Raw genomic sequence first — 138,915 nt, 5'->3', positions numbered from 1 at the left:
ATCCGTCCATCTACCTACCCACATCCTTCCATCCATTTGCCATTCGTCTATCTATCCAGCAAATATTTCTTTTTTTTTTAAATATATTTTTAAAAATATTTATTTATTTTTGAGAGAATGAGAGACAGAGTGTGAGCAGGGGAGGGGCAGAGACAGAGGGAGACACAGAATCGGAAGCAGGCTCCGGGCTCTGAGCGGTCGGCACAGAGCCCGAGGCGGGGCTCGAACCCACCAACCGGGAGCTCATGACCTGAGCCGAAGTCAGTCACTCAACCGACTGAGCCACCCAGGCGCCCCCCCGACAAGCGTCTCTTAAGCACCTACCACGGGTCTGTCACTGTGCTTGGCACCATGGACTCTTTGCTTCCATGGAGCTACTGGTTGAGGGGGAAAGTCAGGCATTCAGCACACAATAAACGAAAAGGCAGGCTTCAGGGAAAATGGCTAGAGTGGCTCGGATCCCAGTGCCGCGTTGTGTGTCTGACCCTCACAGCCACCCCTTGGGACAGGAGCCATGAGCAACCTCAGTTTCGCAGGAGGAAAAGTGGGGTGCGGGTTCAGAAAGGAACCTGACCCCAAGTCTCATACACAGAGGACTCAGACTTTGAACTTGAGCCTGGGGTTCAACTCCCTCGGGCCTTCGGCCTCTCCGGGGCTTGAGAGGGCCTGCCGAGGGCACCCGCCCTGCCCTCCTGGGATCAGGGAAGACACCCCCGTGTGAGTGGGGACCCCAGGGCTGGCGGGGCCCAGGCTGAAGCAGTGGGGTGGAGAGCGTTCCCGCAAGGGCGGCTGAGAACGACCCTCTGGCAACTGGGGGAAGCCTCTGCCGCTAACAGAAGGGGGGCTGGCGGGGGCGAGGGGAGGGGGGCCCGGGAGGGGGGAGGTGACTGCCGGCCACCCCGGACCACCTGTTACTGAGCTCTGCTGAGGGACTGCCCGTGAGGACGAGATGGAGAGATTAGGCGAGGTTAGCCTCTGGTTTCCAAACATTAAAACAAAGTTAGACAAAGGGGTTCTTCAGAGGAGACGCCACTGTCTGGAGGCCAGACGCTCCTGGGCTGGGGCTGCTCCTCGGGGCAGTTCGAAGCCATTAATTAGCGGGATCAGGTGCTGGCTCCCTGCCGCCACTCAGCCTCCCCTCAGCCTTCCTGCGCGCACTGGAGGCTGGCCTCTGTCAGGGGCGCTCCTGATCCAGGGCGGGAGCGGCTTGGCCCAGCTCCGGCAGACGTGGGACCTGCCCCGGCGTGCTTTCTGGCTCGGCCCGTTCCCCTGGGGCTCATGGGAAACTGAGGCCTGGGGTAGGCTTCTGCGAGAAGCCACAGCGGCCTCCTGTCCTGGGGTCCCGTGCTGGGCTCACTGCTTCCTGGCCTCCAGCTGGCCCTCCGGGCCTCCTTGGAGCTCAAGCAGTGACCTTGGGTGAGGCCGGGCACCTGGTGCCCCCTCTGCCCTCCTGTCCACGCTCAGCAGTGCCTGGGGCTCGGACCGGGGTCTGAGGGCAGCCAGGCAGTTCGGTCCAGGGCTTCCCCCGAGGCTCCGTGCCCTGTCACCATGGGCAGTTGCGGGACAAGGGTCAGGGCCCCCCCCCCCTCCCCTGCCCCCAGGCCCCAGTGGAGGTCAGCTCCTGCCAGGGCCACGGGACAGGCCCTTGACTCCTGCCGCTGCTCACCTCTCTTCTGGGTCCCACCATCCCGGGGGCATCCCTCTGCACAGTCTGTCACCTCCCCCTGGCCCTTCTTTCTGGTTGCCTGCTGGATAACACCCCCTAAGTGTTGCTTCCCGGGTCTAGAAGGAGAGGATGTCTTTGCCCCGCTGGCACGCAGACTGGATTATCTACACCTGGTGCCCACCCACGTCCAGGGAGGGTGCATGTTGCAAGTATAGAGAGACCCACAGCCTGGCCACTTCCCCACTTGCTCCTCTGGGCCTTGGCCCCCAGCCCACCTTTACCTGAGTAGGAGTTGTGAGCAGACCTCCTGCCAGCCCCCGGCCCTAGGTAGCCCTTCCGTCAGTGAGTCTGAAAGGGTCCCACACAGTGGCAGTAAAAGGCCCTGGGAAAGCCAGGGGGCAGAGGCTTGTAGGGGGACCCCACCCCACAGCACCCCCGGGCCAAGCCCCCAGGTCGGCCAGACCCACCCCTTCAAGGCCATGCTGAGACTGGGCCCTGGAGGGGAGGTCAGGCAGCCTTCCTGCCCCAGCTGGCCAGGGGAGGGTGGAGGAGGGGCTGGCCGGGTCACGCTCCCCGCACTTATCGGGACGCCGAGCAACCTGCCCTCTCCCCTGGACCTGAGTTCTGGAAAACAAAGCGGGCCCGACGGCTTTGGAACATGGTGCCTGGTGCTGATGCTCACGCAGGACATCTTCTGGAGCCCAGCCCTGGGACGCACACCTGTCTGCTCGTTCTCCGGGGTTGGCTCTGGCTCCACCTCCGGGGAGCCCTCCCTGACTCTCCACCCAGCAGTGGTGGGGACAGTGCCGGTCGCCAGGATGTCCAGGTGTGGGTTAAGCTCAGGTTGTGCCCCTGGTGCTGTGAGTAAGCGGTGGGCCTGGGGCAGGACCCTTCCTGTCCTCGGTTAATAGATGAGGACCTGGGGCGGTGGGGGGGGGGGGGGGGGTTGTCTCTCCAGGTCTTGGAACCCCGGGGGGTGGCAGCCCAGGGCGGGACTCCTCCTGTGGATCCAGAGGGGCCCCAGCCCAGCCCGGCCAAAGCCCTGTGCTCACTTTACCAAACAGCGTCACGCCCGGGCCTCGCTCACTGGACAGCGGCCCTCAGGAAAGGGACAGGACGGTGTCTCCGGTCTTTGCGGTGGGTGTTGGGAGCCAGGGACGGACACACAGCAGCCGTGCGAATATCGCGCCACCGAGGAAGCTCCACGGCTGGCAAACAGGCTTGGAGGAAGATGCCGTCCACCATCAGCCCTCAGGGAGATGGAAACACGAGTGACCACAAGAAAGTCGCCGAGGGGCCAAGCCCCCCAGGCCCCCCTCCCTCACCAAAGCTCTGGGAGGACCTGGTCCTTCCCGCAGCCCGAGGGGCCGCAGGGACTTCCCAGCCTGGGAGAGAGACCCCGGCCCCGGTGCTGGTGAATTTAAGGCAAATCTCCAGGAATGTTCTGGTTTCGAGCCACAGAATATTGGCCCTGAGCCTCAGGGCCCTTTGGTCACCGTCTGGCTCAGCAAACAGCTTATGAATGCGGGTGTTGGGGGGGTGGTGAGGAGGCCACAGAGCAGGCCGACACCCGGGGGTGCTGGGCGTGAGCGCTCCCTCCCCGCCCGTGTCCCCGCTCCCCCAGCTGGCCTCTGGCCGGGGTACAAGACCCAGCACAGCTTCCTGTAGACTTCCATCCACGCGTGCCTGCGATCGATCCAGACCCGGTCAGTCATCCGTTGGGCCAGGCCTGCGTCGGGGGTCGTGACCCGCAGGGGAGACCATGGTGGGGGGTGGGGGTGGGGTCTGCCGGGAAAGCCTCTTTCTCCACAAGCCCCTCAGGTGGAACAGCCCCACTTTAGGAGGAAAACCCAGTGTATTTTCCCACATGTTGGGAGAATGGGTCCCCCAGATATGAATAAGTCATCTCTAAGAGCTCTGCTCCTCAGACATTTCGAGGTCAGGAGACATGGCTGAATTAATGTTGTGCTTTAACGTGACAGAAACAGCCACACTGCTTCGGTCTCTGTCCCAGTCCTGCGAGCTGGTCCAGCCGGGCCGGACCAGGGGGCCTGGACAGAGCGGGACGGGCTCCGCGGACAGGGCCCCCCTGCCGGCCTCCTCCCTACAAACCCCTTGCCGCTGGAGTGACGCTCCTCACAGGGGGGCCTGGATGCTTCCTGCTGCCATCACGGCCCGCGGATCCAAGCCCACCGCCAGGGTCCATCAGAAGACAGGGCCGCTCTGCACGCCGGCTTGTGGCTTTACGGCGTGGAGTCACGGAGTGCCCCCGGGGACCCGAGTCCCCACGAAGGACGGAGGGGTGGGGAAGGAAGGCGCCTGCGGGGGGGGGGGGGGCCCTCCTCCCTCTGGAGTCTGGGGTCCTGAGCGATCCCCGGGTCGCGGAGCATCCGGGGGCCTCGAGTGAGCCATCCGTAAACTCCTGTCATGTCAGGCCGCTGAGTTCCGGATTCGCTAGAGTGGCGAGGGACAGCGGAGCCCGTGAGCTAACACAGGGCCGGGCCTCATGAGGCAAGATGCCCGTTTGTGTTCCTTGGAAGGACCTTGCAGCCGGTGAGGGGAAAAGGCCTCGCCCTCTGGAACCCTCCATGCTGGAGCGCCAGCCGGGGGTGGGGGGGGGGGCACTGAGGAGAGAAAAGTCTTCCTATCCTTGGGATCCGGGGGTTCGGTGGGTTCTCGTACGCGGTGCCGGCTGTCCCGGGCCCACCTTGTCCTGGACCTTTCCGGCAAAGCCTGGGATTGCTCTGGGAGGACCGAGCCCACGGCTCTGGAGTCCACATCCTGCCCTCCGCTGACAAGAGGGTTTCTTTAGAAAAGTATACTAAGCTTTCTTTGTACTACAAAAGGAACACATGTTCCCTTTAGCACAAAGAGACAAACTTCTTGTGATTATTCTGGCAATGAGACTTCAGAGGGTCCCTGAGAATATATTCCTGGCTCTTACAAAGAGGCACAAGGCAGGGGCGTCTTTAGAGGTTGGTGGATGGGGATGTGATGCCCGGAGCCATGGCAGTCATCTTACAAACACGAAGACCAATTCTGAGAACTGAGGCCAAGTGAGGACAGCCGAACAGAGAAGAGGAGGGATCCCAAGTCCTGTGATGTCACATAATCGCTAGTGCCCCAGCCCAGACTTCCTGTCACGCGACACAGCACGCTTTGAAGCCATTTCAAGTCAGCTCTTCCGTACTTGAGCCAAAGGCACCCTGACTTGGTTACGTCCTTGCTATGCACACGCTGGGACTTGTGTATTAACATGTCCCTTCTTAACGTTCGAGTGGGGCCAAAGGATTCCTTCTTGTGCACGGCAGGCTGGGAAAAGGCAGCTGTAGGAGAGGAAGTGACACAAAGAGGGGCCAGAGGGGCTGTGACCGGTCCCACGGGGCATGGCAATTGAGCGAAGTCCCCTCCTCTCACCAGGGACGCTGCAGGGTGGGCCGCATGGCCGCTCACCGCTCACAGGGCACCCAGGCCTGCAGCTCCTCCCACTCTTTCTCCAGGAGCTGGGCTGGCCCCCAGTTAGCGCGAGGCCCGTGGGGTCAGCTGTCCAGCTGACGGACTCTTTCCCACAGAACCAAGCAGAGCTATTTTTAATGTTCTCAGTCATCGGAGTTGCTATCGTAATTTGTAAGACAGTTTATGCTCCTTGGAAACTCGAGCCTGTCCAGGAGCCCCTGGGGAGCCGCCAGGACACAGTTTGCCACCAGCCCCCTGGCCTTCCTCCTCTCCGGGGGAGGAGGAGTACGCGCCCCGGCCTGGGCGGGCCGTGTAAAGAGGCCCAGTGCCACTCCAGAGTGGCTCCCTTCCAGAAGCTCCCTGGGCCGCCAGCTGCCTTCTCCCCGGTTCCCCCCCACCCCAGCCCCCCGGGACTCTGGGGGCAGGTGGGAGTGGCAAGGTCCGCAGACTTCAGCTCTGTGCCGTGGCTCCCGGCCACCACGTCGGACAAGTGGCCCCCTGGAACCGATTCCCCAGGACTGGTCGACACGGTCACACCATCACTTGGTGCGGCACTCACGGGCTTCTGAGCGAAGACAGCCCCTTCCTCAAGACCCTTCCTCGCCCAAGGCCATCTCGGAGACCGGGGTGATTCTCCATCAGGCCCGACCCCGGCCATCCTTTTGCCCACCCCCAGGTCAGACTGCAGAGGTGAGCCTCCCGGCTTGTACAGATGAGGAAACGGGGGCTCAGGGCAGTGAACGGCTCACTCCATCCCTCAGCAGATGCAGGCTTCTGACCCAGGCTGATCTTTCCCTGATCACCTGCCCGGATCTGGAATGCTTTGTTTGGGGTGCACAACACGACCTAGGCCTTCTAGAGAATCTGGAATCTGATCTCCACTGTGGCCCCTGTGTTACTCGCCCGTCCATTCAGCAGGCGTTTGTTGAGCGTGTATCGTGGGCCGGGTTCCTGCTGAGCGGTGTTGATAAGGCCGGGCGCCCACGCAGGAGCTGGTGCCCTAGGAGTAGAGACAGACGGTCAGCAGGTGGGTCTCCATGAAAGAGTGACGATGGTGGGGCGCCTGGGTGGCTCAGTCGGTTAAGCGTCCGACTTCGGCTCAGGTCATGATCTCGTGGTCCGTGAGTTCGAGCCCCGCGTCGGGCTCTGTGCTGACGGCTCAGAGCCTGGAGCCTGTTTCAGATTCTGTGTCTCCCTCTCTCTCTGCCCCTCCCCTATTCATGCTCTGTCTCTCCCTGTCTCAAAAATAAAATAAAAAATGTTAAAAAAAAATTAAAAAAAAAAAAAAAAAAAAAAAAAAAAAAAAAGAGTGACGATGGTGATGGGGGCACGAGGAGCTGCAGGGTGGAGGGGCGGGGGCCTGCTGGGTCAGGCAGGCCCCCCCCCCCGCCCAGAACTCATGTCCCCCTGGAACCTGTGTAAGTGGCTTTACTTGGAAGTAGGGACTCTGCAGACGCGATGGTTAAGTTGAGGCCACGCTGGAGCAGGGGCTGGTGTCATCACAGAAGAGGGGACACGGACACGTGCGCAGGAGGAGGCCACGTGGCAGTGGCGGTGGGGATCGGCATCGCCACCTGCGGGCCAAGGAGCGTCAAGGACGGCCAGCAGCCAGTCGAGGCTGGAGAGGGACATCCAGCAGACTGTCCCGCACGGCATCGGAAGGGAGTGGCCGGCAGACCCCTTCCTCTGGGACTTCCAGCCTCCAGAGCCGCGGGGGGCAGATATGTGCTGTCCACAGCCACCCCGTCTGGGGTGCTTGGTTCTGCCCCACCTCCTCCAGGACACTTGCACGGGTTCCGGACCCTCGGCTCTGGATCCTGAGGCAGTCCTGACTGGGGCTTGTCACCTCCACACGTCCACAAAGTCCAACAGGCTTTCTGAGGTGACAGGTGTGCTCAGTCCCACGGACGGAGCCTCCGTCCAATATGTCAGCCACCGGCCGCCTGAAGTGTGGCCCGTGTGACCGAGGTTCTGAGTGCCCAAAGGGTCACTCACCTTTAATTGACAGGTAAGTAGCACATGTGACGAGTGTTACCATGTTGGACAGTAGCTCTGCATGGCTGTCGAGTCCTGGGGGAGGTTTCTGCTCTGTGCCTGCCGAGGGCACGGCTGTTCCGTTGGTGGTGGCCATTCTTTGGGGGGGGGGGGGTGCGGTTCCCCTCGGCAGACTTCCAACGGGGGAGGCTTGAGTTCAGGGTGCTGAGACCGGGTGCCGCCATGTTGGTTCTGAGGAGAGCCCTGGTACTTGGCACAACTCACGGGATTACCTTCAAGTTAACGCTTTCGGGTGCGTGAGGAAGAGGGGAGGATGTCCAGATCCGCGTGGATTACACGGAGCTTTGAAAACAGGATCTCAGGATGACTTTTAGCTGGGATTCCAGGGGACACATCTCAGCATCTCGGGACGAGGCTGTGGAGGGAGCTGGTGGGGCCGTGGGACCGAGGGCAGAGGGGCAAGAGCCCTGTAGTCAGAGCCTGAAGACCCATGTTGGACTGCAGGGCGCGTCACTTGCCTCGGGAGTCCGGATACCAGATACTCACCCAGGTCTTAGCGGTGAAGGAAATAGGCTCAGAGGGGTTGTAATGGTGATGAGGGGTTGGGGGTAGTGGTACGACAGTTACAGCGATGACAGAGACGATGGCGGTGACGGTGACAGTGGTGATGGAGGAGGTGGTGGAGGTCGAGGTGACGGCGGAGGTGAGGTCGGCAGCCGTGGTGCTGGTGTTGGTGGAGGCGTGTGGTGATGGGATGCAGTCCTCGGGGAGGCTCTGGACTCTGCCTTTTCTCCCCAGGGTCGGCGAATCCCGAGGGAACCTGCCTGGCGCCGTGGGCCTGATACCCTTCCACCCGGACATCGGGCTGGAGCCCGCGGGCTCAGATCTCGGCGTCTCCACTACTAAGACCCGCCACAACACGGTGGTCCTGGGGCGAAGTAGGCACCGGTGGTCACCTGGTCCGAAGACACAGCCCCCTAACAACCTCTCTGCTGCCACAGGTGGGAGGGTGGAGACAACTTTCCCTCTGCAGGCCCCGCCTCTGGCTCCTGCCTTTAGGATGTAAAGCTCAGCTGAAGGAGGTCAGGGTGCGGGGGAACTGACGCTCCTCAAGCATTTACCTGTCTTTCCATGGGACTCTGTTAGAATGCACAAAGCTGTGTGCGTAGCTTCGTGACTTCTTACGCGTACACACCTGGGTACCCAGCTCCCAAAGTATGGGGCATCCCCTGACACCCAGGAGACTTCCTTGCACCCCGGGACCAGTCCCCCATCAGGAGAGCTGCTATTCTGGCCCCAGCGAGCGCAGACCGGTGCTTCCTGCTCCAGAATTCCCAGCAACGGGTGCAGATGCTGCGTGTGCTTTTGGTTCGCAGCTTTCGCTCCCTGAGAGTCACCTGTGTCGTTGAATTTATCAGCAGGTCAGTCTGTCGTTCTCATGAGGGTCCTGCTGCGTTCCCCAGATTGTTTTTCTTTAAAAAATTTTTTTTAACGTTTATTTACTTTTGAGACAGAGAGAGACAGAGCATGAACGGGGGAGGGTCAGAGAGAGAGGGAGACACAGAATCCGAAGCAGGCTCCAGGCTCTGAGCCGTCAGCACAGAGCCCGACGCGGGGCTCGAACCCACAAACCGCGAGATCACGACCTGAGCCGAAGTCGGACGCTCCACCGACTGAGCCACCCAGGCGCCCCACCCAGATTGTTTTTCTTTTCGCCTACTGGTGGATATTTGATGTGTCCCGATTTGTGACAATTATGGACAGGGCCGATCTGAATGTCCTGGCCGACGCCTTTGTGCACAGGAGACATTTCACCTTGGGCGTTGTCGGCATCTGTGGCTGGGACGGCCTTTGTGGGGGGTACAGTCGGGTCAGGGTCCATGGCTCACTTTTACGCACCCACACAGCGGGCACTGAGCGTGGCCTGCGGATCCGGCTTCTGCCTGCGTGTGACCAGGTGATGTGTGCAAGGCCTCGGAACCGCTCTCCACAGCACAGAACGCTCTGCCGTCAGAAAATGGCCAAGAATCCGGAATTCCGCAGAAGCAGAGCGGGGAGCGGGGAGCGGGGAGATGGGCGTAGAAACACGTGTTCGCAGCCAAGAGCACACAGCTGTTTCCTCTTGTGGCTTCCCCAGCCTCAGATGATTTGTTTTATTAGAGGCGAGTTGTGTTCGCTACCGACTGACGGCGCTGGCGGCCCCGGGAGGCAGATGACCGATCGAGGCGCTGACCCAGGTACGGGGTGCCAGTCAGTGGGCTCGGGGCTCGGGGCAGAGCTGGCCCGCTTGGTCGTGCCTCTTGGGGCACGCATGAAGTCAGGGCCCTCGTCGGTCATCGGCAGGGCCCACGTCTGCCTGTCGCCTCTGCACAGCGGGGTCACGGGGCGGGCCCGCTGAGACGCCCGCGCCCGCCCCCCGCGCCCTCCCCGGGCCCAGGGCCCTGCGGGAGCAGAGGAGAGCACGCAGGGCCCAGTGGGCTCCCCCGGTGGGCGGTGGGCTGTGCGAGGCTCCGCCCTGAGTGCCGTCTCTCCCTTTCCGGCTGGGGCGCCTTGGCAAACCCCTCAACACCCCCAGGCTCTCGTGTGCCCTTGTCCGCCCCGGGGAACCATAACCTCACTCTCGGGGTGGGTGTGGGGCCTGGGGGGCCCTGTGTGTGACCAGCCCGCCACCGTGCATGGACTCCCGGTTCCTGCCTCGCAGCAAACCGACCGCCTATCACGGCGGCCGATGGAGGAGGGGGGTGCTTGGCAGACTCGGGGGCAGTCGCCTGTCCCCACCCGCTGGGGCCTGGAAGTCCCGGCCCCAGAGCTCAACCCGCCTCAGGGACTTTGGTGTCTTGCAAGAGGGCGTTTCCTCGTGCCCTCTGCCCGCACCTGCAAGCCAAGTACTAAGAGGTCTTTGGTTCGCTGCCTGGGGCAGATTGGGGTGTAGTCGGGCTGTTTGAGTTGCGTCCGTCAGATTACCAGGGTCTGCTCTGATGTTGGAGTTGAAATTCGGTCCATGAACCTTAGTTGAATGTCTAGCTCGGAGGCGGGTTTCAAGCCTGTGCCCAAAGCATCTGCCTCAGTGCCTGAGTCTGTAGGAGTGCGGTCACCGGTGAGCAAGTCGGATTAGGACCCTCTCGGCTGGGATGTAGCCCCTGCCCGGAGGGGCTGACCCCCTCCCCCCAGAGCGGGGTCAGGCGGTTGGGGGGGGGGGGTCGCCTCTCCCTGGAAGCAGAGAGCCACCTGCCTGCCTGAGGGCGGCCACACCCAGAAAGCCCTGGTTCGTGCTCTCTCTCCGGCTGCCAGCAGCGATGTTCCCGGAGTCGGGCTCCACGCCGGCCACGGCTGCTTTGCACCTGGCTTCATGGGAACCTGTGAAATGAGATTTTCTCAGGATTCTGTGTTTGGGGGGGGGGGGGAGGGTGGGGTTGGGGAGGAGCCTCCTCTGACATACTAAAACCCCCAAATGGATGGATTTATTACATAAATAGTGCACGCCGGCTCTGCCATTAAATCACTAAGCTAGAATGTGTTGGAAGGCCGTCCCGTCTCTCTGAGCTGCTCTGGCTGAGCCTTGTGACTTTTTATTAACAGCAGGCTGGCGGGGGCCCTGGGCCCCAGCATGGAAAATCTGTCTGGGTTCACAGCTTGGGCTGGAGGGCGCCCAGCCCCACGCGGCCTGGATGAACACACCCTTTATGTGAGCTTGGCCCCACATCACACCCTGTGTTCTCCTGGCTCCCCCTTGGCGGGGTGGCCCCCAGGGTCTGCATCCGCGTGGCATTCTCTGCCCTTCCTGAAGCCCCCATGCCACACAGATGGCTGGTCACTGGTATGGCAGCAGGAGCGGCAAGCTGGGTGAGGTGGGACTCTCCCCTCCCTCTCGGGGCACCTTCTCAGCGAATCCTCCCCCACGGTCAGGATGGAGCTGTTCGGGCACAGCCAGACCACAGGACGAGGTCGCTGGTTGGTGGTCAGTGGGTTCACATCACACGGAGAGCCATGGTATCCCCCGATTAGAGACATGGCCGGATCCTTTGGGCCTGCCGTGCAAATTCCAGCATCAGGTGACCGCAGGGACCCTGCCGTCCCGGCCGGATCACGGGTGTCCCCAGATGGGACTTGTCCACTGACAGCCTTTCCTCAGGCCCCGGGGAGCATGCTCTGGGGCGGTAACTGGGAGCTGGAGGTCTGGCCCAGCTTGGGGGGGCCTGAACCCCCAAGGGTTCTCCTGGGGTTTCTCACGGCGCCGGGGACCTCCCAGGGCCTGCCGTTCTCAACACGGGGTTTGGGAGGTAGGGGTCTTCCGCTCCCACCCCTAGGGGCTCAGCTGGGTGCCTGCTTCTGGGGATGAAGAGAGATCGACCCCACTAGGGCATCGGGGAAGGGTCCTTCCTGGCAGGCCCAGGCTGGGGCCAGGAAATGGGAGCTGAGGGGGGGGCGGGGGGGGGTCTCCAGGCTGGGTGGGCACCATACGTGGCTGCCACCATCCACAGAGTGCCCGTCGGCCCTGGCACCTAGCTTCCCGACCGGCGTCAGCCTGGGTTACATTCTTGGCTGCCAGCAGCAGGCCCCATTTCAGCTAGTTTATGCCCGAGGACACTTGTTAAGGATCACTTATTAAGGGTAGCCCCCAGACTCTGTGGACAGGACTTGAACACACCCCAAAGGCCTTGGGCTGCTGGCAGGCCACAGGCCCTCAGGAGGGGGTCCCCGGGGCTCCCAGCTTCCCCAGAAGACTTGCTCCGGGCCCAGACGTGCAGGGCCCAGCCCACAGGACTGCGTTCTAGCTGCAAGGGAGGCCGGACGCCCTCACCTGGTCTCCAGGATAATGCTCTTAAGGGCGGGGCAATCTTTGAGCTTAGAGAGGGTCCCCGCAGAGATGTAGTGGTCTGCTCTCTCAAGTTTCCAGAAGGATCCCTGCCAGATCTCCCGGGATCTGTTCAGGTCGGCCTGCCGGGGAGTGGGGTGCTGGGCATCTGAGTGCTGGACCTGCAACGCTGACGCCTCGGGCCTGGGCCCCCCTCAAGGGCCCCCTCCCCGAGAGGAGGGACCACGCTTTCAGGGCTAACAGGTAGAGGCCCACCCTCAGCAGGTAGCAGGAGCCCACGTCCCTCCTCTGGCCGGCGCCTCTTACCTTAGAGGGCCTCAAAGCAGGTGGCGCCGTGGCCAGGCACGTGGCCCAGGGAGGCACAGACTGCGTGAGACCCCAGGCTCCCCACCACTCTGGCTCGGCACCCGTGCCCGCATCAGGATGCTGGTTGAGGGCCTGGCCGGTTCCAGGGTCAATGCAGGGCCAGGCAGTGGGCAGAGGCCGGAGATGGCCTGCGAGGGAACAGTTGAAATTTGCAGCCAGGGCAGGAAATGGACAAATTGTGTAGTAGGAGTTGGAATGCCACCCTGGGTGCCCCTCCCAGCCTCCCCCGGGATCTGAGCCCAGAGCCAGGAAGTGCCTGCTGTCTTGGCCTCGGGAGTTCTGGCCCCCGCCGAGTGGGTGCCTGTCCTGCACCACCTCCGGTCCGCAGTGAGAGGCCTCTAGGGGACGTTTGCAAGTAGACGGGGGGGGGGGGGGGGGGGGGGCCCAGGATGGCGGGGGAGCTGGGGCCGGGACAGTGGATCCTGTCTCTGCCACTGCCATACACACGGGGCTCCCCCTCGACTTCCCCTCCTGACGCACGAGCCCCTCGACGCACTTGGCATTCAGCAGGCTCTCACAGACGTCACGCTTTCGCATATACTGTCTTCTGCACTTGGAACGCTTCTCCTCGGAGAAAAACTCCTCTTCAGCATTCAAAACCCAGCTTTGGTAGCACTTCCTGGGTCGAGCTGTCCCCAAAGCACCCCAGCCCACAGACACTGGGCCCTCCCTTGCTCTCCTGCAGCTCTGTAGCCCTGACCCCAGGCACCGGGGCCACCGACCCACTCTCTGCCTCCTCCGCTAGGCCGAGAGTTCCAGGTCACCGCAGCACTTGGTGGGACACACAGTGGCCTCCAGGGTTTGCTGGGCTTGGAAACGAAACGCTTGTGGTTCCCGCTGCCTGAGAGGCGGCCTTGGGATCAGACCACGTCTTTGCCTTTCTCGGGACACAGTCCTCACCCAATGTCGCCACCGTCCCGACATCACCGTGATCCAGCACAGGGCCTCGGAAGTCAGCATGCCGGCATCTGGACCCTGGCCCCACGAGCCTCAGTTTCCTCCTCTGGCAGATGGGCATCACTGCACACCCACCTCAGAGGGTGAGGCTCTAGGCACAGAGGCTGGTGCCCAGAGGGCGCTCAGTCACATGGGCTGCTTTTACTACCCGCCCCCCCCGCCGCCCCGCCAAGACCCCCTTGTCTGGAGAGGAGGGGGCCCCAAGCGGGGCACAGTAGTTGTGGGTTTCAAGGCTGGAGCCCCTCGCCCTAGCGGAGGGGAGGTAATGAGCACTGCAGCCCCAACAGGGTTGCAAAGGAAGGGGAGCCTGGCCCAGCGCCTGCCTCGGCCGGCCGACCAAGACCTCCCGCCTCCCCTGCCAGCCCCGCCCATGACCTTGCCACGTCTCCCCTGGTCAGAGGCTTCCCTCAGGTGGCTGGGGGTGTCGTGTGTCCTCAAAACCGTGAGGCCTGGAAGCAAGTTGGGTCCCCAGGGCAGGGCTGCTGGAGGCTGGGGTGGGATGCAGGCGGGGTCCCCATCGCCCTCCCCTTCCCTGGACCACCCGGGGTCCCTGATGCCTGCGTCAGGGCTTGGCTCCTCGGCTGGAGCTGGACCGGCCCCTTTGGGGTCGTCGGGCTCAGACGCTCCTCACACACGAGACAAGCGCCCTTGTCTTACCGAGCTCTGGCCTTGCGCGCCACCCCCTGAGGCAGGGGCTGATGACCCCGGCCCCTCTTCAGAGCACGGGCCCAGGGGCCTCATCCGGCCGAGAAGAAGCCTTTCCAAGAGCTTGAGCTTGGGTTGACAGAGAGGGGCACTGAGGAGCCTCCTTGGAGGCTTTGCTCATCGGTCTGGGGGCTTTGGTGGCTTCACTGGGAGCCCAGCCAGGGCCGTCTTCGTGGTCCCCTCCCCGATCTTTGCTCAAAGGAGCAGGTGGGTGTGAGCACACCTCAGCTGCCCCCGGCCTCTTCCCCGTCTGCCTTCCACGGGGCGTGCTGGGGCCGGGACCGACAGGACTGGATCCTGAGGCACAGCCAAGCTCAGGCTGCTGCCATCATGGTTAGGGGGCTGCATTTTGTGTTCCCCAAGCGAACTCGGAGAGTCCCTTTGCATTTAGAGCAAGGAGGTCAGGGGCGTCTTCGGGAAGAGCCATGAAGTTCAATCTGACCCACTGGCATCCGTCGGGGTCCCTGAAAACAAGGCCCCACGTGCCTCGAGCTAGTCTCTCTCACAGCCCACCTTGGGAAGGCTCCAGAGCCATCTGTAAGGTGGGCAGGGCTGGGTGAGGAACTGTGTCTGAGGCGTGCGGAAGCCGGGACTCCGGCGGGGAGAAGGGAGGCTGGCGTGGAGGCTGGGGTGAGGCTCCAGGGTGCACGGAGCCCCCGGGGTACAGGAGGGTCGGGGGACCACTCTTGCTGGCCGCGTCGCTGCTGTCCCCGAGTGCCCAGCAGCGAGGCCTCCCTCGCAGGCTGGATCTGGCTCCCCGCTTCCCGAAATTCATTGCCGGGGATCAGACTCGAGTTAAGGAAACATTTATTTTAAATGTAAACCGATCGCAGTGGAATCCTGGTCGGGATCTGCTGGCTGCAGCCCATGGACAGTCAAGCGATGGTATAAATAGGGCACAGTTGTTGCTGCCTGTAACCCGGAGGGGCCCTGCCGACGCCCACAGCCAGGGGAGTGGACTGTGGGGCCGCAGCCACCCAGCTGGGTGTGCCCCGAGGCCTGGGCTGTCCTGCTCTCCCTGCACCCGGGCCTCAGGGCCTCAGCCCCCCGGCCTGTGCTCTGCACGTGGGCCTGTGTGGCCCCTTCCTGCCACTGGGCTCAGGGCCTGATGTCCCGGTGAGGATCCGGAATCACGCCGAGGCTCCTCCCCGCCATGACTCCCCTCTTCCGGGGGACCCCGCGTCATCGGAAACAAAAGCCAAGAATGCGGAGGGGCCCCTGGGACGTGTGACGGCATCTGGCCAGGCTCCAGAAGTCACCCGCAGGCGTGCCGGGGAGCTGGCAGGCGGCCAGGAAGTGTCCCTCCCGCCAGCCGCCCTGTGGGTGTAGGGGCAGGAAGCTCACAGAACAGTCTCCTTCCTGGGAGGCACAGGGAAGGTTGCCCGTTAGACCCCAGCCCACCCTGGCAACGGAAATCTAGCCCTGTCGTGGGTCTGCGCACCCACTGTGCTGGTCTCGGGTGGGCGGCTGGGGCCAGGAGCCTTGGAACTCTCTAGCGGGAACCCAGGTGAGGGGCAGGGGAACTGAGGCTCAGAGAGGGGATCGACGTCCTGCCGGTCCGTTCCCCCCCCCCCATTGCCCAGAGCACGGCACGCTCCTGAGTGTGATTCGGTGGTCGGGAATTCAGACCTGGGTCATCTACTCCCCTCCCCGAGTCTCAGGACGGCCACGTGCATGGAAGGGTTGGGAGGAGACTGGGCTTCGCTGGCAGGACAGGCATCTAGCATCCAGGCGGTCCGGGGAACGGCAGCCCCAGGCAGGACAGAGGTGCCCGCCACGGGGAGACATGACCCCACGTGGACTTCATCTTCCATAAGTAACTCCCTTAAAACAGCACTGACCATAACAGGAAAGTATGACTTAAGCAACTGGGGGCTGACATGGGGGTCTTTCCTTACCATGGTGTGACCTTGGGACCATGGTGTGACCTTGGGTGTGGCTCACCCCTCTCTGCCCTCGGTTTCTTCGCCTGTGAAATGGGGGCTCACGGGCCAGTCGAAAAACAGATGTAACTTGGACAAAACACACAACACACATGTTTGCTGAATGTAACATCATTTTTTCCTGGGTTTCTAGGGTTTCCCACACGCACCTGCATTTTCTCTGCCTGGGTCTGGGCACCTCTGTGGCCCTGCCCCCACAGCTCTGGCTGGCCACTGGATGAAAGGGATATAGGTGGGGCAAGGTCCTGGCTGTGACCTCTGGGCAGGCCAGAGGACGGGGTCGTCCTCACCCCCTCGCTGTCTTCCGGGAGCGGAAGACATGCCCAGAACACGCCCACGCCAGGCTGTGAGGTGGGTCCTGACTCTCGACCCCCCACTGTGCCGCTTGATGGAGAGGGTGGGGACGTGCCTCCTGGGCCCCAAGGCCACACGCGGGGGCCCCCAGGCTCATCCACATCTGGGGAAGGAACCGGGAGGGACACGGCGGCCAGGTAGAGGACTGCAGTTCTGCGACAATCCACCTGGAGCTCACTGTGTCCACGTCTGCACGTGGCGCGTGTCCGTGGCTAAATGCATGGAGCCCTTACACCACCATGAGGGCGCAGGGTCCAGGATGGTCCCGTGGCGGATGTGGTGCTGAGGCATAACGCCCAGGGCCCCGCGACCAGTGCTGAGAGGGCAGCGTGAGACCTCGTGTGACCTTGGGCACATCCTCCTGCAGCCGCTCCCGTCTCTCAGATGCGGCGACGCCAGTCCTTCCCTGAGCAGGGTGACACTGGTGGTGGGCATCACACGCCCAGGCGCTGTTGTGATTCAGTGTCCTGGACCTGCCCTAACCAGGGAGCAGACACCAACTGAGAGCAGGGGTCCACCTCCCACAGTTCTGGAGGCCATGCTTCCGACCACATTTGCCGGGCGTCCCCGCCAGAGGCCCCAGGGAGACTCGTTTCTTCACGTTCCATTTTTCTAGCTTCGTTCCTTCATCCAATCAATCGTTCATCTGTTCCCTCTGTAGATATTTCACCGTGGCTCCTGTGAACCAGGCGCTGGCGGAGCTGTGGCCCCGCTCTTCTTCTGGAAGTTTCTTCAAGGCCCCTTGAACATCAAAGGCCTGGGAGCTGGGTGACCTCTGCCCTTAGCTGGGCGTGGTTTCCGGGTATCCCTGGGGTGGCGGGCAGCTTTGGGGGCTATTTTGGGATTGCCACAAATGTCACCCTCCTCCCGCCAATGGAGAATTCTCATCAAACATGGCCAATATGAGTGCGATGTCACCCCAAATCACAAGGGCTCTGCTGGTGGGGCCGGAGGAGGGCAAAGGGGGTGACCCTGGGCACCTGCTGGGGGGCCCGCTCCACTGCCTCCTGCCGGGCCACTCCAGACTTGCCACCTGGGGGCAGGCCCAGAGCCCCCTCCCGGAGAGACCACATGGCCACGCGGGGTACGGTGTGTGCCTGGGAAAATTGAAAACGCTGGGCGAAATGCTGGCTTGTTTGTTTAGGACCGGGAAGCTGGATGTGACAATTCCAGGGAAGTGACTAACTGGCCTTTGTCATTTCCAGGGCAGCCTGCCCGAGCCCAGAAGGGAGGGCTTGAGTGGGGCCGCAACCACGCAGGAGGCCCTGGCCTCTTAGCAGGTTCCGTCCTGGAGCCTGTGTAATCCAAGCTCTTAGCCAGCCTGGGGGAAGTCCAGTGAGCCCCGTCCTGCCAGTGCTGTGCCCCCAGGCCCCCACACCCTCCCTGAAGCTAAACAAAGCACCAGGTCTGAGGGGTCCCAGCTGGGCTCTCATTCAGCTCCCGTGGGGGCAGCCCAGCCCAGGGGGGCACAGAGAGGGGACACAGCGTCCCCTAGCTTTCTTCCCAAGACACAGGAGAGTGGGATGAGGGGAGGGGGACAGAGACAGAGAGAGACAGAGAAAGACAGAGGCAGAGACAGAGACAAGACAGACAGAGACAGACAGAGGGAGACACAGAGGCAGATGCAGAAACAGGCGAAGAGAGAGAGAGGCAGTGACAGAGGGAAAGGGAGAGACGGGGGCAAGGGAGAGGCAGGAGCTTGACTGAGACAGGCCTGGGCTGGGAGTTGGGGTCAAGTGACTTTGGGAGGGATGCTGCTGTGTGCTGGGCCTCAGCTTACCCACCTGCACCACCAAGGCATTCTGCCCCACTTGGGCAGCCTTTGCTTAGTGCCATCTTGAATTTTGGTCCCCCGACCTATGCTGCATTGGTGTTGACCCAACGTTTTTCTTTCAATTACCTCACTTTTTCTTTCTTTTAAGCATGAATGCTAACTGCATTTCCCCCTCTGGGTATCAAGCTTCCTCTAGCCTGTCCTTGTACCTCCTAAATTACCTCTCGACCCCCGTGGGAGCCTTCCCGAAACTTGAGAGCTGCTGGGCATCGGGGAGTGCTTTGCCTGCACTCGACCCGACACAAAATAGGCAACACTTAAGGAGTGAGGAGCGGGAGATGGGACGGGGCCACGGTGGTCGGCCGCTCAGCACCTTGTCCGAGACCCATGGCCGCCCTCGCGCAGCTGTCCTCGTCCTCGGGGCGCTCTGGGGACACAGGCTGTTGGCAGGAGCACGAGACGCACGACTCCGTGTCCACATTCAGCAGAAGAGCGCGAGCGAAGGGTCTCCCGTCCCCACGCTCGGAGGGCGAGTATTTGGACCCAGAGAAGGGTGATCAAATCTGGATTAACAAAATATCGTCTCAACATGTAATCCATTAAAAAATTGATCTGGCGCGTGTGTTACACTTACCGTGCGTCTCAATCTGTACACCGCGTTTCCACTGGAAATGCTTGCTCTGTGTATAGATTTCATAAAATTTACAGTTGAAGAGTAGATTTACGTGGCTGGGTCGCCTGACCTGTACTTGACTGGAACATCCCCCCAGATTCACTTTTCCGCTAACATCTGCATTTTCCCTGACAAGCTGTTTGACCTTGCGCCTGCCATGTTCACGGGGTTCAGGAGCTGGGGCTCCCCACGCGCTTCTTCGGGCCATACGTCCTCTGTTTGCGTTGTTCTGTGTTTGCCAGTCACCCTCTGTCTTTGATGGTTCGAGGATGTTTTCCCTGATTGCTGCTTATCTAGTTCCTAATTTTCTAAAAAGCAAAAATATTTTTAAACATAGAGATCGTAGAAAAACCTATCCATGTTTTCTGCTAGGCCTTTACGAATTGTTGGTCTATTTGTTTATTTCAAATACTTGCTGTGAAACATTGTGGATTCGAAAGGAGCAGCAGAGATGGTCTGGAGAGGCTCCTTGTGCTTTTCACCGCTTTCCCCTGGTGGTTGAATTTTATACGACGATAGCACAGTATCAAGGCGAGGAAATCAGTGCCAGAACAGTGTGTGTGTGGTTCAATGGCATTTTATCACGCGTGTAGCTTTGCGTAACCACCAATGCTTCAAGGCACAGAGCTAAGGCTTCCCCAGCAAGATCTCTCTCATCATGGCTTTGTGTTGTTTTATTTCACATGCATGTCTAACCCATCGGTGTTTATCCCTGGTGTAAAGTGTGAGGAATTGGTCCAATCTAATCCTTTTTCATATGACTATCTTTTTATCCCCAAACCACATGTTTTTCCTTTTAAAAATAGCTTTATGGGGGCGCCTGGGTGGCGCAGTCGGTTAAGCGTCCGACTTCAGCCAGGTCACGATCTCGCGGTCTGTGAGTTCGAGCCCCGCGTCAGGCTCTGGGCTGATGGCTCGGAGCCTGGAGCCTGTTTCCAATTCTGTGTGTCTCCCTCTCTCTCTGCCCCTTCCCCGTTCATGCTCTGTCTCTCTCTGTCCCAAAAATAAATAAAAACCGTTGAAAAAAAAAAATTAAAAAAAATAAAAAATAAAAAATAAAAAAATAAAAAAAAATAAAAATAGCTTTATGGAGGTATAATTGATGTGCAACAAGCTACACATATTTAGAGTGTACAATCTGATAAATTCTGACATAAGCACGCACCTGTGAAACCCTCACTAAAATCAAGATAATGAACATGCCTGTCACCCCAGAGCTTCCTCATGCCCTTAGTAGGGATGTGGGGGTGGATGGATCCATGGGATGGATGCATGGATCCAGGGGTGGATGGATCCGGGAGGTGGATGGATCCGGAGAATGGATGGATCTTGGGATGGATGGATCCAGGGGATGGATGGATCCGCGGGATGGATGGATCCAGGGTGGATGGATCCACAGGGTGGATGCATCTGGGGGATGGATGGATCTAGAGAATGGTTGGATCTGGGGGTGGATGGATCTGGCAGATGGATGGATCCACAGGGCGGATGCATCTGGGGGATGGATGGATCTAGAGAATGGTTGGATCTGGAGAATGGATGGATCTGGAGATGGATGGATCCGGAGAATGGTTGGATCTGGAGATGGATGGATCTGGAGAATGGATGGATCTGGAGATGGATGGATCTGGAGAATGGTTGGATCTGGAGATGGATGGATCTGGAGAATGGTTGGATCTGGAGAATGGTTGGATCTGGAGATGGATGGTTCTGGATAATGGATGGATCTGGAGATGGATGGATCCAGAGAATGGTTGGATCTGGAGATGGATGGATCTGGAGAATGGTTGGATCTGGAGAATGGATGGATCTGGAGATGGATGGATCCGGAGAATGGTTGGATCTGGAGATGGATGGATCTGGAGAATGGTTGGATCTGGAGATGGATGGATCTGGGGATGGATGGATCCGGAGAATGGTTGGATCTGGAGATGGATGGATCTGGAGAATGGATGGATCTGGAGATGGATGGATCTGGAGAATGGTTGGATCTGGAGAATGGTTGGATCTGGAGATGGATGGTTCTGGATAATGGATGGATCTGGAGATGGATGGATCCAGAGAATGGTTGGATCTGGAGATGGATGGATCTGGAGAATGGTTGGATCTGGAGAATGGATGGATCTGGAGATGGATGGATCCGGAGAATGGTTGGATCTGGAGATGGATGGATCTGGAGAATGGTTGGATCTGGAGATGGATGGATCTGGGGATGGATGGATCTGGGGGGTGGATGGATCTGGAGAATGGATGGATCTGGGGATGGATGGATCTGGGGGGTTGATGGATCTGGAGAATGGATGGATCTGAGGATGGATGGATCTGGAGAATGGATGGATCTGGAGATGGATGGATCCAGAGAATGGTTGGATCTGGAGATGGATGGGTCTGGAGAATGGTTGGATCTGGAGAATGGTTGGATCTGGAGAATGGTTGGATCTGGAGAATGGATGGATCTGGAGAATGGATGGATCTGGAGAATGGATGGATCTGGAGAATGGATGGATCTGGAGAATGGTTGGATCTGGAGATGGATGGATCTGGAGAATGGTTGGATCTGGGGGGTGGATGGATCGGGGGGGTGGATGGATCTGGAGAATGGTTGGGTCTGGAGAATGGTTGGATCTGGGGGGTGGATGGATCTGGGGGGTGGATGGATCTGGGGGGTGGATGGATCTGGAGAATGGTTGGATCTGGAGAATGGTTGGATCTGGAGATGGATGGATCTGGAGAATGGATGGATCTGGAGAATGGTTGGATCTGGAGATGGATGGATCTGGGGGGTGGATGGATCTGGAGATGGATGGATCTGGAGAATGGTTGGATCTGGAGATGGATGGATCTGGGGGTGGATGGATCTGGAGATGGATGGATCCGGGGGATGGATGGATCTGGAGAATGGATGGATCTGGAGATGGATGGATCTGGGGGGTGGATGGATCTGGAGATGGATGGATCTGGGGATGGATGGATCTGGAGAATGGATGGATCTGGGGGATGGATGGATCTGGAGAATGGATGGATCTGGAGAATGGATGGATCTGGGGATGGATGGATCTGGGGGGTGGATGGATCTGGAGATGGATGGATCTGGAGGGTGGATGGGTCTGGAGAATGGATGGATCTGGGGATGGATGGATCTGGAGAATGGATGGATCTGGAGATGGATGGATCTGGGGGTGGATGGATCTGGAGATGGATGGATCTGGAGAATGGATGGATCTGGAGAATGGATGGATCTGGGGATGGATGGATCTGGGGGGTGGATGGATCTGGAGATGGATGGATCTGGAGGGTGGATGGGTCTGGAGAATGGATGGATCTGGGGATGGATGGATCTGGAGAATGGATGGATCTGGAGATGGATGGATCTGGGGGTGGATGGATCTGGAGATGGATGGATCTGGAGAATGGATGGATCTGGAGATGGATGGATCTGGGGGATGGATGGATCTGGAGAATGGATGGATCTGGAGAATGGATGGATCTGGAGATGGATGGATCTGGGGGGTGGATGGATCTGGAGATGGATGGATCTGGGGATGGATGGATCTGGGGGGTGGATGGATCTGGAGAATGGATGGATCTGGAGATGGATGGATCTGGGGGGTGGATGGATCTGGAGATGGATGGATCTGGGGGGTGGATGGATCTGGAGATGGATGGATCCGGGGGATGGATGGATCTGGAGAATGGATGGATCTGGAGAATGGATGGATCTGGAGAATGGTTGGATCTGGGGATGGATGGATCTGGAGATGCATGGATCTGGGGATGGGTGGATCCAGTGGGTGGATGGATCTGGAGATGGATGGATCTGGAGAATGGTTGGATCTGGAGAATGGATGGATCTGGAGAATGGATGGATCTGGGGGGTGGATGGATCTGGAGATGGATGGATCTGGAGAATGGATGGATCTGGAGATGGATGGATCTGGGGATGGATGGATCTGGAGATGGATGGATCTGGGGATGGATGGATCCAGGGGTGGATGGATCCAGGAGGTGGATGGATCTGGAGAATGGATGGATCTTGGGATGGATGGATCCGGGGGTGGATGGATCCGGGGGTGGATGGATCTGGGGGTGGATGATTCTGGGGATGGATGGATCTGGGGATGGATGGATCTGGGGGGTGGAAGGATCTGGGGATGGATGGATCTGGAGATGGATGGATCTGGAGATGGATGGATCCGGAGAATGGATGGATCTTGGGATGGATGGATCCGGGGGTGGATGGATCTGGGGGCGGATGATTCTGGGGATGGATGGATCTAGAGAATGGATGGATCTGGGGATGGATGGATCTGGGGGGTGGAAGGATCTGGGGATGGATGGATCTGGAGATGGATGGATCTGGAGATGGATGGATCCGGAGAATGGATGGATCTTGGGATGGATGGATCCGGGGGTGGATGGATCTGGGGGCGGATGATTCTGGGGGTGGATGGATCTAGAGAATGGTTGGATCTGGGGATGGATGGATCTGGCAGATGGATGGATCCACAGGGCGGATGCATCTGGAGGATGGATGGATCTAGGGATGGATGGATCCAGGGGATGGATGGATCTGGAGGATGGATGGATCTGGGGATGGATGGATCCGGAGGATGGATGGATCTGGAGATGGATGGATCTGGAGAATGGATGGATGTGGAGAATGGATGGATCTGGAGATGGATGGATCCAGAGAATGGTTGGATCTGGAGATGGATGGGTCTGGAGAATGGTTGGATCTGGAGAATGGTTGGATCTGGAGAATGGATGGATCTGGAGAATGGATGGATCTGGAGAATGGATGGATCTGGAGAATGGATGGATCTGGAGATGGATGGATCTGGGGGGTGGATGGATCTGGGGGGTGGATGGATCTGGGGGGTGGATGGATCTGGAGATGGATGGATCTGGAGATGGATGGATCTGGAGAATGGATGGATCTGGAGAATGGTTGGATCTGGAGATGGATGGATCTGGGGGGTGGATGGATCTGGAGATGGATGGATCTGGAGAATGGTTGGATCTGGAGATGGATGGATCCGTGGGGGTGGATGGATGGATGGGGGGGGTGGATGGATCTGGGAATGGATGGATCCACAGAATGGATAGATCCACGGGATAGTTGGATCTGGAGATGAATGGATCCATGGGATGGATGGATCTGGAGAATGGGTGTCCAATGCTTGTTCATCCATCCAACTGCTGGTGGGCATTTGTACTGGTTCCAGGTTGTAGTATTACAAATGAAGCTTTGGTGAATATCGTGTACAAATCTTATATGTTCATACGGGGCTTGTTCACAGATGATCGTGGCTTCTTGCATTTTACATTTGGATTCAAAATGAACTAAAATGCATTACAATTAAAAATTCAGCTCCTCGTTTGCCCTAGCTGCGTTTCACATGCCCAATAGCCACGTATGGCTAGTGGCTGCCCGAGTGGACTGCACCAGCTTGATGGCTTCTTGGTCTCTTCTAAAACCTCGTAAACCATCAGGCCAAACAGGCTGCTCCCATGGACAGACTGAGCCCCTGCCATGTGGCCTGTTGGGCACTGGGCTACAGCAGTGATGGGCTGGGTGTGGTAGGAAGATGAACCGCTGTGGGGAGTGACAGCTGGGGATGCTCACCCAGGGGCATTAGCGAGCCTCCCTGGGGGGCATGTGAGCTGAGACCTGGAGGATGAGGAGCACCGGGGCCCGGACGGGGCTGCAGCAGGGTGGAGAGCAGAGCAGGGCAGGTCTTTTCCAAGTGGAAAGGGGTCATTTGCAAATTCGAAAGCTCACCTGTGTCCACGGATGCGTGGACACTGAGGGGTGCTCGTCAGGCATCCCCGGTGACGTGAGGGCCAGCTCCAGTGGCCTTGCTCCCTCTCACGGTAGGGTCTTGTCTTTCTTCGGTCCCGGCCCCCTGCAGGTCCAGCACCCTGGCTCTCGGGACAGCACTCCAGCTGGAGAGGGGAGGCCCTCCCGCACCCCCCTGCTCTCCCCGACAAGTGGCTACTGCCCAGGAGGCATGTGGGCCTTGTTTCCCTGCCCCAAGGGTGTGTGCACAGTGGGAGGGTGCCAGAACCCTGGGTGCTGCACCCCTTGATTCCAGGGGGCCCTCGGGAAGAGGCACTGAGACACGTCCCATTTCCAAGGGCCAAGAAACACAGCCTGAGCTTCCTGGGGGAATATACCCTGTAATTCAGAAAAGGCTGCTTGATGTGGAAGCCAGCAGACCGCATTTTGAAAGAAGAAAAAGAAAGAAACTTGGAAAGTCCTCAGCATATTCTTAATGCTTGGGCATGTGTCTCAAAAGTTGGCAGGGAGGCTCAAAACACAACGCTGCACCGTGGCTGTGCCTGGCGGCTGTTCGTCCACCACTCACCCATTTCCCACCGCTCCCCCAATCTCCCGCCCAATAGTTACTACCTTCTCGGTGTCAGGCCTTGGATGAGGGGATGAAGGGACAAGACAGTCCCGTCCTCATAAAGCTAACACTCCAGCACCTTAGAGCGTGGTGGCAAATAGTGGGTGGAAATGCCACAGACTCTGTTGCCCCTGGGGCTCCCCTCTGCGATGTGGCTGAGTGGCTGTGCAGGGTTAGTTCCCAGGGAGAGTGGGGATAGATGGACAGTCTGTCTGGCTCCTCCTCCTGCCCTCACACTCACTCCCTAGGGGCATGAGGGAGTAGAGGCCCGGCACCCACCTGCCTCAGCCTTGGGGGCTCTGTCCAGCTGGGGGCTTGGGGTTCTCTGCTGTGCGGGTGTCAGGGGTGCCCAGCACCAGGGATCATTCCGCAGAACTGACTGAGGGCCCCACAAGCCTTTGGCAGACATCAGGCTGGGGGCCACCTTTACCGAGCACCTGCTGGGTGCCCCTCACTCGGTGGTGAACTCACCCACACTCAAGGTGGACGGGAGGCTCCGTCTTGCAGAGAAGACCAGAACCTGGTCTGAACCCGGGTGCTGGTCTCTGGTGTGTGTTTCTCAACGAGGACCTGCCCCTCCGGGCTGGTGGTGGCTGAGGGCCCAGCTGGGACACCCGAGAGTCTCTCCAAGCCTGATTTCATTCAGGAGCTGGCTGGGGACGGCAGGAAGCCACCCTAGCATGACCTGTTATCCCGGGGCCTCCTGGCTTTGGCCTGGGGTGAGTCTCGGCTTTTCTGTGGCCTCTGCCAGGATTTCTTGGTGGAGGAAAAACAACTCAGTCCAGAGCTCAAGTATCAGCCCAGGAACAGCCCGGGTGGGCCGCCCAGCTGGATCTGGGAGCTCATCCCTCCCCCCGGGACCCGCTGCTCCTGGGATTGGGGGGGTGAAGCTGGGGAGGGGCAGTAGACCTGGGGTTGGGAGGCCCCATTGTGGATCAGACCCCTGCCCAGAGGGAGGTGGTGACACAGGGGACCAGTGGCTTTCTGTGTGTCAGTGCCTGCTTGGACGTCGGGCTGCGGGGGGCCACATGGGGATCGTCCTGAGGGGCATGCACAGAGGGCTCGCACACGAGCGGCATGGACACCCCCCTGCCCCACCCCGCCGTGTTCACCTCCGCAGCCATGCAGGGCCCCCCGACTCCTCCTCTGCTGAGACACTGTCAGCCCGTGCGGCATCCCATCCAGTTCCTGGGTGCCCACGAGTCCCGTAACCATCCGGGAAGCAGACGGGTGGCTCCTGGGGGCAGGCCGGGCGACTGTTCCTGCCCTCCCACCCTCACAATGCGGGCCCAACACTCTGGAACTTTCCTGGAAGGAGTCATTCCAGCACCTGATGCTCTGCCTTGGACTGAGTTAAGTCCACCCCAGACCCCAGTGTGGCTGTCTTTGGAGATAGACTTTTAGGGGGTCACTGAGGTTAAATGCGGTCATGGAGTGGGGCTCCAACCCAGTAGGACCAGTGTCCCTATCAGACGAAGACCCACAGAGCACCCCCACTGCACTGTGTGGGTGCACAGAGGTCGGGCCACGTGAACACACAGCAGTGAGAAGGGCCTGTGAGACAGAGAGTCTCATCAGAAACCAGCCCCACGGCCTCCAGCCTCTGGGACTGGGGGGAAAAAGAATTGTGGTTTGAGTGGCCCCGTCTGCAGGGTTTTGTCACGGGAGCCCCAGCAGAGTCATCCACTCGCCCAGTCCCATGGCGACATGGCCCCGTCTCCCTGTCCTGCCGATGATTAGGGGAAAGCACAGGAAGCCGTGTGGCAGGTCCTGGATTCGGTGTCCTGGACCCACCTGGGCCGCCGGCTCCTGTGTGACCTCCGACAGGTCCCTGTTGTTTCCTGGGCCTCCATTTCCCACCACAGGATGGGAATGTTGTGCTGAATCACCTCTGAGGCTCCTCCCCTCCTGACACTGGCTGCCGCTCCTCTGAGGCCACGCGCAGGCTGGGGAGGGCTTGGTCTTGGCAAGGGCAACAGTACACACTCAGGACTCCAAGTCGGGGTGCTGCAGCTTGGGTCCTCTCCATTCCTGGGGCATGGGGGACATACTGGGACCCCCAGATAAGGGTTGTCCTTGAGTGACTGCTGTTCCTGGGAGGGGCCATTGCCCGACGGGTGCGGGAGAGACTCAGGACCCCCGACGTCCAGCCAGCCCAGCGGGAGGCCTTAACACGCTCACCTGTGCTGGAATGACATCTCCCTTCTGTGTCTTAGGGACGTGGAATTCAGCCACAGGGAGTCTGATAAATGCTTGTACCCCTCAGCTTCTGCTTAGGGTCAGGAATCAGGGCAAGCCTAGAGGCCCAGCTCTCTTTGGGCCTTGGTTTCTCCATCTATGGAGGGAACAGTCGGGTCAGACCATTGTCAGGGTCCCTGTAGGTGTAGATCTTTAGGGTCTGGGTTTATCACCCATGGACAGGGGCAGGACCATGGCCATAGCGACTCGAGGACAGGGCTGTCCCCCTGCCCGGGGCAGGACCACGGCCATAGCGGCTCGAGGACAGGGCTGTCCCCCTGCCCGGGGCAGGACCACGGCCATAGCAGCTCGAGGACAGGGCTGTCCCCCTGCCCGGGGCAGGACCACGGCCATAGCAGTTCGAGGACTGTGCTGTTCCCCCACCTGGGGTGGGTGGGCCTCAAGCTGTTCCTGCCTCCATGGTCCCAAAGCAGAGTGAGGCCTCGTCTTTGATGGGGACCACAGCCATCCTGCACTACTCCTTGGGGCAGGGGCCTCCCACGTCCCCAGGCCGGCCCACAGGGCAGCTCGCAGAGGGACTGCAGTGGTCTAGAAGTGGGGTCCCGCCTCATGGCCCCCGAGGAGTTCTGGCCCTTAGCAGGTGCTTCCGAGACGGGATGCTAGCTGGTCACCATGGTGAAGGCGGAGGCAGGCCTGAGTCCCAGCACCCGCCAATTCAGGGCTTCTGTCCAGCTGGGGCCGCACAGGGAGAGGAGCCCCTGTCTCAGCCCGGTCGGGCCGTGTGACCCCGAGGAGGCTGGGCTTCCAGCCAGAGCAAGCCAGTGTGCGTTTGGCAAGGCACCTTCGGTGGGACCCACGGCGCCCTTGCCAGCGCTGGCCCCAGGCGACCCCTCTCCTCATGCCTTGTGCGCGACAGAAGCAGCGGCAGCCAGGCCGGTCTCGGGGCCTGACAGTGATGGATGGGCCTGGGGCTCTGGGTTACTGGCCGTGGGTGGTGAGCCCGAGTCCCTCTGGCCGCAGGAGCAGGACGCGGCCCCGGGGCTGGAGAAGGGAGTTCCGGAAAGCAGCCGGGCAGGTGGGTTCTCTGAGGCATCTGGCGTTTCTGTGGTCTTTTTGCAAGTGGCCCCAAGCCTCTGACCTCACTGGGGGCCTTCCTGCTGGACAACAAGCCTCTGCCGGGCGGGAGCTGAGGGGGCGGGGGCGGCTCTCCAGGAAATGGTCTGGTTTAGGGCAGTGTCCGTGCCCATAGTGCAGTTTAAGTTTTAAAATCCAAAGGACAGGGCTATCTTTATGCATCAGGTACCTGTGACCTGCCCCATGGGTCCTCTGCTCTCTGAGCTTGGTTCTCCCCAAGGGGATTCATTCATTCATTCATTCATTCATTCATTCATTCATTCCCTACTGAACCCAGGAGGCAAGGCCCAGTCCTGACACTAGCCTGGGCGGTTTCTTGAGGTCAGAGCGTCCAGTACGGACCCAAGGGGAACTGCAGGTGTAACTCTAAAATTGCCCTGGTCTGCGTTCGATCGCCTAAAAAGGAACAATAAAATGTAATTTCTACCCTGAACCTCAACCCAGTAATCCAGACTGCTGTCATTTCAGCTTGGGACCCAAATAAAACCCTCTCAGAAGGTATTTTTTTTTACCTTCTCAGGGTCAAGACTCGACACCGCTCCTGTATCTGGCCCTCACGCTCACCTCCCCCCAGGCCACCTGTCCGACTGTCCCAGGGCCCTCGTTGCCGAGCTGGGGTGCAGGTCCGGGGCGACCAGTGGACCCCTCGGAGCCGAGCAGGGGTGCAGGTCTGGGGCGGCAGGCGGACCCCTCGGAGCCGAGCGGGGGTGCAGGTCTGGGCAGCTGGAGGACCGCTGTGACCCCATGCCACTCCTGAGGCCTTTCCTGCTGCCGCGACCACAGGGCGTGTGTCTGGTGGGAAGGCGGGTGGCCCTCTGGCTGCAGTGGGACATGCTTCCTTTATCTGCTCTCAGACACGCTTCTGGAATAGCACCGGCCCCGGCGGCCCGTGGAGAGGGTGTCCTGCCCACGGATCTGTGCAGAGAGAGCCCCTGTGCACTGGTTTATGAACGAGGCGGGGGGTTACGTGGCCCAACACAGGGGGTTAGGGGAGCCGCCACCTCCCGCTCTTTCCCTGCAGCCAACCTCCCCGCGGCCAACCTCCCTGCAACCCCCCCGGCTCTGGGGGCAGCAGCCACCGCACAGCTGTGCGCAGGGCCCTCCTGGCCACCCTCGGGCCAGGCCCCATGGCCCCACCGGGAGCAGGTGCGAGGTGGGAGGGCTCCCACCGCCTGGGCCCCGTGCTGAGATCTGCGTGTGGGGCACAGGGAGCAGGGGTGAGCGTGCCTGTGCGCCCACGATAATCACCCCCGACGGGCAGCTCCCCCTCCCGGAACCCCTTTCATCTGATCCGCAAAGCATTTTACAAACACTGACTCATTAGCCTCCCACGGCTTCGGGAGGTGGCTCAGTCCATCTTGTAGGAGGGAAACTGAGCCACATGTCATTGTTCAAGATTTACAAGTGGGCCACCCAGTGAGCCACCCCTTCCAGATTTCCCCTTGAGATCCCAGACTCAGGAATGCATTCAGAGAGCGAGGCGGAGGCCCCCTTGTCTGTTGAAGGCCAGAACGGAGGGGCCGGGTCTGTGGGGCAGTGGGGGCCTCTGAGCTGAGACCGCTCCTCCACGGGGCTGCCTCTGAGCACTGCATGCTATTCCACACAGCGCCACGTGTGTGCCCGACGTTCGCCCACGGCTGTCGCTTGATGCCCGTGCCCTGAATGCCCTCGTTGGATTCACACGGAAGCCCTGCAGGTAGGTTCCCTCCCCTCGCTCACAGGCGAGGAAGCAGAGCTTCAGAGAAGGTCGGCTCTTTCTCTAAAGGCAGCACAGTGAGCCACAGAGCTGCTGAAACCAGGCCCGACCCCCGAGGTCACGCTTTCCACGCAAGCACGCTGTCACCACGGAGGGGCATCTTGCCTAGGGACTGCAGGACATGGGCCAGGGGATTTGTCAGGACCCACAGGGGGGAGAGAATAAGCAAAGCAGTGAAATGCCATGTGCAGAGAGGAAAGTGGCTCTAATTGCTGAATAATATGGTTTCTTCCTCTCGTCTTCCATCTCACCCAAACTGTAATCAAACTTCTGTTGGGACTTAGAAAGTGTTTACAGAGAAACACCCTGAAACAGCGAGCACTGTGCCTGTTGGTTCGAGCTTTTGGACCCTGAGAGACAGACAAGTGAGGAGTGAGCGGGTCTTTCCTGGGGACGTGCCCGTTCTCGCCGGTTCGCCTGGGGCTGCTTTGATAGCCCGGACCTCATCCCGACTTTATTATCGTCACATGTCAGTCAAGCCGCTTTGCGAAATTACTTTCATTTAGACACCTCTCCCACTATTTCGGTTGCTCATCAGCTACGACTTTAAGGTGAAAACTTGTCTTCTGGTTGACAGGGAGGGAGGTGAAAATTACTATGCGCCTAGAAAACTGCGGCTTACATAAATAACACGTCCCCGGAGCTCGGGGCTGAGCCTGGGATCGGCCCCTCAGGCCTGTGAGCCTCCCGGCCTGGCTCCCGCTTCGCCAGGTCTCTGCCTGCAGCCTGTCCGCCTCCCCTGGTGGGTGACACTCCCCCACGAGAGTGCGGCCCTGCTCTGGGCTTTCTTCCGGAGGGTGCCACCGTGCGGCTTTCAGACCCCGGCCCGGCCAGCAGTGCTCTGTTTATTGTCGACACCAAAGGCCGCTCCCCGTCCGTCCGGCCTGTTCCCGCCAGTTCTGGAGGCAGCAGGTGTGAGGTCCCGTGACAAGGAGTCATCGTCACCAGACAGCGTAATGGGTGACTTTTCCTGAGTCAGGGCCCTGGATGGAACATTTTACCGGACTTGTCGAATTCCGTTCTTTCCATCCCGAGAAGTGGGTGCTACTGTCCCCCAGGAGAGCAGCCTGCCGGGGTGACCCCACTGGCCAGTGGCCCAGGCCCCTTCCCCTCCACCCCGACCTCTGTTCAGAAAACTGGTCCCTCATCCAGCTTGTGAGAGACGGCGTGTGTTTGGGGGAGGAGGTGGGAGGGAGATTTGGATCTGAGGAAGGGTGCCTCGTGTGGGGCCTCTGGGGGCAGCGCCCCACCTGCTCCAGCATACAGAAGGGCCTCCCCGTGGGACTGGGGAGGGGGGCTCCCAGCTGCAAGCGGGGGCGGGCCCTGGGCCAACGTTGTGAGGGCACTGGCCAAGGGAGCCACACCTGGCCCCGTCTCACAGATGGAGCAGGGAGGTCTGGGGGACTCCATCGTCTGTCTGTCCCCACATTGCACACCTGGCATGGCCCATATGCTCTTGGAGGTTCTGTGGAAGGAACGTGTTGCATTCTGGATGCTCTCTGCCCCTCACACTCGGGCCGGGAGAAGAGGGCGGTCCAGGGCGGTCCAGGGGCATCTGAGGGGCCTCCCCCGGCCCGGTGTGGAGTCTGGTTGCTCTGTCTGACCTGCGCTGGCCTGTGCAGGCAGCTGTCACCTGGCAACTCTGTGGCCCGACAACCTGAGACTTGGCTGGGATTCAGGGCTCCAGGTCCGGGGGTCTGGACTCCCAGAACAGGGGAACCGTGCCTCTGGCCGTCTTGAGGTCTGAGTTCCATCAGGCGTCTCCTCTGTCCCAGGCCCTGCAGAAGTGCCACAAGTGCCCAGGGACACCTGCAGGCCAGGCCGGGCCCTGGGCAGGTGGAGAAGGTGGGTTTGGGGCGGGCCCACTGTGCGCCCCAGGCGTCTCCACGTCGGGCCCCAGGTTAGTCTCTCTGAGACTCAGTCGGCCCATATGGGAGATGGGCCACCGAAGTTCCTAGAATCCCCGATTCCGAGACTCAGGGTGGCATGCCCACAGAGGGGCCAGCCGCCCTCGGCTCCTTGCTGCTCCCCCCAGACCAGAGCCTGCTGACCAGTGGCTGCGCCTGGGCAGTGGTTTTGGCCCACCTGCCGCCGGGGTGGATATTTAAGGGCCCGTACAGGTGACCCAGGGGAGGGAGGAGAGCCTAGTGTTTCGCTGAGGTGACAGTCCCAGGTTGCCCCCAGCAAGCTGGACCCAGGAGGGGCGCCCCGACCTGCTGCCCTTGCGGCGCTCTAGAGCCCGACCCCTCCCGGCCGGCCGGGTCTCCCTCCGCCCCCCCCCCCCCCCCACCTTCCCCTCCTTCCCCGCCTTCCTCACCCTCACTCCCGGGCTCAGTATTAAACAGCAGGGTTAGGGGTGGGGACCAGGGGCCAGTGATCTGGGGGTGCCCTGTGTGATCTGTAGTGGGCTTCACAGAGTCAGAAGAAGAGAGGCCGCCAAGCCGTCGTTCCCATGAAGGCAGGGGCAGCAGACTGTGCCTGGGACAGACTGAGCTGACCCACGGGCCCAAGGAGCACAGTGCCCCGTGGAGAGCGGGCAGGGAGGGGCCCCCGGCTGGGCGGCCTGCACACTTCCCACGCCGCCTCAGCAGCCTCACGGGCGGGGTTATTACACCAGCGAGGCTCCATGCTGAAAGTCTACGCGGGCAGGTTGCTTCTACAGTGAGCCGTCGGGTGATTTGCCCAAGATCGCACAGCTAGAGCCCTCAGGTCCTGCTTAGCTGGGGGTGAGCCGCTCGTGGCTTTTGCAGGGCTTTACAGGGTTTGGGCTGTTGGCCTCTTCCATTCGGAGGCTGAACGTCCTGACCCTGCACACACAGCCTGTGGGTGGCCGCTCTGGGCCTGGGGCCCCCCCGCCCCCCAGTCCCTCGGTCTGCAGCCCCCCAGCTCTGAGCTTCCTGGCCGCAGTCCTCCGGTGCTCCTGCGGCCTGCCGGCCACCCACACCACTGGTGGCCCTTGGTCTTAATTCTGTGTCCCCCAGACCTCCAGTCGGCCCGTCCTTGGCCCCCAGCCCCCGGCTCTCAAGCCCACGGACCACTGGCCCTGGCACCCAGGTCCCTGTGTCCCGACTCCCGGTGTCCAGCAGCCCGGCTCCCTTGTCTGCCTCCCTGTTCGCTGCCTACGGCGGCCTGTGCCCTTTCAGTTCCTCAGCTCTGCTCTGTCCTGGCCCCGGCCTCTCTTTCCAAGGACCACGGGGCCTGTCAGGCTGCCACTCTGAGGGTGTGCCACTCTGGCCCCCCTCAGAGGCCACACAGAACTCCTCTGTGGGCCAGAGACTGTCTGGAGGCCGTGGGGAGGGGGGACACGGCCACCCCACCTGCCAGTCTTTTTGTCGGAGGCCCCCACGCCCTGGCTGGGCAGAGCGCTGACCAGTTTGAGAGGGAGGAAGGTCCCTGTGGCCGCCCAACCCCTCCACCCGCTGGTCCCTGTCAGGCCCAGCTTTTTCCCAGGTTGGTGGCCTTCCTGCTGGGCGTGAGTGGACCCAGGGGCAGAGGACAGGGAGCCTGGAGGCAGTGGGGGCTGTTGAAGGGATGATTCTGGCCTTTCCTAGATGTTGGAACTTTCAGAAGTCAAACAATCTGAGCGCTTCACTTCCCTTGGGCTGAGTGACTCTGGAGCCTGCTTCAGCCTGAGGAGCAGTGAGACGGTCACTTAGCCAGGTCGCCAGACTGGAGGCTCTGAGGCCCGGTGCTCCGCAGGCAGCCGGTGGAGCCAGGGTCCTGAACTCGAACCGGAGGACGAGTGATCTCAGCTGGCCAGGCAGCTTCTGGGGCCACAGCCGGTCCGGTGGTTCCCCTGCTCTGCTGTGGCTCCCGGGAGACTGCCGACCCACTTTTGGTTTGGCCGTGCCTCGGTTTACCTTTCACGAACAACATCTGTTTTCGGAAAGGCAGCCTCCCAACGGGTGTGGCCCGAGGCCCGGATGGCTCAGTGGTGTGCTGATAACCGACTCCTGGCTCTTTGGGGAAGAAAACCCCGATGGAGGGCCTGCCAGTTTCTGTGGGTAAATACTCCCTCCGACGTGGCTGATTCCAAACTGCCGAAGCGAGGTACCAGCTCTGGGAGGAGACGGGCAGGGACACACCCACCCTGAGGCTATGAGACTCGTAGATTACCTTCGGCACAGAGAGTGGCACAGCCAGTCCAGATACTTGGAAAATGAGGGGTTTTGAAAGTTCCTCGCTTTTGTTTTTAATGTAATGTGATAGTAACAACTGTGATTATTGCCAGCTCACGATTGGCTGCTTCCTCCGTCCTGAGAGTGTGAGGGCCCAGCGGGGGGGGGGCTCCTGAGTGCCCAGGGGTATACTCACGACAAGGGAGGGAGCTGGGTCACATTTTGTCAGGGAGCCCCCAGGGGGCAGACGGTTCCACCGTCGAATCTGCTGTTCAGGCCACGTTGGAGGATCACTGGGGCGGGGGCGGGGGGGGGACAGAACCGACTTTATTAAACAGGTTTCAGCTTGCCGTGCTGTACTCAATGTCCACACAGAGCCCACAGGCCCCGTCTGCAGTCCCGCTCTGGGCCCCGAAAATGGGGTGCAGACCAGTGAAAGCCGTTCTGGAGGGAGTCTCGCCTGGTCCAGCCGAGGCCGGTCTGGGCCTCTCTGCCTGAGGTCCAGGCCAGGGCTGGGATGCCGTGGGGGTGGGCCCGGCGGTCAGCCGGCCCAGAGCGTGTGGGGCTTTGTGGGCCCTTTCCTAGGTTTGGGCTCGCCCACCCCCGAGGCTGATGGGACTCTCCCTCTGACCAGGGGTCTGGGAAGGTTGGTGCTTAGAGAAGTCAGCTTGGCTGAGGCCACACAGCACGTGCGTGAGGCAGGAGAACAGGGTCCACTTGTGCCCGAGGAGCCCGGTCCCCCCTCTCCCTGCCCAGCAGCAGCCTCATTTCTGCAGAATGCCGTTCTCGAGCCCGGCTTTCCGACGGCTAATGGTCTCCTCGCAGTCTGTGCCCGATGATTTATTAATATTGACCTGAAATACTTCAAAGGCCCAAGGCTGTGGTGTCAGGACCGCCCCATACAGGAAGGCAAATGCGCAAAGAACCGTTTGCTTCCATGAAAAACGCATAGCGATGTGGGCCGATGGCCCATCCGCCACCCTGCACCGTTCCACATGCGGCCGGCTGGGGCTTCGCGCCCTAGCCCAGCCCAGCGCCCGCGCTGCCAGCGGGCAAGCAACCCTGGCTTGTGGGAAGTGTCTGAGCCATGTCTGTGCCCCTCGAGGGGCACAGGGAGCCAGGGGTCTGGTCTGGCCTGCGGTCTGCGACCCCTCCAGCCCCACGTGGCACATGGTAACATATGCGGTTTTCCCCAAGATCCTTCCAAGAAGGTGTTGGACAAAACAGGTTTAAGAACGAGGTCTGATAGAAGTTTCTGTGGTGACGGTGGGCCCTGGGTCTGGGCCACTGGCCACGGAGCTCCTGAGGTGTGGCCGGGGCAAGTGAGGGACTGTTACATCTTACTTAATCTTAATTAACTTAAGTTCACACCAGAGTAGCCACCTGTGTCTCATAGCTGCGGCACTGGGGGTGACGATAGTCCCGAGGGGCCGGGACTACGCTGTGCGTCTGTCAGAATTCACCTCCTGTGTCTTTGGCGTTTGTGAGTCCCACTGGGGGCACGTTTTACCCCAGACGGATACCGGACTCGAGTTAGTGCTGTGAGGCTTGCAACCCTGGGGCCTGACGTCCACTGATGTCTGCAACTTACTCGCGTCCAGTAAAACGCGATGGGCTGATGGTGCCTGGTGGGTGGGAAGGAGACAGACGTGTGGGAGAGGCCAAGCATCCAGGGTTGATTCTGGAGTCTAGGTAGTGGGCAGGGTTTCATAATAAATGTCGAAAACCCCAAATGTGCGAAGACCCCGCGGTCTCCTGAACTCCTCAGGGACTGTGCCGACTCCTGCCCCATGGGGTCGGGCTCCCAGCCCCACGGGGGGGCAGCGCGGTGCCCAGACAGCCTGTGGACGTGATGGGGACAGGACAGGATGTGTGGGAGAGGGGAGGAGGAGGATGGCCTGAGGCTCTCACGGTGTCTGGGGAGGGGGGCACATTCCAAACACTCCCAGAACACGACTGCTCTTCTCTTCTGGCTACCCCACCCTCCACCCTCCACAGAAGGCTGTACTTCCCAGGCCCGATCTGTGCTTCTGAGCCATGAGCCCCGTTGGGCGAGGACGGCTGTCATTCACCAAAGGGCTTTGGGTATCTGTGAGTGGCCTCTGCTCTACTGTCACTCACCCTGCTTTGTAGCAACAGCCATTTGCAAAGCAGGTCACTGCCCTCTACAGTTTGTCTCCTCCTGGGACCAGGGTGCCTGAGGTGAGCATCCAGATGCTGGGGGCACTCCCCCAGCCCATCCCCTCCGGGTGGCCTCCAGGGTGCTTGTTGGAGCCTGGGGGTCTGGACACCACAGCACCTTCCCTTCTGACTCTCTGGGGCCACAGGTGTGCCCCCCAGCGTCCCCTCACCTGAGCTGGAAGAGGGGGAGCTCTGCTCAGGGTTGCCTGACAGCCACGGCCTTCTGGTCCCAGGGAAGCCTGCCTGGGCCTGTTTTGGGCGTCACAGACACCCGGTTAGGGTAGAACCTGCTCCTTCTGACTCCTGCAGAACAACCCACCCTGCCCTGTTGCTGTCCAGGAGATGCCAGCCCTGGGCCCCCTGTGGCACCTTGAGCTTGTCTGTCCCCTCCCAGGGTGGTTGGCTCCCTATGAAGTACTCCCTGAGTGTGGATGCTTCCTGGGGAGGAGTAGTCCTTCAGGGAGGAGTGGTATTTCCTGGGGAGGAAGGATATTCCCTTAGGCAAGAAGGGTGCTCCTTGGGGAGGAGGGGTGCTCCCTGGGGGGAGGGATGCTCCCTGGGGAGGAGGAGTACACCCTGGAGAGGGGGGATGCTCTCTGGGGAGGAGGAATGTTCCCTCAGGCAAGAAGGGTGCTCCCTGTGGAGGAGCAGTGCTCCCTGGGGAGGAGGAGTGCTCAGTAGGGAGGGGGTGTGCTCCCTCATGCAAGAAGGGTGCTCCCTGGGGAGGAGGGATGCTCAATGGGAGAGGATAGGTACTTCCTCTGGCAAGAAGGGTGCTCCCTGGGGGGGGGAGGAATGCTGAATGGCAAGGAGGGGTGCTCGTTGGGGAGGAGTACTCCCTGGGGAGGAGAGGTGTCACTATAGTGCTCCCTGGGGGGGGGAGGGATGCTCCCTGGGGAGGAGGAGTACACCCTGGGGAGGGGGGTGCTCTCTGGGGAGGAGGGATGCTCAATGGGAGAGGATAGGTGCTCCCTCTGGCAAGAAGGGTGCTCCCTGGGGAGGAGGGATGCTCAATGGGGGAGGAGAGGTTCTCCCTCCAGCAAGAAGGGTGCTCCCTGGGGAGGAGGAATGCTCAATGACGAGGAGGGGTGCTCCCTGGGGAGGAGTACTCCCTGGGGAGGAGGGGTCCTCCCTGGGGGAAGGGTGAGGCGTCTCTCCTGGGTGTTGGAGAAGGACAGCTCCTGTCTTCCCCTGACCTGACTGACCCCAGGGCAGGGCCGTGGCCTCTCCCTTGGTCCCCATCTTAATCCCAGGCCAGGCCCTTCTCTCTGACCCCATGGCCCTCTCTGAGCCTGCCCAGATGGAGCCCAGAGTGTGTGCAGGACGGGGTGGGGAGCTACTGGGGGTGGACCTGGCCAAGGGTGGGAATCGTCTGGACATTAAGGCTAGTGGCCTGGCCGCCCACAGCGCCACTCCCTGGGACCCAGGACCCACATGCTGCCCCTGTGTCATGAGGATCAAACAAGAAAGGGCTGCCACTCCCATTCTGCAGACGAGGAAACCAAGGCCACCCAGCGCCCGGGCTTCGTTAGCAGTCTCTGCAGCGGGAGCGGCTCTCACTACGAGTCTGGGGGGCTGCTTTTCCCCCGAAACCAGTGTGAGCTCATCCCTGTGAAGGTGACGCAGAAGTGGGGGCATCGCCCTCCTTCCAGCCACTTTCCAGGGTGGTCAGTGTCGGCGACACGGTCGATGCCCAGGGGAGTCTGTGTGCATATGAGCACAACTGTTCACACTTGTGCACGCGCACGGCCACACACACGCGTGCACACACATGCATGTGAGCACACACACATATGTGAACGCACGATGCACTCACACACGCACGTGCACACCCCCACGTGTGCACACATTCACACACGCGTGCCCACGCACATGTGCATACTCACACACACGTGCGCACTCATGCAGGTACACAAATCCACACGTGCGTGTGCACACATTCATGCACACGCCCTCTCGCTTTCACACCCTCACACACACCAGTCCTTGATAAAGCAGCTTTCTGGCACCTTACTGTGCTGCTTCCAGTCTAGCCACCCTGTGGTCACTCACGTGGACACACATCCGGGAGCTCTGCCTGTTGTCTGCAGCCCACGGGCACCGCACGCCTCCAGCCGTCCCTCCCCCCGTCTGCTGGTTCCCGGTCTGCGTTTCCGGAATCGGGAGGAAATGGGCGCTCACGTTCGGTGGGCCTCTGCCCGGCCCCCTCCGAGGGGCAGCACCCCATATGCCCCTGTGGGGAAGGAGGGCACCGAGTGGCAGGGAGGCCCCTGCCGTCTGGTGGGTCTGGCTTGGACGCCCTTGATTGCCAGTGAGGTTGGCCACCTCTTCCCGTGCGTTGGTGGTCCCTGTTTCCTTTCCCCGGGATGGCCTCTCCGTGCCCTTGGAGGGAAGCACAATTTACACTTTTACAAACTGTTCTCCCAGGCTCCCAGCCCTGCTCTCCTGGCGGCTGAATGAGCCCTTGTTGGCTGAGGGCTGGGTGTGGGTTGAAAGGGGTTTTGGACCCAGCCCTGGGGAGGGGTTGTTCCGGGGGACACTGAGTCACGGGCAGTGGAGGGAGGAGGCCCAGGGCTGGTCCTGGCCCAGATGACCTGGCTCCCTTGTGGGCCCAGGGCAGCTGCTCACCGGGCCTCACTTTCCCCATCCTTCCGGGCTGGTTCTGTCACACAGGGACCCAGGCAGGCCCTCCTGGGATGTCATGGCCTTTGTGAGGCTTCCCCAGGGCCTGTGCTGCCTCTCACTTGTCCCCCAGCCAGTCACCGACCGCAGGCAGGACAGCCGCTGGGGGGCGTTCCTGCTGCGGAGGGATGTGCCCGCCCCACCCTCACCTTGGGTCCCCCGCGAGGAAGGACTTTGCTTGTTAACCAAGTCCAGTGGTGCTCAGTGCGTGGCCTCCAGACGTAGGCAGACGGTTCTGCTCACCGGGCTGCTGAGATTTCAGAGCAAAACTGCCTTCTAGAAAAGTGCTTCGCGATGGCCTGCCTGCCCTCACCCCTCTTTCCGCCTTCTCCCATCTCCAGCACAGTCCCGCAGGAGCGGGAGAAAGGCCACCTGGGCCTGTGTGCCTTGCAACCACGTGCCTGTCCTACGGCTCAGACGGGCCTCCCCACTGCCCCTGCCTCGTGGCTGTGGGTCTGTTCTCCTGGAACGTGGAGCCCTGAGCTTTGCTGGGGGGAGGCTGGGCCCTCCCCAGGCAGAGCAATGCACCTACACACGGCACCCGGGGCTCCTTCCCCGCCTCGAGTCGTAGCTGATGACCTGACGACCACCGGGGCCCCATCTGCAGAGGCCAGGCAGGCAGGGTGGGTCTCCAGGCACCTGTGGGGTTTGGCTGGGGGTTGGCCGGGCAGAGAGTTTACATCAGACTTGTTGGCATTGGCAGTTTTATTCTGGAATAATTGTGAGGTTGGTCCTCCGCCCCCAAACACCTCGGTGGTTCAAGGCTCCAGACAGCCAGGCCGGTGGGGGGGGGGGGGGGGGGCTCACGATAGGGGAAGAGCAAGTCACACCCCCACACCTGGCCCCCGATCGGTCAGTGGGATGGTGAGCCCTCCTGGCCCCGTGGCCTTCCGTCAGACCCTCCGCACCACAGCCGGCCTGCTTCTGGGGGCAGGTGACAGCAGAAACAGGAAGGATTGCCACCAGCTCCACCTCGGGGCCCTGCTCTGTGCCCGGCATCTCACCGCGTGACCTCATGGAGCAGCCACACAGCTCTTTCCAGGGTGGACCCACGAGCCACCAGGAGCCGTTCCTGCTTAAAGTAATTAAAGTCAAGTGACCAGAAGCAGTCAGTCCGCGGTGTGGCTGGTGGCCCCGTATTGGACAGTACAGACACAGAACACAGCCGTTACCGCGAGAGAGTCTATAGGACAGCGCTGCCCACAGAGATGGGCAGATGGCACGTGGAGGCCCAGAGAGGGGACGCAGCCCGGAACCTGGGGACTGGCCTTGGCTCTTCCTCACGGGGTCCTCCTCTGGTGTCTCAGGCTAACAGCCCATGGCTCCACACCTCCAGCCTTTCTGCCACCTGCCTTGTCCGCGTGCCCCCAGCTGCTACCCTGTCCCAGCTGTGCACAGACGCCCGTAAGGACAGGGCAAGTCTGGGGAGAGAGGTGGCCCCGGGTCCTGCAGGCATCGCCTGGAGGGAGAGGTGGCCCTGGGTCCTGCGGGCATCGCCTGTAAGTCCTCAGTGAGGGACCAGAGGAGGAGTGGGAAAGCTGGACCCCCAGCCCGAACTGCCCCTTCGTGGTTCAGAGGGTGGGGCCTCGGGCAGGGGCCTCCTTGCCACAGCACACAGGGTGGGGATGGCTAGGGGTCTCTCTCTGCAGTATCAGGGCTGGGAGAAGAGCTGGGCCAAGTGGATTCTCTCTTTTAGAAGTTCGGAGGCCCGACTGGCGTGAGGGGGGAGGATGGTAAGGGGACGTACCAGGTCTTACCTGGTATTTCCACCTCCACCCTTTCTAGGCCAGCTGGAGGCTTTGTGTTCTGGGCTTCTCTGTCTCGGGGCTGTAGGGACAGCGGACAGCCCTTTCAAAGCTGAGAGCCAGGGAAATACTAGTTTTTGACATGGGGGGGGGCCCGGCCTATGCTCAGATATAGCTGCTGAGATAGTGACCCCCTCCCCCACCAGCCATGGGCCACTGGGAGGACACAGGGCAGCCCCATAGCGAGGAGGAAATAAATCACAGGCCTGGACAGCCATGGCAGTCTGTTTGTGCTGTCCAGGCTGGGTCATGGGGGCCTGCGGGTGCTTGGGTACTGACCGAGGTTGGCATTGCCCGCCTCATCCAAGACGGAGGCTCCAGGGGTGGCCTCCAGGGGTGTGCAGGTGTGGGTCCCTCTCTCTCTGGCCTCTGGCTTTGACAGCAAACAGCCAGACGGGAGCAGCCGGAAGCCGGATGGCTGGGGAGGCCCGGGAGGGCGTGCCCACCCTGGGCAGGGACCCAGGGCCCACCCTGGCCTTTGGCCCTGGGGCTCGGACACCCCAGTCCTGTCTGAGGACTGGTGATGCTGGGGACTCTCCGGGAGGTACTTGCAGAAGGGAAATGAGCTGAGGGAGAGCCCTGGGCCTCCAAGCTTCCAGAGCCTCTGCTGCCTCCTGGGCCGTATGCCTGGTGGATGGCTCTCCCTGTCCCTGCTGGCTGCCCCTCCGAGTCTGGACGTGAGCTGCCGAGAGGGGCAGGATTCCAGGCAGATGGAGCCAACGGTCCTCTGCACAAACTGGGCTAGGATTCCAGCAAAACATCCTGCTTTCCCCGCCACCTTCGCTGGATGGCGCCCCGGCCTCCTCGGAGTGGTGCTGGGGCGCGAGGTGCCAGCGAGGGGTTCCCTGCCAAGAGCACGAGTGGCCGACGGGCAGAGAGGATATGTGGGCCTGTGGTCAAGGATCAAGGCTGGACCGACAGCCAAGGTCACACAAAGGTTGGCATAAGGAGTCACTCTTTGCTCATCTCTGTGGTAGGGATAAAAACCCGACTCCCAGGAAAATGATCATGAACAATAATAAAGCCATGATGTGAACATAAGTGAACTTGTTAAGAAAATTTACTATAATCTGCAAAAATAGTACGAAGAATAGCATTGTTTTACGTTTTTGCAAATTTCCTTAACGTTTGGGCTTAAAGTACCCGGGTGAAAGGAAGCACACTGAGCCTGGCAGACAGCGTGTTCTCACGGGGCACGGATGTGGCATCCTGGGGGTTCCCTGCCCGGCCCACCTCTGCATCCCCAGCTCGGGAGTTTCTCTGGAAGGGTTTGTGGAACCAGCATTCCGAACGTCTGCATAGCGCCCGTCTCCAGTTGAAGCAACACTGTGGCAGAGGCCGTGGAGCCGTTGTGGGCTGGGGCCCGTGGGGGCGGGGGGGGTGGGGGTGGGGGGAAGCAAGGGACCGGCTGGTGGAGGCTGGAGCTGCCCGCCTGCCTGTGGGGCTGCCTGGCAGGGAAGGAAAGCCAGGCGCACTGCCTCCCCGGGGGTATGTCCTTCTGAACCCACGTGCTCCCAGGGCCGACCGTCCAATACTTGGGAATTTTGCAAGCCACTGTTAAGACTGCTGGTGCCGGACGTGCCCTGAGGAGGGAGGGTTTACACCAGGGAAATGGACGGGTGCAACACCCTAGGGCAAGTCAGCAGCCCAGCACAGCCTCCTGCCGAGCCAGGAGCGGAGGTTGAGGGCACGGGTGTGGACTTGGCCGAGCTGGGACTGTACCCCTTCTCCGTGTGGCCCCTACATGGAGTTGGCCCAACAGGGACCTTGCGTGGGTTGTAGAGGGTGGAAGGGGAGCCTAGTGGCTCTAGCTCTCTGGGGGTTTCTTGGTGCAGGAACCTCGTCAGGCTCCCTGGGAGGGGCAGCTTTGCAGCGACAATGTCCTCCCTGCACTTCCTTGCCGGCCGAGGTCCCCCGGCCTGCGCTGGCCTCCACGCGAGCTCCAGCTGTCCGCCTGCACCCGTGCTTCAGGACGGCTGGCCTGCTTCCTGGGGCAGCTCAAACAACACACATCCTCGTGCTGCAGGGTTGAGGCTGGAAGTCGGGACCAGTGCCCCAGGGCCACGTCCCCGCCGAGGCGCTGGGGGAGGACGTGCCTGCTTTGGCTAGTGGCCGCAGCACTCCACACCTGACGTGTGGCCTACCCTCTGTGTGTGTGTCCGCGTCCAAATTTCCCCTTTTTGTAAGGACACCAGTCACCCTAGCTGAGATCCCAGTGGCCTCATTGTAACTTGATGACCTCTGTAAAGACACCATCTCCAAATAAGGTCCCACTCTGCAAACGCCAACAGATCTCTTTCTGGGGGACACAGCTCAGCTCCCAGCAGACGGCTGGTGATCTCCTGGGACCCCCAAATGCCTTCCTAGCTCTTTGCTCCCCTCTCCCTGCAATGGTTCCCGGGCTTAGTCCCTCCACAGAGCCCCTATCTGCACTTGGCGGTCCCGCTTCCCCAGCTCAGCCCTGGTGTCGCCCAGGGTCCCTGTGCCTCGTGCTCTGATCTGGGGCCAGACCCTGCTTCCAGAGCGTGCAACACGGCGAGTGCTCAGTGCACGGAGGGGCACCCGGGAGAGGTGAGCCCCTATCAGCGCAGGGTCCTCGGGCTCTAGAGTTTCCGTTCGTTCCCCCCGAGCTTCTGGAGCCAGAGACTCGTCGTGCCCGTGTGGTCCAGATTGCACAAGCGGTTGTTGGCTTGTGCCGCCCGTTATAAAGTGTTGAAATGTCTCTGGATCACCTTTGTCATGGAAAGTGTTTGGTCAGCTTCTTTCTCTCCAGGAGGAAGCTTTCTCACCGGCCACTTGGAGGGTGGCAGGCGGCCGGGCGTGCGTCTCAGCACTCGTGTGGCAGGGGGTTCCCAAGTCTTCGGAGCCCGGCCACCGGGCGTGACTCACGCCAAACATGCAGTGACACGGGCGGCGCCTGGCGCCCACGGGACCCGCCTATGGTATCACGGCAGCTTCCTGTCTGTCTGTCCTCTCTTTAGGCCTGTGACGCAGGCATGACTTGTGTCCCCACTTCACAAGTGGGAAAACTGAGGCCCAGAGAGCGTGAGCATCTGACCCCATGCCGGGATCCGTGCCCTGGGCACCGCACGGGCCGGCAGCTCCTCAGGATCCTGGTGCCCGTGGCGGGGGGCACCGCCCCCAGAGGCTCCCCGGACACAGGCAGCTGGCACCACTCCTGGTATACAGTCGGTGCTCAGCCAGTGCTTGTCGGTGTGAATTGGAGGAAGCAGACAGCTCTCGTGGAATACGCTTGTACGCCCCAGAGAAGGAGGAAGGTGTGTGGCTGGGCTCCAACACCCCAAGGCATCGTGACTCGGTCCCAGGCCAGGCTCAGACGGAAAGCTGCGTCCGGCCTGGCTGCCGCCCCACCCCCAAGTCAGGAAGGGGCCCGGCCTTGGTGCCCGATGCGGAGGAGGCCTTGGCCTCTGCACAGGCTGGTCCTCGGGCTTCTGTCCGTCTGTCCGGGGCCCGGCCGAGGGCTGCAGGCACAGAGCAGGCCTTGCCCCCGCCCAGCCCGGCCCACCCCCCAGAGTGTCCTGCCTGCCCAGCCTGGGGAGGTGAGCGGCCTGGATGCAGCAGCCTGGTGCAGGAACACACATTTCTAGTGGCCAAGGTAGCTGTGACAGGGAGAGCAGGACAGGCCTGGTTCACAGTGAATTCTCCTTGTGTTTCAGCTTGTTCACACCAAAACATCGCGTCTCCGAAATTCTGAATCTGGAAGAGCAAACACAGCTCCGGTAAAGGCGGGGGGGGGTGGGGGGGGGTGGGCAGAAGTGGACCCAGCCTCACTGCTGGGGAGCAGAAGTGGGGGCTCTGGGGAGTGAGCGGAGGGGAGGCCCCCCAGGCCCCCCCACCGCTGCCAGCCCCCCACCCTTCAGACAAGCACCCTGAAAATCCCAAACCAGGGTCAGTGGAGTATTAAACCAGGCCCCTGAGATGAAAAGATGCTCCCTTTCCCGTTTTATCTGAGGCCAGAGAGATGGGCAGGCCTTTCAAAAACAGCGTGTGCGGCACGCACGGGTTCCTGGGAAGGGGCAGGCTGCTTCATCCAGGACCAGGTTCTGTGGGGGAGGAGGGTGGCAGGAGCCTAGGGGGCCGGTCCCCCCGCTGCAGGGCCTGGGGAGGTGGGGCCGGGCAGACCCTTCCCGCCTCTCCTGACAGAGGTAGGCCCAGAGGGTCAGGGCGCTTGCCCGCTGAGGACACTTGGTGAGAGCAGGCTTCTCCCTTCCTTGACCGTCGGCCTGTCGGGACAGTCCCCAAAGCACCCTGGTGGGGCGTCCTGGGCCTGGGAAGCAAGGGCTGAGCTGTCGGAAACCTGATCAGCCCGATTGCCTGGCAGGGATTAGCTGGGGAGGGGGTCTGGGGGCCTCTCCTGCAGGTGACCACCCCCAAGTGCCGGGCCCCCTTTGAGCCTGGATTAGTGCAGGCAAATGGATTAGTCTCTGGGGGCCTCAGACGGGAGGACAAGTGCCGGCTGGACAGACTGCTGAGGCCGGGCAGGGAGGGGAGCCGGTCGGAGGTCTAGCACGCGTGACCCTTCCCGGGGCCTGGCACTTTCGGTGGTCCCTGCTCTCAGCCCCACCAGGCCCTGAATCAGCAGGGTGCTTCTCCACCTGCCCCCACCCTGCTCTGATCCCGCCCCTCCCCTTCTTCAGACTGGCTCCCAGCTTGCAGCCCCTCCCTCCGTCCCCCTCCCCCTCCCTCAGGCCCCCTCCCTCAGTCCCCCTCCCCGTCAGACCCCCTCCCTCCGTCCCCCTCCCCCTCCTGCAGTCCCCCTCCTGCAGTCCCCCTCCCTCAGGCCCCCTCCCTCTCCTGCAGTTCCCCTCCCTCAGGCCCCCTCCCCCTCCCTCAGGCCCCTCCCTCAGTCCCCCGCCCCGTCAGACCCCCTCCTTCAGTCCCCCTCCCCCTCAGACCCCCTCCCTCAGTCCCCCTCCCCGTCAACCCCCTCCCTCAGGCCCCCTCCCCCTTCTGCAGTCCCCCTCCCTCAGGCCCCCTCCCCCTCCCTCAGGCCACCCTCCCCTTCCCTCAGGCCCCCCTTCCCCTCTCCCAGGCCCCCTCCCTCAGTCTGCCCTCCGCCTCCCTCAGACCCCCTCCCTCAGGCCCCCTCCCCCTGCCTCAGGCCGCCCTCCCCCCCCAATGGAGCCCCTTCTGAGTGAGGCCGACCCACTATAACATCACCCTATTTCACTCTGAAAACAATTGCCACCATTTCCCGTGATCTTAATAGCCTGATGGGTATAGTTTGTGCAGTTTAGCACAAGACCCGTCTCTGTCACCCATCATCTATGTATGTCTGTATGTATCTATCTCTCATCTATACCATCTATCACCTAGCTAGCTACCTGTCTCCATCTGGCATCATCTATCGTTTCTCCGTCTCTCTCACTCTCTCTGTTTCTACTTACCTATCTTCTCCCACTGGGAACCCCAGTAAGGCAGGGACCTGTCTGCCTCCTCTTTGCTAGGCTCCCTGCACCTGGAACAGCATGTGGAACAGAATAATCACTCAACGAATATTTGTTGGATGGGTGCATGTGTGGTGGGCGGGTGGGTGGATGGATGGAAGGACGGATGGAGGGGGAGGGGTGTTTGCCAGCTTTCCTGAGACTGCGCGGCGGGGCTAAGACGAGCCACGAGAAGGTTCTGTCAACCCCGGCCGTGGCGGAGAGCGACGCCGACACGTCACCTCGTTCTTGTGACTGTTGGAGCCCGTGGCAGGGAGTTCGAGTTGCAGGATGAGGACAAAGAAACTCTCTTCTCCTTTTCTATTTCTTAAATTTAATTGTGGGGAAGAAAGAAAGCCTACAACACATAAATGTACCGTCTCGATCGTTTGTAAGTGTGTGGTAGTGTTATCTGTATGCAACTGGTCTCCAGAGCGTCCCGTCTCCCCACACCGAGACTGTCCCTGTTACACACGGACCGCCACCTGCTCCCCCAGCCCCGGCCCCGCCGTCTACTCTGTGTCCGTGAGACTGACGACCCCGGGACCTCGAGGGAGTGGGTCCCAGTGCGTGTCCTCCCGTGTCCATGAGACTGACGACCCCGGGACCTCGTGGGAGTGGGTCCCAGTGCGTGTCCTCCCGTGTCCCTGAGTCTGACGACCCGGGACCTCGTGGGAGTGGGTCCCAGTGCGTGTCCTCCCGTGTCCGTGAGACTGACGACCCCGGGACCTCGTGGGAGTGGGTCCCAGTGTGTGTCCTCCCGTGTCCCTGAGTCTGACGACCCGGGACCTCGTGGGAGTGGGTCCCAGTGCGTGTCCTCCCGTGTCTGTGAGACTGACGACCCCGGGACCTCGTGGGAGTGGGTCCCAGTGCGTGTCCTCCCGTGTCCCTGAGTCTGACGACCCCAGGACCTCGTGGGAGTGGGTCCCAGTGCGTGTCCTCCCGTGTCCCTGAGTCTGACGACCCGGGACCTCGTGGGAGTGGGTCCCAGTGCGTGTCCTCCCGTGTCTGTGAGACTGACGACCCCGGGACCTCGTGGGAGTGGGTCCCAGTGCGTGTCCCTCCGTGTCCGTGAGTCTGACGACCCTGGGACCTCGAGGGAGTGGGTCCCAGTGCGTGTCCTCCCGTGTCCGTGAGACTGACGACCCCGGGACCTTGTGGGAGTGCGTCCCAGTGCGTGTCCTCCCGTGTCCGTGAGACTGATGACCTTAGGACCTCGTGGGAGTGGGTCCCAGTGCGTGTCCTCCCGTGTCCATGAGACTGACGACCCCGGGACCTCGTGGGAGTGGGTCCCAGTGCGTGTCCTCCCGTGTCTGTGAGACTGACGACCTTGGGACCTCGTGTGAGTGGGTCCCAGTGTGTGTCCTCCCGTGTCCCTAACTCTGACAACCCCGGGACCTCGTGGGAGTGGGTCCCAGTGCGTGTCCTCCTCTGTCTGGCTTGTGTCGCTCAGCATCACGTCCTCCGGGCTCGTCCACGTGCTGGCAGGTGTCATTCCTTCCTCCTTACGGTTTAGTGATGCTCCGTTGTATCTAGATGGTACTCTGTCCATGGACCCTGGGACTGTGCCTGCCTCTCCATTACCGTGAAGAATGCTGCTTTGAACATGAGCATGGAAATATCTCTTTGAGATCTTGCCTTCAGTTTGTTTGCAGATGCACCCGGAAGCAAGATGGCTGGACCCTCATTTTTGCAAGAAGTGACACCGTTTCCCCCGCGGCCGCCCCACCCTCCACTCCCACCGTCGGCGCTCCTGCCGACACCTGTTTCCATCTCCTTGATCGTGGCCATCGCAGTCTCCCTGTGGCTCTGATTTTAGCTTCTCCAGTGAACAGTGGCCCCGAGCACCGCGTCACGTGCTTGTTGGCTGTTAGTGTGTCTTCTCTGGGGAGGTGCCTGTTCAAGTCCTTCCTCTATTTTAAAATCAGCCTATTTGGTGTTTGCTGACGTGCCTTTGTGGTTCTTGACATATTCGGGCTACTAACCCCTTATCAGATCAATGACTTGCAAATATTCTCTCCCGTTCTCTGTGTTACTTTTTCACTCTGATGGTGGTTTCCTTTGCCGCGTAGAATTGGAAAATTTTGATGTGGTCCTATTTGTCTGTTTTGTCTCGTTGCCTGTGTTTTTGGTGTGAGAAACTCTGTCTTTCTGTCTGATTGTATCCAGGGTGGCCGAGGATCCTGGTTGTTTTCCCTTCTTCTGGGAGAGAGCTCGTTAATAATCAGACACTTAATTAGTTGGCACATTAGATGTTTCCAAAATATCTTTCTTTCTTTTTTGATCTTCAGAAAATGTTGATATTCAAAGCAGGCCTTTGCTGCCTGCTCCCTCTAAAGACCTGTTTCGGCCCTTCCAGAGGAGTGAGGACTAAGGCATTGGTGTGGTTCTTCCCAAGGGGAGGGTCGGGCCTGGGCCAGACCTCGAGAGCCCGCACCCCGCCCTGCGGCTGTCTGGTGGGCAAATGGATGGCCTGGGGGTGGTAGGGAGAGCAGCAGAGTAAGGCTCCGGGCCCAGGGGTTTCCAGGGGGAGGGGCGGCTTGGCTGCGCCGCCCCCACCCCCCACCCCCCACCCCCGGGAGCTGCAGACCTGCCTCCTTGCAAAGCGCTAGCCGGCCGTCCGCCCTCTCCCCTACTCCTGCTGGGTTCCAGAAACTCAGACAGCTGGTGCTTCCCCATCTTGGGTCCTGGCACCCCCAGACCCTGAGCGAGGGGGGGCACTGGGGCCTTGGAGAGTTCTGGGCTCTGGCCGCGTGGAAGGAAAGACACAGCCCCCAAGGGGTGCCGCCCCTCCATGGGGGAGGGGGGGTTCAGGCCGGTCGCCAAAGTGCATGGGGAGGACGTGCATGCAGGTCTTGGAGCTCTTGCTGCATCTCGGATGTGTGGTGCCTACCCTCCTGCACCCCTACCTCGTTCTGTAGTGGCTGGTGCCAGCCCGCCATCGCTCGAGGGCCTCAGGCCGATGCCAGCTGGCCACAGGTCCTGGGGTGGTCACCGGCAGCATGACAGAGACGGGGGCCAATGGCAGCTTCAGAGGGCTCATCTGAGGTGGGACCTGCTTTTTAGTTGTAAATTCTTTATTAAAGTATCACATGCACACGTGCAGAAACGTGCATGTGTCCTAGGCGTCCAGTCTCATCATTAAAACAAACAAACAGTTTGTTTTGAGGAGCCAGTCGAGGAACGGTGTGGGCAGCCCCTCCTGCGCCCTCCCTGCAGAAGAGTGCCCTCTGACCTGTGACCCTGGACTAGTTTTGGGAGGCCGGATATTTTTTGTTGGCTTGGAAGTTTTTCTGGAAGCACAACTGGGACACAGCAAAACGTCCCAACCCGAGGCACACTGTGGGCTGACAGCAGCACTGTCGTTCCTTGAAATGTGTTGGCTTTATCGTGGAGGCAGCTCTCCGAGGCGAAACAACGGGAGGAAGAAATCCCAGGAATTAGGCTGTACGTACACGCGTGTGCACACGCACACGTCAAGCCTTTGTACGTCGGGCTCTGTGCCAAGCATGGAGCCTGCTTGCGGTTCTCTCTCCCTCTCTCTTTGCCCCTCTCCCGCTCATGTGCATGCCCGCGCTCTCTCTCTTGCAAAACGAATGAATGAACGTTACAAAGAAAGAAAGAACGCAGTCCTCTCCCCCCCACCCCCGTCCCGCCCCAAGCTCTGTGCTGCCGGAGGGCCGTCCTGGGGGGCTTAGTGGCAGACAGGCAGCTCCCAGCTCCCCCAACGTCACAGCGTACAAGAGCTACTCTGGGTGTACTCAGGGGACACTGGCAGGTCCCGCACTGCCGGGCCGTATGCTCTCCACGATCTGTGCTGGGTGGTGCAGACAGACGGTGGCTGGCACCAGTTATGCCCCTGCCTTCCCTCTGGCTCCTACCCCGTGGTGAGGATCTGGGGGGCAGGCGGCTGGTGAAGACTGAGCTCCCCCACCCCCAGCTCCTGTCCCATCAGCACGGAGCCTCCATGCAGCGGAGGGGCAGAGAGAGCTTCAAAGACTGCCAACGCCTTCCCGGTGCCAACAGGCCTGACTTTATTGGATCACACTGGATTAATTCACGCTCCAGGGCGCTGTTGAAATCAACAGAGCCATCAGCTGGCAGCAGATTGGTGTGATATCTATAGAGGCAGACGAGGCAGAGATTCAGTGGGAGATCATGGAAAAAGGCAATCAAAGGGGACCGAGCTGACTCTGGAGTTGTCCTTGGTGGGTCAGACCCCGTATGTCCTTGGTGGTCTGTTGGTCCTGTGCGTCCTTGGTGGTATTTTGGACTCTGTGTATCCTTGGTGGTCCGTTGGACTCTGTGCGTCCTTGGTGGTCCGTCGACCCTGTGCATCCTTGGTGGTCTGTTGATCCTGTGTCTCCTTGGTGGTAAGTTGACCCTGTGTGTCCTTGGTGGTCTTTTGGACCCTGTGCATCCTTGGTGGGTTGGACCCCGTGCATCCTTGGTGGTCTGTTGGACCCTGTGCGTCCTTGGTGGTCTTTTGGACCCCATGTGTCCTTGGTGGTCCATCGGACCCTGTGCGTCCTTGGTGGTCTTTTGGACCCCATGCATCCTTGGTGGTCCATCGGACCCTGTGTGTCCTTGGTGGTCCATCAGACCCTGTGCGTCCTTGATGGTCTGTTGGACCCTGTGCGTCCTTGGTGGTCATCAAAACCTGTGCATCCTTGGTGGTCGGTTGACCCTGTGCTACCCAAACTGCTCCCTCTGAGGAGGGACGGGGAGGGGCCAGTACTGCACTCAACAGGCAAAGACTTTAAAGAAACAATGGCAAATATGTTCAAGGAAGGAGGCCGTGTTGAGAGATGTAGAGGGAGGCGCAGTGACAGTGACTCATGACATAGAGACCATCTGCAAAGTGGTAAAAAGCACGAAAAGAACCAAATGGAAATCCTGGAGTTGGAGTATAATAACCAACATGAAAAATTCACTAGAGAGGCTCAACAGTAGATTTAAGCTAGCAGAAGAAAGACCCGATGAACTTGAAGAGAGCATGACAGAGACTGTGAAACCCAAAGAAAACAAGAAACAAAATAGCGAAGAAAAGGAACAGCTGCAAGGAGACGAGTGGGACTCCATCAGGCACAAGAGTACATGTGTGATGGGGGTATTAAGAGAGGGAAGATATTTGAGGAAATAATGGCTGGAAAGTTCCCAAAGTTCACAAGTAACAATGATCTACATCCAAGAAGCTCAACAAACTGCAAGTAGGAAAAAATGCAAAAGTACAAAATACGAAACACATAGCAGACAGATCACAGCCAAAGTGTGGGACTGGGAAAGCAGTGAGGGAGAAAGGACTCAGCGTGGACAAGAGGGCCTGCTGGCTTCTCCTTGGAAACCGTGGCGGTTAGACGCGGTGGGCGCTGGGTGCAAAGCGTTCAAAGAAGAGGAACCGTTAGCCAAGAATCCCGTATCTGGCAAAACAGGTTTTCAGAAAGGAAGGTGAGATACAGCTATTGCTAGGAAAACAAGCAAACCAAAACAAGGAACAAAGTTATTGCTGGCAGAGAAATGCTCACTTTGTTTTCCCGGCTGAAAGGGAGTGACACTGGACAGTAATTCCAGCCGACACTGGGATGCAAAGGGTGACCCTGGGTGCGATTATAAGAGACACTCCAATTCCACATGCATTCTCCTTGCATCTCTTACCCGATTTAAAAAGCAATTGCATACAGCAATGTCTCTAACATTTTCCGTTGGATCTACAACATAGAGAAATGTCACGTATTTGACAATAACAACACAGAGGAGGGGTGGGAATGAAGGTACGCTGGAGACAGCAGATGGCACCGAGGGGTAACTTGAGTCCGCAGATGAGACAAAGAGGAGGGGGCGTGGTCAGTAAAGCCACGAGGTCATACAAAGCATCGATTACAGCTTGCACTGTTAGGTGCAGGAGAGCGGGGACAGAGCTACACAGGAGAACTTCCGTGTCTTCCTGGAGGCAGGTTAGTATCTCCGGAAACAGAGTCTGCTAAATTGTGTATCATCAGCCCTAGAGCAGCTGCTAAAAAATTAGCTTCAAATATAGATGCCTGGCTGCAAATGATCAAAGGAATGTAAATGACGCACTACAAAATGTGCACTAGATACAAAGGGAGGCGGAGAAGGAGGAGCCGAAGCAGGAACCGCAGTGAGACGCACGGAAAACAAAAGGAGGATGTCCCACGTACAGCCAGCCATATCGATCACAGCATTAAATACGAATGGATTAGATTAGACTGAAGGCAGACACTGTCAAACTGGATTTTAGAGATGAAGGTCCAACCATGTGCTATCGGAAGGTGATATGCCTCACAAACAGCAAGCGTGAAAGATCACGGTGGTTTTACTGGTATCTTAATATCCAACAAGATACCCTTGGGCCCAAACCCGTTACTAGAAGCAAAGCCTGAAATCCTTACTATCTGGCCGCTTATGGAGAAAGCTGGCTAGTCCCTGCATTGAATGCCTATGTGAGAAAGAAAAGACTGGTCTCAACTCGACATTACTGAGCTCTAAAACGAAGAGCAAAGTCAACACAAAGAAAGCAAAAAGAGGGAGCATGATAAAGATTAGCACAAAGTGAATGGCATGGAAAATACACAAAAAACCAAGAGAAAACAGATGAGTCCACAAGCTGGTTCTTTGAGACAATGAATAGACTTGGCACACACCTTGGTGGACTGGTCAGAAGGAAAAAGGGAGAAGACACAGACAGCCAGGGTCAGGAGCGAAGGAGGTGACCCGATGGTGGGAAAAAATAAGATAACAGAGAATAATAATGAACCATAGTAAGTTAACGTCTTAGGTGAAAAGGACAAATGCCGTGAAGGACACGAACTACCAAATCTCGCTCGAGGGGAAATACGTAACTGAATAGCTCTCTGTCTGTTCAGGACGTTGAACTTACAGTTAGAACCTTAAATCCCTGTGAGATTGCAAGGGACCCAGAACCGCCCAGATGGCCGCAAGGAGTAAGAGCGAGGTTGGAGGCTTACATTCGACGATTTCAAGATTCATCATGACCTACAGTAATCAAGACAGTGTAATATTTGTGTCAACATAGACAGAGAGGGGGCGCTTGGGTGGCTCGGTTGGTTAAGCGTCCAACATCAGCTCAGGTCATGATCTCACGGTTTGTGAATTCAAGCCTTGCATCAAGCTCTGTGCTGACAGCTCAGAGCCTGGACCCTGCTCCGGATTCTGTGGCCCGCCCTCCCTCCCCCCCCCGCCCACCTCGCTCACTCGCTCTCTCTCAAAAATAAACTTTAAAAAATTTTTAGAAAGATAGAAAAACAGAGGAATGAGCAGAGTAGAGTCCAGAAACAGACCCTGCACACGTGGACATCCAGTCATCAACAAGGGAACTGAGACAATTCCATGGAGAATGGATAGTCTTTTTAGACAATGGTGCTGGAGTGAGTGCATTCCTCTTATCATGCGTCTGTGTCCATCCATCCATCCGTCCGTCTGTCCGTCCGTCTGTCTGTCTGTATCCATCCACCCATCTGTCTATCCATCTGTCTGAATCCATCCATCCATCCATCCATCCATCCATCCATCCATCCATCCATCTATCATCTGTCTGTCTGTCTTCCTACCATCTCTCCTCCCATCCATCACTTACCTGACTATAAAACTTTGATCTGTGCATTTCAGCTATACAAATATTAATTCAATATAGATCGAAGACCTAAATATAAAGTCAAAAACTATGAAAGTCCTAGAGGAACAGCTTTGTGACCTTGGGTTAGGCAAAGATTGTTTAGATATGACACCCAAATCGTAATCTTTGGTAAGAAAAAGTTGACTTTATAAAAAATTGAATTTCTGACAAGTAAAAACCTTCTGTTTTCTTTAAAAATTTTTTTTTAAACATTTATTTATTTTTGAGACAGAGGGAGACAAAGCACGAACGGGGGAGGGTCACAGAGAGACGGAGACACAGAGTCTGAAACAGGTTTCCAGGCCCTGAGCTGTCAGCACAGAGCCCGATGCGGGGCTCGAACTCACGGACCGCGAGATCATGACCTGAGCTAAAGTCGGACGCTTAACTGATTGAGCCACCCGGGTGCTCCAAACCTTCTGTTTTCTAAGACACTCTTGAGAGGAAGAGAAGAAACTACAGCCTGGAACAGGATCTTGGCAAACCACATGTCTGATAGAGGACTTGTATCCAGAGTATATAAAACTTCTCAAAACTCAATGATAAAAATATAAACAACCCAAGAAGAAAAGAAGGTCTATAAGAATAAGATACACAGGTGGCAAATAAGCACATGGAAAGATACTCAACCTCAGTGGCCATTTGGGAAATAAAAAGTAGAGGTGACAGTCAGACCCCACGTTTATGACGATGGCTAAAATTTAAAAGACTGATGATACCAAGTGTTGGCGAGGATGTGGAGGAACTGGGTGTCTTATACATTATTGGTGGGAAGGTTTAAAATTTTTTTTGAATATTTATTTATTTTTGAGACAGAGAGAGACACAGCAGGAACAGAGGAGGGTCAGAGAGAGGGAGACACAGAATCCGAAACAGGCTCCGGGCTCTGAGCTGTCAGCACAGAGCCCGACGTGGGGCTTGAACTCGTAGACCGTGAGATCATGACCTGAGCCAATGTCGGAAGCTCAACCGACTGAGAGGTTGGAAGGTTTTAAAAACACTTTGGAAACCAGTCTGGCAGTTTTTGCAAAGCTTAACCCTACACCTGCCACATGGTTCAGCTATTTGCCCGAGAGAAAGGACGGCATACATTCCTACGAGAAGACTTGTGCGTGCACAGGGGTGCCTGGGCGGCTCCGTCGGTTGAACGGCTGACTCTTGAGTTAGGGTCAGGTCATGATCTCGTGGTCGCAAGGTTGAGGCCCGTGTCAGGCTCTGTGCTGGGCAGGGAGCCTACTTGGGATTCACTCTCCCTCTCCTATCTCTCTCCCAATCATGTGCTCTCTGTCTCTGAAATTAAAAAATAAAATAAAAAAAGACTTGTGCAGAAATGTTCACAGCAACTGTATTTGTGATAGTCCCGGTAACCCGGGTCTCTACTGGCGGGTGAATATGGAAAATGTGCTAACACGGTCATGTCACGGAATAGTACTCAGCAGCATGAAAGGAAAGACACATGCCAGCACACGGACGAATCTCTAAATGATTATGTTGAGTGAAAGAAGGCAGAGAGATTTCAAATTCTATGATTCTGTTTGTACAAAACTCTAGGAAATTCAAACTTAGGCCACGTTGAGGTGATGGATGTGCTCATTCTTGTATTGTGGGGATGGTTTCACAGACACGTGTTTGTACAAATAATATGCATGCCTAACGTGTCACTTATCAATTTTATACTTTAAACATGTGCGGTTTATTGGATGATAATTGTAATTCAACGAAGTTCTTATCTTTGAGAGAGAGAGAGCAAGTGGAGGGAGGGGCAGAGAGAGAGGGAGACGCAGAATCTGAAGAGGCTCCAGGCTCTGAGCTGTCAGCACAGAGCCCGACATGGGGCTCGAACCCATAAACCAGGAGATCATGACCTGAGCCAAAGTCAGACGCTTAACCGACTGAGCCATCCAGGCGCCCCAACAAAGCTGTTTTTGAAACAGCTAATAAATACTTACAACACATCCCTTCTGAATTATTTTACTAGATTTAGTTACCACATCAATTACTTATTTTTATGTCACTGACCGGCACGGCTGTGCTCCAGTAAAGCTCCTGACAAGATGGGTGTAAGTCTGGCTCTGGTCCCGGCCATGGCTCACAGCCACCATCGCTGTGTGGAGGAACCCCATCTAGCACACCTGCAGGGGGAAGGAGCCTCCGTCCCAAGTCTGCCCTCAGTGATGCCCCTGGTAGCTTGAGGCCAGCTGTGTTGGGAGTGGGCACCATTTCTCCCCAGGTGCTGGCCTGCCCGGCTCTGCCTGGGGGTCTGGGGAGAGGTTCTGTGAGGGGCAGGGGCCTGGTGGAGTCAGTCTGTGATGGGGCAGAGCCTGGGGCCAGCGCCCAGCCGGGCTGCACGGGGACCGTCCCCCGGGGGCCCCCACACTGCACAGCACGTGGCACCCTCAGCGGCCCTTCCCGAGCCTCAGTTTCTCCTTCCCAACTCCCTTGGGGAGGTACGCCCTCCCCCCGTGCACAGCGGTGACCATGAGCCCATGGAATTCGGGGTAGGGTCCAGCTGGAGACCTCCTAGTCTTCCTGCCCACGTGGGACACACAATAGTCTCCTGCTCAGAGAGAAGGTGGAGCGCGGGGGGCTTCTGGCCACCAAACCAAGGGGGACACGCTGTGGGAAGGGAAGCCAGTGCCCCGAGGCCACACGTGGCGCGGACCTGCCCCTCCCCGTTGTTGCTCCAGCGCCTCCGTCCTGGTGGCTCAGGTGCACGGCCACCTCCTTGTCTGGCCCTGGGAGAGCAGTGGCCCTGAGAGGCAGGTCAGAGCCCACGGGCTGGCAGCACGGGCATAGACCATCGGAGCGCTGAGCTGAGGTGGCCACACGGCCCACAGGTGTCCCGCCCTCCACCTGGGCCCCTGGTGGGGACGGGCTATCACACACACACATTCCACAGCGACGGGCTTCCCGAGAGAAGAACCTGTCCTTACTTGGGATGGCGGCTGTAAGCCTGTCCTTGGTCAGAAGGTCAGCCCTGAGCTGCCCTGGGGCCTGCTCTTCCCCGGCACCTGCCACCCGACCCCAGGGTGGGTGTGGCCCTTACCCCAGGGACGGGAGGCCCCACCATGGACCAGAGCTTGCCTTCAGAAGCCCCACCCGGAGTGCGGAGTGTGGGGAGCCTTGCTCTGGTCAGCTGTGCCCAGTGCCCCCAGCGTCCCCCAGCTCTCCACCCAGGCTGGACCCCACTCCCAGGGGACTACCTTCGCCTTGGGCAGGCATCATTGCCCAGTGGCCGTCATGCCCCAGCTGCAAGCCTTTCGGCGGCCCCTCCCCGCCCACACCCAAAGCGCACCTCCTTGAGTTGACATTCAGGGCTTCTCCTGACCTGCCCACCACTGCCCTTCCGCTCTCCTGTGCTCCGGGCCCTGAGCTGCCAGCCACTTCCTGCTCCCAGCCCACTTTGTTGCCTCCATGGGGTCCTCTCCTCCAGGAAACCCCCTGTAACACCTCTGTGGAAGCAAGCTTGCCCTCCCCCTGACTCCTCGAGTCCCCCGGCCCATGCTGGTGGGGGGTACTGGTCACCTGACTCGGTGCCAGCTGCAGCTGGGACAGCAACCCCCTGAGTCCCGTGAGCAGTGGGGCCAGGCCTCCACACCCCTCTCTGCGGCCAGCTGGGACAGGGGCTCAGACCTTGGCCTTGCCACAGGATTCTATCTTTAACTGCTGGACAGCCAATTCCTCTCTATTTTGAGAGGAAAAAAATTCCACTCTGAAGTCTGGTTCAAAAAGTCCTCGCCCAGTGAGGCCAGTTCCCTGGAGGGACCGCTGGCCTTTGCCGTGGTCCCCAAGAAGAGGGGGCTGGGAGGAGCAGGCAAGCGGGAGACGGGGTGAGGGAGGAGGGGAGGCGGGGGAGGGAGGGAGGGGCCCGGGCTGAACTCAGAGGGCACCGCGGCCGGCCCACCGCCGCCTCCTCTCTGCTCCAGCCACAACCGACTTTTTATCATCACACCGTGGTTTGGACTGTTTGGCACTTCATATAAATAGAACGAGGCAGCGTGTCCTTGTGTCTGGTTCCCATCACTCAGTCTGATGTTTATGAAATCCATCCACGTGCCGCTGCCTTCATTCATTACCACTTCTGCGTGGGCTCGGCCATAGGAAACGCCCACCTCTACGGCTTACGGGCCGGGTCGTCTTTGGTGCGACGCCTGAATCATCTCCGTGCGTGTACTTTTGATGAACACAGGCACCCACGCGTTCCCGTGGGAAACGCGGCGTCCTCCTGTGTTCTCCCCTCGGCCGCGGGGCCGCTGCTGGTGTTCTGTGGGGGCTGCAGGCGCCCCCCCAATGGCGTGGGGCTTCCCCCCAGCCTCACCAACATCTGTTTTTATTTGAACCCTTCTGGTGAGGACAGAGTGGCCTCGTTGTCGTTTCCCAGAGATTGTAAAAGGTTAATAGACGTCCTTTTTTTAGAGCAGGTTTAGGGTCATAGAAAAGTTGAACAGGAAGTACGGAGTTCCCACCCCACCACACACAGGTGGTTTCCCTGGTTGTTAACGTCGGACGTTCTTAACGGGCACGACTGATGAACGGATATCGCCCTGTTCTTGTTAGCTGAGCCTGCACTTTACATAGGGGCTGTATCTGACGTCCAGTTCTGCGGGTTCTGGCAAACGCACGGTGTCACGTGTCCTCCCTGACAGCCCCCGGGAGCACCGGTCCGGCCCGGCCTCCATCCTCTCCCACCCTGACGGCGTGCTGTATCTACCGTATCCGTCCGTAGGCTTGCCTTGCGCCGAGCGCTCCTTCGAAATGCAAATCAGACCATGTCACTCCCCCTGCTACGAACCACCCATTCATTCATTTGTGCGTCCAACAATATTTATCTGGTGCCCTATGTTTATCCGGCCTGGCGCTTCCCCAGGGTTATAAGACGGCCAAGAAGATTTGGTCCCTGCTCTCAAGAAACTCACTGGCCGGTGGGAGAAGCCGCAGGCGGATGAACAAAGCCGCCGCAGGCCGTGTCGGGTGTGGAAAGGCAGGCTAACGTGGGGAAGGAGGGAGACCATGTACACAAGTGGCCAGGGCGTGAGCGGGGCCTCTGGGAGGAGAATGACAAGTGCTAAAGCCCCAAGGTGGCCTGGAGCTAGAGGTGTCCAGGAGGCGACATGGGCCGGCATGGCAGCCCCGTATGGCAAGGGGGGGGGGGGGGGTGTGTCAGAGAGGTGTAAGCTTGGGGGGGCTCAGGTTTGCTGTAAGTCTAGCCCTGGGGTCCTCTCCCAGGCTGTGCACTGTGCCTCACACAACACCCCAGACCGCGGTCCTCCAGGACGGCAGGGCTCCGTCCGTCTGGGCCACCGCAGCGAGCCGTGCCCGGAATGGTGCGTTCGGTGAAGGCCTGTTAGAGCAGGAAGAAGGGACCCACAATTATGGGCAGGGCCTTGGGGGTGCTGCTGGTATGAACTGCCTGAGACTCACCCGCCCAGAAGCCAACACTTGGGGGCAGCGAACCCAGGGCTCAGCCCCAGGCAGGCGGCCTTGCGTGTGAGGGAGGAGATGCACTGTTCCAATGCCACTGCTGCATAACGAGCATCCCGCAACGAGCGGCCTGAAGAGCCCCCTGTCTGCCGTGCCGGCTCCCTTCAACGCAGATCCGGCCCAGGGTCCGGCCCGGGATCCTGTGGTCGGTGCGGCTCCCTGCAGGGATGGCTTTTTGAAAGGGATCCAGGACGAGGAAACTCCAGAGGGCCTGAGGCCGCCTCCTTGGGGCATCGTGGGTGTTCTTTTCTGTGACATCTCAAACGGGGCTGGTAGCTGACTCCGGCCTTCCTTGGTGGGCGGGGGAGGGGGGGAAGCGGGGCAGACATAGCTGTCACTTCCTCGGGGACATGGATCCAGAGTCCCTACCCTGCAGCCAAGGGACTGGAAGAGAAGGAGGGCCCAGTGATAAATCTCCCTCTCAATTTCTGACGCCCTCCTAGCCTCCCAGGTCTCTGTCCATTCTACACCCAGGATGGGACCAGTGAGCAGGCGAGGGCTCTGGAGGGAGGCTGGGGTCTCCTTGCAAGCTTGAGTGGGGCAGGATGAATCCCAGCCCCAGCGAATGGTTTCTGGAAGGTCAGGGCTACGAGTAACTGTTCCAGTCCCAGGTCAAAGCGCGGGCCGTGTCCTGAGCTCTGAGCCGAGAACCGCGGGCCCGTGATTCCTGCTCCTAAGGACCTGGTCCCAGGAGCTGCCCAGCCCAGCGGCAGCAGTGATCAGAGAACCCACCTTCCCTGTGTCCTTGAAGGTGGCCCCTCTTCCTCACCTTTTCCTCCCCCACCCCAGGCCTCCTGTGAGCTGAGGGGCTCCCTTCCCTGGTCTCTGTCCCAGCCCTTTGTCATGGAGATCCATTGGCCTTCACAAAGTCCTGCCAGTAGGACCCAGGACTCAGGCCTTGCTGCCCACCTAAGAGGCTGTTCCAGGCCTATGTGGGCTGGGGTGGGACAGGGGGCCTCAATGATCATTAGTGTGAGCGATTGGTAGCACACTCAGGGATGACACAGGTTCCCCTAAGCCACCACCCACTGGGGCAAACCTTCGTGTTCTGCCATAGTGCGTACGTCACAGTCCGAGGGCATCTCACTGCCCGGCCTGCTGAGAGGGCAGCAGCCAGCCCTTGTCAGGGACGCTGAGCCACGGCCCTCTCGTGTGGCATCCCTGACCTCCACGTTGCCACGAGCGGCCAGATGCCCTGCCTGCCGGGGAACACTGCCCGTCCGTCTGCTGCCGAGCCGGGGCCTCTCGTGAAAGGGGGGTGCTCCCTCCTGCCCAGGTCCGTGGGCCTGCTCTGCCCTCTGTCCCCACCGTGGTGGCACCGTGTGTGTCCAGGGCAAGGCTCAGCCACTCTGACTGCGTTGGGAGCTGGAATCCAGTTAAGGACAATGAGCTCCCTCCCAGGCTCAGGACTGGAAACCACAGGGCAGGGCAAAGCCTGGACTCGAGCCCCCGTTGACGTGGGGCCCATCAGCGCTTCAGCGTCTGTGTCTGTGAACTGGGACTATTTCTCCCCCTGGGGCGGCCATCATGTCAGTGCCCGGGCTGCACCTGGAGCGTAGTAAGTGCTCAAAAATGATGACTCTTCATTTGTTCGTATCTGGGGTTTTCTTCATTATCCATGACATTTGCGGCCGTCTGAGATGGTTTCCAACCTTGGGAACCATACTGAATACTTACCGAGCTGAGAAATGTCCCTCTGACCCTGACTTGCCGAGGGTCCTCGTTAGGGATGGGTGATGGCTTTTGTCAGATGCACTTTCTGTGTAGCTTGATAGGGTCACGTTATCTTTCTTTTCAGCTTGTTGATGTGGTGAATCCTTTCTCTGATTTCTAAGCGTTGAACTAGCCTGGACTACTTGGGATGAACCCCACTTGGTCGTGTATAGCATTCTTTCTATGCCTCATTTGACTTGGTTTGCTTATATTTTGCAGCGGATTTTTGCAATGTGTTCAGGAGAAATAGCACTTAATAGTGGTTTTTGTTTTTTGGGTTTTTTTGTCTTTGTCTTGTGTTGGTATCAGGATAACACCAGCTTCATAACATGGGTTGAAGAGCCTTTCCTCTTACTTCATGTTCTAGAAGAAATTATGTAAACTTGTGCCGCTCTTTCTTTCTTTCTTTTGTATTTTATTTTATTTAAGTTTACTTATTTTGAGAGAGAGAGGGAGAGACGGAGGAGGGGAAGGACAGAGAGGGAGGGAGACACAGAATCCGAAACAGACTCCAGGCTCCGAGCTGCCAGCACAGAGCCCGACGTGGGGCTTGAACCCACGAACCTTGAGATCATGACCTGAGCTGAAGTCGGATGCTCCACCGACTGAGCCACCCAGGCGCCCCTCTTTCTTTAAATGTTTAGTAGAATTCTCCAGTAGAATCATCAGATCCAGGAGATGCCTGTCTTAAGAGTTTTTGAAATGTTTAGTACAATTCTCCAGTAGAATCATCAGATCCAGGAGATGCCTGTTTTAGGAACTTTTGAAATGTTTAGTAGAATTCTCCAGTAGAATCATCAGATCCGGGAGATTCCTGTTTTAGGAACTTTTGAAATGTTTAGTAGAATTCTCCAGTAGAATCATCAGATCCGGGAGATGCCTGTTTTAGGAACTTGTGAACTATGGATCCAGTTTCCCTTGGTTATGGGACTGCTGGATTCACCTCTTCCGTCTCGGTTGAGTATTGACGGTTAGCGCTTATCGATGGTCTGCTCCTTCTGGGGTGCAGAACTCACGAGCAGTGACGTGACTCACCGCCCTCTCTCGTCCTGGCGAGGCTGCGGGAGCCGGTGACGGGCCCTGGCCGACCCGGGAACGGAGGCTCTGCCCTGTCTCTTCCATTTTTGTCAGCTTCCCCGTCTTCCTCGCCGACCTCCGCCCCACCCCGTGGCTGGTCTTGCGCCTCTGACTGTCCTCGTGTCAGGCTTCTTGCAGCGGGGTCCGCAGGGGCCTGGGGATCCTGTCTGGGGGGGTACGCAGCACTGTAACTCTCCCTCTGAGCACTGCCCTGTCCAGACCACACAACACACGTGGTGCTTTCATCACTGCTCACACCGTGGGTTTCTGTCTTTGACCAGATGTGACGAGTTTGCACTCAGTACTCATTTGAACATCTTCTGGCTGCGCACACTTTCCGGAAACTGGTGCTATGGTGGGTCCCTGCGATCGCTCCCCTGGTTCTGGGGGTCTGTTGCGTTTTCCTGGGTCTGCGTGCTCTCTGTGGCTCACGTGGGGCTGTTTCTGTTGACTTGTCTCCAGACGCACAGACTGTGTCCTCCTCGTCTCCTCTTTGTTACTCAGCCCGTCTGCTGAGTTTTTGCTTCTGTTACTACGCTTCTCAGTTCCGTCGTTTCCGTTTGGTCCTTTCATATAATTTCCATTCCTTTGCTGGGGCTTTCTGTGTTTTCATTTGCTCCAGGAGGACTGGTAAGTGCTTTCCCTTAGCGTTCCCATGTGGCCACGCCGAAACCCTCGCCAGAATGTTCCGGCATCTTGTCCCTCTTGGTGTTGCTTGCAGCTACGTGTCTTCTCATCTGGGCTGTGATTCTCGGTCGCACCCTGCACGCTGTGGCTGAGTCTTTTTAAACATTTCACTGTAGCCTGCCGCTGCCCTGTCCAGGGTTATCACGCGGTCCGGGCCCATGCCGTGGCTGAACTTGATGACGTCTCAGTTTTCAGAGTGTTTGTGGTGTTATTCAGATTTCCTCGGTTTATCTGGGGCCTCTGGGGCATCCTGGGCCTTCCTGAGGTGAGGGGCTTCCCCACGCCCCGCTGTGGCTCTGGGCAGGGAGCTGCTGGGCCGGTTGTTGATGTGGGGATCCCCTTGCTGGGGCCCCCTAGTGTGTCTTCGTGGGAAGGGATCTGGCCTGAGGGGACAGGGGTCTTTCCAGGGTGGGAGCACTGGGCTCCAGCTGATGTGCTATGAGCACTTTCCTTCTGGTTGGACATCAGGAGGTGCCGGGCTGTGGCCCCTGGGTCCTGTTGGCGGGGCGTGGGAAGGCACCCAGTCTATACCGCCTCTCCAGTCCTGGGGTTCCTGACCACCCTGCCCAGGTCCCATCTGGAACTCTCCTTTCGTTGCCTTTTTTATTTCCTGGGTTTGCACCTGTGCTCTGTGGAAAGGAGCTGGCGGCTCTCAGGCGTCTTCTTGGGCCCACGTCTCCCGACGTCCTTCTGGAAGAGGACCCTGGCAGTTCTCTTGGCTTTGCTTTAGCACCCTCCCCTGTCAGGGTCCCTGCGCCACCGGGCTGTTCAGAGGCAAGGTCCATGAGTGCTCAAGGCCTGAAAAGCACGGGAGGCTCGGGGGCCCCGAGAGGTGGCCTCTGATGCCATCTACCAGGCTCCTGCAAACCTTGTCCTCCCGTGACTTGCACGTCTCACAGGAAACTCCCGGGGTGGGAACTACGGCAGCTCTGAGCCGACGCGGCGGCCACAGGGTCACTCTGAGCTGGAGAGGAGTGAGGAGAGGCCTCCTGCTGCCTGGGGAAGCCTGGCCTTCATTCGGCTCGGTGGGTGGTGCAAAGCGGGGCGGGGTGGGGGGGGGGGCAAGGAGCACTTGGAGGGTCCACATGGGAGTTGGAGGTTCCGGTGTAGTGAGTGCAGCCGGATGCTGGGATGGGCTCTGCATGGAGCAGCCCCCGCCTTCCTGCCTGTGGTGCCCTCCCGTGGCGCAGAGCCCCCGCCTCCCCAGGGGCTGAGGGAACCCCCTGTAGGGCTGTGGAGGTTAACACCCCACGAGCCATGTTGCTAGTGGGCCCAGGGACACGGGTGAATTCCTCTCTACCTGTCGGCAGGTGAGGCCAGGGCTCTGACGGGGCTGATAATAGGCTGTTTTCTGGGGGAAGCTGTTTCTCACCCAGGAACTAGCCACCTGTCTCTCCTCCTCCCCTTGTCTTGCTGCCCTGGGGCTGTGCCCACAATAAAGCTCGTGCCTGTGGGCTTTGCCCTGAGATCTGCGATCCAGGAAAGCCAGGTTCCTCTGACCTGTCTCGGTTTTCCTAAGGCTGGGGCGTCCTGAGAAACAGAAGCCCCCCCCCCCCCCTCCACTTTGCTGCCTTTGTACCATCAGATTCATGTGTTGGAGCCCTAACCTCAATGCCTCAGAATGTGGCCTTATTTGTAAATAAGGTCATTGCAGATGTAATTAGTGAAGACAAGGTCATGCTGGAGTGGGGTGGGTCCTAGTTCAACATGACCGTGTCCTCATAAAAGGGGGATTTGGACACAGACGTGCACGCAGGGAGAGCGCAGTGGGATGAAGGACGAAGGGGTCAGGAGGAAGCGTCCACAGCCGAGGAACCCTAAGGACGGCGAAGCCTGGGGGGTGAGGGGAGTGGCCTGGAACAGCTTCTCCCTCAGAGCCTCCGGGAGGAGCCTGGCCTCCATTGGGGACCCCCCTCCCAGAGCTGGGAGGGTGTGCATTTCTGTTGTCACAGCCACCCCAGGACACGATGTGGGCTTCTCATGTCACGTAGACCCCAGCTGCCTGCTCTCAAGGCAGGCCTGGCACCAGTGTGCCAGGACGGGGGCCTGGGGGCCTCTCACCGAGGGCTGAAGGGCCTTGAACTGACATCCAGTGCCTGGAAAGCCACTCGTGGCAGCTTGGTCAGAAACTCGCTCAGAGGCCGGCCTGTGGGGCGCATCCCCACCAACACCTCCCGCGGGTCCCAAGATGCTGTGACTTACAGCGAGGACGGTGTCTCACCCACGCTTTCTGACGATGCTTGTTTCTGTGCAGCGTCCATGACCCAGGCTGCCAGCCAGCAGGGAGGTGCCACCCGCAAGGCTTGGGGCTCCTGCGGGGTCGCCGGCCTGGCCTCCACTTCCTCTGCCCTCGGCACTGGCCGGGGCAGCGTGGGACCCACGCGCCCTCCCCCCACGTGGTGGCCGGGGAGGAGGCTGCATCTCCTGGAGCCCAGGCTCCCGCCCAAGTCTTCACTTTGCCAGGAACTAGAGCCAGGTCTTGGGTGGGTCACTTTCCCTCAACTTCACAGACCAGGAAAGTCAAGGTCAAAGGGTACCGCCCCAAGCCCTGGGGCTGCGGCCAGAGTGATAACCGCCTTTGGGTACCTCCTCTTCAAGGGGTGGCTGTTACCACGTGACAGATTAGGGACCAGCTCAGAGGTGCCAGCACAGGACAGGGCAGGTGACAGCAGGGACATGAGCAGAGCCAAGCAAGAAGCATCTGTGGCATGAGTCCGCCCATGCAGAGGTCCTGTGGGCCCCCTTAGGGCCCTTCCCGGCCCCAGCCCAGTGTCCCTGCACCTGAGGGAGGGCAGGGACAGTCGGCCTCATCGCCTGTGCTGTCTGGTGGGCTTCCAGGAGGCGGAGTCTCCCCTGAGGCCCAGTTTGTAGTGTCCAGAGGCTGGGCTGGGGGCACAGACTGGGGCAGCAGCCTCGGTCAGTGGAAGCCTCAGGCTTCCTGACCACAGAAGTCAGAGCCTGCCTGAGGCTTCATTACAAATGGACGTTCTCCCCGTGACCAAGGCCCCACGGGTGGCCCACGTGGAGACCTTGGGGAAGGGGCCTGCGTGGCCGGGGTCAGGGACTCGCACGGGGGCTGGCCAAGGGCTTGCTGTTTCAGAAGTGGACATCCGCCTCAGGCTTGGGGTCCTGGTGGAGGGAAGGGTGGCCCGAGGCCTGGACTGGTGGGGAGGTAGGGGGCTTCTGTCTCCCGGCCGTGCCATTTCAGGATGGGTGTGGGGACCTCGCAGGGGCCGCGTGGGACCCCGGAGTCACTCTTCTTGTCCCCACAAAGCATGTTGGTGTCTTACCCTGGTGCATTCTTAAGGATTTCTTGACTGGAAAATAAACGGTCGTAATGACGGTAATTTGTGCTGCTTATTATCTCTTCCGTTCCAGGCAGTGTGCACGTCCTTGCTAATTTTACCTGATGAATTTACGAGGTGATGTTGTTATCCACCCATTTCGCAGATGAAAAACCGAGGCTCAGAGAAGGTGAGTCACTGGCCCCACATCTCAGACCCAGGGAATCTTTGACTCTGAGAAGAGCTGTTAGTGGTCTGCTGAACGCGGCCTGCAGTGGGTGCCCTTGGTGGGAGAGGGGCCGGGAGCCTTTCTCTGACTGTGATGAGCCCCTCCCCGGACCCCCTTTTCCTCTGCCTCTGCTGGAGGTGGAGGCCGAACCCCACCCCCTGGCCCACGTGGACCGAAGGCCGCGCGCCCACGATCCCCGCGGAGCCGGGACATCGGAGGAGGCCCGGTCGGTCCACTCTGGCCCCTTCGGGACTGCTCTCGGCCTCACTCTCCTTATCCAGGCCGACCGTGGTGCCGGGTCAGAGCTGGCCCCCAGCCCCTCCTGTGACGGGGTGTTGGGGGGGGGGGACCCGACTTGGAGCCCACCAGCGTCATCTCTGCACAGGCAAGGGCCTCCTCCCTCGTCCTGGCCCTTCCCTGCCCCCAGAAAGCCTGCGAGACCATCCTGGTCAGGCCATCTGTTTCCTGCCCCTTCGGGAAGGCCGTCCCGCCCAGGCCTTGGCAGCAGAAATCCCGCATCTCCTGTCCCCACGCCCCTCCGTGCCCGGGGTCCTGGCCCTGGGGTGGCTGGCTTAGTGCGACCACGGCCCGGCTGCCTGTTGGGCTCCCGCAGCCCCTCCGGCGGGGCCTCCGCCCTTTTGGCGTCCGGCTCCTGCCCCTGCCCTCCTGGCCCATTGTCTTTCCCCAGAAGCAGGGTGTGGGGCGGTCCGGGAGCCCGGGACTATTAGCACCGATTCCTTTTCCTGCTGTGGAGCCAGTGACAGTGATGTCCCACACCCTGCCCCCGTGCCCAGGGGCCACGAGCTTTCCCTGTCCGGGGGTCTCAGCCCGTACTCGGAGGAGGGGCCCCATGCAGAGCTTCCCTGAGACGCAGGCCTCGTGCCCCCGGCCCGGAAGTGGCTCCTCTTGGGCAACATTCTGAACATCGGTTTGCAAGGACTTTCCCTTCAGGGGTGAAAAGCCCTCACCTGGGCTAAGCTCCAGACTCAGAGCCCCTCTCGGGGCAAAGCCAGGGAACCTCTCGGTGCTACCTGAAGGGTCTGCACGGACGCTGCCAGCCTCCGACCCGGCTCCTGCTCTCGACACAGCGGGCTTGGATCTGTAAGCTGTGTGGTTCTGTTCTCCTCGGGAGGCCGCGTTCCTGCATTCATCCTGCAGACACCTACTGGGACGTGGACCTGCTCGGCCCGGGAACAGACAGGGGCAGTGCCCGAACCCGCAGTGCGCCTGGGCCCGCGGGCATCCGGTCCCAGCCCAACAAACAACCAGCGCGGAAATGGGGACACAGGTTGCTTGAGGCCGTGTCTGCTGGGCTGAGTGAAGGGAGCGCAGACGTGAACCAGGCCACGGTGGCCGGGGTGGGGGCGCGTGGCCACGGACTGGGTCAGCACAGGCCAACAGAGCTGCTTGTGATGATGGATGTCGCACATCCACGCTGTGACCCCAGAGCCCTGGAAACCGGCTTTCTAGTTTCCCTGATTTGCAATTCCCTTAAATTTCACTAGGATCGCGCGGCCAGCAGCTGTTGTGTTGGGCAGTGCCCTCCTAGGCAGGGATGGCCACGTGCCTGTCCCCTGGGGCTGGAGGCCGCTCACGTGTCTGAGAAGCCAGAGGAGGACAGTCAGAGGCACAGCGGGCAGCGAGGTGCAAGAGGGTGGTTCTTTTTGACTCTAGATGACGCGTTTCCGGTTGTTTTCAGCCCCGGGAACTGCGGGTCAGTTGTAGTATGCAATCCCGAGTGAGGACGAGAGTTGCCCAGCCGACCCTGGGCTTGCACCCTTGCTCCCCTTAGCAGAGGACGTCAGGGGGAAGCTGCGAAGGGACAGCTGCTCCTGATGTCCCAGAAGGCAGGTGCATTAGTGAGGCTCCCCAGAGAAACAAATCACTAGGTTCCTGCGAAGCCCTTCCGCTCCATCCAGACTTCCTGACTCAGCCCACCGATCCCAGTGTTCGCCTCATCCAGAAACATCCTCACGGACACGCCCAGAGCGATGCTTGACCCGATGTCTGGGCCACCTATGGCCAGTCAAGTTGACGCACAGAATTACCCATCATAGCAGGTGCCTCGTTGTGCCCTAAACATGCACAGGATGCCGTGGGTGTTAGTCAAGGAGCCGTCTCTGTCCGCAGCCCCCGCGACCCAGGCCCTGGGTTTCAGCTCTGCAACTCCGCTTTGGCCGTGCCTGATCCAGGAGAGACAACCAACCGGAGACACCACGTTCAGAGGCTACCTGGAGCCCTGTGGCCAGTGCAACCAGTGAGCCGGACAATCAGAACTTCTCTCTGTCACGGGGCTGGGACTCAGGAACTTGAAGACTCAGTAGTGAGTAGAGCCTGTGTAAGGTCAGGGCCTCACTTAAGGCTGACGCACAAGGGAGCAGAAGCCAAGGCTGGAGGGAGCTGGGTGTGCAGACCAAGGCGGGGGGTCTGAGAGGCCTGGAGGCCCCTCAAGTGAGGGGTGCTGCTCTCAGCTGCTTCCAGATGCTATCCTCCAGCATCAGCACTGACCTGACCTTAGACTTCCCTTTTCCCATGGTAATGACAACCAGTGGAGCCGACACAGAGCCCAGCATGGAGGGGACACAAAGTGAAACAAAGGTTGGCTAGGGTCAGTGCTGGGGGAGGGGGGGCGGATAGGACCAGACCCACAGAGGCCAGTCACAGGGTGCCCTTGGCCAGGCTGGAGGACACTGACCTGACTTATGTCCACCCTCCCCACTGTGGACCCCTCTTCTGCAGCCTGGCCTGTCTGTACCATAGCCTCGTGTCTCCAGGGAGGAGGGTACCACTGACCATCTCTGTTTGCCACAGAATTAAGAGGATGAGGACCGTTTTTGCCAGGGCTGTCTCCAGTATTGGGTGAGTACTTGTGTTGTAATTATTAGCAGCAGAAAATGCTGTGCTCAACCCCCCAAATCATCCCGCCTTCTACTTCTCATGTAGAAACTCCCGTGGTGTCTTGCATGGAGATGGACAAAATGTAGGCACACAGAAAATACTCCTGAATGGACTGAAAGTTTCCAGTTGCGTTTGTCTCCACATTTTCTAAAGTTTGCTACACTACCGAGTTATCTATCGTTCCATCCATCCCTCCATCCACTCACCCACTCACCCACTCACCCACTCACCCACTCACCCATCCATCCATCCATCCATCCATCCATCCATCCATCCATCCATCCATCTACACATCCATCCATCCATCCATCTACACATCCATCCATCCATCCATCCATCCATCCATCCATCCATCCATCTACATATCCATCCATCCATCCATCCATCCATCCATCCATCCATCCATCCACCTACACATCCAACCATCCATCCATCCATCCATCCATCCATCCATCCATCCATCCATCCACCTACACATCCATCCATCCATCCATCCATCCATCCATCCATCCATCCATCCATCCATCCATCCATTCCTCCACCTACACATCCATCCATCCATCCACCTACACATCCATTCATCCATCCATCCAGTCATCCATCCATCCATCCACCTATCCATCCATCCATCCATCCATCCATCCATCCATCCATCCATTCATCCACCTACATATCCATCCATCCATCCACCCACCCATCCGTTTATACAGCCCCTAGGAAGCACCTAAGTCTACTATTGCTGATGAGATGATCCTTATAACAGGCTATTGACCCATTGCTCAGCAAGGAAGCTGAGGCTCAGAAAGGGGAAGGGATTTGACAATGTTTACACAGGTCTTCACAGGCTCTATGAACCATTCACTCTTGCTGGAAGAGTTGGCACCAACCCCATCTCCTGCTGTTTCATTGTTGCCTGGGGCCGAACCTTGTGTCCCAGGCCCTCCAAGCAGAAGATGTGTCCCTCCGTTCCCACACCTCAAGCACTGGGCTGGCACAGAGCAGACATGACACTATAAGGACCCCTTCTCCCGTGCCCCTCCTCCCCAACCTGCAGCAGTGAGACAGTGGAGAGCAGATGTGGAGCCAGGGATTCCCAGGACGTGTCAGGAGGGGCGGTGGGGTGGGGGGGGCTGTGAGTGGGAGGTGGTGGCAGAGGCCGCTGTGGCTGGCGTGTCTCAACCTGGGCCGTACAGCCGCCCTCAACTCCAACAAGCGGCCGCCTGCCTGCAGCCCTCCTTCCTTCCTTCAGGATGCCTGAGCCCAGCCCACAGGGCCCCTCCCCACGCCTCCCTCCCCCGAAGCTGCCGCCCACCTGCCTCTCTTGCCTTTCCTTTCCAGCTGGAGAAGAAGAAAACTTCCTTCTCGAGAAGCCGACAGCCACCAGCCAGGGCAGAGCCTGCCTGCCAGCAGCCTGCAGGGCCCCCCCATGCCTGAGGGCTTTCTAGACCCTGCAGCTCCTCTTTGGGGGCTGTCTTTCCCCCAGCCTCTGGGGTCCCCATCACCCTCTGCAAATCACGCTTTGTCTCCTACCACTTGTGACTCCACGTTCCCTCCCTCGGGTCCATGCTCCACGGTCCCCATGCCCGCGGGCCACCCTTCCCTCTGCCTAGTGAGCTCCTCACCATCCTGCCAGGCTCCTGCGGAGACCTTCGGACTCACATCAGCAGGGAGCAGGGGGAGGGTGTGGGCCCAGGAGAGGGAGGCGGTAGGAGTCACAACCACCCCTGATGGCCCCTCACGTGATGACTCTTGGGGGGTGCCGGTCTGCCCCCTCCCTGCCGGGCCCCCACACCAGAGAGACCACCTCTGCTCTCCCCCCGGGCTGGGCCCACCCAGAGTTCCAAGGCCCGGGACCTGCTCCTCACACGGCCTCTGGCTCTCTGCTCGGCCGCAGTTTTTCCATGGCCCCGGCAGCGAGTCATGCCATGGGCGCGGAAAGCCTCCGTGACCTTCAAGTGAACGTTCACATCTTAGCCAGAGACATCCCATTATCTTCACATACTTTTCAGGGGTTGCTTGCCCTGGTGCCTCCCTCGTGTCCTACTGGGCTGTCCTCGTTTTCTCCATCTGTAAAACAGGCAAGTGCTGATGCCCCCTGCCAGGCTCCATGCAGGGCTCACTTCGAGGACTCACCCCGGGCTGGCCTCACGTACCTCGGGGTTATCGCTTTCTGAGCTCTGACCTCACCAATCAGAGGGCTGGAACCCACCACCTTCAAATGGAAACGGACCTTGGGGTTTGGACACTCAGGGCCAGTGCAGTCGAGGGCCCCCCTAGGGTCACCCAGCTGCCGGGCAGAAGGACAGCACAGTCAAGCTTCCTGCTGGAGGCCGTTCGGTGAGAGCTGGGCTGCTCTCCCAGGCCACCGGGAGACTTTTGGGAGGGCAGCATCCTGGTTGGAGACTTTTGGGAGGGCAGCATCTGTTAGTGCAGACTCCGGTGGGGTCCGTCTGCGGGATCCCTGTCCCTATGGCCCTCCCTGTGGGCCTCCCTGTAAGCTCCGTACCCCTGGGCTTGCCCTGCAGCTGTACCCCAGTCTCTTCCAGCCGGAGGGAGCCAGGAGGGGCTGCCGTGGGCCCATCTGATGATGAGCTGTATGGAGGGCGGGCTTGGGGAGTCAAGTGGCAGGGTCCCCACACCCTTCCCACCCACCCTCCCTATTTACTCACCCATCACTTGTGCATTCCAGCAGGCATAAGGCGGACGGTCCTTGTCTCCCTGAAATGAACATCTCTGGTCGGCGTGACAAATCTGGAGGCCAGACCAGACTGTCACTGCAGCTGGATCCGTGTGTCCGCCTCCCTGTCCTGTCCATGTCCCAGCCCCATCACTGTACATCCAGGGCCCCCCGACAGTGAAGTCTCGGTCCCCACCTGCCCCTCCGGCCAGCCTTAGCGTGTGGGGGTCGGGGCTAAAACAGAAGCCTGAACCCCGAGTCAGGGTCGTTTGTTTCCATGCCTTCCTGGTGCAGCAGAGCACGAGTCCCACAGCAGAACCGTGTCTCTTTCTGCCTGTGGGTCCTCAGCAGCTGGTGCAGACGTCCTTTGAGGCAGGTGTGGACGAGTGAATGAATGAGTGTGTGAATGAGTGAATGATCATCAAGAGACCCGAGATCCTTCTGGTCTCAAGTGGCCAGGAAAGCATCATCAAACAGCCCAACGTGAGAGCGGGTGGGAAGTTGTAGGAACCGTACAGATTCAGTGGAAATGTGAGTGTGAGGGAGCCGTGACCTGAAGGGAGACTCGGAACAGAGTCCTGGCTTCCTAAGACAGGAGGGTCATTGTGGAGGCCCCGGAGCTGCCCCATCCCAGGAGGAGGCAGAGCCCCTGAGCGAGCAGCCCGGAGCCAGGCCTTCGTGGAGAAGGAAGGTGCTCCGGGCCCCGAGACCCCAGTAGAGGTGCCCCGGGAAAGTGTCCCATTCCCGCGTCCGCTGTCTCACTTGTGCCACCGTTCCTGCATCTGGCATCCACCCGTCACAGAGCCCAGGGCCCTCAAACGTCAGGAAAACCCGGCTGGAACTATTTCTTGGTGTATATATTTTTTGGAAAGTATGTTCACAATTGCCGCGCTTGGGGACACAAGCAGAGTGCTTCCTCGGGAGCTGAAGGTGAGATGCACCTCCGCCACGAAGACGCAGCGAGGGGGGCAGCCGGGCGGCCCAGGAATTTGACCTCCTCCTTCCCCCGGACATGCCCTGGCTGCCGCCGCAGGTGACATCGGGGCCTCTCTGGCCCCCGTGTCCAGGCTTGCCTGCACGCACAGTTGCAGAGTCTGGGGAAACGGTGTTGTGGGGGACAGAGGCCCCCGGGGTCTGAGGCCCGGACAGGCCAACGGAGTTTTTTGTTTGTTTGTTTGTTTGTTTTCAACGTTTTTTATTTATTTTTGGGACAGAGAGAGACAGAGCATGAACGGGGGAGGGGCAGAGAGAGAGGGAGACACAGAATCAGAAACAGGCTCCAGGCTCTGAGCCATCAGCCCAGAGCCTGACGCGGGGCTCGAACTCACGGACCACGAGATCGTGACCTGGCTGAAGTCGGACGCTTAACCGACTGCGCCACCCAGGCGCCCCGGGGCCAACGGAGTTTTAACGGTGCCAAATGCAGATCAAAGACGCGGGCAAGCCCACGAGTTTGCGGTCCCCACAACAAAGCCTGGCGGGGACGCCTCAGCTGGAGGCACAGGGCTCGCGGCCGTGGCTGTCCTGGCGCAGGACCGCTGGTCACACATGAAGCGGCAGATTAGGAATTTCCTCTTCTGTTTTTACTGCAAAGTTTGCCCTGGCAAAGGGTGTTTGCTTTGGGAACGTTTTCTCCCCTTTGAGCCTCTTGGCTGCACGTGAAAGGGTGGTCGGGCCGGGGTGGGACGTTCACAGCCCTTGGAGATGCTGCTATGGGATCAAAGCTGCATCGTCGCCCGTTTTTATTACTTGGGCGAACCGTTGCAGAGCTGGTGGGGGCGGGCGCTGGTCTGCTGAGCTGAGGACAGCTTCCAGGAGAAGTAGCATTGGTGGTCTCTCTGGGCCCCCCGCCAAGCCCCCGGCTGAGGAGGAACCGGAGGCAGGTTGGGAGAGGGCCGCCAAGAACAGAGGCGGATGGACCGGCACCCACAGGCCTGTGAGTCTTGGGGCTGGGTTTGGCCGACAGGCGGGCCCAGCTGTCCCCTCATGTCCCCAGCGACAGCTCAGGTCTCATTTCTGGCAGAACCACCCCAGGGGCCACCTGCTCCCAGGCCCAGCCCAAGAGATGGTTTAGCTCATCTGCCTGGTTGGCAACGGTCTCGTGGGCAGACTCCTCCCTCACCGACCTCAGGGCCTCCAAGCCTCTGTGGCCCGGCTGGGGTCTTCCGAAAAGGATGAGTGGGGGTCGCCCACCAAGTCCCCAGATCCACCTCCCTCCTGGTACGTGGGCAAGGGTGCAGATAAGTGGGCTTCTGCCACCAACACAGGGCTGGGTTGGTTCCACCATCCCGGAGGGCCGTGCCTGTCCACCCTCATGGTGTCTGTGGGTATTTTGGCACCCTAAGCGTGTGCCACACCCCAAGTGTGCCAGGCAATCGCTGTTCCGGTGACGGTGAGAAATACGACACAGATTAACAGCTCACCGACAGGGGGCTAAGCAGGTCGTGGTAAAGGAAGGAGCGCCACATGGAAGGGAACCTTCATAGCATCGTCTCATTTGTGCAAAGCCTGCACTTTGCGGTGCGTGTGATCGCACAGCACGGAGGGTACATGCCTGATACGCGTCCCCCGTCGCATCACGCGCCAGTGATAGTCTGGCTATCAAATCCCAGGGGACATGATTTCCTTCAAAATTCTGGATACTTCATTTGACTTGCAGGCCCCCCCCCCCCACACACACACACACACCGTGTTGTGGGAAAGCCCGAAGACGCTTCTTTAGCCCTCCTGTGACAGGACTGGGTCCCAGGCCGTCTTTTCCCAGCTCTGGGTCCAGCTGTGACCGCTGCCCTGGGGCATCCTGCTGTCCCCGGCCAGCAGGCCTGGAAGTTTCTGAATTGTTTCTTCAACGATTTCCTTCCCTCCGTGTTCTCTATTCCCTTTTTAAAAGTCCTATTAGGGTGTCGAGCCACCAACCTGGTCACCCACAGGTTAAAAAGTCTCTTTTCTCTAGTTTTCTGTCACTTTGTCCTTTGGCTTTGCTTTCTGGAAGATTTCTTCAACCTCGTTGTGCAGATATTTTTTTATTTTTTTATTTTTTTATTTTTTAGTAGGCTTCATGCCCAGCGTGGAGCCCAACCTGGGGTTTGAACTCATGACCCTGAGATCAATGCCTAAGCTGAGATCAAGAGTCAGACACTTAACCGACTGAGCCACCAGGCGTCCCCTGATCTGGTTTACTATTGAATTTTTTATTTCTAAGAGCTCGTCTTTGTTCTCTGGGCTTCCTTCAAAGAGCCCAGTGCTGTGTTTCAGCTTCCACCCCACTGCTGGATGCATGGAGGGTATCTGTGCTGCCCTCTCCTTTGATGAGCGTCTCCCCCACCCCACACCCTGGTCTCGCCTGGCAGGCGGGTTCTCTCTGTGTCTGTTTGGGTCTGTGTTTCACACAACCTGTTTCCTGCTGCAGCTGGGTGACTGTGCTGCGAGCCTCCGTGGGTTGATCAGGCCAGGCCATTTCACCAGGAAACCCTGAGGCCGAATCCTCCCTGGGGGTCAGTTTTCCAGAAGACTCCCCCCTCACACACCCACCCGCAGAATCTCCCCTTTGTCCTGAGGGCTCCTGGCATCTCAGACCGGGGGTCTCTGAGTAAACCCCCGAATCCTGCTGGGTCGGTGGGGGGCAGTCATGGGGATGCAGAGTGAGGGGTGCTCACGCAGGGTCCCTCCACCTGCTCTCCTGCCCTCGTCACCCCCATGGCTCCAGACACCTGGTGCCACCACCCGTGGCTCCCCCTGGGTCCTTCATGCAGCCTCCCCTAGTGTCAGCCCCCCATTTCCACCTTCCTCTGGGCTGTGGCCCCAGCCAGCCATGGGCTCCCTGCAGAAATTCCCCCAAAACTCCATTTTGGTCCTGGGACAAATGTCCATCTCCCCCGCCCCCCCCAACCCATGTGTGTGTGTGTGTGTGTGTGTGTGTGTGTGTGTGTGTGTGTGAGAGAGAGAGAGAGAGAGAGAGAGAGAGAGAGAGAGAGGAGGGGGCCCTGCCCCCCCCACCCCCCGCCGTGTGTGAATGTGGGTGACAAAGGGAGAAGCCACAGTTTGTGTCCTGCCCCTGCTTCCTCCCTGGAACCAACATTCCTTTTCAAAACGTTTTCTCGAAAACAAAGAGTCTATTTATGACATGTTCCATTAAAGGGGGGTGGGCTTGGTGTCCAGGTGGGCCTGGGCTGCATCCAGGCCCAGCAGCTTTATAACCTGGGTGACCTTGGCCACCCCTTTGCCTCTCGGAACCCTGTCTCCTTATCTGTTTAATGGGAGCAGAATTCCCACCTGGCAGGGCTATTGTGGGGCACAGAAGAGATAATGCGCCATAAAGTGCCCGCCGAGGGCTTGGTGCGCAGCTGGCGCGGCCGTGAGAGCCGGCTTTGTGTCCTTGTTTGTGTAGGTGTCTTATCTCCCTCTGGCCAAGCGAGGCCGGCCGCTGGGCTCACCTCGCCACCAGCCCGCAGGGCCACGGACGCCGCCGACTGGGGCGCAGGGTTTCTGCTCCGGGGACTGGCACGCGGGTGCGGGCTGGGTCCCCAGGAATGCGATCAATCTCCCGGCCCCAGGGCTGATCTCCCACCGCTGATAGGCCACCTGCAGCCTGGAGAGGCCACCCCAGGGGCTGGGCTGTCAGCACCAGTGGGGGCTGCCTGTCCCCGCAAGACCAGACATGTGCCCCGAGCCGCATCCGGGATTCGGCAAGAGCGGCTTCCTTGCGGCTGCAGCCCGTGTCTCCTCTTGTCCAGGAATGTCCTGCCGTCCTCCCTCCCGCCCAAGCCGCCTGCTCCCAGGCCCCTCTGCCACTCGAGTCCTCACTTAAGGCTCCACAGGTTTGGGCCAATAACACGTTTCCGACCCACAGACCCGAGTATCTGGAGGAGAACTGGGTGTCTCCAAAGGGTGGGGGTGGATTTGGGGGACTCTTCCTTGGGGTCCTCCCTGGGGGGACATGAATCTGGGTTCAGGGTTTGTAGGGGGAGCAGTGCCTGTGGATTCAGAAATAGTGTCCCAACTGAATAAAACAACCTGTCACTTAGCTACCGGGTGGAATTCAGGACATTTGTCCCAGGACCAAAATGGAGTTTTGGGGGGAATTTCTGCGGGGAGCCACAGGTTTGGGACACGTGCTTGGACCCCAGGGGGAGGCTGCCAGTTGTGACCGTGTGGGTCACCACATCCCTGCAGCTGAGATACAGATCTGTCCTTTTCTTCCCACCCCCTTGGTGGTGTCGAGGGCCAGCTGGTGGACCGGACAGAGGTCTGGAAGGCACACGAAGAAATGGGACCACTACGGGACCCGTTCTCAAACCGGGTGCCCCTAGAACACTCTGTGGGACCCTAGGGGCACTTCCCAGACACCAGGGTTCTGATTCAGGAGACCCAGCTGGGCCTCAGGTCCCCACTCTTGTGATGGCCTGGTGGGCTTTAGGCCAAGCCGGAGAGACCCCACTCTGAGTCCTGAGGCCACGGGACACGTAGCCTCTCCGGATGGGGTGTGTGCTCCCCCGTGACCTTCCCTCTGCAGCAGGTGGGGCCTTCTCAGCCCTAGTTCAGATTCGTGGCGCCTACCCCATGCCTCGGGCAGCCCCTCCCTTGCTGGGCTTCAGTACCCCGGCCTGGTCAGTTTGTCAGTTTGCAAAGCAGCCTTTCCCCTGAGGCCCGTGGTGTGCCTAACAACCATCCCACAGAGGATTTCTCGTGTCTGCAGGCTGTTGGACCTGCCCGGGGAGGCTGCTGAACTGGGACTGATTTTATCCTCACAAGACCCTCAGCTCCTCAGGGAGCTCATCTGGGGAGCAAAGCTGACCAGCGAGGAGGTTGGCACCTGCTGGGTAGGCTGGGGCTGGGTTCAGCTGCGGAGGGATTGGCTTTTCAGTCCCCTCCCTCCCACCATCTGAGAGACGGGAAGCCACAGGCCTCCCCGTGTCTCACTGAGGATGCGGTGATGGTGGTAGCCGGTGAGACTCCCACTGTCCGTCTGCCAGAGCACAGCCAGGCTCCAGGGCTGGTCCGGGTCTCCCCCTCCCTCCGGGCATCAGGGCCGCTCAGCCCGTGGACCAGTACCCAGAGCTTCCGGCCTTTGCCCCCTGCACACGCTCTCCCTCTGGGCCTTTCCTGCCCCGGCCTGTGCAGCGTCCCAACCCTCCCCTCTCGGCCTGAACCCTTTCCTCCTTCCCTGAGGCCCTTCTGGTTCATGGGTGAGAGTCCTTGTTCATGGGTCTCATCTCAGGAAGGCAACGCTGTCCCTGGCCCCGCAGCAGCAGCAGCAGCCCCGGAACCCACGAGGAATGTGAATTTCTAGGCTTTAACAAGCCTGAAGGCGATTGTGATGCTCGGGGTGAGACCTGCTCCCCACCGTGGCAGACTGGGGTGGGGCTGGCAACTCAGGAAAACGCCGGGCTGGCTGCGGCCTGATCTCGGCAGACAGGTCGGGCAGTCCACGGCCACGGATGCTGAGTCTGCTCGGCCGGTGAGCAGGAGAGCACCGCACATCTTCGCGTGTGAAGATCCAGATAAACATTTATCTAAAAGGAAATTCGAAGCTTTTGTGTGCCAAACACCCGTGGCCAAGGTAAAAGGCTAATTACATGGGCATGTGATTTGCAACAACTACAGTGAGGGGTTAACATTTCAATTATGTGACGACACAGGTGATTTAATGATGAAAAGTGCTGAGATCCCCCCAAGTGGAGTGTCAGAGGTCAGGAACGGGCCTTTTGCCAAGAGAAGGAGCCCAGGACGGGCGAAGGCTGGTGGAAAAAGTAAACACGGCAGGGGTCGAGTGCTTGGAGCGACGACAAAAGGGGGGAGGATATTTGCTGGGGAAGCATCAGACTGGTGAAATGATTCCCTTGTGTGACTTCTAATAAAACTTCTTTTTCCTTATTCTGCACTGATCCAGCATATATCGGTTTGTTCAAAATAAGAATAGTAACGTGTTCAGTTATGTGTGCTCACGCACGTATCCTACACGTGTGTCTTCTGTGTGTGTCTTACGTGTATGTGCCACGTATGAGAGGACGGAATGGCAGCTGTAAGACGGGAACCGGGGGAGAAAGCAGGATCGTCTGTTACGATGGGGCCCTCGCACCCAGCCTGTGGGGCAGGGTGGGGATATTTGAAGGTGAACTTGCATTAGCAGTGAACGTACGTTGCAAACTCTGGGGCAACCGATAAAAATAATAAAAAAGAAGTATAACAACGAAATGCTTATACTTACAAGATTTATAAATATTATATACTTTTAATGAAACCATGTAAAATGCCCAGTTAAAACCGCAAAACGGAGAAAAGGGGTGGAAGACAAAGCCAGGAACAGAGGACAAGGGTGACAAACAGAAAACTACTGAATCTGGTGGATATTAACCCATATCTGTGTACCAGCCACAGCTTGGAACGTCAGCGGTCCACGGACTCCGGCGAAAGAAAGATCGTCAGAGTGGATCTGAAGACAAGACCAGCCGGTGCGGTCCGCACGGAGCCCACCTCAAACGTAAAGACACGTACACGTGAAAAGTGGAGAAAACAGTCCCGCCCATCCCAGTGGGGAGGAAGGAGCTTCTCCAGCAGCAAGCGTCATCGTGGCTGGAGTAGACGTCACGCGAGGGAGGCGGGGCTCCCGAGCAGACATGATTCCTAATGCTGAGCAGGAGGCACGGGTGGGGAGGGTGGGTTTTCGGCAGATGGCTCTGGGACGGTTGGGTATCCACACACAAGAAGTGAGACGTGTGCACCTAGTTCACACGACTGTGACACACACACACACACACACACACACACACACGCGCGCGCCTGGGCAGATTGGACGCTACATGTCAAGACCATAGCGGTTTTAGGACAGAATATGGGGGACATCTTCATAATTGGCACCCTGTACAGACTTCTTAAACAATTCACAAAATAATCATCATAAAGGCAAAGATTGATACAAATTAAAATTAAGAAATTCTGTTTCATAAAAAGTCACCATAAAAGGAGAGAAGAGACAAACCATGAGGTAGGAGGAGGCCTGCCCTACCCACACCGAAAAACGGAAGGTCCAGCACATGAAAAACAAACTTTAAAAGGCATCAAGGGGACAAAGCACCAAACTAAAAACGGGCCAGTGATTTCACCAAAGAGGAAGCCCAGATAGGATCAAACCTCATTAGTAATCAGGAAAAGCCAGTGAGAATCACAATGAGAGACCGTTACTCATCCAGCAGGTTGGCAAAAGTTTAAAAAGTCTGACCATACCAAGGGCTGGCGAGGCCACAGGACCCTCACGCCTCCGGGTTGGGGCCCTTGGCGCCAGTGTCGGGGAAGTCTCCCCACTCAGCTGTCTGTCTCGGGGGACGTCTTGTGCGGTGGACTTGGGGGCTTTGTGGGAACGTTCGAGGCAGTGTGATTTACAGAGCAAAAAGCTGGACGCGACCCAGATGTGCACCCCCAGCGGTGGGAAGGACGTGTGCGAATTCACACAGCACGGTCACCACCGGCAGCAGGAAGGCTCTCTCAGCGGAGGGGAGGGGCCGGCCACACACCGTGGGAAGCGTGACCTTGTTTGTTAGACTGACTAGTGCATGATCAAACTGTATAGGAAGCAAGGCAGTGACCTCACGCGACTCAGGGCAGAGAGCGAGAGGGGAGAGAATTAAGCTTCGAGACGGAGTGGAATAGGTTCTCCTCGGGGCTGGGATCAGGCTGCCACTTTCTTGTTCCCCTGTGCCCCACCCCCCCGAGGCGGGTGCACCTGCTTCCGGTGCTGGCCGTGGCCAACAGCAGCCGGAGCCCTGTCTCCGAAGGTCAAACGTCCCGCATCCCTCCCTTCCTCCCCCGAGAGCGTTTTCCATTGACTTTGGCTGCTGCACACACAGGCCAGCCGCCCACCTCAGATCCCGTTCGCAAGTGGTCAGGGTCTGAGTAAATACGTCGCCAGGGGAGCTGGGGTGCCCGGCTGGGCCCTGAAGAGTAAGCAAACCCTCCAGGAAGTGGCCTGGCCACCCCGAGTGCCCACACCCGTCCTGGGCACCTCCCCCGGGCCTCTGGGGAAGGAGGAGCACCGCCTGCCTGGGGTCTTGGGCTCTGCTGGCCGCCCCGTGTCTGCAGGGCACCCTCCGGTCCCGGACCAAGACCCGGAAACCTGTGCGTGGCTAGCCAGGGGTCTCAGGGGCAGGGGCAGCCTGGGGTCAGCTGTGTGTGCAGACGCTTTTTGACGTTCTACCTGTGAGATCAAAGTGTTTGTTTAATTTTCAGAGAAGAAATAGCTTCCAAGCATCTTTTTTTTTTTTTAATTTTTTTTTTTTTTAATGTTTATTTTTGAGACAGTGAGAGACAGAGCGTGAACAGGGGAGGGGCAGAGAGAGAGGGAGACACAGAATCTGAAACAGGCTCCAGGCTCTGAGCAGTCAGCACAGAGCCCGACGCGGGGCTCGAACTCACGGACCGTGAGATCATGACCTGAGCCGAAGTCAGATGCTTAACCGACCGAGCCACCCAGGCGCCCCGCTTCCAAGCATCTTTGAGAAGACAGTGTTTTGGAAGGCGCTGGTCCGATGCAGGGCTACCGGCAGATCCCACAGTCTCCTGGGCCTCAGTTTCCCCCGACTCTGTCCCTGAGCCCCTCTGAGGCCGAGAGCCTCTGACACCAGCCCCTGCCGTTCACCCTCTCTCTCCCCCACAGGTGGGGCAGGTTGGGATCGACGGTTCAGATGGGAGGTGCAACACAGGACCTCGTAGGCCCCTTGGGATGTGGTTGGAGGCCGACACCCGAGTTTCCCCTTCCATAAACACACAGGCTTACCGGGAGGGGTGGGCCACCATGAGGGGAGCCGCCTCGGGAGCAGAAATGTTGAAGAACCCAGGGCCCAGGGCTGGGCCGGGCCTGACCTCTTTTTTTTTTTTTTTTTTAATTTTTTAAAATATTTATTTTTGAGAGCGAGAGAGAGAGAGACAGAGCATGAGCGGGAGAGGAGCAGAGAGAGAGAGAGAGGGAGACACAGAATCCGAACAGGCTCCAGGCTCTGAGCTGTCAGCACAGAGCCCGACTCGGGGCTCGAACTCACAAACCGTGAGATCATGACCTGAGCGGAAGCCGGATGCTCAACCGACTGAGCCACCCAGGCGCCCCCGGGCCTGACCTCTTGGTGCCCAGGGCTGGCATCTGGAGATGGGCTCCCAACGGGCAGGGTTCAGAAGGAAAGGACCCTGTCTCCTCTCAGAGCCTGCTATGGACAGAATTATGTGTCCCCCCGTTCATGGGCTGCAGCCATACCCCCAGTGTGACTGCGTTTGGGGATGGGGCTTTAGGAGGTAATTAAGGGTAGATGGGGTCAGATGGGTGGATCCCTGATGCCATAGGACTGTGTCCTCATGGGAAGAGGGGGAGAGCTCTCTCTCCACGCGCACGTGCCCGGGGAAGGCCATGAGCCCACCGCAGGGATCTGGCCTCTACCAGGCTGGAAGAGAGGCCTCACCAGAAACACCCCGCAGGATCTTGGTCTGGAACGTCCAGCTGCCAGAATGTGAGGGTCTGTGGTGGTACTCAGCCTGAGTGCAGGAAGGGGCTCTAGGGCAGGGTCCTGGTTGGTCCTCGAGGCCCCTTATTTTCCCTGCACCGCCCCTGACAAAGTTCCACAATCCAAGCTCCAGAAATGCTGGAAAGTGTGTTGATTATGTGTAGAGGTAACAGGTCACCCCAAAACTTGGTGGCTTATGAGGACAGTGACCACATCCCTGTCTCGTGGCCTCTGTGGATCAGGAATTTGATGCTGGGCTGTCTGGCTTGGGTTGTGTTCAAGAAGTGTGACCTTCCCAGGCAGCTCCGTCGTGGGGCTGGGACGCTAGTCCTCTCGGAAGAGCTGCTTCCACAGAGATCAACGGGCCTGCCGTGGGTCACACCCTGTCACCTCCTCACGTTCACAGTGGGACTGGCCACATACAGGGGCAAGTGACAGGCAGCTGGGATCATTGGGGGCCCCCTGGGGGTCTTGTTATCACAAAAACCTTCTTGAGGAGGGTTTTTATGCAGAGGGAGAAAGGGAGTTACCGGTGCACCCTGCCTAAACCATCTTGGTGAAGTTTTCTTTCTTTCAGTCTTGGGGTCCCACAGGAGGGCCTTTGTTCCTAAGGCACTCCTTCTTCCCAGAAGCAGGTAAATGGGCCTGGAGGGGACTCAAGCGTCCTTCCCTCTGGGGAAAGTGCAGGAGAAGCGGTGTCTCTAGAATAGCTCTGCCTGGAGCAGGGCTGGGTTGTTGATACTTTCCAATGGGGGTGGGGGGACTGCTCTGCATGGGATGTCCCTGGAGCTGTGGTAATGGGCACATGATTAGCTGGAGAAGCCCTCCAAAACCCAGGGCAGCTGGGGTCCAGGCAGGTGGGGCCCACGCGGGACAAGCAGGGGTGTAAACAGCACCTGACCTGAACTTCTGGCCAAGCCAGGGGCATCAGTGGTTAGAAAGGGATGGAATTGTATTTGGAAGAATGTCCTCCACCTGCCGGTTAGACTGTTTGGTTTTCCGCAAAGTTGCAGGTCCCGAGCAGGGCCATGGGCCTCTCCCCTCTCCCTCAGGAGGTGCAGCAGAACAAAGGCGGCCCCTGTCAGCCTCTCTAGGTGCCCCTGCACCTGTCTTCCCTCAGCCTTCTGGGGTCAAAGACAAACACCAGCCAGACCGCACCTCTGGGAGGGGGCTCCATGCTCACAGCCGCTGGCCCACCCCAGCCTCCATCTATGTGGGCAAGCCTCCAGGATGCACTGAAGGCCATGCCTGGCTTCCCTAGCCACCTGGCCAAGGATCAGGATAGGCCAGAAGTGTTGAGCCAGTGCTCTGGGAGCTGCTCTGGTCAGCGACCCCCATCATGGTAATGGTGATGGTGCTGGTGAAATGGTGATGGTGATGATGGTGATGTTGATGGTGATGATGTTGGTGGTGATGATGGTGATGGTGATGATGATGGTGATGATGATGGCAGTGACCTGGGTCCAGGTCTGATCACCACCATGGAGAGGACCTGAACTACAGAAGAAGCCTCAGGAGCCACGAGGGGTCTGAGACCCACGTGGCTTTGCCTTGGTCTCCAGAACAGAGCTGCAAAGTGAGGCTCAGAACAGCTGGTGCCCAAGGGCCGAGGACAACCCTGAAGGGGAGCAGGTGGTGGCTGTGCCAGGCGGAGCAGTGCCTCTCTTTCTGGAGCATCTTACAGACCTGCAGAACCAGCTCTTCTCCAGAGACAAGTGGGGAGAGCTCAAGACTTTGCTCGGCCAGACTTCCCTGCACACCCAGAGGCATATGTGCAATATGTGGTCATGCTTTCTAAACATGGAAACCCCAATCAAGACGTCCATTTATCAAGTATGTACCGTGTGCAAACCAATGATCTTACCTGGGCCATCTCCTGTGAGCCACTGAGATGGGCGCTGTGTGGCCTCCACCGTCCAGCCAAGATGACGTGGGACTCGCAGGAAGCCATCCTGCTCAAGTGAAAGGGCAGGGACCCCCCCCCCCCCAGGCCTTTATCCCCAGTACCCAGGCTGCCCCGCATGCGCCCAGTCACCCTTCTGTGGGCCCGCAGGGGTCTGGTGAGCCCGAGGCACTGTGCCAGTCTCGGGCACATCAGAGAAGTACATCCTGTGGTGACCGAATGCACATTACACTCCCTCCTGGCATCTGTTCCCGGGCAACTTGTATCGGCCTGGGAAGAATGTCCGGGAGCTTGTCAGTGTCTGCTGCTTGTCCTGAGGGCTTTCCCTGTGGGCGCTGGGCCTGCAGTCCTGAATCATGAGCATCTGGACCATCAGCCAGATGCCCCCTGGCTCCCTCCTCTGTCCCTGTTTGTCTTTGTGCAATTCAGACTCTCCCAGATTCCTTGGAAACAGGGCCACGACCAGCAGCGGCACAGAGAACAGAGAACAGGAAGCAGAGAACAGAGGGTACGGGGCAGAGGGCAAAGGGCGAAGAACAGAGGGCAGAGGAATGACCTCCCTGAGCTACTTCCTTCTCTACTTTCCTCTAGTCCTGGGGACCCTGACCCTGCGTGGCCTCAGAAGCAAGTGCCCCCAACCCTGGGACCCTTCTGTCCTGGGGCTGTGCTCCAAGCCCTTCCATCCCGCTGTGCCTGCAGCCCACCCATCATCTCAGGGACCAGCTCAGGGCCAAGTCCACAGCCTAGGGGTCTAAAGGGCACTCCCTCACCCCGCACCGCAGGGGTAGTTGGGCCCCCCCACCCCCGCCCGCCCCGGACGCTGGTTCTTTGATCCTTTGTCGATTGATTCAACGACCTGAGTTGCTGCACCCAGGAGAGGACTTGGAAGTTGGCACAGCAGAGGGAGGCCCACCCACCAGGACCGGGTGGGTGCCAGGAGCAGACCCAGCTCTCTGAGGACGATCAGGCCAGCTCCCCACCCCTCAGCCTCCTTCCAGGGACCACTGAGGGCTCTCACCACAGGCTGCTGAGCTGTTTGCAAGCAAATAAAGGGGAGAGAGGTTGAGAGGAAGCCTTCCCTCCTGTAATTAATTCAGGTTAAGTTAAAACAGGCACACAGAGTGCTGACGGCACACGGGTGCAGTGCCAGGCGCCCAAGGCTGGAGGCCTCCGAGGGTCTCCGTCCTGCCCCCTCCTACGTGGGGCTGGCTCGGACCGTGACCAGAGCTCCTGGAGGTGGTAGACATGGGGTGGCATTAGCTCCCCATCTGGGACCCCCAGGTCATCCTGAGGAGCCACGGGCCCAGGAGGAATCAGCAGCCCCTACCTAGCCAGGTGCAGGAAGGAAGGGGGACGAGATGTCCGTGGCTCCCAGGCCACGTGGTCCGATGGTCTCGGAGAAGCCACTGAGGGCCCTCCTCGAGACCTTCCACTAAAGCTCTGTTCTTGGTTGAGTCCCGCAGGGGACTCAACAGTGAAAACTTGGGTTTGCAGTTTCCAAACATTTCTGCATCTGATGCCTGAGGACGTGTGGTGCCCCAACGTTGGAGGGGCCTGGGCGCAGAACAGGCAGGATTTGCTCCGGACAACGCAGAGGGCAGAGGCTGAGGGGGTCTGAGCCACCACCCCTCTATAAGCCCCTGTGGGGCTCTGGGCGCAGGACAGCCAGTGGGCATGAGTGATTTACCCTGGTGTCGGGGTCCTGCACCCCAAACCCTCTGGTTCCATGAGGTCGTCTCCAGGCAGCACGGCGGCCAACGATGACGTTGGCATTTGACACAGAAAACTTGCAGACCCACGTGGGAGTGGGAGGCCTCATGTCCATCTCCCCTTCAGTGACGTCTGTGCCCCTACCCCTCCCTGCCCCCCTCTCCCCTGCACCCCTGTCCCCACTCATATGGCACTGCTCACTGGTCACAACTTTCTCCTGGGTTGGCTGTAAAAATAAAAACAAGACCAGACAGCAAGGGGTAAAAAAAGGCCCCAGAAATGATCACTGCTTCGTATCGTCTTTTAAAAAGCAAGAATAGTAGAAATCTCCGTGGTAAATTTTGCTTTTGGTGCAAACTTCGACCCAGGACAAGTGGACGTTGTGTCTGCAAAGCTGGGGGAGTGGGCGACATAGCGCTTGGGCCCCTGGGGAGACTTACACGGGGTCTGTCTCCTGCCCCCAAAGACCCAGTACGAGGTGCCATAAGGACGAAAATGGGTGTGAACAAACAACAGCGAGTAAATCATCATTTTACTGCGAAACTGAACTGGAAGAGAAATGATTGTTATGAATATAATTTCAGTGAAATGAAAGACAGTGAGTTGAAAACTGGTATCAGGGTTAGACAATTGAGCCAGGATTAATTATGTGAGATTAATAGAGTTTGCTCTGGAAACTACTTTCTGGTTGAACATTAATCAATGAAGGCAAGGTTATAGTAACCGTTTTTATATTTAAGTATCATTGAGGCCCACACATCTTCCCTCTGTGTGCACACCCATGTGCCTGCACACAGAGGCTCACACAACGCTCTCACACGTGCACACGCACACACGTGTGTTTCCACACACTTGCACGGGCACATACACACGCGCACACACGTTTACATGCACATCCATGCACACATACGCAACACACATACAGGCCCTGTCCAGGGCCTGCTAAGTTCTCCCTCCTTCACTAGAACACGTCTCTTTTTTAGGGGAAAAGTCAAGCCTCTGGGGTCAGAGGGACCTGCTCTCCGGCTTCAGTGCTTGTCTGGGACTGAACGGGAGTTCAAATCCTTATCAACATTCCCCAAACTTTCTCCGCGCCAGCCTGGTGAGCCATTTCTCGCTAGGAATTTGTCCATTTCATCTAAAATTACCACTTGGTTGACATAAATATAATTAGTATATTATATTATAATAAAGTAATTCAGTTGACATACAGTAGAGAAATGATGGAGCCCAGTGGGGTCCGTCTGGCCCAGGCCCCCTGTCGGCTGCCCCCAGGGCTCCCTGCCCCTCCCCTCGGGGCCTCTGGGTTGCAGACTCCCAGCCTTGTTGGAGGAGGTCCCCTGTCGGTCCCCACCCCTCCACTGAGGCCTCTCCCACCTCCTGGACAACCTTGGGCCCTCCCCCTGCTCTCCCAGGGAAGGACCCCAGCCTGTTCCTCTCTGACCGCCTGGCTTCTTTGGGCCCAGACTGGAGATGGAGGGACTGGACCCCAGATCTGCCCGTGGAACCTGGCAGGCTTCACCCAGCTCTGCCTCGCACCTGCCGTGGCACCTCGGGCTCAGGCGGGGCGCTCTGCCAGGGGCCCCGGGGCGACCCAAGGTGCACAACTCCTGGGATTCTGCAAGATGCCCTTCCGCGGGCCCAGATCTGTCAGCTTCACCCCAGGGAGATGGGGTTTTGGAGGCAACGTCTTCCTCCCCTGTCCAGATACTCCATGAACGTTATGAGACAGCATTGGGGCATGTGGGGTGGGGCCCCTCCCGACCCCCGTCCAGTTGCCTGAGTGTGGAATTGGAGGCAGGTTGACCTGTCTCCATTTGCCCCTCGCCCACAAGAGACCCAGAGCTCTGCCACCAACGGGTGAGGGCCCACCGCCGCCTGTCACTGTGCATCAGCTGTGTGGTCGCCTGGGAAGCGTGCCCCTTGCCAGACCCGAGTATGAGGAGGGCAGGGGCGGGTCTGTCTGGGCCCCCGGAGCCAGGCCTCGCCCTGGACCCACCGGGAATGGCTGCGGGGGCTCCCCTCAGAGCTCCTCCTGGCTGGGGGTGGGGGTGGGGGTGGGGGTGGCTAGGGACACAGCCTCCCCCTCCCCTGCTCACTTCACAGCCCCGGGCGGATGCCTGCCTTATCTCTCCCGGGCCTCTCTCCGGTTTCAGCCTAGTATTTGTTCTGACATTAGGTGGGGTTTATCTCCTGCTCTGGCGTGTCAATAAAACCCCAGACGCTGCTGGGAAGTCTCTCTGAGGCTCTGGGGCCCCCTGGGGCAGGTTGGGGGGGGGGGGGTCACAGCACATAGAGGGGACTTAGTTCTCCCCAGACCCCAAGCAGCAGAGGGTGTGAGGGTCTGCGTCCAGAAGCCACCAGGGCAGTTTCGCAGGTGCCTCTGTTGCTGCTTTGTTTTACGGGTGCAGGTGCCCGGAGCAGAGAGGTAAGTAAGCCTGCAGCCAGACAGGTACAGTAGTGGTGGTGGGCAGGCAGGCAGGCGGGAGCCTTGTCACATCCCCGCAGCACAGCCCAGGCCTGGGGGTCCCAGCCGCCTTTTACCATACTTGCCCTCTGCAGAGTTGCTTTTTCCCAAAAGAATTTTCTGGAAAGACCTTCTCCGCCCCCTTTCTTTCTCAGATGACCCTCTGAGTGTAGGGCCTGCTCATCTGGCATGAGTGCAGAGGTTTGGGGAGATTGGCTGCAGCCTGAGGACCCAGATGGAGGGGACAGGCCCCCTGTTCCCCCCCGGGGCCCGGAGCGGACACCAGCCAGGAGCACCACTCCCGTGCCTCGTCCCCTAACCCAGCTCTGTCCCCTCGCTTGGTGCCCCAGAGGCCCCGCCCGTCGGCTGCCCAGGCCCTGACGAGGATAAGCTCTCAAACCAGCCCAGACCGGGCCCTGCCGAGGCCCTCCAGCCAGGAACACAGTGGGCCAGAAACACGGCAGGTGTCATCGGAAGTCTGATTAGATCCTCCGCGGAGCTGGAAACGTAAATATTGATAGAAGTCGGGAGGCCTCAGTGATCCCTGCCATGAGCGATGATGTCACCTCCAGCACCTGTTTGTGGGCAGAGCTGTGGGGACACGTGACAGCCCTTACTGACAACGCCAAGTGGAGCTGATAGTGCGGCCGCCCGCAGGGCTCCCGGGGAGGGCCCCGGGGTGACGATGAAGCACGTGGCTGGGCAGGGTGTGTGCTGAGCTGGGTCCCGGCCTGCAGGCCCTGCCCAGCCCAGCTGGCCCGGCCCGGCCTTGGCCGGCGGACGCGGGGCCAGACAGAGCTGCTCTGGGCCTCCCGGAACTTATCTTGAGTCAATAGGACGCTGGGCGGTTGTGGAGGCTGTTGACAAGAGCCCGGAGACAAGGGCCGCATTCAGGCCGCAGCCCGGTTCCCCGTGAGCTCAGCCGCTCCACAGCTGGGGCCGGGGACAGGCTTGCACCCACTGCCAGGCCTGCTTTCCCCTCGGGTCGAGGGGGGGCAGGCGGGGGACGGGTGCAGAGCGCCAGAAGAGGGGCCCAGGGCAGCTGCAGGGGCCTCGGAGGCAGCACAGTCGCCCTTCCCACGTTCTGCGTGGGATGCGGTCAGTGCACCGGCCCCTGAGGGCCCGCCTTCTGCCAGGGGCGACAGGTTCCTAGGCAAACGCGTGTGATGGTCAAAGAGGCTGGGAGGTCACCGGAGTGAGAGAGCGCAGACCCCGGTATTTCTGGAGCCTTGGGCTGCGCTAAGACCTTGGGCCCGAGGACACGCCTGGTGTGGCTCCGTGGGAGGGACTGGCTGTTGTCCTCGTGGCTGCCCCCGCCGTGGACAGGTGACCACAGTCTGGGACAGGTTGTCCATTTGGCCACCGGCCAGCGATTCTCGACCTTGACATGTGCGCAGGCCCCCGGGGGTCTTGTTTGGACACAGCTTCTGATTCGGGAGGTCTGGGGCGTCCCCAGGCTCCTGTGCTGGTGACGTCACTGCTTTGGGGGCCCCAGGCTGAGTGCCAGGCTGAAGAGGACGAGGGCGGAGAAGCCGCTTCTGAAGACACGGCCTTCAAGTTAAGGACGTTTAGTTCTCCAAAGAGCCCGAGTGGGGGAGACGACTGTCTCCCCTCTGGTGGGAAGGGCACCAGGAAGGGACGGCACAGGGCAGGGACCCTCGAGAGCCGGCGACCTGGGGTCTCGGGGTCAAGCAGGCCTCTGCCACGAGCCTGCAGGGCTTGTCCTCCGGGGCGGCGGGGCTTCAGCGGGGCTTCAGCGGGTCAGTGCTGTCTTCCCCGGACCCTTCACAGGAAGCGCACGTCCACCCGGCACCTCAGCCTGACATCCTCGGTGGCTGTCAGAGCACCGCAGGCCGGGGGGCCTTCACACCGTGGAGGTCCACTTCTCGTGGTCCTGCGGGCGGGAAGGGCATGGTCCTGCGTGGGGTCCCGCCCCAGGCCCCTCTGCCCACCGGCCGGGCAGCTCCTCCTCCTGGCTTCTCCGCACGGGGGTCGCTCTGGCACCACAAAAATGCGCCCTCGTCCCTCAGGGCAGCCTTGCAATCATCAGCAGATCGGAGCCCGGACCCGTGTCCCCACCTCCACCCTTCTGAGGACAGCGCTGAGCGACGTGTCCTAGGTCCTCGGGTCACCATGAAGGGGGGGCCCCCAGCTTCTGCAGGCAGAATCTGCACACGGGTGGACCATCCAGTGACCGTCTCCCTGCCCCACGCCCACACCGGGTGCTCCCTGCATCAGCCTTCTTGTGGGCTCTGATGTGAGGAGCCCCAAACGAAGGCCGAGGTGGGGGTCTAAGCCTCTGCTGGGGGGAGGACGTTGCGACTTAGCTAGAGGCGACTGGGGGCCACGGCCAGGCTCCTGTGGGGTGGGGGCTCCCTGGGCGGGCAGCACAGACACGACTTCTCCCTCCAGCTCAGAGCGCTGAGGATGGAGGGGCCTCGAAGGGTTGGTGAGGAGCTGGGAGGAATGAGCACCTGCTGGTCATCTGAGCAGCCGAGAAATGCTCTCTGAGCACTGCACTGTTTGCTGGGACGACCCGGGAGCAGAGCAGGGTGACCTCTGCCCTCAGGCGTGCAGGCTGTAAACAGCAAAGGGTCAGAGGGTTTGGTCTGTCCTTGAGGAAGGGATTCCAGCGGAAGCTCAGGCTGTCCTAAACATGTGCAGAACTGGGCTCCAGAGGTCACTGAGATGGCAGGTCGGGCACCTGAGGGCTTGGAGCTTTATGGTGGCGGCAGTGACACTGATAAGGGTCATCACGGAGCACTTTGTGCCTGCTGCGGTGCCACTCGCCTTACAGGACACAGCTCCCAGGTAAGCCCTCTTGGCCACCAGACAGCCTCTTCTGCAGGAGGGAGCCGGGGGAGGCCTGCCCTGGGCCACACACAGGCAACCAGCAACACGGAACCCAGGTGTGCCCAGCCCCAGCCAGGAGAGCCCAGAGGACCCCAGGGGGACGCCACCCCACGCCCATGTCCATGTCCTTAGGACGCCAGACAGCCGGTATGCTCTGCAGAGGTGGCCTTTGTGTCTCCCTCGCCACCCAGGCAGTGGGGATCCAGCTGGGTCTGTACTGAGCCCTGTGCCCCCAAGACCTGGGAAGGTGTGCGGTGAGTGGGGCAGACCCGTGTCTCCTATCTCAGCTCTGTAGCTCAGGGAGACTCAGCTATCTTCCCGGGCCCCAGTCTGCTCCTCTGTGGAAGGAGTCGGAAGTTCTCTCGGAGAGGGGCTGCATGGGGGCTGACATCACCAATGTCATTGCCCACCTAGGTGCTCGTGGAGGCGTGGCTCGTGCGGACCGGCTCGCTTCGACATCCCTGTGGGAGAACGCGATGCTGGGGGCCCTCGGTCTGTCCAGGAAGGGCTCTGGCTGGCTCCCGGTCCGCCGGCTGCCTAGGGGCTACCGCGTCTCCCCGGCCTGTGCCCAGAGCACGGCCACCCCGAAAGCCCCGGCCAGGCCCTGGCCAGTGCCCTGTGCCCATCAGCTCCAGCGGCCAGCTGCACCTGAGTACTTAATTTGCACTCATTCTCACGCCTTTAATACACACAGCCTGAGACAACATTGCCTGGAAAATGGGCTTATCCATGATACCGTTTTTGTCGTTTTTTGAGGAAAAAAGCCTCACGTTTCAGCATTTCCAGCTACTTCTCATTTCTTCCCTTCTGTTTGGTGTTTGTTGCTAAATGGACGGACAGGAATTCTGGGAGAAACTCAAGGCCAGCCGCCCCGTTTCACAGTAGTGCGTTCTCAGTCTGTGTCTGCTCCCACAAGCCCCCCACCCTGGGGATGTGCTGATGTGTCCTGCTCTGGGACAAATTCCTGACTCGGGGTGCCATGGGGGCTCAAGCACATGGCCAGCCGAAGACATTTGCCACATGTGAGTTGCGGGCATGTCTGGCTCTGAGGCCCCTGCCTCAGTGTACTTGCGCCAAGGCTCTGTCTGTGGACCCCAGAAGTGCTGGCCCAGTAATGTATCAGGAGTGACCCCCAACTGACTGCGTCAAAAATATGATCAGTACTCCAGCCTTGTGGTCTCTCAGAGGGGCCCAGTGCAGGCAGGCTGGGGGCCAAGGGAGTGTCCTCTTGCAAAAGCTCCTGTTCTCAGCGATGCCCTCACACTCCTGCTGCCTGAAATCTCCTCCTGCAGAAACCACCTGCACCCCAATCCTTGTCTCAGGCTCTGCTTTGAGGGAACCTCGGCAAGAGGATCATGTCTGTTTCCATGTGTGAGCATGTGTGCATGTCATGTACCTGTGTGTACACGCATACACAATTAGGTTTACATGTGTAGGGGGTAGGCTGGATAATGTGCCCCCCCAAAACTGCTCAGATATCCACATCCTAATTATTGGAAACTGGCAATGTCACAGGTGAGTATATGACAATGGGGCTTTGATCTGAGGTGCGCTGTCTTGGGTGAGGTGGGAGGGCCCCAAGTGCATCACGTGCACAGGGAGAAGGGGGAAAAGAAGGCGGGGACAGGTGTCTTGGGCAGAGGAAGTCTCCAGGCCAAGGCCGAGGGGCAGGAAGGACGTAAAGGGGGGAGAACTGGCGAGGCCGAGGAGGGATAGTGTGCAGTGCCAGGCTGGGGGCGGGGAGGCAGGGAGCCAGGCAGTGCAGAGCCTGAGGGGTCGCCCCTGCTAGGCCCTGGGGGCGGGGGGCGGCCAGCAGCCGAGACCGCCTTGTCAGCCCGTTTCATGACAGATGGGAAGGGCTGACCACTGGCTCCAACCTCCAGGATTCACATTTAGGAGAAAGCCCAACTCAAACTACCTGAGGTAATAAAGGCGTGTATGGGCTCTTGAGACTGGAACGTGGGCGTTGATGTGGGCTTCAGGGCCCGTGCGATCCAGCGCTCAAGAGAGGCTGCGTCGCACCTGGCTTACGCACCGCGATGGACCATCCGGCACCTGTGCCGGGCTATTGCCACCTCATTGGCTGGGGCCAGGTCACATGCCCACGGAGGAGCCAATCCCTGGGCTAGGGGCGGGGCTTCAGAGCCAGGTTCCGGCTGCTCCAGGGGCTCGCTCCCTCCTACCGCCCCAGGTGAGGGTCAGGGTCTGCGGAGCGGGGTGGTGGAGGCCCGCCAAGGGGAGCCCCAGAAGTGGAGGGGCAGAGGAGTGGGGTCCGTGCCCCAGGTCTGGGGGCGGTGGGGCTGGGGGCCTTGGAGCGCGTGCGCTGGGTCTTCCCTGGGTTTGCGGTGAAAGCGCAGAGCTGCGCCTCTCCCGGTGCCTCTTCTGGCGGTTGCTCTGTGCATGTGCGCACTCGCTTGTGCACGTGGTGGGCGGGTCCCCGTGCGTGCACACGTGTGGGTTCCGGGGTGCAGATGCTGCGGTGGACGTGTGTACGCATGCACATGTGTGCGCCTGCGTGTGTGAACCAGGGTGGGGAGGTGGGGCCGCGTTCCCCTGCAGACCTGTGCTTGAGCCGCCGCCAAGTCGTCTCCATTGTCATGTCAACCAAATATTTTCAGCCTCCACGCCCAGGAGCCTCCGGAGCACGCTGTCTCCTCGGCTTGCAAACCCCGGCCAGACTTCCAAACCGCTAGGCAGATTTCGATCCCCTTTTTTTAGCTGCCGAATGAAAAAAATAAGCAAACACAAATCTGCTGATCCCAGGCCTCCTCCTCTTCTGGAGAATTTAATTTCTGAGCTTTGATCTGATACCAGGACCCAGAGGACTTGTTATTTCTAAATAATGAGCTGAATGTTTGTGCTCTGAGCCTGAACTTTTCTGGTTTGGGGAAAAATATGACTTTCCATAGAAGTTCTTTGATGCGGCCAGTGGTGTTGTCCACACAGGGATGAAAAGGCCTTTGAGAGGGCTGGCGGCAGGCGGGGGCGGGGAGTGGGGGGGGGGGGGGAGGCAGGGCCTGAGGCAGCAGGGCAGCCCTTAGGAGCAGGCCCCTGAGGGGCCTACCCCAGCAAAGCTCCAACTTGGGGGGTGGAGGAGGGGCAGCTGGGTCCTGCCCCTTCTGTGGGGGAGGAGGGGCTTGCGCTCCCTGAGCCACAAGGCCAGATGGTCAGGGACTTGGGAGCAGGGTCCCCTGAGGCCAGCATGCGCTGGGTGTCCAGGGTGAGCCGTGGGGCCCACTGCTGTTGTGCTGGGGAGGTCCCAGGCCACCCCTCAGGACTCTTTTGGAGGAAATTCCCCTACCACCTTAGTCCCTCAAACCGAGATTGGGGGCTGGACCCCTGCTCTAAGGGCGGGGCTGCTGAGGGGTTGTCACTGGCACTGTGGCCTCTTTAGGAGACAGAGCTGGTCAAGGTGCAGCCTCCTGGGAGGGTGCAGGCCCGGTGAGCAGATGCCCTGAGCCGCTCTTGTAGGGGCCCTGGGCCCGCACTGTTTCAGCCACGGTGGTCCAAGGCTTGGTGAGGGTGCTCAGGGGAGGGGAGCCCACTGCTTCGTCGCTGCCCCAGGGTGCCTTGGCACCTGCAGGGTTGCCGCACTTTCCCTGGGAAATGATCGTTCCAGGTCAGGGCTTGGGGCGGGCCTGGGGCCCCCTCCTTGCCCAACCCCAGCAGTGACTTCATGCCCCGGGAATGGCTGATTTCACACTTCAGATAGCATTTCTCCTGGAGAGCAGCCCTACAGGCTGCAGCAGGCATCACCGGAGGTCAGGAGGCAAACACTGTCAGTCATCTGCCACGGCGCTGAGCTCCAGGCAGCCGGGGGAAAACACCCCCTGTGTCTCTGCCCTGAACCTTGTCCTCCCTCGTCTGCTGGCGGAGTGGAGGCCAGGCCAGCCAAGGTCTCTGCCCTTCAGGGCTCAGACACGCCGGAGGCTCAGTGTCCTCACCGCCCTCCCTGCCCAGGAGGGGAGCCCCTGAACCAGCCTGACCTGGCCTGGGTATTTTCTGCTGTGGTGTCGCGGGTGGGGGCCCACGGGTCCCTGAACCACTGAGTCGTGGGTCCGGGCCCACTGAGACATGGTCGAAAAAGAAATGGAATCATGTAATTAACAGGTAGCATAGTCACATGGGTCACAACTCTAGTCAGGCTTGCAAATAGCAAGGAGCCCAGTGGGAAAACCAATGAAATGCAAATAAAGTGTGGGCTTCAGCTAACCGCTTGCCTTATTGGCTCATTAATTGCGACAGACGCACCACACGCATGGAAGATGTTAGCGACAGGAGAGAATGGGTCCTGGGGTTCCCGTACAGCTTTTCTGTAGACCTGAGAATGTTCTAAAAGAAACTCTTTATAAAGAGGTGGGCCTGACCACGCAGGCATTCTAAGGAAATTGGACTTTTGAGTCGTGCTTCTGCAAGTGCTGTCCCGAGGGCCACTGACGCCGCGGGGCCCAGAGGGGGGGCGGTGGGGGCCAGACCAGAGGGCAGTGGCGAGTGGGGAGCAGGTGTGAGTGGAGGGGGTGGTTCTGAGCGCCTTGCCTGCGACGCCTGTGGGTCTTTCCTCTGGGGAAGCCTTCTTGCTGGGATCCTGCTGCCGAGTGCCTGGCTGTGTGGGGGGCCCCAAACCTCGATGTCGTCGTCCTCCCCCCCGGTGGCATTGCCAGCCCTGCTGAACCTGCCCTGTGTCTTAGCGGCCTCCCTCTGTTTCTCAGCACACCCCCCCCCCCTCCCGCTCGCACACTTCACAGCCGTACCTGCTTCATAGGAGAGGCACCGAGCTCCGGCCTCCCGCTGGCCGTGACGTCCCCGGCCTCCACGCCCTGGCCGTTTGGCCGTTCCGATGTGTACAGGCAGAGGCCTTCTCCCACCTGGCTGACCAAAGCTCGAATCAGACTCTTCATTCGTTTTAAAAACTGTGTTTATTTTATGGACCCGATATGATTTAACAGTTTCCTATTAATGGGCTTTTAGGTCATGTGAATAATGATGCCGTGAATAACTTTGCATGGGACTCATCCACCTGTGTGCGGCTGTATATACCGGGTAAGTACAGCTGTATACACGGGGGTAAGTGCAGCTGTATACGCGGGGGGGAAGTGTGGCTGTATATACCGGGTAAGTACAGCTGTATACACGGGGGGAAGTGCGGCTGTGTACATGGGGGGAAGTGCGGCTGTATACACAGAGAAGTGCAGCTGTATACACGGGGGGGAGGTGTGGCTGTATATACCGGGTAAGTGCAGCTGTATACACGGGGTAAGTGCGGCTGTATACACGGAGAAGTGCGGATGTATACAGGGGGGGAAGTACAGCTGTATATACCGGGTAAGTGCAGCTGTATACATGGGGTAAGTGTGGCTGTATACACGGAGAAGTGTGGCTGTATACACGGGGGAAGTGCGGCTGTATACACGGGGGAAAATGCGGCTGTATACATGGGGAAGTGTGGCTGTATACACGGGGGGAAGTGCGGCTGTGTACACGGGGGGACGTGCGGCTGTGTACACGGGGTAAGTGCGGCTGTATATACCGGGTAAGTGCGGCTGTATACACGGGGTAAGTGCGGCTGTATACACGGGGGGAAGTGTGGCTGTATACACGGGGGGACGTGCGGCTGTATACACGAGGAGAAGTGCGGCTGTATACACGGAGAAGTGCAGCTGTATACACGGGGGGGGCGATGTGCAGCTGTATACCCGGAGAAGTGCGGCTGTATACACGGGGGGGGGGGGGGGGGAGTGCGGCTGTATATACCGGGTAAGTGCAGCTGTATACACGGAGAAGTGTGGCTGTGTACACGGGGGAAGTGCGGCTGTATACACGGGGGTAAGTGGGGCTGTGTACACGGGGGGAAGTCCGGCTGTATACACGGGGGAAGTGTGGCTGTATACACAGGGTGAGTGTGGCCGTATACATGGAGAAGTGCGGCTGTATACAGGGGGGGAAGTACAGCTGTATATACCGGGTAAGTGCAGCTGTATACATGGGGTAAGTGCGGCTGTATACACGGAGAAGTGTGGCTGTATACACGGGGGAAGTGCGGCTGTATACACGGGGGAAAATGCGGCTGTATACATGGGGAAGTGTGGCTGTATACACGGGGGGAAGTGCGGCTGTGTACACGGGGGGACGTGCGGCTGTGTACACGGGGTAAGTGCGGCTGTATACACGGAGAAGTACGGCTGTATACACGGGGGGAAGTGCGGCTGTATACACGGGGGGACGTGCGGCTGTACACACCGGGTAAGTGCGGTTGTATACACGGGGGGAAGTGCGGCTGTATACACGAGGAGAAGTGCGGCTGTATACACGGAGAAGTGCAGCTGTATACACGGGGGGGGGGGGGAAGTGCGGCTGTATACCCGGAGAAGTGCGGCTGTATACACGGGGGGGGGGGGGGGAGTGCGGCTGTATACATGGGGCAAGTGCGGCTGTATACACGGAGAAGTGCGGCTGTGTACACGGGGGTAAGTGGGGCTGTGTACACGGGGGGAAGTCCGGCTGTATACACGGGGAGAAGTGTGGCTGTATACATGGGGAAGTGCGGCTGTATACACGGAGAAGTGCAGCTGTATACACGGGGGGGGAAGTGCGGCTGTATACACGGAGAAGTGCAGCTGTATACACGGGGGGGGGGGGAAGTCCGGCTGTATACACGGGGAGAAGTGTGGCTGTATACACGGAGAAGTGCGGCTGTATACAGGGGGGGAAGTACAGCTGTATATACCGGGTAAGTGCAGCTGTATACATGGGGTAAGTGCGGCTGTATACACGGAGAAGTGTGGCTGTATACACGGGGGAAGTGCGGCTGTATACACGGGGGAAAATGCGGCTGTATACATGGGGAAGTGTGGCTGTGTACACGGGGGGATGTGCGGCTGTGTACATGGGGTAAGTGTGGCTGTATATACCGGGTAAGTGCGGCTGTATACACGGGGTAAGTGCGGCTGTATACACGGAGAAGTACGGCTGTATACACGGGGGGAAGTGCGGCTGTATACACGGGGGGACGTGCGGCTGTACACACCAGGTAAGTGCAGCTGTATACACGGGGGGAAGTGCGGCTGTATACCCGGAGAAGTGCGGCTGTATACACGGGGGGGGGGGAGTGCGGCTGTATACATGGGGCAAGTGCGGCTGTATACACGGAGAAGTGCGGCTGTGTACACGGGGGTAAGTGGGGCTGTGTACACGGGGGGAAGTCCGGCTGTATACACGGGGAGAAGTGTGGCTGTATACATGGGGAAGTGCGGCTGTATACACGGAGAAGTGCAGCTGTATACACGGGGGGGGGAAGTGCAGCTGTATACACGGAGAAGTGCAGCTGTATACACGGGGGGGGGGGGAAGTCCGGCTGTATACACGGGGAGAAGTGTGGCTGTATACACGGAGAAGTGCGGCTGTATACACGGGGGGGAAGTGTGGCTGTATACACGGGGGAAGTGCGGCTGTATACACGGAGAAGTGCGGCTGTGTACACGGGGGAAGTGCGGCTGTATACACGGGGGTAAGTGGGGCTGTGTACACGGGGGGGAAGTGCGGCTGTATACAAAGGGGGAAGTGCGGCGGTATACACAGGATAAGTGAATCACTGGGCCAGAGGACACAGGTGTTTACCCCTCGTATTGGTGGTGACACTTCCCAACTGTGAGGGTCGCACTAACTTGTGTGTCTGTCAGCTGGGTATGAGAGTGTCTGTTTTCCCACGAGTTCACTGATATGGAAGGTTGTCCAGCACTTTGCTCTTTCACGATCTGATAATTAAGTGGAATCTCCCTTAGTGGTTTTGTTTTTAATTTTTTTAATGTTTATTTATTTTTGAGAGAGAGAGAGAGAGAGAGAGACAGCGCAAGCAGAGAAGGGCAGAGAGAGAGGGAGACACAGAATCCCAAGCAGGCTCCAGGCTCTGAGCTGTCGGCACAGAGCCCCGTGTGGGGCTGGAACTCACAAGCTGTGAGATCATGACCTGAGCCAAAGTCGGACGCTTAACTGACTGAGCCCCTCCCTTAGTTCTAAGTTACGTTCTCTTGTTGTATGACTGAGCATCTCGTTAAAAAGCCAGTTGCTTATTTGGACTCTTTTCCCATGTTTCAGTTAGGTCGCCGGACTTTATCTTATTGTTTTGTAGGCGCTCTTTACATATTTTGGAGATTAGTTCATGGTTTATTATAAAATTGTTAATATCTTTTCCCCAGTTGGTTTACTATCTTTCGGCTTTACTCGTAGTATCTTAATATTTTCTTTATGTATATATCCTGCGTGTTTCTAGTTATGTTTATTCCTAGGCATTTGTTGTTTTGCTGCTACTAAGATATGCTGTTTAATCTCTCTGCTTGGTAACTGAGGCCAGCACTCTGGGCAATGCTAAATAGAGTCAAGCCAACCAACTGGGCAAATGACAGATGTTTAATGGGCACCCACCTATTGTTTAAAATATTCTCTGAGTGAAGAGGCTTTATTGGGTGTTGAGGAGACCCAGAGATGAAGATTTAGTCCTTGTGAATCATTCAGAATCTATTGAGAAAGACAGGACCCCAAAATGCACATCGGACGGTGACCGGTGGGTGATGCCAGGCAAGTGGTCGGGACCGGGTTGTCACAGATGAACTGTGCTTGCTACTCAGGCACCTGAGGGGTCGGGCCACCCAGGGGGCAGCTGGGCAGCTGGCTGGACCTGGTGGGATTGCTGCCCGGGTGGAACGTGGGCCTGGGATGTGGACCGGCCATTTCCACATGACAAAGAATACACACCGTGAACGTGAAAATTCTCCAGTGCCTGAACAGCAAAGTGGTGAAGGATCCTTTGGGGGATGAAACCCAGAGTGAGAGGGACTGCAGCTAGAAGAACCCCATTCCGCGGGAGAGACCACTGTGGAGAGCCGTCCCAGAGAACACACGCACCGCACACACAGCGAGAGCCGTGCGAGCGTGTCCTGCCCTCCTTCGTCCCATCAGTGCACTGCCAGGGGGCCTACCGCCTGGCTCAGAGGGCGGGTTGGCAGATCAGTGAGGCCATCCATACCTCGGGATTCCAGGCAGCTTTCCGAGTGGCATTTTGGAACACGTAGTGACCTCAGATGAGGTCGTAAAGACACGTATATGGCTAGAGATGGCTGTGTGCTTGAGTACGTACGTGGGCCAATGGCTGCGTGCGTGCATAAGATACAGCGAGACACAGGACGGCAGCAACCACTTTAGAGAGAGAATTACCCTCTTGCTCCCACAAAAGGCCACCTGACAATAAAGCAGTACCTTTGTCCCCGCCTGAGCTGTGGACCCGCGTCAGGGACCCCTCGCTTGGATGCCCCGACACCTGCCGTGCTCCTGGCCGCCAGCACTGGTGGGTGGCGGGCCTGGGGGCCCAGCTGTCCCGCCAGCCACTCGGCGGGCTGTCGCTGCTCCGGGAACACTTGGCTGAGCAGCTGGGTCCCCCCCCCCCCGCCCCCCAGAACCCTGCGCACCTCTCAAAATGACCTCTTGGGGGGACTCACAGAGGCCAGTTTGAGGCAAGGTTCTTGTTACTTTCTATGGAAAGCAGCCTGCTTTAAAAGTGTGTTTCTTTGGGGCACCTGGGTGGCTCAGTCGGTTGAGCGTCCGACTTCAGCTCAGGTCACGATCTCGCGGTCCGTGAGTTCGAGCCCCACGTCGGGCTCTGGGCTGATGGCTCAGAGCCTGGAGCCTTCCGATTCTGTGTCTCCCTCTCTCTCTGCCCCTCCCCTGTTCATGCTCTGTCTCTCTCTGTCTCAAAGATAAATAAATGTTAAAAAAAAAATTAAAAAAAAAAAGTGTGTTTCTTTAACGAGATACAAAAGCAAGATTGAGGTGAACTCAGCCGAGTGGCCAGGGCCCCTTCCTGGCTCTGACACGTGGCAGCGGGGGGCCTGCCAGGCCTTCTGCTCTCTGTGCCTGACTGCATCACCTCTGAGCTGCTCCCCACCTCAGGGCCATCTGAGGTCGGGCCAGCCACTTTGTGCCGCCTGCTGGGAACGGTGCCTGGGGCGGCTGGTATCCCTTCCGCCCTCCCCTGTGGGTGACCCTCCTCCGTGGCAGGGTCCACAGCTGGGCGCTGGGCACTGGACACTGGGCTTGACCAGGCTCTGGCCTCCCTCCCACGTCAGCGCCTGGACAGTCCTGGTGTGGGCAGAGTCCTCTTTCCTTGGCCGTTGGAGCAGGGACGCCCGTACCCACTGAGACCCCAGAGCCCTGCAGCCCGTCGCTTCCCCCTTCCGGAGGTTCTCACGGGTGCACGTTCCCCAGGTCCCTCGTCTGTCACAGTCACGCGTTCATCCACCCGGGCGGTCAGCTCGCAGCTCGCAGCACTGGGGCACCGCGCAGGGCACGTGGAGGTGAGCTGGGCCGGCGGAGGAAGACTGCGGTCTTGCTGCCGTGTGCGAGGGCGCCCCACAACTCCGTGGCGGAAAGCAGCACGGTCCCTCCACGACCGCGGGCGGATTCTGTCCGCCGGGAATGGAGGGAGGGCCAGCTTGTCGGTAGGAGACCCACACCTCCCTAGGGTCCTGCAGGGAGAGCCACGGGGGTGGGGGGGCTGTGGTGTCATCTTGGAGCAGCGCAGGCGGTCACACCGTGCGGCCGTGGAGGTCAGCCGCCAGGGCAGGGTGAGGGGCCGGGCGCGCAGGCCGGCAGGGATGCGGGCCAGGCCAGCACGAGGGCGACGAGGTCCGCCGAAAGCAGGTTCTGTGGACGATGAGATTCGGGGGACGTCACAAAGACTCACTCTGGCCACATTGCACGAGAACGGCACAGGGACGTGGCCACGTGGCTGGCATCTTTTGCGGCCCCGGCCAGGTCTGCACAGCACACGTGAGGGCCTCCCCTTTACGGGAACCACACCTCTCCTCGTGGTCTTGGCCTGAGGTGGCCGTGTGCGTGGCATGTGCCCCACGAGATACGCCCGCCAGGTCGACCGGGTCGTGTGCAGTGAAACAACGCCCACACGTAACTGAAGCAAGACAAACATCTCGAGTAAGGCTCGAGGCACAGATAAGTGCGGGAGAGCTCCCGAGGCTTTACGTGCTGGCCAATCAGGTAGGTTTGCCCCCGAGTTACCGTGTGTCGGGAGATGACCTCATAACATTACAGCTCGTTACTGATTAATCTCATTTGATACGGGGAGGCTGTCGGGACTTTTCGTAAGGGCTACTTGAAATTGCAGACTGGCCAAAGCTTTTGGAATCTTCTTGCTTTTAGTTTAGTTTTTATTTTGAGAGAGACAGAGAGAGCAAGCAGGGAGGGGCAGAGAGAGGGAGAGAGAGAGAATCCCAAGCAGGCTCTCAACTGTCAGCACAGAGCCCCGACCCCAGGGCTCGAACGCACCAACCGTGATCTTAACCGACTGAGCCGCCCAGCCGTCCCTGAAGCTTCCAGAATCATGACGCGCATTTCAGGGTATTTGAAAAGCACAGGACACAGGCCGGCGTGCCGGGCACTCCGGGCTTGGTGATTACCTCAAGCTGCTGTGTAAGGAAAACCCCAGGGCTCTCGTTAACTAATGGCATGGAATCAGCAGGTCTCGGGCCTGCTGGTGGGGCCGGCCAATCTGTCCATAAGCCTCCAGCCTGGAGCTTCCTCGCCTCCTCCCAGGGGTGGAGGTCTCAGTCTGTGTGTTCTGGAGGGTTGGTGAGGAGGGAATAGTTACAGAGAAAACGCCGAGGACCCCGAAGGCAGGGGAGCCACCGTGTCCCTGACCCGCTGTGTGCTTTACTGAGCAGCGTGACGGCAGCCGGGCAGCCACATCAGGTTCCCCACATGGGAACGGCTTGTTTCTGGGCAGGGGCCCCTTCCGGGGTCTTTGGGAGCTTGGCCCCAAGTGCCGGCTAGCTGGCGAGCAGAGCAGCGGGCCGGCTGGGGGGCTGCTCTGATGCCCGAAGCGTCCCGGAAAATAAGGGCGAAGACGGAACCCAGCTCTAGCTGCACACAAGGGGAGGCTGTCCATGAGGAACACAGGGGCCAGAGCAAACTGCCTTAACTGAAGCAGGGCTGACGGCAGACGGTACTGGGAGTCCCTGAGACAACGGCAGGGTGGGGGTGTGTGTGTGTTTCTCAGAGTTGGTTTGATCCATGGCTCAGTCATGCTGTGAATTTCTTTCCATCTCTGTGTGCCTTCTGCGTAGTTGGCCTCGTTCCAAACCAGTTCTCCCTCATGGGCACAAAACGGCTGCTCCAGTTCCAGACTTGACATCTGAGGAGAGAGAAGGTCTGTGCCAACCGTCTACATAGGGAACCACCCTGACCGGACCTTTAGCTTACACAGCCACGCTTCCCTGGGGCCTGGGACCAGGAGAGGAGGGTGTGATGTATATGAGTGAGTCTAGGCCCTGTCTGAGAGAGGGGGTGTGGGCATCTCTAGGCCCCAAGCACGAGGGCTGTGGTTACTGGGATGGGGAGGGAGGAGGGATGCGGGCAGGCTCCGTGCTCAAGACCGTGGAGACAGGGCCAGAACTTCGCATCCCAGGGCCGGACAGAACAGAGCCCGCGTGCTGCAGCAAGGCATTGGGTACTATTTTCTATGAACTCGAAGGCGAGAGATGCCTTGCGGGTAGGACAGAGGGAGGTCTGTGCAGGCCAGTGTCCCCTGCCTCACCTGGGAGGAGTAGCATGTCCTGGCAGGAAGCTGGCCATGAGGCTCCAGAGGGAGGACTTGCGGGGTGGGGGATGGGGAGTGGGGGGGGATAGTAGGGGGTGGATGGGGGAGGGGGAAGCCGGCACCCCTACCCACCCTCCTGACACTCAGCTCTGGCCCTCGCTCCGCCCATTCTCCCCTCACAACCGGTCAGCCGGGTGGGCACTTCTGCACTCCCCCCTTGCCCACGTGGAGACCTCGGCACAGAGCGGCGGCTCTCAGGATCACATGGCCAGTCCGCGGTGGCGGGATTCGAACCTAGTCCCGTCAGCCTCTTTCCAGTGCAGGGCCAGCTGCTTCCCGGAGAGGAGACCTTGCATGTGGGTCATGGAGGCCGTGGGGAGGGAGCATGGACGGGGAGCCCGGCCCCAGGGAGCTGCCCAGCTCGGGGCTCAGACCTGTGGCATTGGAGACAATGGAGCAAGGAGGTGGTCTGGCCAGGTGGGAGGAGTTGTGGGAGGCTCTGCAGGGGCCTGTCCAGCACACCCCACCCCCCCTCCCCGGGGTACCTCTGCCTCTCCGGTGAGCTCTTGTGCAGCTCTTGTGCAGAAAACCGATTTGCGGCCCTAGAAATGAAGTTCATTTTGTTTGGCCAGTGTGATCGATCACTGCCCTGCAGGGAGACCTGCCTCCTGTCGTGTATAAACTCCCTTCAGCTCTCCCTCTTTCCTGTGTGATGTGCGGATTGCATTTTCCTGCCAGCCAGGTTTCCTCATTAATTAATGAGTGCCACACAGTCTCGGATACCTTTTGTGCCTGTATGGTAGTCGCGATTTTACCTTTCAGGAACAACCCCTGAACGCACCCTGGTCATCTGAGGTAGGGTCTGGGGCTCAGTGGGCAGGGCCTGGCGATCCTGGGGATCCTGGGGACCTGGGGAGGGCTCCAGGAAAGATGGAAATGCTAAGCTGGAGGAGGCTCGCACAGCCGCCCGCCTCGCCCTGCACCCCCCTCCGGAGAGCCCCCCATGGGGCTGGGATGTCGCAGCCCCGCCTCCCCCTGCAGCTGTCGGTGTCCTGCTCATACAGGTGCTGCTGCCTCCAAACTCCTGGCAAATCCCCTCTTACTCACTCTTACTGCGGCGTTAGTGGCTGATGGACGTTTTTGGGCCTTTCTGTGGGTACACCTTTAAGCCCAGAGGACACGAACAGTGTGCCCTTGACCTGGATCTGGGGGCGCAACCCCACACAGCCCTCCCTAGATTCAGATTTTCTTCAACATTCCTGGTTTTTAAACCGGATTTAGTGGAAAATCCGAATTCGGTGCCGGAGGACATGTGTTTATTTTAGTACAAAACACTAGTGGGACAGGTTAGAATCTGTGTGGGATTTCCAGACTCCGTGGCTCCCTCAAAGGGGTGCCTGCAGGTGCCAGTCTGAGAGACCTCCTTAGGGTCTCCCTCAAGGAGGACAGCTCAGGCAGGGGTCCCTCCTGGCCACGGCGGAGAGCAAGACCCTTTCTCAGCCTGCCTGGGAGTAGATCCAGAGACCCGAAAATGGCGTTTGGGGGTGGAGAGGGGAAAGGGGGTGAGGTCCAACGGGACCTGGACACCTGGGCTGACTCTGGCCTCCCGGCTCAGTCTCACCACGCATCCCAGTGGACAGTGGTCCTCCCGCCCACCCCCACCAGAGCAGAGTGAGGGGCAGTGGCAGGGAGGGCCGAAGGGCTCTGCGGGGCCAGGAAGCCCGTCTGGGCTGGGGGGTCAAGAGAGCTCACCACCCTGACGGGTGACAAGGCCACCCTGACGCAGTGACTGACAGGGAGAGGGTGGGGATGGAGGGGAAGCTGCCCACCCCTCGGCCCAGGTCAGAGGCCCCCCCCCCCTCCCCCCCGGGCCCAGTCTTTCTGCCCAGGCTGGAGCTGTACAGGCTGTGGGAGGGGCCAGGATGCCTCAGCCCACCCCCCCCACTTGGTCTCTCCGGGCTGCACGCGTTCCAGCGAGACGTCTGGTGTTTCCCTGGCAGTGTCCCCTCGGAACCGGGGTGGCGGTAATGAGTTCAGGAGAACCGGAGTCCAGGGCCTTAGAAAGGCCTGGCCGAGTCACCTCAATTGGCGGAGCCCTCCCGCCGCCCCACTCCCCAGCTCCGTCGCCCATGGCACGCATTTCAGGATGCCGCCCCCCAGAAGACCCTGCAGCCCAAACCTGGGTCACTTCGGTCCGGGGGGCGGGGCCGGACAGGGGGGCGGGGCTTGGGCCGAGGGGCGGGGCCGGATCACCACTCTGCGCGCGCTCCAGCCGGCTCCGGCGGCTCCGAGGAGAGGACGGGTCCTTCCCTGGCACTCTGCTGCCCCCTGGTGTCGCGGCGCGGGCGTGCACCTCTGGCCTCACCTGTGGGCGAGCAGGTGCTGTGCGTGTTCCTGGAAGGCCACCCTGACGCAGTGACTGACAGGGAGAGGGTGGGGATGGAGGGGAAGCTGCCCACCCCTCTGGACTCAGCTTTCGTGCCTCGAGGGTCCCTGACAAGTGCGTTGCTGCCTGCGGTGTGGGACCACCTGCGCTGCACCTGGGGAGCCGTGGTGCTTCGCCCGTGAGGACATTAGCTCCCACTGCATCCACTCACTGTCCTGGGGCATGGGGAGAGCCCCCAACAAAGGTCTGGTGTGTACATGGAGCCTGTATTGTAATGGGGAAGGCAAGTGAACAAGGAAACCAATGCCCCAAATTGTAATGTAGCTAATCAACCATAACGCCATAGAGCGTAACATCATCGTGTCTCATGTGGGAAGTGCAGTTATGAGCAAAGCCAAGGGAGAGGCCAGTGATTGCTGCCCTGCTGGGTTCCACGGGGTGGCATTTCTACAGAAATGTGAGTAAGGACGCGGACTGGAGATCATCCCAGGCCAGGAGACAGTGGTGCAAAGGCCCTGGGGTGGGAGCAGCTGGAGCCCAGTGAGTGGGGGAGAGGCAGGCAGCACGGAGGAGAAAGCGGGGTGAGGACGAGCAGATCCCAAGGCCTCGTGGGACTGTAATACAGACGTGGACTTACTGTAGGTGCGTGAGAATCCTAGTGGGGACCCAGGGCACGGCAGGGAAAGTGTGGGCACGGTGTGATTCTAGAAGTCCCACTGTGGCTGGAGCAGGCGGGGAGCAGGGCTCAGGGGAGAAGGCTGAGGGAGGAGTTGCCGAGGGTGAAGGCTGACTCCCAGGTGTCAGGCCCAAATCACCCACAGGTGTGCTGGGAACAGGGCCAGGTGACGTTTTGTAAATGGCCCCACTTCTGAGCCTCGGGTGACATTGCGCGCATTATCTCTTCATTTAGCACAATAACCCAGGGTGTTCCGTGCCTTATCTGACTTGATTGGCACAGCCACCTTGTGAGTCAGGGTTATTGCCCCCATCTCAGACACAAGGAAGCAAACGCTGAGAGAGTGACACTCTCCCAGTTTCATGGCAGCGAGAGTGTGGTCAGGGCTCACCCAGGTTCGGTCGTGTGTGTGCGCACGCAGTGGAAAACTTGGGAGGTGATCCATGTGGTGTAAAATCCACCAGTTTAACTTGTACGGTTCAGTGTACAAGCGGGCCGACAAGGTCGAGCAACATGCCTAGTTCCGGAACATGCTCATCACTTCAAGAGGAAGCCCCTCGCCCGTTAGCGGTCGCTCCCCAGTCTCTCCTCCTCCCTTCCCTGGGCTTCTACAGATTTGCCTGGGTGTTTCCTGTAGTGCTCGGCCCCGGCCACTGGCTTCTGTCACTCAGCACGCCTCTGGGCACGTCTGTGTGGTCGCAGGTGCCAGCACTTCTGCACCTTTTATGGCTGCGTGATATTCCACCGTCTGGACACACCACATTGTGCGCGTCCACCCACCCATCTGTGGGCCTTTGGGGCGTTTCCGCCTTTTGGCAGCCGTGAGAGTGCGTCCACAGGCGTCTGCTCAGCCCCGAGGCTCGCACATACGAGTGATCACAAGGCAAGTCTGTGCCTCCCTTTTTGAGGAGCGGCCACCCTGTTCTCCAAAGTCATGACAGGAAAACTACAGACCGGTATCCCTCACAGACGTAGAGTCCAAACTGAATTCTATAAAATTGGTACCAACGTGTGTAAGAAGAAAAACAGACCATGACCAAGGGCGCTCGTCCCAGGAATGCAGGGTGGCATCACGTGTGCAAATCAATCAACGTAGCTGACCATGCTAGCAAGTCGAAAAGAACAGCCACGTAATCATCTCCGTAGGTGCAGAAAAAGAATTTGACAAATTCCAATATCCATTCCCAACACAAACTAAGGATACAACAATATCCATTCCCAACACAGACTAAGGATACAAGTAACCTTCTTTGACTCGATAAAGGGCATCTGTTTATAAAACCCAGTGCTATCACACTGAGCGGTGAAGATTGAATGCTGTCCCTTTGAAGTCAGAACAAGGGACGGAAGCCAGGAGGGATGGAGGGCAGGAGGGTGGGGGGTAGGGAGGGAAGGAGGGGAAGAAGGAAGAGGGAGGAAAGGAAGGAGGGGAGGAAGAAGACATCTTCAGACTGAGGAAGGACCACTAATGGAAAGAAGAACTTAAGGACATCATTCAGGAAGGAGAAAACTGACCCTAAAAGGAAGGTCTGAGATGCAAGAATGAGTGGTCAGTGGAGAAAATGGCCAACATCTGGAAACTCTTTTCAAGCACTCACCGAGCAGGGCGATAAAAAGACAGGGGCCGTGCACAACCTGCGCAACTGTACTCAGAAGCCTTGTGGAGTCTCATCAGTTACCACGTCCACCTCCAAGCTGGAGGTGCCGACCACCTGGTAATGCCTGTTCTTCTAGTTGAGTCGCAAACCCATCTGACAACCGGAGGTCTGAAACGTAACGCAGAGACACCGGACGGCCTGCGTCAGGGCCTCACTCTGGGCACATCAACGTTTGGAGCCTGATAACTCTTCACAGTGGGAGCTGTCCTGTGTGCTGTAGGGTGTTCACCAGCATCCCTGCCTTTGCACAGTGCACACCGTGGGCACCGCCCCCCAGTTGTGATCACCAGTGTTGCCTCCAGACTCTGCCACGCATGTCCTGGGGAGGAGGGATCACTCCCTGGAGCACTACGGGGAACAGAGCAAGAAGGAGGACGGTCAGCAAACTGGCTGGCACCCACGTCCCTTTCGCGTTTTCCCCAACCTCTGTGCCCTTCGCTCCCTCCGTCCTCAGGCTTGGGTTCTGTCCTTGGCAGCCTGGGTCTGGTCTGTGGTGACCCTGTTTTGTGGCTGCCCTTTCACCCCCAGCCCTGCCGTGTTGAGGGGCCCCTCGTGCGCTCAGCTGGGGGCAGTGGCACCGGGAACGTGGTCAGGGAGACGTGACCACTGGTAGGCCTGCGGGCTGGACCGGGACACTCGGGGGCTCCTTGCCCATCCTGGAAATGTGGGTTCGCTCCCCTCCCCCGCTCCCAGGGCTGCCCCGAGGACGTGGCCTTGAGATGGGGATGTGGCGGTGAGAACACCAGCTTCGTGCAGGCGACCGAGTCCAGCGAGGGCCTCTTCAGTTTGGGCGGGCGGATGCGGGCCGCTCGGAAGCCTGATTCCAGCCCCAGGGACTGCTGTCCCATCTCCAGGGGGAGCAGTCCCCCTTGGCAATGCCTTGGGAAGGGTTTATGCCAGAGAAATCCAGGGCAGAGCAGCTAAGCAGCCACTGGACGCGTTTGTCTATCAGAGAAGTCCAGGTGGGTGCTGTGGGGCTGGCTGGGGGTCAGGGGACCCCTGTCCTGTAGCTCGCTCACCCTCCACAGATGGCTTCCGTCTGAGTTCTTCAGGAAGCCGGCAGGCGGTGGGACGGGGTCGGGGGAGGAAGCATATTCCTCCCGCTTGAGGATCTGACCCGGAGGGGGCGCATGCAGCTTGTGTCCCGGCCTTTGAGCCAGAGCCTGGTCACAGGGTCCCACACCACGCTCGTGGTGATCAGGGGCCCAAGGCGACATCCCCACTGCGGCCTGAGAGGAGCACGCGGGGCTTGAAGGCCAGGCCTGCCCGCTGCAGCTCCAAGGCCTACGTGCGCTGGCCCTGGGTCACGCCGGGCGGAGATACAACCCCTGCATGAATAGGGACGTGCTCTTCCCCGCCCGCCCTCTGCCCTTGGACTCCTGTCGTCTGGGTGCTCAGCGCCACAGGCCGGCCACTGGTCAGACTGCAGGGTCCACGTCATGCCGACCACGGCCAGCTCTCCAGCACCTTCCCCCAGCTGGAACCGTGCTTGAGTGCTGGGGGGACGGTGCCACCGTAGCGTGTGGCCGGCTGCTTCCGGAACTGCTGACCCCCAGGGGCCGTCGGCTGAAGCTCCAGTCTTCGCCCGCGGGAGCAGGAGCAGAGAAAGGCGTCTGTGCAGATGCTCCTGAGCTGTGCCCCCTCCACCCAGGCTTGGCAGGCGTCCAGTCCCTCTTCTCTCGGCCGCCTTGTTCCTTCCATTTGGGAGTGTTTTCCTGGGTGTGGCCAGCCAGGCGACCCTGTGCCCTGTGTGTGGGCCTCCATCTGAGCTCCTGCTGCCTCTCCCACTCACAGGTTCTGTCCGCCTCTGAGATCGCCCCGGGTTTTCTGGACGCTGTTTCCATGTGAGTTTTAGAATGGGCCCTCAGTTTACAAAACAACAAGAAGGAGCTACCTGCTGAGATTTTTATTGGGATTGCACTGAATCTACAGGTTCGTGTTCAGGGAATCGGCAGTTTTCAGCCCTGGGTCTTCCAGCCCTGAGCTTGCGACACGGTCTCCCTTTACTGCCCAGCTCCTCCCGGTAACGTCCGTGCTCCCCGTGCTCCTGTGTGTATGAAACAGTCGTGAGTGGCGTTCCTGCCACGCTGTGCAAATACAGCCGAGCAAACACAACAGTCTGTAGTCTTTTGCTTTTCCGCATAAAAAGCCACGTCGCCCGCAACGTGACTGTCTCTTCCTTTCCTGTTTCTGTGCCTGTGAGTTCCTCCTGCGGCTCGCGCTCCGGGAACAGCACGCACACCCTGAGCAGGGCCGCCCCCCTTCCCGTGCCGGGGCGTCTGCATTTTGTATTTACTGTCTCCCTGCCAGTTCGGGTCCTCTCGATCCTCGAGTTTGCGTCTGCGCACCTCATCCGACATCGAACGTGACAACCTCGTGTCTCGACCCAGCGACTGGGCTGGCCGACTTTTCCGTTGGGACCTGTTTGGAGCTGCACACGGGGCTCGGGTCTGCCGTTCCAAGGCGCCCCTCTGTATCTCTGCGTGTCTGCCTCGTACGACGTCGGTGGAGTCGCGTCAGCGGACGTCCTACTGGCTCGTGTTGTCCTGGCCCGGATCCCTGCTGCTTTGCTTCTGACCTTTCTGTGACCTTGTGGTTAGACTGGTCTTGTGAGTGTCGCTGAGTTTCCAGTCCCTTTACCTTAGATGTGACATATGTCAACTCTCTTACTGTCCGCTTTCCCTTTTGCCTCTCTGGGTTTTGTTCCCTTTTTTTTCTTGATTTCTTTTGAACGAATCAAATGTTTTCTTAGCTTTGATTTCTTTTGAACGAATCAAATGTTTTCTTAGCTTTGATTTCTTTTGAACGAATCAAATGTTTTCTTAGCTTTTGCCTTCTGTTGACTTGTTAGCGAAAACACTCCTTGTTACGGCTACTCTGGCAATATAAATATACTGCTGACCTACTCTTGTCTGTTGCCCTCCCCCGTCTGGCTGTAGCCTCAGAGCCTTCGAATCCCATCCCCTCAGAGCTGTCCCTTTGTCATGATTACCAGGTGACGCAGCTCCACGGGACAGCGTGAAGGCTGGATGCCCGCTCGCACTCGCCCCTGGTCGGCCACATGGGTGTCCCTGCTGCCCCGTCCCTGGTCACCTGCGTCGGTGTCCCTCCTGCCCCATCCAGCCCCATTGCCCTCCTGCCGGCATGGACTTTTGTGCTAGCAGCCCTCCAGTCGAGTTGCTTTCCCCCCTCAAGGCAAGACTTACATAAAGTCCGGGTTCTTCTGTAAAAATTAAACCTGACATCCTTCGGGAAGCATGCATAAAGTTGAGGACTCTGGGGCCAGGATGCCTGTGTCCAAACGCTGGCCTCACAACCCGCAGACTGTGTGACCTTGGGCATGGTCTCCACCTCCTGTGCCTTGGATTTCTCATCTGTAAAGTGGGGTGATGTGGCACCAACCGGGTAGGGCTGTTGGGACCGTTCAATGAGTGAACATAGGCCCAGCGTCTGTTAACAGCATGTCAGAAGCTCTGTGCAGGGAAAGCCACCATTACTATGATCGTTATTTTGGGTGACACCGTGAGCTGAGTCAGAAAATAAAGCCATGGTTATGGGCCATATAATCAGCAAGTTCAGGGCCCACATGGTGAGGAAAGGCGGCGTTCGAGGTCCGTCCTTCTGCATTGCCGGGGTGCTGTGGGCAGGCATACTCTTTCCCAAGAGGAATGAGGGTCTGTTGGAACCCCTTCTGGGAGGTGCTGTGATCCAGACAGGAAGGAAAGAGGTTTGAGAGTCAGAAACCCTGGGGCAGGTGGTGAGAGTCCTCAGGCGGCCTAGCCTGGACAGAAGGGCAGTGGGGAGTCTTCCTGAAGGAGGCAGCCTGAGCACTGAGTCTCAGAGCACAATGTCCGGTAGCCAGGCTGCAAAGGCAGGTGCCTGAACAAGGGACTAATGTTTGGTTCCTTAGCAGACAGTAGAAAGCCTGGAGCCAGGCTCAGCTCGGGAACCCGGAGGACGCCTCAGTGCGGGGTCGGGGAGCAGGGCACGGCCAGGGTCTCTTGAGGCTGAGACAGGAAAGGGGCCACTTTGATCTATTTATTTATATTGAGAGAGAGACAGCCTGACCAGGGGAGCAGCAGAGACAGAGGGAGAGAGAGAATCCCAAGCAGGATCCATGAGGTCAGCACAGAGCCCGACGTGGGCCTCCACTGCACGGACCATGAGATCGCGACCTGAGCTGAAATCAAGAGTCAGACGCTTAACCGACTGAGCCACTCGGGTGCCCCAGGGCTGTGATTTTTAAAAGTGTTTTTAATGCTTGTGTTCACTAACACATTTGACACACACATAGACTGTGTGCATCGTCTCATAGGAGGATAATGTTATGTAAAAAGTGTATCTGAAGCCTGTCACACCTGTGAGGCTGGAGCCCCACCTCCCTCACAAGCCGCTAGGCCCTGGGCCGGATCCTGTCGGTCGGGGGCTCCAGGGGAGAGGAGGAGACCCAGTGCCTGGGAAGGTCTTGGCCGAGGAGAGACTGGCCGGTGGAGCTGAGCTTTATGTCCAGAGACGACCTCCCCGGCCCCTCAGGGATGATCCCAGGATGTGTGCTGTCTGTGGGGCATTTGGCAAGTTCTTGTGGCCCGGCCTGTGTTTGTGACGCATCCTGGGTTCTGGTCAGTCCCATGGATGCAGGACCCACACCGGCCACAGTCACTGTGTCCTGGGAGGCTACAAAGGCTGGGTCTGGGGTGAGGGTCCATCAATCTCTAGGTGATTATGGACGTGATTTCTTCCCGGTTCCCTGCGTTCCAGTGACCGGCACGGCCCCGCCCTAAATTACATCTCAATCAGTGTAAAAAGGCATTTGACATTTCCCTTGATTTATGTACTAACCTTTACATTCAGCGGGGGCGGCGTGCTGATTGCTTTCCTCGGCCGCATGGTGCTGGCTCCTCAGGTGAGCTCACCGTGGAGACCCCTGCGAGACCCCAGCCGCCACCTGCCCTGGGAGGAGACACTCCTGCGGGATCTGGGCCCTTGCAGGAGCCACTGAACACACCTCTTGGCACAGAAAGACTGGGAGAAGCCGCCGGGTTTGCGCCGATGTGAGCCGGTCGTGAGGGCGGCGGCAGACCCCCGTCTGGGAGTGAGGGAGCGTGACGTCCCCGAGACCCCTGCGCGTGCCTGTTCAGCCCTCCCCAGCCGCCCGTCACTTGGAGGGTGAGACACGCCCCCCAGACACATCCAGAGAACCCACGCTTTGCACACTCGTGTGCAACGCACAGTCACCAGCAAAACCTGCACTATGCCCCGTTGCACGTGGATGCACAACAGTGCACACTCAGAGGAGCACACGGTCGCAGGTACACGCTCATCCTCAGGCACAAACAGGCCCTCGGCAACACCCCGTGTTCACACTCGCACCGAGAACGCCACACTGGTGAACAGATGGTGTGGGAGAAGCCCCTTCTGCTCCTGGTCCAGAGCGCCTGGACAGACAGGGCTGGGCATCACGCCTGCCAGGAGGGGCCAGGCCGGGGTCAGCAGCTGGTCCTCGACACGCGGCCCGAGCCAGACTCTGTGCAGCAAATGTGTCGGCAGTGACCCCGGGGAGCCCGGCAGGGGATGGGGCGGATGGGCAGTGGTGCAAAAGTTCAAGCACAGGGAGGGCCGGTGTTGCCTCAGCTCAGACGTGTGGCCGGAGGGGCGGGAGCCCCAACTGAGTCTGCCCTGCCTCCTCTGTTGGATGGGAGGCTGTGTCTGCGTGGGACACACGAGACACGGTGCCCAGGGCTCGCCCGCTGCCGTGCCTGCCCTGGCTGTGCCGGCTCTGAGCCTTTCTTATGGTTGGGGTGGCCATCCCTCCAGCGCCCCCCCCCCCCCCCGCCCCCACCCTTCTCCTCCCAGCTGGCCGCCCGGGTCAGTGCGGTCCTGGCCTCGGCAGCAGGGTCGTGTCCCGGGGGCCCACCCTCTCTCTGGGACACAGGGTGCGGCAGAGTCGTCTCCACCCCTCCCCCCGATGTGTGAGTCTACAGACCAAGCCCCCAGCGCAGGGCAGGGGCAGGCGGGCAGCACAAGGGTCTTAACTACCTGAATGCCCTCTTGCAACTGCCCCAGCTGAGGGAGACCAGGACTGTGGTTCCCACACTCTGTCACGCATCAGAAGGTTTGTGAGAATGCAGATTCCGGGGCCCTCCTCAGCTGTATCGATTCAGAACTTGTAGGAGAATCTGCATTTCTTTCCCAGGGGGTTCAGACTCAGTGGCCTGTGGGCCAGGCTTCCACCCTGTGCTTGAGCACGAAGGGCTTTAAGCTGCTGTGTCTGTCCCACTGGTCATGATTCTTACATTAGGGATATATTTCTTGGGCTAAAGCATTTATCCCCCGTTGAGGAGCAAATATCAAAACACTTGTATAAACAAGGCTCCTTCAGTCGGGAGTGTTAGAATCACAGATCAAACTACCTTGAGCCCTGCAGAGTATTACTGGCATAGATAACTGCAAAGTAATGGCTGCAGGCGTGGCTGGATCTAGGTGTTCTCCTGCTGTCAGGAATCTGTCTCCCCATCTTTTGGCTCTGCTTCTGAGTGTGCTGCTTATTCTCCAGTGGGATTTTCTTAGGCAAGGGCGAGATGGCCGTATGTAGCCACATATAGTTCGAGCTGTGTTCCACCTGCCTTCTTTCCCACTGTTTCAGCAAAGGCCCTGGGACTGGGGTTTCTTCAGTTGTGTGGGGGTCTTGTGACCCTCCCTACACCGATCTCTGTGGCCAAGGGGAAGAAGTAATCTGACTGAGGAAGTCTGGATCCATTGAAGGATGAAGGGCGTGCCAGGTGGCCATAGGTGGGAGGGTCTAGCCCCAAGGGAGCAGGGTGGGGACAGCCAGCCACAGGGACTGATTGCAGTGATGATCCTCTGGGCGGAACAGACCTTCTTCCGTCGGAGGTGCGGGCTCCTCCGAGCAGATGCTGGTTGCCCCAGTTCTGGCCTCAACATGGCACCCTCCCCACCAGTGACACCCTGCTCTGGGAGGGTCCCGGGCCCCTTGGTCTGCTCCTCCTGCCGAAGCCCCCGGGTGCTAGGGGAGAGCTCCAGAGGCAAGAACGGGAGCCAGAGAGGCAGATCCAGAAAGAGCCAACATAGGACGCATAGGCTCCAATCCAGGATGGACCAGAAGTGCTGCTGAGGGACGCAGGTGTCTGCAGCCACCCCTTGTCCCACGGTCTGTGACGTGAGGCCGTCAAAGGGCCATTGGTGGGGGACAAAGAACCACACAGACCCACCTCTTTTCTCAGCCTCTCATCTGTAGAATGGGGATCAAATCCGCCCGCCTGGCCTCTTTTGCTTCAAGTGCTGTGGGCAGTGCCTGGGAGGGCCCCTCGTCTCTAGGACTGGACTGTGGGGTCCCGAGTGCTGGCCCTGATGGGGGCGGCCAGAAGTAGAGTACAGGTGTCCCCAGCAGCCCCGCCGGGACTGGCTCACAGACAGGGTGGACCTGGTGGATGTTCCGCGCACGGGGCACTGGGCTTCTGGGGCTGGGCCTGGCCCCGTCTCCCAGCCTGGCCCAGACCACCTCCTCTGCCAGCCCTTTGTGCCCGGGTGCTGGGGTCTGCCAGTCTGTCCCTCTAGGCTGACGGGAGGACACAGCAGCCGGTTTCCCGGACAGCATCCGGCCAAGTCAGTTAATCTAAACAGAAAACAGTGGGGAAAAATTGTTCCCAGCTTTTCAGCAACTGCAGACGCATGTGCCTGGCTTGTCTTCGTGTCTGGAACGTCCTGCCCTGTGGGCCCAAGGCCCTGCAAGAGACAAGGACGTGCATGCACTGAGCACCTACCGAGGGCAAGGTTGCCAGGAAGTCGGATGCCTCCAGGAGGGGGGGCAGGGGGCAGCACAGCTCCTGGCCCTGCCTCTGTGGGGGTGGAGGCCAGGGACCCACCCGGAGCCATGCGGCCCTGGCACATCCCTCTGAGGCTCTGCTCCCTCCTCTGTGTCGCGGGGGCAGATGAGGTGTCCCTGTAAGTGCTCCTTGCTCTCTCACCTGAGTACGTGCCCCAACAGCTTTGTTCCACCCGCGGGCGCCGGGGGCCTGGACAGAGGAGGCTTGTGTTGCACCATGGCTTGAAAGCCAGACGGGGTTTTGCGAGCCCGTGAGGGTGGAAGAGGCCTTTTGGGAGAGGCAGCTTCAGGTGGCAGGGCCCGCGGGTGCCACGGCAGCAGGGAGGTCAGCCCAGCACCCGGTGAGATGCCTGTTTTCTCTCTGAGCCCGTGCATTTCCCCTGGCGGGTGCTGCGTGCATGTGTGCAAACACGTGCGTGTGTGCCTGTGCACCAGACCTCCCTGCGAACACAACTCCCCGGCCTGGGCAGTCTGGCTCTCCTTGTCGTCCTGTGCCTGTCTGGCCAGCAGAGACAAAGCAAAGCGGCTTCTCGTGGGTGCCCCGGAGTCCCCACCGCGTGCAGGTGCCCAGAGCCCGGACCTGTGTCTTCAAGGGAGGCAGCTGCACTGCCACCCAGAGCACCAGGCTGGCCTCCCGTGTTTCCTTTCTCTGTGTGTGGAGAGGGGCCCCAGCTGTGCCGCCGCCGGGCCCACTGGCCCCCAATGTGCCGCCCCTTTGCCCCGACTTCTTGCTGGGTAGCGGGACTCCCTGCTTTCTGTCCTCCAGGGTTCCTGCCACTGTGGCCTGTAAGAGGGGGGTCTAGACCAGGAGCCCCCAGGGGCCCTGGCTCTAGGTCCATCCGTGTTTGCCGAGTGCCGCACGAGGCTCCAGGCACAGGGCTGGCGGCTGGCCACAGGCACACCCCGAGGGACTGAGCCGGGTGTGAAACGAGGACGGCTGGGAATGGCCGTGACACCCTCACCGTCTCGGATCAGCTCCCGTGAACCAGCCTATGAGGGCGCTGCTCTAACGCTCATGTCCTTGCTCCAAACCCAGTAACAAAAACCGGGGTGTCTCTCAAACCCAGAAGCTCAGCGGCTTTGGAGGGTGAGGATAGGCGGTTGTGTGGGTCCTGGGCTCGTGGGAACGGGAACGAGGCGGAGTGCTCGCGGGTCCCCCGGGGACGAGGTGGGCGCAGTGAGCTTGGGGATGTCCAGTGGTTGCTAGGAGCGCCTGACAGGGGACACGGGGAAGTGCGCGAGACGGGGAAATGCAGCGGCCGGCGGTCAGTGTGTCAGCTTCCCCACAGGGCTCGCACCGACAGCTAAATCAGCTTAGATGTTCCCACTCAATTTCCTTTTCTTCGGAAACCGTGTGGCTGCGTGACTGTACTTCATTATAAATCTAATTCTGCTGTCTCGGTTGAGCGAGCTCACATCTCGTGTGGACCCCGTCTCAAGTGGCCTAAAGCTGGAGAAACGCAGCCAGGCAAGAGCGCACGGGGCCGTTAATTCTCAGTCGGCCGGACGCGGCCTGACAGGCTCGCCTTCCCTTCCGGGAGCTTCTCTAGAGCAGCGGGCGCTCGGGCGAGGCCCACCAGCAAAGATACACTTGCGTGTTTAGAGGGATAGAAACTGTGATGTTGCAAATGTTCACGGGTTGTTAACTTTGCTGGATACAAAATCAAGTCACAGGTGATAGACCGCGTGCGCCATCCCCTCCCCCAGGTTCCTCTTGGAGTGTTTACGGCCCAGGCTCATCCCCGTGGGGAGGGAGAGGCGGTTCTCATGTCCCCCGCTTGGAAGGCAGGGACCTGGGAAGATGGGCTGCACAGGTCCATGCTGCCTCACATTCCCACATTTGAGGTCTCTGGGGTCAAATGGTGGCCGCAGCTGGCAGACTGTGGGGCCCGAGTCTGATTACATTTCACTTCTAGCCCGGAAGGTGTTATTACACCCTCGGCCTGGCATCCCAGGCCCCTGGATGGGTTAGGGTGGACTGAGGACCTGCCTCTGCCCCAACAAGCTCTGTGAGGCGTCTCTGAGCCCCAGTTTCCTCCCCTGTGAAATGGAGCTTGGGTCTGCCCCCTCCTTGCCCTCAGCCACCTGCCTAGGGCACAGAGCAGGGGGCACCCTGGGAAGAGGCAGGTAGGGGCAGGCTCCCAGGGATTGTGGGGACCCTGGGCGCCTGGCCTGTACTCTCCCACCTCCCAGAGTGACCCCAGCTGTCACACTCCTGCCTGGCCAGTGACCCTGGGGCCCTCCAGACAAGCTGCCGACAGGTGTGGTCGGACCCCAGAAGCTCACACGCCACGGCACCCTCTCTCTGCCTCACCCATGAGATGGAGGGAGTCACCTGACCCACTTCGTATGGCTCGAGGATCCTCAGAACAGTGCCCAGCATGTGGGGAGCCCCCAGCAAAGACCAGCACCTGCTGGTACTGTTGTCTGGGCTGGACCCCAACTGCCAGGCCGGGGTCTGCGGGGTGAGCACAGCTGACCTGTGAATGATGAGATGCCCTTCCGCCCGCCCCCCGGGAACTTCCAGGCCTTCATCGTCTGTGGGGGTGGGTGGGGCTGCCCGCTTGGCCCGAAGGCAGAGTGTCCCCGCCCTCCCCACCAGGGTCCTGCACCAGGGGGCCCCTTTCCTGTCCTCACACATACTCTGGGCGGACGTGCTCTGAGAGTGGGTTGTTGTGGGGTCTCGGCCCGGTCACTAACCCTTGAGGATTTTCCCCCCCAGCCCTGCCTTCAACCGTATTTTGTCAGATGAGCACCCCCCTCTGGGGGAGCTGCCCCCTCGCCCCCTCGGACACCTGTGTGGTGAGTCCATGGCCTTGATGTGAGGTCCCACACAGGTCACGTGATCACTTGATGCTCCCTCCCATGGCCCTCCCCACTTGCAGGCTCCTCGGGCAGCTTAGATCTGCTCCAGATATGCTCCTGTGGCCAGGAGAGAGGTTTCAGCAGAGCCGGGTCAGAACCCCGGATGGGAAACATGGAAGGGCCCTCCACAGAGGGGCCATGTGTCGGGGATTTGGGGTGGGGGGCAGAGAGGGACCGGGAGGGGACCTCACCCTGCAATGCTTCTTTTCAGTTACATACTTTTGGTAAGAAATAGGCCTTTAGGGGCGTCCGGGGGACTCAGTGGGTTGGGCGTCCGATTTTGGCTCAGGTCATGATCTCGCAGTTGACAAGTTCGATCCCCACGTCGGGCTCTGTGCTCAGAGCTCAGAGCCTGGAGCCTGCTTCCGATTCTGTGTCTCCCTCTCTCTCCGCCCCTCCCCTGTGTGTGCTCTGTCTCTCTCTCAAAAATAAGTAAAAAACATTAAAAAAAAAAAAACATTAAAAAATTTAGAAATAGGCCTGTTTGGTCCCAGAGTCCTTGGCCTCCAGGTAATCTCACTGTTGTTGGGTCTGCACCCACACAGCCCAGCGTCTATCCCGGGGGTTGGAACCAGAGGAATTTCCGAGGGAGCCCAGACCCTGGGGTGGCAGGACAGGACGGGAGGTACCTGTGTCCTTGCACCCAGCTCAGTGCTGAGGGCCTCAGCCCACAGTGCAGGGATGAGGCAGAGAGGGCAGTGCTGCCCAAGCCCCAGAATGGGAGGCCAGACTGTGGAAGCCGTACCCATGGGAGAAGGACAGCCCTCCGGGGCCACCCTGCCCCTCTGAAGGCAGACCCCATCCCAGCCTGCCTGTGGCAGTGCCCAGGGCAGATTTGGGGTACCAGGGAAGGAGCGGGGGCCTTGGGGGCTGCTTCAAGGAAGGGAGGTGCCCAGAGGACTTGCCCGGCCTGGGGGTCCAGCTTCCATGAGGCCCCTCAGAGCCCAGTGAGCCAGTCCCTTCCCCGACTCCCTCCCTGGGTCTGGGCTGAGCAGATGGGGGACGGAGAGGGGGGAATGTGAGACGGAAGACAGACTTAGCCGTCGGGGTTCTGGGCGTGGCCTGGGCATGGCCCTACTCCATCTCAGCTGCGTCTCTGGGGGTTCTGGGGTGGCCCGTGCCACAGATACAGACCCCAGGGCTCCGGTGGGCAGGTGCCCTGTCTGAGCACACACACCTCGAGGCTCCCAGCCTGGTGCTGCTTCCGGCCCCCGCCCGGGGGGGACCAGGACCACGGGTCCGAAGGCCTCCAAGGTCACTCTGGGACAGCCAACCGAGGCTCAGAAGATGCCAAGGAGGCCGGTGCTGACAGGAACTCCAGAGGACCCCTCCCCACTTCTCACCCACATCACCCACTGAGCCCGGACCTGCACCTTGGTTTCACCAGCACAAGATGGGACAGGTCGGGGACAGAGGTTTGAGAACGAGAGCAGGAGACATGCGGTGTGTGTGCTCCAGTAAGAGCCAGTGTGGAGGCCACATGAGCCAAGGCGAAGCGCCCGGACACGGGAGGGGGCTGCCCTGTAGGAGCTCCAGGTACCAGAAAGAGCAGTGACAGGCAGGCGAACGCAGGAGATGCGTTTCAGAGTCTCGAGAAACGGATGTTCGGCCTGGACTTGGGGGCTGGGGTCTTCTCATTCATTTCTCCCTGCCTGTGTCCTCTCCAGCCACACTGGCCTTCTGCACGCCCCCAGCCCCACGTCCTTCCCACCTTGGGGGCTTGGCTCACCACCTCCCGCCGGGAATGCCCTTCCCCCCTGGCACACGTGCGCCTGCCCGGCCCGGAGGTGGCTTCCTGTGGGGCCCTGCCTGGCCACACTCTCTGAGCCAGCTGTGGAACCCTGAGTGCTCTCTCTCAGCATCCCTCGAGCAGGCTTGCTTCCCAGCCCCGTGGAGGTGTGGGGCTCCCCGTACACGCTGCAGGGACACAGCCTGCTCACAGTTGCACCCTGGCACCTAGAACAGGGCTCCTGGACGTTTGTTGAATGAATGAATGAACAAATAGCCCCAGAACTGCTCAATAAAGGAAGGAAGGAATTTGAGGAGAAATGAGGCCTTTTCCCTGCTTCCCTGGGGGCAGATCAAGAGCCAACGGATGGCTTGGTGTGGAGGCCGCTGTCAGCCACGGGAGGCCTCCCTGGACCCCGAGGTCGGACATGGGGCGAGGGAGGGCACTGGGCACCCAAGTCCTGCCCCTGCTCCGGTCCCAGGGCTCTCTCTGTGTCCCCCCAAATGTGGGTGTGGTCTCCATCGGTCTCCAGCCGCCGCCGTGAGGAGGGACAGCCCCCCACAGAGGCTGGGTGAGGAGCAGCTCAGCCTGGATGCTGCCCAGCCGGGAACTTCGCTCGGCGCGATGGTGCTTTGCACACACCTCCCCTGAACTCCCGCACGGCAGCGCCTCCCAGCTTTGTTAATGGAAACCTGGTGATCCGTAACCGTGTGGCAGACATCTGCTCGGGGGTGATGTGGGGGTAATGTACGTATCGGTGATCAATCAGCGGATTTGCAAGAGAGGCATAAAGTCTTTAATTATAACGGCGCTGGGCGAGTCTGCGTGGTGGCAGTGGCATTTGAATAGGCCAGAGCCAGCCCTCACCCCTGCGATGTTGTCTGGTATTAAATGCCACTCACTCTGAGGGCTGGGAGACTTTGTGAAGTCGTGGGGTATCACACGCTGGCAAATTGAAAATGTCCCTTCGCGTTCGAGAACATGATTGATACCCTTTGCAAAACAAACGTAACACCTCCTGGTGCCCAGACCTCGCCTGCCCGGCGCCACCCTTTTCGCCACCCGGTGGCCGGTGAGCGTCTGCCCCAGACCGCGTGCCCAGGGAAGACACGCTAACCGCCTGTCTGGCCCCCCAGGCGCACCCCCACCCCCCACCCCCCACCAAGGCTGGACCTTCTTCCAAAATTACCCTGTTTAGGACACAGGAATCTCCTGTTCGCCGTCAGGCTGTGCTCACCGGCACAAAACACAGGAAGAACACGGCTAGAACCCGAAAGATAAAACGCACATCGTATTCGCTTCATCGGTAGCAGAAAACTACACCTTCGGACGCCGTGTGCCCCCCACTTATGTGTGACGGCACCAGCCGGGTCGTGCCACCACCCAGGCCGCGTCTACTACCGTTAAAACAGCGCTCTCCGCACAACCGGCAAAGGGCGTAAATAGCAGGCGTGCACACGGACGACACATACACGCACACACGCGCACAGGGCCCCTCCGAGCCGCACGAGCCTTAGTGTGGAGGAAGCGTCAGCAGCCCATCCCCAGAGCCACATGCCGGGCCCGCCTGCTTGCTGGGCCCCATCTGTAGCACAGGGAGGGGGAATCACGCGACCGTCAACCAGGGCTGGTGTGCCTGCTCCGGAGACAGCCCCAGACGGGGGGGCCAGCGCCTTGCCCGGCGGGCAGGAGGACCCACTGGTGTCGGGTGCCTTCCCAGGCAAGAGATCCGGCGGCAGGCGTGTTTGGAGAGGTGTCCTTGTTCCTGCTTTCCAGAGGGCTCCTTGAGGCAGGGCTCCCCTCCTCCCATGAGGCTGGCAGGCTGCCCCCTTGGCAAGGCCTGGCCAAACGGAGAGAGTGCGGGCGGGCAGGTGGTGGGCGCATCACCACCAGGGGTCATCTCCGGACTCAGGGACCGGGCGTTTCACAACATTTGCAAGCAACGGCCTTCTCCCCTCTTCTCAAAACAATGACAGCAACCCAAGGAGTCTGTATAGGGCGGACAAGTGATACTGCGGCCATTGAACGACGCGTCTGAATCGGAAGCAAGCTAGTCCGAGCGAGTCCTGCGTGGCTCTGCCTCTACCTCCTGCCTGCCTTCCTTTACTGGTCTGGGTTTTTCAGAGTCCGATAAAGCACGACCATGTAGTTCCCAGCTGAGGCAGCCAGCCTTCTTGGGCGTGTTTTTGTTGTTTACGGAATTAGCCAATCATTGTCACCTAGTGGATCAGATTAGGTGTAATCCATACTAATGTTCAAATTAAGTCATGGAAAGCAATTAACTCTGCAAAAACGGGCTGGTGAAAAATGATAAGGTTGGTCAAATAGTTTCACTGTGCATAATTGTGTTTTTTAAGATGCCCGTCTCCACACGGTAATTAAATCATTTACATTTCAAATGGAGTGTACCCACCTCCAAAGCTTGTAATTGTGCGCTCCCTAATTGTACAGCTCGAGTGTAGCAGAATCTGTCAGCCGCCTGCTACGTAGTGTCTGCTCTCTTGGGAAACCAGCCGGGCGGAACACGCCCGAATAGGAGCTAACTCCCTGCTCACAAGAACCAAGAAAAGTGTGCTTCCCCCCATGTTGTCCCAAATTCAGAGCCCCCCTTGCTCCGCCCGTCTTCCTGCCTTCTTTCCTGTATAAAACAGTGCACGGGATTTCTGAAGCAATCGTTGGATATTCTGTCCGCAACACGAGATGCGCTTAAACTTCCGATCACATCGTCCATTAACAGGGCCACGGTCAGAAACTCGGGGACGACATTCATGGGGTCAAGGAATATCTGGTTCCACCGTTTGCACTTCTAGCTCTGGTAAGATGCCCACCCACCTCGCCATCTGCACCCAGAGCTCACGGGCAGCTTCCAGGGTGTGGGGTCTGTGCAGCCAGTTCTCAGAAGACAGAGGGATGAGGTGCTGCCTTGTCTGTGAGTGAGTGTGGCCCCGAACCTGTATTCATATCCCTCAGAGTGGGGCTGCTCAGTGAACCTAGGGCAGGACCCCATGGGTCTTCCTGCAAGGGAACTTGTGAAGGATGAAGCCAGAAGACTGACCTCTTGTCCCTCCAGCCCATGCTGGTGTTCGGCACGGAACACGAGACTGGGGAAGCTAGCGGGATGTGGCAAAACCTGGCTTCTTGGCTGGAGGTGGGGCCGAAATCGCCCGGAAGCCCCGGGACCGACCGGGCGCCAGCCCGGCCTCATATCGTCCACAGGTGGAGGTTCATTCGCTGGGCCTCCAGCCGGGGGGTTCTGCCCTCCTGCTGGCCGTAGGGACCCTTGAGCCCCGGGAAAGGGCCCGGCGCGGACAGGATGTAGTCAATGCTGAACTTGATGCCCCTGTGCTCCGCCTTCCCCAGGGCAGCCGGGCTGGCAGGGGCGGGGGGCTGGCCTGGGGCTGGCTCAGGGGGCCCCTGCGGCCCCTCCGCGCCCCCCACACGCGCCTGCCCCGCCCCCTCGCGCTTGGGGCCGCGGCGCCGGCGCCGTCTGCGATAGTTGCCGTTCTCGAAGAGGTCCAGCAGCGACTCGCAGCCGGCCGCCAACGTCCAGTAGTTACCCTTGCCCTTCTCGTGGCCCTCCGTCCGAGGCACCTGCGGGAGAGGGCGGGGCTCCGCGGGGGGGAGGGGCTGGCTCCCGGAGCGCTCCCGCCCGCCCCTCCAGGCGTCTGGCTCCACCTAGGGCTCCAGGGTAAGCCCCCCGGGGCAGGTGCCTGACCTTGGGGTGGGTGGCGCTGCTCACAGGGTAGATTGGAGGCTTGCTGCTCTACAGTCCATCCCCGTCCCCAGCCAGGAAGGACTTGGCCCAGGAATCCCCAGGCCGACGACACCCAGGGGCCACTCCGGGGAGCGGGGAGTGGGGGGGGGGGCGATGGGGGCTCACCTTCACGAAGCAGCTGTTGAGGGACAGGTTGTGGCGGATGGAGTTCTGCCAGGCGCGCTGGTTGGCTCGGTAGTAGGGGAACTTGCGCGTGATGAAGTCGTAGATGCCGGACAGGGTCACCCTGCCCGAGGGGCTCTGCTGGATGGCCATGGCGATCAGCGCGATGTAGCTGCAAATAGGGGCGCATGGGGCCACCCGGGGCTGAGGCGGAGGCCGCCCCCAGCGCCTGGAGGCCCCTCTGGCCAGCCTTTCCCTGCGCCAGGGGCCCCTCCAGAGGGCGCGCGCCTCTGCCCCCAGGGCGCTTGGGGTTGTTGGGGAGCCTGAACCCTGGAGCTCCCCGCTCCCCGCCTCTGCCCAGACCCCAGAAGCTCTCCCTCACACTTGGGAGTTTCTTCAGGGAGGCGGAGAGAGCCTTTCTGGCTACTTCTAAACGTGCAGACGCGTCCCTTTTCCCAGCACTGCCCCTCCCCGAGAAGACAGCCATCCCGCGTCCCAGGCGCGTCCTAGAGAAGAAGGTTGCTGGCCCCCAGGCTCCTACCCCCCCCCCGGCCCCGGGTCACCTGTACGCGGGCCTCGTGAGCCGCTTCTGCTCGTCGGAGCTGCCCACCGGGTAGTCGTCGGCGTCATAATTGAAGCAATTGTAGGGATACTGCGAGCTGTCAAACATCTTGGCGCGCCCGGCACCCGCGGGGGCCACCGTGGCAGTTGCCGCCTCCTCCGTGCCGTCCGCCAGCCCGCCCGGTCTTTGCTGAGGTCCTGCTGGACGCGCGCTAGCAGCGTCCGCACTGTGGGCTGCTCTCCGCCCGAGCGGGGAACCTGGGCTTCTGGGGTCCCCCGCCCGCGCCCACCCCGTTCCCTCGCATCCAATCCCAGCGCGGGGGAGGCCCCAGCCACCGGCAAAGCTGCGGAGGGTTGCGGAGCGGGGCTTTTGGTGACCCTCTGACCGGCCCACAGACCCAGGGAGGAGGGAGCCGCGCGAGCGCCGGGTGGTCTGACGGGCGGGGCGCCACTCCCGCCTCCCGCCCCTGCCGCTTCGCGTCGCCGCGCTCCGCTCCGGCTCCCTCCGCTGGGCCCCAGAGTTCCAGGCAGAGTCGCTGGGCAGCCCTCCCACACCACAGTCCCGAGCCCAAGCTGGGGCTCCTCGCGGGCTCCCTGCACTGGTGGACGTCTCCTCAGAGCTCCCGGGTCTGTGCGCCCTGGGCGCGTAGGGGGACCCCTAGGCTCCTCCCGGGAACCGATCACCAGAGTAGACTCTTGGGTTGCCAGAGCCAGGAGCCAGGCCACAGAGAGGGTGAGAGCTGTCGCTGCCCTCCAGCACCGGCCGGGCCCGCCTCCTTCTGCCCCAGGCAGCAGGTCCAGGCAGGGTAGTTTGGGTCCAGCTGGTGCGTCCCTGCCTGGAGCACTGGGTCACAGCCAGGTCAGAGACACGGGGTCCAGCATTTCCTCCAAGGCCCCGTGTCCCAGCGGCACCGTCTCTCCCTGCGTACAAGGGTGCCTTCTGCGGGGGGCCCAGCAAGGGGTTCGGGCCTGTGCTATAAGGGAGCCCCTGAGCGCTGGGTGCCCAGAGCTTGCGGTCCTGGGAGCACACTTCACAGCTAAGCCAGTGCTTCAGCTCCAGAGTCGTGATTCATGCACAAAAGAAGACATGGTGTGGGAACTTTAGGGGGGAAAAACGAGGTGGGATCTTGGTGGGCTTGGTGGGGGGGTGGGGGATGGGGTGTTCTCAGTGGACGTGGACTGCCACCAGAGGCATTTCTGTGAAAACTCCGCAGAGTTCTGCATTGGCCCATGTCTGTGAATCTGCCTGAGGCCAGGAAGCCTGGATAGTCTTCATCCAGAACATCCTCCCTTCAAAGCAGACTTTTAGCTCGGAAATGACCTGTGTTCCGTCTGGCCGGTTGGCGCCATGAGGGCCCCTGCTGCCCGTGGCGAAGAGGGGCGGGCAGGCCTGCGAGGTGCAGCTGGTCCCCCAGCACACCCAGGGGGCTGTGCCCTCGTGCCTCCTAGCTTTGGTGCCACGGCTGGCTTCTGCTTGGGATGGGAAGCAGCCTGGGGCTCAAACACATTCGATGGCTCTGCGTCGTCCTATCAGATGTCAGAATTACAGAGGCTGGACTGCGGGAGCACAAGAGGGCGCAGCCCCTCCTGAAAACGTTTCGGCAGTTTGTTAAAACATGAAAGTGACCGCAGTCTTAGCCGGCGATTACACTCTGAGCATTTATCCCAGAGACATGGAAACTGAGATTTGCACAGACACCTGTACACACGTGTTCACAGCAGCTCTTTTTGTCACACCCCTGCACGTCCTCGGACAGGGAAGTGGTTACACAGGCTGCGGTCCCTCCACGCCACAGGGCCCCTCAGCCCAGCAGCCCGCCGTTGACACAGCAACAGCCTGGAAGGGTCTCCAGCTGAGCGCACAAGCCAGTCTCAAGGGCTCACAGACTACATGCTGCCGTTTATACGACGAAATGGAGAAACGGCGAACAGATAGTGGTTTCCAGAGGCTGGGGGGGGGGGGGGGTCCAGGCAGGAGGGAGGGGCCCCTGTGGCCTTGACACGCTGTGCGGGTCCTGACTGTGTCAATGCGGGGGCCTTGGTTACGGGATTGTGCCTGGAGTTCTGCAAGATGTCACCGTAGGGGGAACCGGGTGAAGGGTCCACGGGATCTCTGTTTTATTTCTTGTGACATGTGGGATCTACAATTACCTCAAAATAAAAAGTTTAACTACATAACCCTGCAGTGGTCCTGGAGACCCTCTGCCTACCCCCACCCCCACTATCATCACGGCACTGAGGCCCGAAGGGGCCACCCATGAGGAGCACGCTCGAGACAGAGCGGTCACCGGCGGGTGCCAAAGATAGGGACTCCCATTGCCCCTGCCCGGCTGGGGGTTTTCTCTGCCGAATCTCCGTGTCTAGGCGTGCCCCCTGCCAGCCCTGTTCTGGTCTCTGTCCTTCTCTCCCTCCCTCCCGTCAGGCTCGGGCGCATTCTCAGCTGGGTTCTGAGACTCGCTCTCCCGGGAGCCCCACAGTCAGGCAGGAGCAGTGGACACAGACGCGGTAGCAGCTGGCAGAGCTCCAGGCCTGCCCCGTCCCGGCCAGCGAGGTCAGCCAGCAGCAGGGACCCTGCTCACGGGGGCTTACGCTAAGGACCTTGAAGCCTTTGTCACACATATGATGGACAAGCATGGAACAACGGCGGCCACTTCACTCCAGCCTTCCAAATTTCAGCGAATGGCTCCTGTGGCCACCGCAGACCCTAACCTCACGGGGGGTAGGGGGGGGGGGTCCCTGAGCTGGAGGAACCCAGAACCCCCATGTTCCCCTTTTGCCTCACCTCTTGTGGGGAGCCGTCTCCAGGCCGGGGCCACACACCTAGCCCTTTACACACCCATGTGTGCTGGCCCACCCTCTGAAAACGATCCCTTCCCCCCGAAAGGCCACATGCCGGCCTGTAGAGAAACAGATGACGATGATCCCAGGCCCACAGCTGCTGAAGAGCAGAGCCCGAGTTTGAAACCAGTTGGAACTCAAGAGCTGGCATTCTCAAAGACCCACGCTCTCTCTGTGTGTCACTTCCGGGACCTGATGCAGAACGGCGTCGGAATAGCATGACGTGGTGCGGCCGTCCTTCCCAGCTGCCGTCCGGGCTCCTTCACGTGGAGTGTGATGTGCTCCCAGACCGTCCTGGCAGGATGCTGCGACGACCGGTTGGCCGGTTCTGGTGGAGTCTGTGTTTGGAGGTGCAAACCAGATCACCCTTCAGCGCCTGTGGGTCTGAGACCTTGTCTGGGGACCTGGCTCGTAGTCTGGTTCTGGCTCATCCCTTGGGGTCCGGGAGCCAGCATCCCAGTCACCTGCCAGATGCTTTGAAACCCACCAGTGAGGACGAGCAGTCCATTTGAGCTCGCGCGAGACAGAAGCCACCACCAAGGAGAGAACAGTTCTCAGAGCAACCGGCTGAACCTGCCTTCAGTCTGACGCCTCCCACGAGAAGCTAAGCCAGACATGGCCACCTGTTTTGTTTGGGCCCATACATGCATATAAATGCCCAGCGGTCACAAGGACCGTCTTCTCAGCAACTCTCGTGGGCCAGGACTGCTCTGAGTTCTCTGTGTATCCACTCAATCCGTTCACGGCTCTGCGTGGACTGGCACGTGGCCTGGTCAGGGCATCAGTCGTGCCTTTCACCCCTCTCAAAAAAAGACGCGGAACGAGTAGCCCTACGCGACGACACTGGTGATCTCTGGGGAGAGAACCAGCCATAGAAGCTTAGTTTTGACAAGGACTGTGCGTTTCTGGTGTAATAAACGTACTACGTGAATTCACGTTGATCGCTGTTTCTGTTGTTGTGGAACCAGTTGTCACAAACTGAGTGGCTTCGCTCGCCCCCCACTTGCCAGTGAAACTGCCGAGTCACGGCTGTTTCTGGGCGGTCACAGAACCGAGGTTCCAGGGAAACGGGCCTGTCTGAGGGCAGAGCACCTGCTCACCTGGGCACAGCGGCCCCTCCCCGCTCTGGCCGGCAGGGGGGGCGGCGGCAGGTGTCGGTCTGGTCAGGGAGCCGCCTGGAAAGGGAGAAGCCTGCAGGGTCCCTCACCCCACCTCCACCGAGGTGCTGGGAGACCCCGTCTTGGACTTTCCTCCTGAGGTCGCAGGGGGCAGGCGGGGAGCCTTCGGAGCATTAAAGGAACGACATGCGTTGTTGGTCGATTGCGTAGAAAGTACTGGTTGGTCAGTTGGGAAATTTTCTAACAGATGTGGGGGTCTTAGAATTCTGAAACACGTGCTTGACTTACCTGAAAATTAACTTATTTATTCGGGGCCTGGCAGTGAGAAGGAAGGGTTCTCTGATCTTGAGCCAAAACGTCCTGAAAACACTACTCATGATAGTAACATCAGCAGCACACGTGGACCGGCAACGTCCTAAGATTTTTTTTTTTTACGTACATTAACTGACTTACTTCTCAGGACGGACCCTCGAGTAACCCTCCTGGCCATTCCTGGCTCACAGTGTCCCCCCACGTCACGCTATCTGTGTGTGGTGGGGAGGGGGTTTGAACCCAGGGCCTCCAGGAAGGTGACAGCTGTGGGTGTCAGAAGGCGGCCTGGGGCACGCCCACACGTGTGTCCAGGGGGCTGTGGGAGGACACGGAACGGGAGTGTGCAGGGAACCTCGGGGCACCAGCCGCGGGAACCCTGTCCGAGACCAGCGTTAGCGCCTCGGTGGGCCTTACCACCACACCCAGAGTGGCAACGCAGTGCTTGATCAACTCGTATTTGGAGCAGAGGGAAAGAGGGTGGGGAGGGGGAGGGGAACACAGGGCTTTCAGAGGGTCTCCAGAGCATCGTGTTACAGCTTGCTCATGATTGCAAGTTGTTACAGAAAGTTTAAAAGGTAGAGAAAGGTATGAAAATAAAAAAATCACGTGCTGGAACATATCCTTTCGATTTCGGAAGGCGGGAACCATACTAACACGTAGTATTCTTCAAGAATTCGATTTTTCATGGTAAAGAATGTTGAATGTGGGGCGCCTGGGTGGCTCAGTCGGTTGAGCGTCCGACTTCGGCTCAGGTCACGATCTCACGGTTTGCGGGTTCGAGCCCCGCCTCGGGCTCTGTGCCGACGGCTCGGAGCCTGGAGCCTGCTTTGGATTCTGTCTCCTCCTCTCTCTGCCCCTCCCCATGTGTGCTCTGTTTCTCTGTCTCTCAAAAATAAATCAATGTAAAAAAAAAAAATTAAAAGAATGTTGAATCTGTCAGAATTCGCGTATAAGTCATATTTTAAACTCAAATAATTTCAGGAACCTCACTCTACGGATCCTCCAATGTGTGCCTGTAGATCTCTTCCTGCTAAGTTTCCTTAAAAATCAGGTGCCAACCTGAAAGGGCAGAATCTGCCTTCACGGCTTGCTCCTGCTCAGCTGGTGGTGGTGGGTGTGTGCCACGTTCCTGACCTTGTGAGAAGTTCTCCGACGCGGCACGCACACGGCAGCTCGCACTGTTTTCTGAGTGGCTTTGCTGGAGCCCCCTGGAGCCAGGAGGGGGGGGATTTGGTTTTTTTGCTCCCAGCTTCCAGTGGGTGATGCATGGACCCTGGAACCCCACACTTTAGCCAAAGAAAGAACAGAGCTAATTCCATGAATCCTGCCCCCAAAGGGGGAGGGTGTGCCTCACGCTCGCTCCTGCCCACGGAGAGCCCCTCTGTGATGGCTCAGGAAATGCCTTGTGTCGCTTCCCACTGGCTCCCTAGGGTCACCGCTGTCCTCCAACCATTGCAGCCGGGGGATTGCATTTCTTGCCCTGGAAATGCCAGCCCTGGTGCCTGGAAGCAAGGTCAGATCTGCTCAAGTCACAGGACGGAGGCTCACAAGGGAACCACTCCCTATGGAGGAGCCACAGGTCCAGTAGAACGAAGGAAGGCCTGCCTCTGACCGTGAGGCTGCCAGCAGGCTGCAGGCATATTGCAGAGTGTGCTGTGGTGGAGAACAGACTGTCCTACGTTTTGCTCATTGCAAGGACGTATGCAGTAGCTCACTAGAAACAGGGATAGCTAGCTACGAATAGGAATGTAGACAGGGTGAGCCCCTCTGCTCCTGACAAGCCAGCTTTGAGCAACTGTGCATAGATGGAAAAGTTTTTGCAATTAAGGTAAAAGTTTTGACACAGTGTATTTTGTTATCTACGCTGCGTGATAAACCACTCCAAACTTAGTGCGTTAAGCTAACAAACATCTGACGTCTTGCAGGGTTTCTGAGAGTCAAATCTGCTGTGGCTTAGCTGACTGGTTTCACTCGGGGTCTCTCATGAGGCTGCAGTTAAGGTGTCACCCAGGGTTGTGTCATCTGCAGGCTCTTAGGGGCTCCCGTTCCAAGAAGCCTCCCCCATGCCTGCTGTCTGGTGCCAGCTGCTGGCAGGGGTGGGGGTGGGGCGCTCAGGTCCTCACCACGCAGGCCTCTCCATCAAGCCACTCCCAACAAGGCGGGTAACTTCCCCTGCACAGGAGATCTGAGAGAAGGAGAGGCAGAAGCCTAGTGTCTTCTGTATCCTAGATTTGGAAGTGACCTGTATTCTACTGGCCTCTCAGACCAACCTGGGTGCCTCCTTGGGGGGGGGGGGGTGCCACAGGGGCGTGAACAGCAGGAGGCGTGGACCACACGGCGCCCACACGGAGGCTGCTACTACCATGAGAAGTGGGAACCCTTGACTCCAGCAGTGGGGATGGCGTGGAGTAGATTATCAACAAGTGCTGAGGACCCAGCCGGCGGGTGCCAGGGCTCAGTGTGGGAGAGGGAGGTGCCTTGGAGGAATGTTACAAGTTCAGTGCACAAGACAAGCGGGGGTGGGGGGGGGTTGTGGGAGGGGTGGGGGCGGGGGTGGGGGGGTTGGTGGGGACTGAACCACGCGACGTTGCTCCTCTGAAATGTTCAGTGAGGACTTACTATGTGCTGGGAGCCAGGCGGAGCAGAAAGCAATCCCAGCCTAGTGGGGGAGTAGATGGTCTCCATTCCCAGCCCAGTGGGGGAGCAGGGAGTCTCAAAAAGAGGGAGGAGCCCTGTGACAGGACATACTGAGGCACTCGGGAGAAGGACCAGGGCACTCCCCTCCACCGATGGAATGTTTGAACAGCATCAAAATTGGCAAAGATGAAGTCAAGCTTTCACTTTTTGCAGATGACATGATATTATACATGGAAAACCTGATAGACCCCACCCAAAGTCTGCTAGAAGTGATGCATGAATTCAGCAAAGTTGCAGGATACAAAATCAATGTACAGAAATCAGTTGCATTCTTAGACACTAACAATGAGGCAACAGAAAGACAAATAAAGAAACCGATCCCATTCACAATTGCACCAAGAAGCATAAAATACCTAGGAATAAACCTTACCAAAGATGTAAAAGATCTGTATGCTGAAAACTATAGAAAGCTTATGAAGGTAATTGAAGAAGATATAAAGAAATGGAAAGACATTCCCTGCTCATGGATTGGAAGAATAAATATTGTCAAAATGTCAATGCTACCCAAAGCTATCTACACATTCAGTGCAATCCCAATCAAAATTGCACCAGCATTCTTCTCGAAACTAGAACAAGCAATCCTAAAATTCATATGGAGCCACAAAAGGCCCCGAATAGCCAAAGTAATTTTGAAGAAGAAGACCAAAGCAGGAGGCATCACAATCCCAGACTTTAGCCTCTACTACAAAGCTGTCATCATCAAGGCAGCATGGTATTGGCACAAAAACAGACACATAGACCAATGGAATAGAATAGAAACCCCAGAACTAGACCCACAAACGTATGGCCAACTCATCTCTGACAAAGCAGGAAAGAACATCCAATGGAAAAAAGACAGTCTCTTTAACAAATGGTGCTGGGAGAACTGGACAGCAACATGCAGAGGATTGAAACTAGACCACTTTCTCACACCATTCACAAAAATAAACTCAAAATGGATAAAGGACCTGAATGTGAGACAGGAAACCATCCAAACCCTAGAGGAAAAAGCAGGAAAAGACCCCTCTGACCTCAGCCGTCGCAATCTCTTACTCGACACATCCCCAAAGGCAAGGGAATTAAAAGCAAAAATGAATTACTGGGACCTTATGAAGATAAAAAGCTTCTGCACAGCAAAGCAAACAACCAACAAAACTAAAAGGCAACCAACGGAATGGGAAAAGATATTTGCAAATGACATCTCGGACACAGGGCTAGTATCCAAAATCTATAAAGAGCTCACCAAACTCCACAAATAACCCAGTGAAGAAATGGGCAGAAAACATGAATAGACACTTCTCTAAAGAAGACATCCGGGGGCGCCTGGGTGGCGCAGTCGGTTAAGCGTCCGACTTCAGCCAGGTCACGATCTTGCGGTCTGTGAGTTCGAGCCCCGCGTCGGGCTCTGGGCTGATGGCTCGGAGCCTGTTTCTGATTCTGTGTCTCCCTCTCTCTCTGACCCTCCCCCGCTCATGCTCTGTCTCTCTCTGTCCCAAAAATAAATAAAAAACGTTGAAAAAAAAAATTAAAAAAAAAAAAAAAAAAAAAAAAAGAAGACATCCGGATGGCCAACAGGCACATGAAAAGATGCTCCACGTCGCTCCTCATCAGGGAAATACAAATCAAAACCACACTCAGATATCACCTCACGCCAGTCAGAGTGGCCAAAATGAACAAATCAGGAGACTATAGATGCTGGAGAGGATGTGGAGAGACGGGAACCCTCTTGCACTGTTGGTGGGAATGCAAATTGGTGCAGCCGCTCTGGAAAGCAGTGTGGAGGTTCCTCAGAAAAGTAAAAATAGACCTACCCTATGACCCAGCAGTAGCACTGCTAGGAATTTACCCACGGGATCCAGGAGTACTGATGCACAGGGGCACTTGTATCCCAGTGTTTATAGCAGCACTCTCAACAATGGCCAAATTCTGGAAAGAGCCTAAATGTCCATCAACTGATGAATGGATAAAGAAATTGTGGTTTATATACACAATGGAGTACTACGTGGCAATGAGAAAGAATGAAATCTGGCCTTTTGTAGCAACGTGGATGGAACTGGAGAGTGTGATGCTAAGTGAAATAAGCCATACAGAGAAAGACAGATACCATATGGTTTCACTCTTATGTGGATCCTGAGAAACGTAACAGAAACCCATGGGGGAGAGGAAGAAAAAAAAAGAGGTTAGAGTGGGAGAGAGCCAAAGCATAAGAGACTTTTATGAAGTCTCTTCATAACAACTGAGAACAAACTGAGGGTTGATGGGGGGTGGGAGGGAGGGGAGGGTGGGGGATGGGTATTGAGGAGGGCACCTTTTGGGTTGAGCACTGGGTGTTGTATGGAAACCAATTTGACAATAAATTTCATATATTGAGAAAAAAAAGAATAGGAATGGACGAAAATATGGTTGGTGTGGGGCAGAGAGCGCTAGGATGGGAGGCTGTGCAAAAGCCCTGTGGCACCATGGAGGTGGTGCGTCCATAGCTTCCATTGCCCTCCCCATGAGCCCCAGACTTCTTCTGTGTTGAAGAGAGTGTCTGTATGTGTTTACCGGTGCACAGAACTTCCACTCAACTCTCGGTGAGGATAATTCATCCATTCGGGGGTAGTTTTTGAGTGGCAGGCACCGTACCGATCCTCCTGGGACAATGAACAGGCCCCTTGCCTAGGGCCACCGAGTCCTGGTCGCTGTAGGACAGGCGGGCCCGGTTGGTGCTCAGGTGGCTGGCTGAGGACCCACCTGCCAGGCAGATGAGCGTCCCCACGGCCCCTCCACTCTGAGGTCCTGGATTGGGGTCACTGCCTTTTAGAGCGGGTCTTGCTGTTCGCGGGCTCTCCTCCAGGTGGTGCAAGTGGACCGGGCATGGGGAGTGTCCTTGGTACAGGCCTCCCCAGGCCTTTCCTGGGGCCTTTCCCGAACGATGGTGACCGCGGGACATACCTGGCCACGGCGGCCAGTGGTGGGGAGTTGGCTCCTACTGCAGGCTAGCCTGGTCCGGGCCCCGCACCTGCTGTACCCCATCCGGTCTGACCTGCGGTTGGCCTCTTTAAAGGTTTCAGCTCACTGTTCCCGTTCAGACCGCCAGGCCAGGAGCTGTCCTCACCCCACTGAGACGGAGTATACACCGTACCCAGTTCCCAGGCGGGCAGCTGCCAGCGGGCTCTGAGCCCCCTCCGTCCCAGGGCCAGCTGCAACCTCCTCGCGACGCGGGGACTCTGGGGTCAGAGGCGTGTCTTCCTTCACCGCCCACCACAGCCCACACCCAGGCGGAGGCTGCTCGAGGCCTCCTCTGCTCGCCTCTTCTGTTAAGGTCCCTCTGGGAGGGGTGTCCCTCGGGGACACGTGGAGGAGTTTCCCTGGGAGACTGGCCAGGCTGTGGGAGGGACGTGTGAGGGCAGGTGGGAGCCCCTGGGGCGAGGCACTGTGGCCGGGCCACCTGGGAGCTGGGTACCGTGTTCACCCTGTCCCAGTGGGGTGAGGACAGCTCCTCTGCCTGGGGGCTTGGCCTTTGGGGCTCTGGCCCCAGGGGTCTGTGCATTCAGCTTACTCCCAGGTGACCGGTTGCCAGGTACACTGTGGGGGCCACTGGGGTGGGGGAGGAGTCCTGCAGCCCGTGAGGCTCCTTTGTCACCCTTCTGTGGGCCATGGGGGTGTCCTTTGCTGTTCGTGCATCTCAGGCTTCTGGATGGGGGGGCCTGGGAACAAGAGGGGGTCCACCCACCTGCACTACTAAGCCCCACTGCAGCCATGTTGTCCCCTCGTGAGGGTCCCTCTTTACATATTGGTTTCCTTGTTTATTTACTTACTTTAATTTGGGTAGTGGTCCGAGCCAAGAGCCTGCGGCCTCTGTCTGGGTGTCCCCCACCCCCCACCTCCCGCCTGCCCCTCGCTTCTCCAGAATGAGTCCCCCGGCCCACTGAGGGGGCACTGATTTTGACCCCCCCCACCCCCCACCCCTTTTTTTGTTTTTGTTTCCGTTTACATCATGTTTGAGCTCTCGCCCGCACTTTCTCCTGGGCCCCTCTTGAAAATTCTGTCCGGTCTGTGGACCCGGCAGGCTGGGTGACGCCCCCAGGAGACCCGGCTTGCGCCAAGAGGAGTTTTGTGGAAAGCCCTTTCTCTTTATCTTGTTCAGGACCGGCTCCCTCTGCCCCCGCCTCTCTCCACCCCACGAGGTCTCATAGGAGTCCCGGGGCAGGCCGGTCTGGGTGTCGGGTCTGTGTTCTCTCTCAGCAGCTGACGGTGTGTAGGGGCAAGGTGTGGTGTGAACTTAAAGACAGAAAGAGGGTCTCCTGCGTCTAAGGGTCTGGCCGATCCAGGCCCCGAGCACCTCTCGCTCACCGTGTCGGATTCAGGAAAGTCATTTCTCTGGTCGGGGACTCAGTTGTGACAGCTGCAAAATGGCATAGTTGGGCGGGGGGTCCTCTCGGGCGGTGCTGACCCTACGGCCTCCAGGCCCGCAGCCCAGCCTCTGACCCCACCTCCTCCCCCTGTATCTTCACCCGCATTCCGGACGTGTGCCAAAGTAGCTGATGGGCATACCTTACGAAGCCTTACGTAACCCCACGATCAGGCCGCACAGAACAGCAGAGCCTGCTCCTTCCCTCCTGCTCCCACCACCGCGTCCCTGGGGAATCCCACCCGTTTCCCTGGATGTGCTCGCTTCCATTTTTGTGTTACCTCCATGCTTGACAGGCGTATGTTAAACTTTATATTTTAAGTTTCACCTAACACCTGTCGACTTTGCGTCTTGCAGAGAGGGCTTGGCTCTCAGACCACGTCCTCCCCGGCCCCGGCCCGCCTCGGTTAGACCACCTGTGCTTTCTTTGGAACAATAAGGTTGGGCATGTCTGTAAAAACCACACAGAGCTGAGTCGTGAGTTCCCGTAATTGTACATCCTCTCCCGAGGAGCTGATCCTCGGGACAGAACGGCCTTTCCTGTCTGCCTGGTTCCCGGAAGGTGCTCGTCACCGGCTGGGCTGTGCTGTTGTCTCTTCTGCAGAAAGAGCTGGTTCCTCGTTGTTCCACGCCTTCCTGGACACGGCCCTCCCGCCCCCGTCCTGCCCACTGAACCGGGCTGGCATCCCTCCCCGTTCCTGCTTTCCCCCCGTCTTGATTTCCTTCCTGGTCTGCTGGTGCACCCTCTGGCACGTCCTCCTGGGCACAGGCTGTTCAGGGCCCGTGTCCTTACCCGGGCCCGGTGGGCTCCTCGGTGGGCGGTCGGCCTGCTGGGCCGTTGAGGGAATGTGGCTTCTGGCGTCGTGCCCGTCGTATCCCAGTGGCTGAGCCTTGGGAAAGTGCTTCCCTGTGTCGCGGGGACGAGGAGCCTCCTTTCTGCCTGAGACGCCCTCTTCCCAAGTGGCCTCGGCCTTCGGACTTGTGCGTCGGCTTCGCACTGGCCGATTTTAACAAGGACCCTTCTAAGTCAGTTTAGTGAGAGCCTCGCCCTGGATGTCGGATCGGGTCCCCATCCCCCAGGGGGTGTCTGGTCCCCCTGGCCCACTTCAGCAAGAATCCTGACCCCATGCCTCCTTAGTAATTTCTAGCCCACTGACCCCCTGCTCTGTGGCTGCGAATCCCCGCTTTGTCACGCCGTGTCCTGAGCTGAGCCTGGGTGAACAGGGACGTCCCTGTGCCCACAGTCTGCTCTCACTGCCAGCCTGCGCTGGGCTTTCTCTGAGGCACCTGCGTGTTCTGGTTCCAGTGATGCTGCCTGGCTTTTGAAGGGCGGCAGATTATGTCACCCCGAGATGGGCCTCTTTGGCGTGAGGATTATTTCGAGCTGGTTGTTTTGAGAGTCAGCAGACACAGGAGATACTCTGAAGTGGAGTGGAACCTACCCATTTGCCGGGGATGTTTGCGCTGAGAAGGGGAACCCCCACGTGCAAGGGTGTGCCCCGTCCTGGACCAAGAGGAGTCCGGGCCACAGAGACGGGCCCAGACCTGAATCTGTGTGACAACCACACGCTCACTCTTTCCGGTCACCTTTTTCCTTCTGTCTTTGCTCAGGAAACTCCAAAAGACCTGGGGGTTCTGTGTTGGGACCCAAGAAAAAAGACCAAAAGTGTATTTCCTGTTATGCCACAGGCGCCCCAGGAGCCCCACATACCAGGCAGCTTACGCACGGGCTCTTAGAGCAGGTGCGGCTCCTGGTGGGTCCCCTGCTGGCCTGCAGGTGGCTGTCTCCTGCCTGTCCCCATGTGGCCCGTCTTCTGCATGTGCG

General features: G+C 59.2%; 1 protein-coding gene and 2 long non-coding RNA genes across 8 annotated transcripts; 1 reads left to right on the top strand and 2 right to left on the bottom strand.

Moving 5' to 3' along the window:
* Window positions 1-30,028: 30,028 nt before the first annotated feature.
* On the top strand, window positions 30,029-73,102 carry LOC131501031 (uncharacterized). Of its 5 annotated transcripts, XR_009256585.1 has the most exons (5): window positions 30,029-30,144; window positions 66,428-66,523; window positions 68,693-68,885; window positions 69,302-69,421; window positions 70,799-73,102. It is a non-coding gene; the product is annotated as an uncharacterized LOC131501031 (long non-coding RNA). The 5 variants fall into 5 exon arrangements; XR_009256586.1 differs by lacking the exons at window positions 30,029-30,144; window positions 66,428-66,523 and adding an exon at window positions 69,506-69,585 and having other exon boundaries at window positions 66,910-68,885; XR_009256588.1 differs by lacking the exons at window positions 30,029-30,144; window positions 66,428-66,523 and adding an exon at window positions 66,910-68,622 and having other exon boundaries at window positions 68,721-68,885; window positions 70,799-73,092.
* Window positions 73,103-122,085: 48,983 nt separating this feature from the next.
* On the bottom strand, window positions 122,086-122,927 carry LOC131501252 (uncharacterized). Its single transcript, XR_009256711.1, has 2 exons — window positions 122,502-122,927; window positions 122,086-122,305 (listed from the first exon to the last, which is right to left on the bottom strand). It is a non-coding gene; the product is annotated as an uncharacterized LOC131501252 (long non-coding RNA).
* Window positions 122,928-124,081: 1,154 nt separating this feature from the next.
* Window positions 124,082-126,038, bottom strand: FOXL3 (forkhead box L3). Of its 2 annotated transcripts, none has more exons than XM_058710956.1 (3): window positions 125,753-126,038; window positions 125,193-125,361; window positions 124,082-124,903 (listed from the first exon to the last, which is right to left on the bottom strand). In XM_058710956.1, the coding sequence occupies exons 1-3, from the start codon at window positions 125,857-125,859 to the stop codon at window positions 124,514-124,516; spliced, it is 666 nt and encodes a 221-aa protein (XP_058566939.1). In that variant the 5' UTR covers window positions 125,860-126,038; the 3' UTR covers window positions 124,082-124,513. The 2 variants fall into 2 exon arrangements, with proteins under 2 accessions (XP_058566939.1, XP_058566940.1); XM_058710957.1 differs by lacking the exon at window positions 125,753-126,038 and adding an exon at window positions 125,572-125,708.
* Window positions 126,039-138,915: the final 12,877 nt, after the last annotated feature.

Source organism: Neofelis nebulosa, chromosome 18 (genome assembly GCF_028018385.1).
Source record: "Neofelis nebulosa isolate mNeoNeb1 chromosome 18, mNeoNeb1.pri, whole genome shotgun sequence".
NCBI classification, from domain to species: Eukaryota; Metazoa; Chordata; class Mammalia; order Carnivora; family Felidae; genus Neofelis; species Neofelis nebulosa.
Note: the sequence above shows the minus strand (reverse complement) of the source record. Positions and strands in the feature narration are given on the sequence as shown.

Bases quoted from the DNA above. Each gene is read 5' to 3' on its own strand.
- FOXL3 (XM_058710956.1), bottom strand. From the start codon at position 125,859: ATGTTTGACAGCTCGCAGTATCCCTACAATTGCTTCAATTATGACGCC. The intron at 125,362-125,752 runs GTGACCCGGGGC...CCCTATTTGCAG, and splicing joins CTCACGAGGCCCGCGTACAG to CTACATCGCGCTGATCGCCA. The intron at 124,904-125,192 runs GTGAGCCCCCAT...CCTCTCCCGCAG, and splicing joins TCAACAGCTGCTTCGTGAAG to GTGCCTCGGACGGAGGGCCA.